Source organism: Calypte anna, chromosome 3 (genome assembly GCF_003957555.1).
Source record: "Calypte anna isolate BGI_N300 chromosome 3, bCalAnn1_v1.p, whole genome shotgun sequence".
In the NCBI taxonomy this organism is placed as follows: Eukaryota; Metazoa; Chordata; class Aves; order Apodiformes; family Trochilidae; genus Calypte; species Calypte anna.
The window spans coordinates 41,508,927-41,653,105 of NC_044246.1; the positions used below are offsets into that span (position 1 = coordinate 41,508,927).

At 38.9% G+C, this 144,179-nt stretch overlaps 5 protein-coding genes across 8 annotated transcripts in view; 1 reads left to right on the forward strand and 4 right to left on the reverse strand.

Moving 5' to 3' along the window:
* Positions 1-25,727: 25,727 nt before the first annotated feature.
* C1D (C1D nuclear receptor corepressor) lies at positions 25,728-40,043 on the reverse strand. 2 transcript variants are annotated; one of them, XM_030447470.1, is made up of 6 exons: positions 39,875-40,043; positions 32,030-32,113; positions 30,932-31,078; positions 29,526-29,592; positions 29,001-29,056; positions 25,728-26,291 (listed from the first exon to the last, which is right to left on the reverse strand). In XM_030447470.1, the coding sequence occupies exons 3-6, from the start codon at positions 31,076-31,078 to the stop codon at positions 26,124-26,126; spliced, it is 438 nt and encodes a 145-aa protein (XP_030303330.1). In that variant the 5' UTR covers positions 32,030-32,113; positions 39,875-40,043; the 3' UTR covers positions 25,728-26,123. The 2 variants fall into 2 exon arrangements, with proteins under 2 accessions (XP_030303330.1, XP_030303331.1); XM_030447471.1 differs by lacking the exon at positions 32,030-32,113.
* A 10,496-nt stretch (positions 40,044-50,539) lies between these two features.
* WDR92 (WD repeat domain 92) lies at positions 50,540-59,278 on the reverse strand. The gene is made up of 8 exons (XM_030446694.1): positions 58,984-59,278; positions 57,852-57,952; positions 56,670-56,800; positions 56,094-56,195; positions 54,685-54,800; positions 54,203-54,337; positions 52,737-52,834; positions 50,540-52,008 (listed from the first exon to the last, which is right to left on the reverse strand). The coding sequence occupies exons 1-8, from the start codon at positions 59,173-59,175 to the stop codon at positions 51,801-51,803; spliced, it is 1,083 nt and encodes a 360-aa protein (XP_030302554.1). The 5' UTR covers positions 59,176-59,278; the 3' UTR covers positions 50,540-51,800.
* PNO1 (partner of NOB1 homolog) lies at positions 59,278-66,583 on the forward strand. The gene is made up of 7 exons (XM_030446693.1): positions 59,278-59,570; positions 59,712-59,861; positions 63,906-63,989; positions 64,552-64,612; positions 65,097-65,214; positions 65,663-65,733; positions 66,214-66,583. The coding sequence occupies exons 1-7, from the start codon at positions 59,367-59,369 to the stop codon at positions 66,279-66,281; spliced, it is 756 nt and encodes a 251-aa protein (XP_030302553.1). The 5' UTR covers positions 59,278-59,366; the 3' UTR covers positions 66,282-66,583.
* PPP3R1 (protein phosphatase 3 regulatory subunit B, alpha) lies at positions 66,444-109,838 on the reverse strand. 3 transcript variants are annotated; one of them, XM_030446698.1, is made up of 8 exons: positions 109,548-109,791; positions 89,171-89,306; positions 89,042-89,066; positions 86,870-86,909; positions 75,720-75,896; positions 73,464-73,523; positions 72,369-72,553; positions 67,940-70,146 (listed from the first exon to the last, which is right to left on the reverse strand). In XM_030446698.1, exons 4-8 carry the CDS (start codon positions 86,880-86,882, stop codon positions 70,099-70,101), a joined length of 483 nt encoding a protein of 160 aa, XP_030302558.1. In that variant the 5' UTR covers positions 86,883-86,909; positions 89,042-89,066; positions 89,171-89,306; positions 109,548-109,791; the 3' UTR covers positions 67,940-70,098. The 3 variants fall into 3 exon arrangements, with proteins under 3 accessions (XP_030302556.1, XP_030302558.1, XP_030302557.1); XM_030446697.1 differs by lacking the exons at positions 89,042-89,066; positions 89,171-89,306; positions 109,548-109,791 and adding exons at positions 98,779-98,780; positions 105,941-105,946; XM_030446696.1 differs by lacking the exons at positions 89,042-89,066; positions 89,171-89,306 and having other exon boundaries at positions 66,444-70,146; positions 109,548-109,838.
* A 30,790-nt stretch (positions 109,839-140,628) lies between these two features.
* Positions 140,629-144,179, reverse strand: part of CNRIP1 (cannabinoid receptor interacting protein 1) — a 6,049-nt gene continuing 2,498 nt past the window's right edge. The window contains exon 3 of the mRNA XM_008494981.2: positions 140,629-140,934. Within this exon, the coding sequence (XP_008493203.1) occupies positions 140,770-140,934 (165 nt within the window). The 3' untranslated portion in view covers positions 140,629-140,769. The remainder of the gene's footprint in view (positions 140,935-144,179) is intronic.

Sequence of the window (144,179 nt, forward strand, 5' to 3'; positions counted from 1 at the left end):
TGGAAAAGGCATGACAAGACCTAATGGCAAGGAGCCAAAGCCAGGCAAACTCAGAGACACGACGGGTGACCATTTCTAAAATGGGAAAATAGGTCATTAGAGTTGCGACACTGGTATGTAGAGACAGTGACTCTTCCAATTCCTGGTGGCACTGAAATAGAGCTGAATGTCTCCCTAAAAAGGCAGAGATGCTGTACCCCAGAAGTTGCCAGCCTCAGGCAAGAATCACTACTCATATTGCACAGCCTGTGTTGATACTCAGTGTCAAACTCTTCTGGCTTTAACCCAGTCAAGCAAGTTCTCCGATTCCAACCTTTTATCTTAGCTACTTCCTCTGAGAAATCACATAACCACAAAATCACACCAGAAGCTGGTCAACAGAACGGTGCCATCAGCAGCTGCAGGTACAAAGCCATGCCATAGAAGAAACAGGGAGTGGCAAGGAATGCAGGGGTCTATCTGTGAAAAAATATTACACCAACAGAACTCATAATTTCTAATATTGACAGAAGCTGACCTTCCTATCATCTGGGGAGGGAAAAGCTTCCTAAAGCACACACCAGATTTACACAGTGGAGGAGAGGAAATTCATTGCAAGACAGGAATTAGCAGATGCAATCTGTACAGATGGAGATTTATACCTGCCTTATGTAGGGGATGGGAAAGCCCTCAACATGTCACCAAAGCTGTCTTGCTCAGGCAGTTTAGTAAGCAAAACAATCTCTAGGTCTAGAGGAAAAATCCTGGATTCAAGATACTTAAACAGGGTAGCTGCTGCAGCAGCATGATTTACCCTCCAAATTCTACTCTCAGCTGAACTACTAACCTGCTGTATGACCTTGAAAAGTCCTTCCTCAGGAATCTCCATAAGGCTTTGCATGCCTTGGGGGACATCGTGTGACTCTCGCTCTACATACATGCAGTGCCTAGCATAGCAGGGCAAGAGGTCCTTGGCATTTCCACAGTACAAATGCTATTGCTAATACCATTCACAGACAGATCCTACTCTAGCAATCACTGTGTTGCTGGCTGTCACCTCACTGGGCTACATGAGTCCTGCTTTGGGGAAAAAAAATGTCTGGTGACAGGTGTTGATCTTTTCTTTATACCAAAGATGGATCATTATGTCCTACATGCTGTTCCACAATGCCACCAAAATCACAGGCACTGCATTCACAGTATTGGGCCTAAAAACCGGCCAATGTTCTGCCCTATTTGTGGCCCTTTTTTTAAGTAGCTGTATGGATATGAAGGTGAGGAGGAAGAAAAAAATTTCCTTTTTTTTTTTTTGTTTTTTTTTTAATGTCTGTTTTATAACAGACTTTATGAACAGAGGGATATTACCTGCAAATGACTTCATGGTCTGCCATTCATGCAGCCCACAAGAAAAACAGCATGCAGTTTCTTTTCAATATAAGGCTTTGGACAGAAGAGCTGGTGTTAAAATATTTGAGAGCTAACTTTCTGCTCCAGTGCCCTGAAGCTCAGTTATAAATAATGGCCACCAAACAGGAACAGGCAGAGAAGAAACAAGTTTTAATTAGCTGTACAGTGAAAGTCTTTGTCCCACGGATAGATGTGATTATATCATTGATAACCTTTGTGGGGCTTGTTATCACATTGCACTACACCATTCTTCTTAGCTGAATAATTTTTCCACACACTCCAAATAGACTCAGCAGCAGTGAAGGAATAATGTCAAAAGTCCCTTCCACATATTTTCATTGGATTCTTCTGTTTGACTGAGTTTGCTCAACTGGGATGGAGCCAGGAGAGCTCATGAGCGGAGCCACAGAGCTGAGAGTGGTATCAACACAGACCTCTGCCAACTCCTTGTTACAAGGCTTGTTTGTAAACCTGTTTAAGGGGGGTTTTCAGGGTACATGAAATAATCTACATTAACTCCTGAGAACAATATCTGGTGGCTACAGACTAATGTACTCTGCATAAACTCAGAGAAGAAACACCAGCACTGACGTTACCTGACATGCTTTGACCTTCAGGTATCACTCTCTATAGCAGTACAGAATTATATACCCCAAGCTTTCACAGAACTGGGAACGTAATGGCAAACAATGCTTGTTCTCCAGTGATACTGGGAAAAGAAAGATTTGGAATCCAGTGCAAGGCTTGTTTTAAGAAGGTAAGAGATCTTGCAAAGCAACAATTTAGATAATTCATTTCCATGTATTACACCAACCAAGAACAAAGCCTTCCTGATGCGCTTAAATTAAGTAGCTCTAGTTCAGTAGGAATCGAACAGCAGTCATTTAACAGGAAGATTCCTTCTCCCCTTCCAAAGCAGGGAAACCAGAAACCCCTTCACACACTGTCTCCCTATAGGAAGTAGATCTTATCCTCATGGGCCCTGCACAGCTTATACTGCAGGTGTCACTTCACAAAGGGATTAGTTCCAGCTCACAGCAAGAAAGTTGAGAGAAGCATCAAGCATTGCCAGCTCCTCCTTTCACTACTTCTGGGGTAGATAGAGCCCTCAATGTGCTTGCAAGGAGGCAGGATCCAGTGCCTATGCCTTATCTGTTATGAAACTGATGGCAAACTGCAATGTATGGTAGTTTTGGTGATAAGCAGAGAATGAGCTCATATATAATAACTTAAAAAATTAAATTGGCAATAATGTAAACATATCCTGAAGTAGATATAAGTCTAATTTGGTTTTTAACCATGGTTTCGTCACTCCACTGGCCTTGTAACATTCTTTCAGGGCGGAAGAAAACAACAGCCAGTAACACCCCTGGACAAAGCACAAGTTGCCTCCACTGACAGGTGCATACTCATGAGTGGGATCAGTCTGTTCTCTGTATGTCCAGATATGGTTATACAAAGCAAGGAAGAAAAAAATTTACACCTATTACTTTTTTTTTTTCTTCAGAGACTGCCATGATTTCTGCCTCCTCTTTATATTCAAGTCAAGAAATGTATTCTTATTGCCCTTATCAAAGCCAGATTATTGTTGGTTCACCTATTTTAGCAGGAAGGTTGGGCAGGGGTTTCCTCTCCTTCTCTGAACACATTGCTGGGCCTATATCTGCAGGTTTCCCACCTGAGACTCTCCAAACACCTTTTCTCTGGAATTTAATGGGTACAACCTCTCCAAAGGGGGGGCCCAGGGCTGCTGAACCAGTTGGGTTACCATATGCCCCTTTCTTGGAGGCAGCCAGAACAGTTCTTCTGAGGACAAGGACACCACCATGCTCCTCTCAGCTGGACATGCTCACTGTCTCAGACAATCCAACACCTCCTAGGCACACATATACTCCCAACTTTTGTTGCAGATTGTACAGAGTAGTATAAACTTGACAACTGTGGAAGACAGATTTGGGTTTACAGCTATCCCTCCAACCTTCCTCACCATGATTTCATGCTGTCTCTCTCTCCTAAGAAATGGCCAGCTCTCTCTCTTCTCTGCCACATCAGTGACTGCCAAGAGCAACCTTGAGACCATTCACATACTGCCAGCACTAAGGCACTGCCATGGACTGGGACCTGGTGGAGTCTGCAGTGCTAGGTTAAAAAAAAAAAAAACCAAACCTGGACATTTATCTCTAAGTAGTACCTGATTCACCCAAAATACACACACCTACTCTCATCAGCAGCAGAATTTTGGCTTTGCATAGGAGCACAAGTTCAGCTGCTGAAGGGTACAGTCATGGCTCAAAACAGCTGTTCTCCACCTCCTTCAGGGAAGACCTGGTGGGCCAGATGGATCAGTGCAGAAGCCTGGAGTTAGCCTGCAGGCCACTCGTTGGACTACACTTAACACTTCCAGCAGCAGGCTGGCATCTTCAATGGCTCCAAGGCAATACAGTGCTACTCCTTCAACCAGGCAGGCTTGTAACATGCACTCACATCCATAACACACGTTCTACTTACCCTTTATAAATTAAGCTTTTAATACAAAGTCCTGTTTATGAAGGTAAACATGCTGAAGCACGATCCTTTTCTCTAGAAAGATGTTTTAAAGCCTTGCCCTTTCACACACTAAAGAATTGGTTTCCCTCTACTGCCTTCTTATTGCCACTGCCTTTTCTACCAATTCTTCTGCACAATTCTGTTTGCATTAATTGTTTTTAACTAGAAATTATCTTTATGTTTTTAATTAGAAATTATCTTGATGAAAAAGCAAAGCATACAGCTAAGATCCCAATTACAGCAGATAATTTGATTAATATACCTCTCTGCAAATGTTTCCCTCATATTAAGGCCCTTGGCAAATTGAGAAGTATGCTAAAACTTATTACAAGATGAACTTGGTCATTGAAAGATAGAGGAAAAAGAATTCGGTGGAGATGTAAACTTCAATTTCAAACTGAAACACTTTCTCTCAATCTTGTAACATCACATAGGACTTTTTAAATCACCTGAAACACCTTAGAAGACAATTTTGCAACACCATCTCCTGAGTGGATCTTCAGGCACTAACAAAAACATTACAAGTATTTTCAGGGAGTCTGACTTTGCCAGTAAGTCATTGCATGCTTTAGTCATTTTCATATACAGCATTCTCTCTAGTTCTGAAAAAGCCTTTTGCTCCAATACCAGAATTACAAGAACTGGTTTGCTGAGTGAAACAGGAACAACCTCAGACAAACTGATGTATTACACTCCAACTCAAGCTGTAAGTCCTCACTTTAGGGAAAAGTTACAAGGAATTTTCAGACATTAAGCAAGGTGACACAAATTTTTTGCAACTATAACTCACTTCCATTCTTGCAGAAGACTTCATCTTCTGATATATTTTTAGTCCAAGTAAGAAAGAGAGGACTTAAAACTACTTCCTAACTATGTAAAGAGGTTTTTAAAATCTCTTGCTCTCCTTTTTACCCATGTCCCAGTGGTTTTGTCATCACTTGTGTTGCCGATTGAGCCTTTCTAAGCAGTGCCTTGCCCACACATTTGGCCCTTCACCTTCTTGCTTGATCTTTCCCACCACAGAACATATTGCTTTGGCCTTCAGAGTGTGCTAGAAACTAAAACAGATCAAACATGTTAAGTGGCTGTAAAGCATTAGATTAATACTAGAGTACAGGAAATCAGAATGTTGTATTCTAATTAGCTGGCAGGTGGTTCATGATCATGATAAATTTCACACTCTAGTTGACACATTTTCAAATGTTAATGTCCTCTAGAGGAATAAACTGTGTTGTAATGACTAGAATAATGGTTTCTAAGGTGAGCATTCAGCTATTACAGTTTGAAGCCCTGGCACTCAACTTACATAGGTCTTAGGCTACGTACTCTACAAAAAGGAAATAATTATCGCATAATGAAAGAAGAAGAAGTTTACAGAAAAGGGGTTGTGAAGAGGATCTGAATCATGGAGAGAACAACCTCATTCTCTGTGTGAAACAATAGTTAATCAACCACTGTATATAAGACAGCAGACAAGCACTCACAGGCATCTTGAGAGTGACAATGTTCTGGATAATTGCAGCATGTTTCTTGCTGGCTGCATGCTTCCAGCAGAAGTAAAAACTCCAGTACCACACTTCCTTCTCTCCTATCCTTTCCCCACACACACTCACTGTGAGCTGATTTCTTCAAGGGAATGAACTGTGGTAGACTGCACAAAAGAAAGTCAGTAACCAATGCAAGAAAGGGATCCATTTAGAAGGAACAAGGATAGTTGTAAGGATTACCACTTTTTGGCCTATAACAAAAGATAAGGATTTTTTGTCTTGTGAACCATGTGCTCCTTTATAGGCAAGTGCTGTAACTCCACACTTCCCTCCTTCCCTAGTGCTCCCGCATTCCCCACCCATAAACATGCACACACACAAGTCCTAAAGCCTAAACCAGCCTAAATATTTACACAATGTGAACAACAGCACAGCTTGTGCAGGACCAGCATTATTGACTTCATTTTTTTCTTCCGTTACCCAGTTCCACTCCAAGCACGTTCTCAATATCCAAAAGTTCCCATGAACAACCACACAGAGGCATTCTCCTCGAACAATCTACTTGTCAATGAAGGCAGAATTAATTCCGTTTTCACCCACTGACAATCCCATCATAATGAATATACCTCACTATCCTCTTCAAAATTACTTGTTTCAGTGTCAAGGATATCATAATGATTTATGCCTTACCAAGACAAGCAGAATCATCTGTTGAGCAGCAGTCAGCCTCATTTGCTGAAGTATTGCATAATCCTACCTTTGGCCTCACAACATTGCTTTAAAAGTGTCCTCTGTCAAGAGCCACTCTGTAATCAACATTGCTGCCCATGTGTTATTAATTAAGTAATTTTGCAAAATTAGAAATACAAATAACATTGTTTTCAACCAAAATAACGATCTACCAATTATTCTGCCAACAGAAATGACTTGTAGCTTTTGGCTGATCTTTTCCCTTTGGCCATTGTTTTCTTAGTTATTAACAAGGTTACAGTTGGCCCTTTTGATTAAAAAGTTTTTTGGCCAGAATCACTGCTATGGGAAAACAAAACCTGAAATTCAATATCCTTCTAGAATTCTTTTGAAATTTGATCTCAGCACCAAAAAGGGAGGAAGGTGAGGGGCCGCAGGGGGCATATTTTGTAAGTCTTTCTTTTGCTTTCCAGCCTAACATTCTTAAAGATGAAGCAAATAGAACTGGAAAGCAAAAGAGTATTTTTGTTCATTTGTCTGTCTGTAGGTATGCACCATATTACTTAGTAGCTGATCATAACGTTAAAGTTTTAAAAATATGAATTACACTCTTGGAGTATACAAGCTAGAATAAAGCTACATAGTGAGGTGTATCTCCATGACGCTTTCAAAGCAGGACATCCACAGAGCCCTAGAAGATCCTTTCAGACCCTCTAAAAGAAAATAAAATTCAAGACAACAGAATCCATGGCTTTCTTGAACTAGAAAAGAATCTTTAAAAGGCACACTCACATATGAACATACACAAAAAAATACCATACAAAATTTTAGGCTTTTCATGTGACCAAACAACAACATAACTAACTGTAAGAATTCGATTTCAACTCAAGACCTAACACTGATAAACATACCTCCAAAATCAAGCGTGGTTCTTCAGCACTCAGCACCAAGGGTGCTACGGAAGTAGCTTCAACTCAGAAAGACTACTTAGAAGGTAAAGTATGTGCAAGAGCCACTTCTGTACTCCCACTGGGGGAAAGCTTTGTGGTTCAGTCTTCAGCAAAATTAAAACTTCCATTCATTTGCTTTTGTATGAGAGCCTACAGATACATGGACTGACTTCATTCCCCGTGTAATACTGCAATAAATAATAGCAAAAAGAGGTGAGAAGGTGGGACTGATACTTAGCTTTTCCTTTCAGAAAGGGTTATTAAAGCAAGACGGTGAACTGTTCCTATTTGTGAGAGTCAACATCATACAGAGCGACAGAAATCTGCATTAGCAGAAACAAGACAGAGAGTAGCGAGCATTTCCAGTTTTCTCAGTGAACTGGCTTGTGACAGGTTCCTTAGATTGGATGCTTAAACAAGTACATAAGGGACTTAAAGCTTGGAAGATTTTAAGAATTGGGTATAATTGAAAAAAAAAAAAAATTAAAAATTGTAATAATGAGGCCTACCTTTTTATCCATTGTTTTGCTTTCTTGCTCCACCAGACAGACAACAATCCAAACAATCCTTTTGTATCTCTGATATTTATGGTCAGTGATTTAAATCATCTAAATATTTGGCCTCTAAAAGGAACATATCACTATTTGCTTTAATGAGAGATCTGGCTAACAGCACATTGTTGTATGCAAGTTATTTTAGCAGCTTTCATATCTCAGCCTTTAAAGTATTCCTCCAAAAGTCCCAGTACAGCTACTGCTGGCCATCTGGAAATTTTTCCCTTCCATAGTCATGTAGTTAGGATAAATGCCACCTCTTCTACTGTGACATGGTGCTATGCCTAAGGGCAAGCAAAAAAATTTCTTACACATGAAACTGTTTTCCAAAGTCAATGCACCTCATTCTTGGGGGGGGGAAGAAAAAAAAAAGTTAAAACAATAACAACAACAATTCAAGCCTTTCAAAATTAACCCTTCAAAAGAGGACACTGAACAGCAAACATTGCATGTTACCATTCTGACTGCAGAGATAGCAAGGCTAAATTTAAGTTGTGGAGTAGTCTTGCTTGACCTTAGAAGAGAAAGATCATGTATTTCAAGACTTCTCGCTATTAGTAAAAATTTATGGAATGCTGCACCAGTGACACTCACAGAATGTGCATTATGCTTGGCAACAGGCCTGCAATCCAGCCACTTACTTCCATCATGTATTATAATGTAGAAACAGAGTCACACCTGCAAGGCCTATGACAAATGACATTCCATTAACTTTGAAGACTGCTGGATCATTTTCCCAGGTTACATGTGAGCCAGCCATAATAGTACTTTCAACAGCCTATCGTGAAAAGAAAGTCACTATAATGTCCCAAATATTTCAGGGAGTAAATACTTCTCATTTTTTTAATGATAAAGTTCTGTGTCAATTAGATGTAATGGGATAAAAGCCTATCATTAGAGACCCTAGGCCACACAAATTTAGAATGGTATTTCCCATTGCTCGTCGTGTCACTTCTCCTCTACTCTCTCTCTTATTTTTTTACTTTTTGATAGTTTCAAGTGACTAGCAGAGTGGCCTAGTACATTTCACACAATCTGATTTCATGTCAAACAATCTTTCCAGGTATTTTGTTTTATTCCCTTGATGATTTCATGGGATCAACAAATCAAACTGAGGTTTTACAAATGTGAGAGTGTAAACAGAAGACCATAGGATATAACATCTTAGCTGCTTTCTTTCAAAATAGAAGAATTCTTTTTATCTCAACCTGCCTTAGCTCAGTTACAAAATCCTATTTACATCACACATATTGCAGATGTAACAGAACACTTGTCTGTGCTGCTGATAGAGAAGGGCTACCAAAACAGGTCTTCGTACAAGATGTCACTGTTTTGCTTGCTGTGACTTCAGTTACTTGAGTAATAGCTCTACTCTTCTGCTGCCATGGAAGGGGATGTAGGGATTATGCACATGTAGAAAGCTAAGCACATTTTTTAACAGCTTTGCTACAGCAGGGCTCAAGATTCCAAGCAACAAGACTTCCATGTGAAACCTAATACAGCTTTGACCTAGACCTGCAATTGGATCCCACAAGTGTTCAGGGTTCTGCAGACAACAGATCCACGGAATAACTCAGCTTCTGAGAGCATTAACTGCACCCCAGTGGCCACACAAAAATCTAAAGAGCAAGACATCATTCACTCCAGCCCTACAATTACATCTACAAGCTGTTTTGGAGGACTGCAGATTATAGAGCAAGTCTTATGGTATTCCTGGTGTGGGGAAAAGAACAACTGTTAATAAACAGGAAGGTACCCCTTCTACCTGGCCAAAGGCAGACAGTGCCTAGAGCAGGAGCTAAGAGTCTGGTTCTTAATGTGCACATGCTAGTCCCACCAGTCTCCACTCAATCTTATCCTGAAAAAGTAATCAGGAACATCACATTCCTTCACAGTTAAAATGTCTCTGCTGAACAAAATCAGTGTGCCCACTAGATAACAGTTTTTACAGATCACTGTCAGGAAAACCCTTCAGGAAGGCCTTATTCTTGCTCTAAGCTTTGCTCAGCCACAGAGGAATTCAACTAGGATTAAGCAGCATGACCTGCAAAGTCTTATAGCGACCAGATCACTGTTAGTGTTTGCTGTCCCCTCAAGGAATCATACTGGCAACACTTAGAAGTGTACTGAAAAAATATTTGCTCCTTGAAAAGAAAAGAAGAAATACGCAAATGAAATTTTAATATTTTCTAACTACAACCTCTAGAGCCAAATGGGGATGTATCTCTTTGAGAAGCATTTTAATTGTGAAGATGCAAATGAATTCAACAAAATGTAGCACTCATGAAGAGAAATTAAGAAATTCAGGTGATAATGTGGTATCATGTTGCTATTTCCTAAAGAAAGCAAACTCCATGAGTAAAAGCACAGCTTTGATATTGTAAACATGCCTACAACCAAATCCCATGCTGCTTACACTGATCTGTGTGCTGGAAGTTACATCTCATAGTGTTTGGCCCAGGAAAAAATATCTGAAAGAAGCCCATCATGCACACATGGCAATAATAATTAGCCTTATCTATTGTGGTGCCCTGCTTAAAACAGGATATACTATTTCAATTTGACTCAGAAATTTCTAAATCAACCACCACCATAATGATCTAAACTAGGCATTGATTGATTTATGTCAACATCCTTTTACCTTAAAGCATACTATGTCAGGCTTCATCCATTAATTTTTCCTGTTCAGGAGTTTGTGTGTGTCTGTATTACTACTGTATTTCAACTACATACCCTATTGTAAATAATCTTAATGATCAAATGACAGGCTTCATATCTCTCTGAGCAGAGTTCATCTGATTTATTAAAGTGACACCAGACATTTACTCAAGGAGTAAACAGAGCTGACATTATAGGATGATCTCTGAGGGGAACGCTCCAAGGTAAATACTGAGGAAAACGAATGGCTACACATTCCATTCCTTTGTATTTCTTTTCTGACTATTTACTCTATTTACTTTTTTTTTTTTAATGTTCTTATTAGTATTACAATATCTTTTATGGTCTTCAGGCAACAGTCTGAAAGGGAACCCTTGTAATATGGTCAGTCTTTACAGAAAAAGAGATCTGGCTGAATCTGGACAAGTATCTTGAGAAGCCCAGCGACCCTGCTGAAACACAGTCTCAGTTAACCTGTGACTACTTGCTTGGCACTGGAGTCCCACCTTGATAAGGACTCATTGAGGAGCTCTGGATAAATCACTTCCTCTCTAGTGCCTACTTAAAAAGAGAATTCTTCCCCATCTACAGAAAACATCATTGGGAATTACCTTCCCTTGTTAGGATCATGGGTTTGTGTTTGCTAATAAGAATAAAAGGAAACAAAAGGAAAAAAGGAATGATACAGAGTAAATAAATCCTCCAATCTTGCCACAAGTTCAGCATTTTCTCTTATGACATATAGACAAAACAGCAGAGAGATTGGAATAGCCTGACCCAGCAAACCTACCTCTTCCTTGTATGACAGTAAGAAGCTGAGGGGCTCATTTTTGGTAGCAAATTAAATTAAAACTCAATATATTGAGTTATTCTCAATATATTATTCTGTTACTCTGTTATTCACATAGAAAACCAGTATTAATGCCCTTCAAATCTAGGGCAACAAAATGTTCTGTTTCAAGAGAGTGCTCTGGTGATCACCTATCCCCACGTGCATCAGTGCAGAAAGCAAACCTCTACTCAGACAACCAGTTATTTGTTAAGTAGGGTACAACATTTCACACACAAAAATCCATGGGGTAAAAATCTCATGAGCCCTAAAATGACATTAATAGAAATAAAATGTTTTCCATTCTTAGATTTATACCAACCAAAGCAAATAGAAAATGAAATGGGTTACTGTCATTTTTCCATATCACAACTAAGAGTCCAGTACAGTAAGAGGCATCCAGAGTAGAAACAAAATAACACAGCCAGTAGGGCCACAGAGGACTTCTTTACAAGCTTCCAGTTTTACAGAGGAAGTACTCCAATAGTCTGGTGACTGCTAGTAAGAGGACAGACCTTCAGACAATGAAACAGCATCCACAGGCAGTACAAGAGGCCAGGTTTAGGCATGCAGCACAGCTCAAGAAGAAACTGCACCTAGAAGGCAATTCTAGGTGGTCTAGCATCACGCAAGTATTACCTTCTCTCACTGTTTTCTGACAGATGTTTTGACAGTCCTTGAAAAAAGCTAAAGCAAGGCCAAACAGCTCTCATTCCCCCCAAAATAAAGTGCTTTAAACTTGTAAACAATGAAGGGGAGAAGACTGTAACACTACCTTATTACACAGACATTAAGAAACACTACATGAATGAGACTTGTCACAAATAAAAGCCTTACCTTGGCTACACTAACAAGGACAATGCTAAAGCCTAGATTACCTTGCTTACATCTATCATTAAAGTTTAAATAAGCACCCCTACAATAGTATCAGTAAGGCTGCCACAGCAAAACCACCATCTCTGACAAGAACCACCCTTTTCCCTCACCTCACATGGGAGATCATCTAAACCCATTCCCTCTCATCCTACCCTCAGACAAGCATGTAGCTCCTATTACATATGAAGGACAGATACTATTTAGGTAGGAAGACAGATGTCCTGTCTTCAAGGCCAGAAGACTCACACTTCTTAAGCCACTCTTTTTAAATTGAAAGTGTTTTAGCTTTGCAGCTAGAACTTGGTAAACACACTGAAAAAAACTTTGCCATACAGGATTTTCCCATCTGCAACATGGCCCCGTACATGACGATCCACATCTGCAACTGGCATAATTCAGTATAATGCTCCTTCAGCCAGCAGTGATATGAGCAGAACTTACAAGTTCAAATTTGAAGGCCTTACTGCCATAAACACTGAAGACAGATGGAAAATTATATTTAGCTACAACCAGAAAGTTAACTTGGCACTGTAAAGAAAAATGTCTGTTTCCTTGACTCATCCATCATCAAGACATAATAAAGTTATAATCAAAATGATATAACTTCAACTGTTCCTGCCAATCTTTCCTTAATGGATTTAATTTAATAAAATTTTTAAGAAAAGTTCCGTGTGTTTACAGTAGACAACAATAGTAACAATAGCCTCATAGGGACTGTGGAAAAAAACCCAACCTATTCCACAGTTGCAAAGTGCTCTGCCTACTGGATGATACTGGGGCACCACAAGGTTGGAGGCACTTCTCCTCAACAGGGCAGATTGGAGTTTAACTGCCCTTTCAGTGAAATGTGGATGAAAAGAGTTAATATTTTTCTTTTCCCAATTCTGCTTTCCCTACAACTGGCTGGAATCCAAGCCCAGGAGGGTTGTTGCTGTTTCAGGAGGGCTTGAGGGGTTTAGGAGGAACAGGCATCTGCACCTGTAGACAACACTGAAAAGTCTCACTTTGTAACATTCATGAGATGGCAAACTACTTTTCCCCTTCAGCTAATTGTCTCATTTGAAAGTTTTGCTCCTAATTTTCCCCTTCTTCCAGTTACTCATGATGATGGGCCAATTCCAGTGTTTACTGACATTGTGAGCCTTTCTACTGCACTTGAAAAGTCCAATGGCTTCTTTCACTAGTAGAAAATAGCACCCATTACAAAGTAGAAAGGTAAATTAAGTTCTGAATTCAAGGCAGGGACTCACCTCCCAGATTCAGGAGATTAAGGGATTCTGAAAATTCCAATGGCAAAACCTAAGTCAAAGTCATTGGGAACTCCCCCCTGGGTCTTGAGATCAAAGGAGTGTTAGCATGGTATTTTCAGCACCTACAGACCAGTTCCTGCCAATTTTAGTCCTAGTCCCTCCACCACAAAGCAAAACCAAGATTAACACAGGTTGTAATCAATCAAAACCAAAGAAAATTCACTTCAGTTGGAGCAAAAGCATGTTTTCTATTCAAGCTAAAGCAGTACTTTGAGATGAAACAAATGGCTTTTAAGTTGCTTATGGGCACCTTTTCACCTGAAGTATGTTATTAAGCCAACAGTTTAAATACAGAAATACAATTCTGGATGAACTTTCTTGGGGCCAACAAACCTTAAGTTAAAGATGCTCACAGGATTTTTAGGAAGCTTAAGCAATTTCATTGCTTACTGCAAGACTTGATGTCTCTGTCCTAATATCCATCTAAATTTTCACACTGATGTTGTCCCTGTGTTACTCATGTTATAGGAGAAAGAATAGATACTGACACATTGTTTATGAAGAAAGTGGGAGGGGAAAAAGACTAAAAGACTCTTTTTTCTCAATGGACATGCATCATATTCTGTTTTCCCTCTAAAAAAGATTAAAGAACTAAAGGATTTGGCAGCTAGTATTCATTCTCCACTGGGTTTCTTCTGGGAGCCGATGCATTCACACTCTGAAATACAAACAGGGAATGCATCTTGGGACTCAGCCAGTGTAATGCTATACCAATGAGCTTACTCAGGAGCAAAACCTTCAAAGACTCATGCTGCTGAAATTCTGGAGAGAAAAAAGGAATGACCAATATGCAAGTAAATACATGTGTAAATAGGCTGTGACTGAAGCTAAAGGACTTGATTTTGCATTCTTCCTAAATTCAGTGAGGAAAGTGGGGCAGGAAAGGGTGAATCACCAGAAGGAGTGTAAAACAGAACACAAGGTATACTGCCCTCACTGGGATTTCACAGCCACATAATACTGGTGAGTTCTGTCATTAGAAGCAGCTCTGATTTATTTAAAAGCAAAATCAAACCTCAAGTCTAAAGCAACATTTAAAATAAGTCTTCACTATTGCCTTATAATTTTAATGGTCTAAATCCACAGGAATCAGTCAAGCTATTCAAGAGTTACAGTGGTATAAGTCAAAGCAAGATTCAAGACTTAACATAGAAGTTTCTTTTAACTGTGATGTGCTCATTTGCTAGTTTAAGTACAGGCATGAAAATCAGTGACCAGATGCTAAGCAGAGAATAAACACTATGAAATTTAGACCTCATTTTAAAATGCTTCCCAGATATAGGTATAAAAAGGGGAGGAATTTAGGGCTGCTATCCTCGGCTGGTGAAAACCTGCATAATTCTACTGATAGAAGAACATCCACTTTTGCTGGGCAAGCCTACAGCCCTTCACCATTTTTCCCTCTCACTAATCTGAACGGGGCACTGCACAGATGTGCTCACATGAAACAACACACCCAGCATGACACGCCATGCCAGCTAGGACTGATAAGCATTAAGCAGAGAAGACAAGTCAACACCTGCTTAGCCCTTCTGGTAAATCTGCATCATTTCATTTCCAAAGAAGTGCAAAGCCTTAAGTAAAGTCCTCAGAGCATGGCTTGTAACACCAGTTAGGGTCCTGTCCTCCAAGTCTGCAGTTGAGAAATGCTGCCCTTTTCCACTCAGTATTTGCAATCTATCAGGATTAGAGAAGAATAAAGGACCTGATCTACTTCTTGCTTACATCAGTGTATATTAGAAATAAACCCATGAGCGTTAGCAGCCCTCCATGAGTATAAAACAGGTGTAAGAGTAGAAGAGCTGAAACAGGTCTATAAACTCAGATGAATGTATAAGTCTATGTTTTACTTTGCAATTGTACAGAGATTACATTATGTATATATATACACACATACATATATACACAATTTTTAAAACCTCTCCAAGCAATCAGAAAGAAACTAAAGATAGAAAATGGAAATTTAACTGGTTGATGATAAAAAGCTGCTAAAATTGGAGGAAGTTAAAAGACAAAGTGCAGTCTTCTACACAAGCTTGTTAAAAAGAAATGAAGTAAGAAAAGCAGCACTTTTAACTGTGACTACCTGAGGCGAGGAGCAGCAGTTTAACTTGTTTTAGGAATACAGTATTGCTGTATTTTCAAAGATTCTGAAAGCCTAAGTTCCTTTTCCGTTTGTTTGTTTGTTTTACCGACCCTTGAACCTTAGGAGATTTCTAAGGCTTTCGAGTACCTCTCGCCACTGCCTCCGGCCTGTTTGATGCTCCTTTGCTGCCACCAAGTGGCAAAGAAACAGAGAGACTAAAATTTGCTGAAAGAGCGCGTTAAAGGCCTCGTCTAAATTTGCTTTCCCGCTTTCCCCTCCCGGTTTTTACCTCACTTTCTACCTCCTCCGGGTCTGCCTCTGAGGAGAGGGAGGCGACAGCTGCCGCCATCTTAACCACAACGAAGTTCCTAACAAAGCCATCCTGAAGAGCTTGCTACAGCACTCTCACCTATAGCATGTGCTAGGGAAAGGGAGTAAGAACTGAGGGGAAAATAAGGAAATAACTAACGCAACGTATCGCCCCACAGCGCCTCCAACAGGGGTTGTAAGGAAGGAGCTCCTTAAGTATTAAATGCATTTCCTCAGTAACATACCACCACTTTGCTTCCTAGCAGAGCTGCTCCTCTGCTAAGTGACACAGGTGTTCTTAACAGATATCAGAAATGCAAGGAAGAAAAAAATCTGACCTTTTCATTTATAGAGGGTCTGGAGGGCAGGTTAAAACATGCTAAGAGGCAAACAATACCTCACACCCTTGCCGACCCAGCTTGAAACCTGCCCAGCGGCGACGCCATTTTAGCCCTAGGGCTGGGTGGTGACTGACCATAAAATGGCGTATAGAGGCTGCAGCTGCCTTGGTTAGGGCAGAGAGGAGCGTTCCTGGCCTTTACTTTCCGGGTAAGTGTTAGTAAGGGGAGGGAGGGGAAAGGGGGGGTGCACAAAACTTACCAAATTTAGGATGAGAGTTTTATGCTTTTCAGGTCTACACGGGATGTATGCGTCTTTTTTTTTTTTTTTTTTTTTTTAATGGCTCTGCTGGGGAAGAAGGGGCAGAAAGGAGGTGGTGGCTGTGGGCTCTTCATGGCTTTTCATAAGGTACAGGAAAATGGCCTCCCTTAAGCTCCTAACTCTGGAAGTGCAGCAGTGATTTTAGAAAGTAACAGACCCATTAGGCTTTTACGGAAAAAAAAAAAAAAAGCAAATAAGTCTTTTGGTGAACCATTTAGCCTAGCTGCTCTGTTTGCTTAAACCATGCATGATAGAGTTATGTATTTAAACAAGGTAACCCATGTCAAAGCAGATACCATCAGAGATTATATTATATGAAAGATAAAATCTAGCTATAGTATTACAACTTTGATGAGTCAGCCCCTTCTTGCTGAGATGAATCAAGTGGTTAAAAGAACAAACATCTGGTTTATTGTGTTATGCATGGGTGGATGCTTTGAGGGTAAGAGTGCTGCCCACTGGAGGGGTGCAGGGGACTCTGTGGAGAGTGCTGCAAGATGCTTCTGTGCATACGCTGCAAAGGAATCCATCAGTGCATGCTAGTTTCAAGGGATATATATGCTCTTCACCTTCCCTTTTAATTTAAACTAATTTAACCTACTATAGGATGTTCTCCCTGTTTTAATAGATCTTGTTTTTGTAGCAATTGCTGTCATTTAGGTAATATCACACAGATGTGCCTAAGGAGCATAAACTTGTGAGAAGCCCTGAAGAATTTCTGGCAGTATTTCTTTCATTCAATCTAATTTCAGAGGGAGAAGGAGAGCCACCCGGTTGAATTATATTGAAGGCAGACATCGGAAAAGCAGATAAAAGACTGAAAAATAAATTAAATGGCTGTTAAGCACAAAGGTAATTAAATATGAGCATTTATGCACCTCTGTTTTGCTGGGCAAACACTTGCCTCTTTTATACAAGTAAGCTACTAAAATAAGGAAGTATGAAGTGTATTAAATAGGGGGAAATGGCAAACTTCTAAGTTTGTGGTTGTCTGGTTCATTTTCTAGATGCTTTTCAAAACCGAAGCAACTAGATGTGTTTCTCGATTATGTCACAAAGAAATATTCTGATATCTTAACATGGGGGCTGCAGATGTGTTAACATGCACAGTGCCAGCAAAGTCCTGTTAGTTAGCACCAGCTGAGAATCAGCTTTTTTTTTTTTTTTTATGTTGTCTTTTTCTGCTGCATGTGGGACTTTAACTGAGATGCTAGAATAGAGTAAATTGTTATTAATCTTTTCCAGCTGAGGTAATGGCCACTGAGGTTCCTGAGGCCACCAGGCTACCCAATACAGTCTTTGTCTTAAATGACTTTGAACCTTAAATTCTTCTTGGACACAGATGAGCTTACAACTGTGCATTAACTGAAGGCTTGTCTCAATTTTATCTTGGCTTTTTGCTATGGGAATGGAAGTACTGTGGGGTCAGGAAACAGCAAGTCAGAAGTCACTGTAGCTAATATTGGAATCTGGCCTCTTTGCCTTCTGAAAACCTGTGCTAGCAAATCTGAGGGTAGAAGTATTTTTTTCTGATTGTATAACCTCACCTAGATGGCAGAAGACAAATAAAAAATTTTAAAGCTTTTCCAACTTTATTTTGTTCTTGTTTATTTTTTTAAGTGGGCCAAATCTCAACCTGGCCAGTTTGCACTGGTTTTAGGATGGCAGAAAGAAAGGGCAAAAGGTATTGGTACATCTAGCCTAGAAAATTTTTCATTTATTTACCAAAATTCTTCTGTGTAACTTTATATAAATAAGAGATGACATCAAATTCTTACTCTTTTGTGATCTGAGTGTCTTTCAGAAAACATGGTACTTCATTCTACCCAGTCTAAGAACACCTATTTAAAAAAAAAAAAAAAATTGGGCTAGACTTCATTTTACTAGCTAAAACCTGGAGCAGTCTCACTGCTTTAAAAAAATGAGGAGAAAAAAAAAAAGGGAAAAAACCCACAACACCCCAATTTACTCTGTAACCCTTCTTTTCATTACAATTAGAGGTGAGACAAAAATGTAAGTTCCAGATTTCTGATAAATACAACAGTGAAAAGAGTTGCAGTATCTCTGGTGTTACCTCTTTGGAAGGTGACATGAATTAATTCCACTGAACTCCAATGTGATCATAACCTAAACTAATCAGATATCTGAAAGCATTCCTTGTCTACATTAACTTTTTAAGAATCTGAAATTCAAATAAAGCTACATCAAAACAATGTTGTTTAAAGTTGCAAAGTTATACTAGATCTGCAGTTCTGCAAATACAGTATGCTAAAGAGCCTTGTCATCATCTGAGATAAATTGCAGAGGCCCTATTCTTCCCAAAGATATTTGTGGCTACAAAACTGTGCTGGGATCTCCATAATGGTGATGACCATGCATGGGAAAACTGGAACACGAGCAAATTAAGGGGCAGTATCTCCCATGCAACTCTCTTGAAGTTTCTGAAAAGCCCTAATCTGGGTTGATTTTCACTGAGATAACTTTTCTTCTTAACATCCTGATAATGCATTTCATGTTTTTACCTCAATGAAGGAGACACTTTTAGGAAAACATGGTTAGAAGTTTTAGCTAACATTCATTGCCAGTGTGGTCTGTACTAAAACCCATGTTCCCTAACAACTGTCATAACTGCTCAACCCTTCCAGGAAATAAAAAAATAAAAAATAATAAAAAAAAAATCAGCCATGGCAGCGACCAAATATGAAAAAAATAATGCCAGTAGTTAAAAGATGGTGAAATTACAGTATCTGGAAGAGAACATTAACATAAGAAGCTGAGGCACTATGTAGAAGTATCAGTTGCAATCCTGATAACATGATAAAAGTTAAATAAAGCTTAACAAACTCTGTCAAAGCATGAAGGAAGTGAGCATTAATTCACAGACAAGTAATTTCAATTAAGTCAGTGACTTAGGATCAGCTACATTTTTAGTGCTGCTTTTGTTCCATAAAGATTCCTAAATCCAGATTCTATGTTATTTTGTGGTGCATTTTTGCTACTGTGGCCCTAACAAAACCAAGAACAACTTAAAGCAATTGCAAATTAAGCTTGTGATGTTATACCCTGTCTCCAACAATAGCATTTCACTAATACAAATTTTGTATTCTGTTACACGCCAAAAGAACTTTCTGCCATTCAGGAGATGCATAACATGCAAGCGGATGGGTAATGTGTACATACATGGGACAGCACATCATGAAATTAGCTGCCTTGAGGAAACCTTCTGTCCATGGCAGCTTTGCAGGAGAAAACATGTTTTGTCTTACGAGTGAGTTGAGGAGGAGGTTTGTCAGCCCAAGGCAACAAATTTAAAAGATTGTTTATCCTATCCAACTTGACAGTGTTTGTTATTAGGCATGTCTCCTTCTCACCTTTTAATAATGGGGACAGGAACTTTGTGACTTTAAACAATGACTAATGTGTTGCCATGAGGCCAAAAAACACTCAACTGACAAAGAAAAAATAAACATTCTAGGAAACAAAGACTACAACATATTAATGGAAATGAACATTTGTAATGAATGAGAGAATATCAAAGATTACAGCTTTTTCAGAAAACTTTTTCACTTGTGTAACTCAGCAGTTGCTCATTTACTTTAAGAGACTGCTAGTGAAGAGCAGTTAAGAATCTGCCCCTAGAATTACTACTTTAAAAGAGTTTATTTGCAACCACAGCTGAGTTCTGTTTCTTTTCTGGCTCTGGATCATTGCTATACAAGATCTGTCTCCATTAATTTCATGCCTTCCTTAGCTTAAAAATTATTTTGTAGTTCATTTAGGTTTTTTTATATCCTTTCTAGGTACCTTTGATATCAAGATTGTATTGATGTAAAGCTGGAACAACATAATGCTGAATTAGACCCATTTTCTATCACTTAATAATATAGGCTTTAAATTCATCAATGGAATGTGTCTACACTAGACTGAAAGGAAGCCTCTTGGCAATACTGAATTATCATACTGAATTGCTTCCATCCATTTGCTTGGGCTGCCAAATTGAAATGATGCATGTCAAGGCAACCCTACACTGAAAAGTAAAAGATAGCTTCTTAAATGTTCCATTTATAAAGCTTTTTATTCACAGTCAAATTTAGTATCCCCTCTGAAATATATCACTTTACAAAATTGATACCTTGCCATTACAAGATTTCCATGCCATATTCACTCAGCTTAGTAGTAAAAACAAGCTTTTGCTCTTTTCCCTTTGGTACAGCTGATGAAAACTGAGCAATTCAAGGTCTGCTTCTTAGATCACCAGCATTAAGTATTCCATAGATCTGTAATCTCCTATAGGGAAGGTTAAAAGTCAGCAAAAAAGCAAACTGTTAGTTCTACCAGTAAAATATTACAAGTGCATTGTATTAGAAATCAGAAATTGAAGGAAAAAAACGAACAAAAAACCAAAACCCCAAAAATAAACAAACAAACAAAAAAAAACCCGCCAAACAAACGAAAAACCACAAACTGCCACTGTTGCTAAAGTAATCTGCAAATTTAAGTAATCTGCAATTTAAAAGTAATCTGCAAAATAAAAGCATTTATGAGGACTTTCTAGAACTCTCTTTAAGGAATATCACTCCAAGCAAATTAGCAAAAAGAAAAATTACACTGTCACACTGCAGAATTCTAAATGCATTTTTTCCTTTTGTGTGTCACACAGGATTCTAAAACTATGAACTGTGTTGATTTCTGTATTACTTCCCCTAAATTGTTGCAGCCTGAGACTTCTTTTTAATCACTGGAAAGTAGTCTTCTAGTTAAGAAACACATAATAGTCTTTTTAATGAATGCTGGTTCGGCATCTTTACATGTCAGTTTGACAAAGGAATAAATAACCTGCCCACATTTTCAATGCCACCAGTTTCAATGATTTGGCCCTCTTAAGGTGGAAAGTTTCTCTACCTTCAAGTTTGTCAGACTTACTCTTCTGGAGAAGCAGAACATTTCTGCAAATGATCCAGGATCGTTTCTTCAATTGCATTCTGATTTGCATTTCACTGTTTCACTGAAGTTTTTTTTTTCCAATTTCTGATTTGCATCAGAAATAGTTTGCGATTGTTTCCTTGCACTTTTATCTCCCTAAATAAGCTAAACATTATTAGCCAGCTATGTCTGATGAAGTTCAAAATGATGTTAAAAGTTCAGCGAGATCTTGGCAGGAAGAACCCGACACCACAGGTGCCACTTATACCAATATACCTCCACCCACTGTTTCCAGTTAGAGAATAGAATTTGCAATTCACAACTCCCAAAACCCCTACTGTGGCTAACAGTTGATAGAGCCCTTAATTGTGGTAATGGAGTTTTTTTTCATCTGGGGCTGTAGAACCAGGTCTTCCATCAATCCCTGGGCAAAGCATGTAATTTACTATGGAAATCAGGATTTCCTTTGCAGATAGGTTAGTGGTTCCAGCCCCACAGTTAAAAAGTGATTTCTGGTCTACCCTCTTCAATACAAGAAAATTCTTAATCGACAGAATTGGGTTAAACTTTTCTCATTCCAGATAACTATGATTTGAGATTTCCACTGAAATTGCAATATTAATACTTTCTGACAAAGCTGCATGCTAGTATTGTTTTGCAAGTCTAAGAAGAAATAGGATGACTTCGTAACATCCACTCTTAGGGATACAGTTCTCAAATAATAAAAATTCTGAAGTAGAAACGAGTACCAGTGATATTTTGACTTACCAACTTATGGCTAGCATTCATAAGGGTGGGAATTTTTAAGTTCTAGTAAGAATCCTCAGTAGTTTGCACCCACAGTAAACTCTGTCAGAGAAAGGTTTTCCAGGAGAAGACCTGCAGAAACTTTACACAGATAGGATAAGAGCTAATTTCTCAGGTCAAAGATACATTTCATTTTGCTAAAAATCACTTTACATAGGTGGGACAGTTTGTGACAAGGAGTTTTCTCCTTGCAGTGTTTTTTTGAGAAGCATAGGCATGTGGGGAAGAAATCTTTCATTAGACATTTAAAGATGCATCTAACAAGATAATTTGCTGACTCAAAAAACAGTCAGTAGTGGGCCAGAAAATATACTATACAAAGTCCTGAGGCATTGAGTTGAGTAATTTACTTTTCCTGTCAAACTGTCGCAGTTCAATGAAGTCACACTAGTTCAAGGACCAAAATCCTTAAGAACCAAGTGGAAAGTCTCTTAACTGACTTTGAAGTCAGTGAATAAGTCCCTAATATCCAGTGACCTCAAAATTTTGCCAAAGAACTTCCCAGATGCCCCAAATGCTGTTCACTATTTGAATGTACCTATTTAACACTAACACTTCTACGCCTCAAAATCTTGAGCTCTCTTCTGAAACTCTGGTGGGTTTTTTTGTAAGCTTGGAAAATTCCCCATGCAGCCTCACATCAAATTCTAGTCATAGCTGCTAACCTCAAATGGTCTTACCAACCCTCATCACTTTTTTTAGGTACAAAGACCATAAAGCAAGAAAAGTTCCAAGAGCAGGCTGTGTATAAAAATGCATTTATCAAAAGACAATCTTTAACAAAATAAGCACTATTTTCAGGTTTAACTTAAAAACCTGAGTAGAAATCACTCTAATTTTGTCATCAATTAGCCTCTTCTAGTCTGTCAGACTACATATGTATATTTCTGCCATAACTTAGTTTTATATAATTTTGTCATTGCATTAGTTAAAAACATTATCAGAAACAGCAAGATTGTTGGTCCTTCTCTTAGCTGTTACGTCTCACTAATATTAATTAACCCATAATATTTTTACAGCAAAATCAAGTCAAAGCAGGATGGCATCACACACACCTCAATGTCCTCTTTAATTATCTTAAATTCATTAATACCTTATTCACAAGTTCTAATAACTGTTTCTATTAAAATAGGAACTCTTTGTATTACATTGGCATTAACTAATGCTAAATTGGTATTTCTGCACCATATTCAACACACACGGAAATGAGATTAGAAGTCTACAAGATGTTTGCCTTCCCTTTCAAGGCCCTGTAGAACCATTCTACAAACTCTCTGCAATAGATGTTCTTCTTGCTAGCCTCAAGGAAATGGCTTTTTTTTTTTAATTTTTTTTTTTCTTTCCCCAGTATTCATATAGCTTTTCCAGGGAGGAATTTTCACAAGTAGTGTTCTGTCAAGTCATTTCATGTTTGAGACCTCGTAAAGTTCAATAGCTATCCCAAAGTCTAGATGTTCCAAGAACACTTCAGTGATATAAAAACCACTTAGTATTCAGAATCTTGTATTTCAAGCTTCTTTCTGATAGAGCTGTTAGTGAATAACAAATACATGGTTAATGCTTCTTACTTTCTGGGGCAGTTCTTTATGTTTGAAAAGCTACAACTCAAGATATGAACAGCCATACTGACTAATACAAGCCTTAAAAAAAAAACAGTTTACAAGTTGCATTTGTTACATCTATTTAAACTGCCCTATCACAAATGCCAAATACTTGTATATAATTAGTTCTACCAGATGGCCTTCTGCTTCAGAAAGTCTTAGCTAATAGCCTTGCATTATTCTTGTTTAAACATTTACTAATGAAACCTGTGTACTGGACAAAGAATTACGAACCTTTTCAGAAACTACCCTTTTAAAACTAAAGCTATAATTGGAGCTTAAGAAGAAAATCATGTAATGGAAATGTCCTTCAGTTTCCTTTTAATTAAAAGCACTGTGCATAACTACAAGCTGAGCTACTAGTTTCCTAAAGACAGTGCTTCTCCCAGGATGTTACCTCCCAGAAAATCTCTACATTGAAGTGCTTCTGGCTTGTTCCTCCTCAGACCACCTCTCCCTCCTATTGGCTTCCCAATTACTTAAGACATCACCTAGCCTTTTTTCTTTTTTTTAATTAATGCTTTAGAGATTAATATTTTGAGCCTCCTGCTTTGCACATGCAGAAATCCACATGAAGTCCATATGTCTGTTTATAATAGTCTACAGCTATCATTTGCAGTATCAGGTTGAGAGAGGTACAAGACAGGACACACATACTTCCAGATAAGCACCGCAGAAACCTGATGTGTACATGAAGGGAAGAACAGCTTTACATGAGTATTGCCGTCTTTGGTTAAGAATACACTTTGGGTCTTTCACATTTTTAACCTTGATCACACACAAAGAAAAACTCATGAATCCAACTGCTTTTGTTTGGCATAACCATTGCATTAACTTGTAGAAATAAATCATTCTCATTTCGGCTTTCAGCTGGCAAATCTTTATGGGCCTTTGACACACATAGTCACAAGAGCAGTCTTGCAGATATGAGGCAACAAAGGTAGGGACCTAAATGAACACTTATACAAGCTAGTTCTCTTGTTAGTTGGACTGAAGAAATTGCTATTTATTCAAAGCAGTTGTCATTAACAAAAATGTGTAAATTCATACCAGTCACTGCAAATGCTTTTAGAGATATGTAACAATTATTCAAGTTTAATAACCTTGTTGAAGTATTAAACTTCTACATTCAAATATATTTTTTCAGAAAGTAAATGATAACAGAAAATTCATTTTAGCACCTAGTTCAGTTTAGACCATATTCTGCATTGCATGATGCAGCAGAACTCTGTAAGGACACTAACCATATACTATATCTCATTCAGCTTGCAGTACTATAGGTATACTGGATTCATTTGTTGCTATCATTTAGTGTTTCACAGAAACATCTCCCAACCAGTTTTGTAGGCTGCTACCAAAACTTCATTTTGGTGAACTAAACCATTTATTCTTCCTTCATAAGTAGTTAAGTAACAGCAAATTGTTAAATAGCTTTTATGTGAATAACTGAGTTTTGTTTTGCAGCATATTGAAAAATGATCCAATGAGGTTCTTCTGAAGAAACTAACACACTGCCTCTCCTAAGCAACTAAGCTTCACATTTTTAGGAGAATAGAATATTTGCAAAACACATCAATAGTTTTTACTGCACCAAGAATGCTTTCCCTTACGAAGATTTGAGAAATTGCAACAGATGACCACACTTTTACCACTCAGAGCACATTTCTGTCTCTCAGTGTCAGCAGTAAGGGAGGGACATTGTGGCCAAAATTGCAATCAAGTTCCTGCATTTGCTGTTTCCTAATAGCTATACTCAGCCTGTTCTTTTTTTGGGGGCCCTATATATTGCCCTTTATGGGTATCTTTTTTTTCTACTCACTAGATACAGTGGCTTAAGAGCTGGAATCCAGGCTGTTTGTTTCTGGCCCTTGAAGCTCAGTTTTCTTAGAGGCAACAGAAATAAAGGAATATAGCATATGTTCAAGTTCAGAAGCTGAAAAGGAAACAGTTCAGGACAGTGAATAAACCTTACAAAACTCTATAAATACCACATTTCATACCATGATGTAATGGGAAAGTAAACATAGAACTGCATAAAGACCACAGACAGGATAGCATTTTTCAAGATTCTTTAATATTCAGGAGATTAAGTATATATAAAAATGTGTCAATTATTCAGCAGTAAATAAAACAAACAAAAAAATAAAAAAGGAATTACTAGGCATTGTAAGCAGAACATTACTAATATCTATTACCAGCAAGTGTATATCAGCTCATTGTTTTTTGACTAATAAAATATTACTTCTCTGGCATCAAATGGCACTTTCAGATACACAAAGAATGTGACTTCGTGACAAGTGTTCTGGACAATATATGATCTTGTAAAACTCTCAAGTGTAACTTAATGAAGATGTTGCTATACAGCACCTCTACAAGATGCATACAGTATACAAAACAAATTCTGAAAGAAGTTACAGGTGTCTCTATTTTATATAAGTGCAAAGGGAAATTCAGTCCATCTTTCTCTTTTTTCCTTTTTTGGTGGTATGTTCATTTTCAGCATTTGGTTCCCAGAGTGCATTTCTTACAAATCTAGAAGCAGCTCCTTTATCAAGTTTGGATGCCTTTTTCTTGTCTGCTATTTCTTTCACCTTATTCATGTATGTTCTTATTCTTTCCTAGGAAAAAAAAAAAAAAAAAGTGTGTTTCCCAACAGTCTCCCGAGATTCCTGCTAAATAACCCCAGTACGTAGGTGTCCACACCATACATTTCTGTAACTATAATATCTAGAAAAGTAGCATCACTTAAATATACAGGAGGCTCTGCAAACGTGAGGCTTCTCCTTTAGCAGATTTTGCATCACCAATATCTGCCATACTAATATTTGCATGAGACCCACCATCATAGGAACCTGAAGTCCTACAGAGATTAAGACTGCATCTAATTTACAGTGAACCAAGGACTGTTCTTGGAAGCAAAGTTAGAAAACAAAATATTGAACTCAGTTTGGGGTTTGGCCTACATAAGGATGGCAAAATAATATTTAGATATGACATATTTATAGATCAGTTACACTGTTACAAGCATTACATTGGCAACTACACGGAGGTCCTGCATCTAAGACCCTGAAACGCTCAAGGGAGCTTATCAAATGAACCTCTTTAAGGAAGTCTGATGAATTTCCAGCTGTAACAGAAGTTCCTTTTACCATCAGAAATAAAAAAGCTTGTTTCCATTGCCATTCCATAAAGCAAGAGAATACTTCATTGCCATCTCAGCCTACCACAGTCAATGTGGCTTTTTTTGAACAAAGCATGGCTTGGCTTCAGCTTCACCCAAGCTCCCAGTTTAACAATCTCATTTGTGTGCCTGCTTATCCTCATCTTACTTCTGGAGTCAATAGAGAAAATGACTTTGAGATAGTGTCTAAATGACTCTAAGATGGGCATCACCCTATGTTGAGTGTTTGCTTTTCTTCACCGATGAGGAAGAACATTTACAGTAATACTTAAAAGTTTGGTTGGTAGATTTCATGTCTTTATATTTAGCCTAATATGGCTTTCAACTCTAGGGCCTTCAGGTGTTAATGTAATAAAAACAGCAAACAAATATAACATAGATATATAGTGCTCTGATACCCAAATGACAAATGTGGGTTAAGAGAGCATTTATGGATACTGCTAGCTAAATAAGTTTTACTGCTAGCTAAATAAGCTTTTTTGAGTCTGTAACAAAAGTTGTGAGGCATACACTATAGAGCTGACTTTCAGTTCTTCAGTTACCATTATAAGCAACTAACTTGTTAAAAAGCTGGCCACTCTTTCTGTATCAAAAACATAGTTTTAAGGAGGAGAGCTTTACAGGGTCTGAAATCATAATTGACTATAATATTTCTTTGGTGACTGAGATGACTAATGAGAACAGATGGCAAACCTACATGCATCAGCATGGGGAAAAGGAGCTGACAAATATCAACATGACAAAAGAAATGAACTCTGATAGCTTGAATGTGAGTTTTATTAATACAGTTTGAATCTCTGTGTATTCCCTCTAGGTTCACAAGGGGAGCAATTCTAAAAAACAAAACAATCATGACTTCTTTTTTTATTCCCTTCTCACATGAATAAGAACATCACAATGCTCTTAGAGGGAAAGAATGTGCATTCATTCACCTTGATACTTGGAAAAGAGAACTGGATAAGAAACTAATCTATAATAGCTCACTCATTCCTCAGAGTTAAAATGACTGGCAATTGTGAAGTTAGATACCAGCATAAAACATTCACAGCAGAAAAGACAAGATTTATTTTTTAGTATTGCTAAATTAACACAATGTTCAGGCACTCTATAATATAGAAGGAACAAGAAACCGACAGAAAGCTCATGAAATATTAACTGCTTCATTTTTTAATTTGATACAGTCTAGACTACTGAAAACCTCACAAAATTAAAAATAGAAGTATTCTTGTTATTCAGGCTTGCTTTCCACATTTTTCAGTCCCATCTTCCATTCCTCTGGTTATGTAAGGATTACTTTTAAGACAAGTATTTTACAATTGCCCAGATTTAATATTTTCATTTACAGAGGAATTAAACTGGGCAGCTAGAAGTTTTGATTTCTATTTTCTTCTTCAGGCTAAATGATTTGATTTTTTTAAGTCAGCAGAATTTTCAAGATAGCTGGCCTTCTATACTGTAGTCATGTATCTAAATGGAATATAAAGACAAACCTGAAAGATTTATTATAGGTTGTAAATATGTCACTAATGCAGAATTACTGGACAATACACATACAACCGGTGCCAAAAAAGCTTTTAGTTTTGTTGCTGGACTGGATTCTTTACTGCTGAGAAAATGAATTAATGGAGGACTTGGAAGGGGGAGGGGGGCTCTTTCCCGTCTTCACTAGTAAATCAACCATTCTATACTTCAGAGTCATACAAAAGTAAAAAAGGCAGCCTCAGAGATTAACATGATTCCAAGTATTTATACAAAAAAACCACCATACTGGAAGTTATAAATTATTATCAGACATGTAACATTTTTCCATTTAACAATGGAAATACAAGTGAAAAGCTACTCTGTTCAGAATCCAATTCTCAAACAAAGGTGCAGAGAAGATGACACCATTCATCTTCTTGTTCTTCTCTAATTTCAGCAGACTCTACAACTTTGCTTTAAGCAGTACTGTTTGAAACTAAAAATATGACTTTCTTAATTTAGAGAGTCCAGCAAGGTATATGAACAGTACCATAACACCACATAGCATATGTGTGCTATTATGGCAACATAGAATTTTAAATATGGATGCAAATATTGTTTTACTTCTATAAAAGGTAACTGTCCTGGGTAAATAAAATATTATATTGCAGTGTAAGAATCTTACCAGTTCTTGTTTCACTGGATGTTCCTTTGGATTGATTCCCTGAGTAGCCAAATATACTTCAAGAAAAAAAAACATGTTTTATTGAAATGAAAGCCTGTGATGACTGAGGACCCACTCAATTCATGACACAGGAAAAATGCAGTTTCCACGTAAAACCATTAATAAGAATTGGAGTTAGTTGTATTGTTAGGCATCTAACAAACTGTGATAATCAAATGTTTTTTAAAAAATGTTAAAAAAACCCACCAATATGGTTAAGCTTTCTGTCCCTAGAAAGACAGAAAAGGTTGCCAAGAAAAAAACAGAAACATCCTCATGCATGCACAAAGTCAGCTTCTCTGATTTCTAATTTTTGATTTGGAGTTTCAACATCATTTAGCCTATAACAGCAATAATTTGGGTCCTAGCAGTAGTTACAAGTTACTAATTATTTGGTTATGAAAGACAAATATTTAATGTTTGCAGCTGTCTAGAGGGTGTTTAAATGGTAACCATAAATCCTGCCTTTTCCTACAACATACTTACCCCAGAACATTGAATTCAGTGTGTACACTGAAACCAAATCCAGCTTTGCTTGCTCAAGAGGCTCTAACTAGAATGAAAAAAAAGAAACACACCACATTTGCACAATTTTAAGCAAGATGTGCACAGATTTTAGTGCCATGCACATTTTATAATTGTGAATGTATCCATGAAAAAAACACACCCTGAATGCGCACATTTTTGCACTGCAGGTTCACTGATACCAGGTCTATGCCTGTTTTCATGCCAGAACAGAACCATTCTCTGCAAGCGTTCATATAATTTTCCCAGTGTGGTGTTAAATGCCACAGCCCCATATGGCCAAAAGCACAAAAATTTCTTGACATATAACTCCTTGACCACTGTTCCCATAGTCAGAAATAAGTCCATATTTTTATACAGAAACTTGATTTGAAATAGTTCTTGCTATCATTGGAAAAAAAAAAAATCCTTAAGATTGCTGAAGCTCAAATGTGACTATAGTATGCTACAGACAATCAATGAGCATTAACACTACCCATGGTAGACTGTGTGTTCAACACATACTGGAATATATTTAGGTCTGTAAAATAAAGGAAAAATAAAGGTAATAAGAGGTTTTTATTCCTTGACTGCCAAAGTCAATTTATTATTTTAGTCCTATAGCATTTTCATAAACTGATAATATCATTGTACAGCTCACTAGTTCTAACACGGATACTGTCAAAAGATCAGTGTTGTCAAGACTGTTTTCTTCATAATTTATTTGCATTAGAAATCCTCAGAGGATAAAGAAGTACCCTTGTGCGCTGGCTTTTTTGTGCCCTAAAGAAAGAAATTACATGTTCGCCTTTTAATGTTAAAAGATAGAGAGGCTTGTATTAAGTCTTCAGGCAGTATTTTGTCCTATCTTTATGCCCTGTAAAAAAACACATTTTACAGACTTGTGCTTATAACATAGCTAGAGGAGACAGCTCAGCTTTTCAGTACCAGGTTCTGCAAAAGTGTAGAATTCTAGAATCAGATAATTTCTCACCGCTTTCAATTTACCTTTACATCCTTCTGGGTATACCAAGTTCCATTAAGTTCGTTGTGAAAAGGTCTCAGACAAAAATGTGAATGACCTCTCCATTATGAAAGAGCACTCAGCATGCACTTTAAGGAAAGTCAGCAGTAAACTAGAATGTCCCCTACCTAAATGACTTGGTTGTAGGATCATGTCCTTTCAGCTTGCAAAACCATGTATTTCATTGTTTTGTTTGTAAGACCACCTGGATATCTTAGAAATGTAAAAGCTTTGAATATTAGGTATCAAGACTAGGAAGTGTTAAATTTATTATCTCCCTGTGCAGTGGTTAGCCTAATAACTGTTACTTCAGATGAGGTTCTCATGTATTCTTGTATTAATAGCAAAAAGGAAGGTGACATACCTTTTGGAGAAGCTCATTCCTGGAAACCGACATCATTGTCTTCAGCATTTCATCTACAGAACCAAGTGATTTTTCAAATGCCACAAGATAATCATGGATTTCAGTGGGATAATCTTCCATATGAACATCATCATCTGACATTTTCATCTGAGAAGAGGAAACAAAACTAATGATCTTTTTCATTATGTCTCTACAGTGTCAAAAGACTATTTTACAATATAAAGCGTTAGCATTCATTCATTAAACATTAGAAGAAATTCCTATTTCTGGGTCTAGGAGCTTATGCCAGTAGTGACACAGTTAAAGGTCCTATAATTTCAGGGATATCTGTTAGCTGCTGTGCAAAATAGCATGAGGGAGCATTACAAATGACACGACTGTAGTACCTATACTTGTAACAGTCCCAAATCAGTATTTAGCTTTTATGGTGTGTGATCCAGAAAGAAATTATTTGCATGTTTAAAAGAAGAGCTCTATAAATCAGAGTATAGAGAGCTACACCAAGCAACAGGCAGGGGGCTAAAAAAAAAATCACCCACCCCCAAAACCCACAACACAAAAACAAACAACAGAACAACAGGAATATGGCTTCAGCCTCTCTTAGCAACAGACATTACTTCAGCCTTAAAGTGGTTATACAGCACCAGTTATGTCAGGGTCAGTTATATTTTCCAATGCTAAATTTAGGAACTGGTCCAAGAAATTCTTCTTGTGAACCCTGTATCCAGTTTTCTGAATTCCCTATGGTCTATCATGATCTGCAATATAACTCCTAATAAGGGTGAGTTGATTTAGGAGTTTCAGAATACTCTGGAAATCTTGTGGATGCATCTATGCACAGCAACAGTGAGATAAGCAAAGACATGAAAAATCCCAAGGCACTCTTTTTTTGATCCCTGCACTTGAAGCAATATGACATGGCTACTGCCAAGCCATCTGGCTGCTGGCTTATAGGCAGTATCTTCAATTTTTTTTCAAATCATAAATCACATATTCTCCTGAGGAGTTAATGTTACTTAAAGCTATGTTACAAATTCTGATTGAGCAACCATTTTTCTAAATGTTAAAAAAATAAAAAATAAAAAATTATTTTCCTACCTATTTGGTGAGCTGCATCAAGAACAGTGGGAGCACCTGGATCACTGCAGCCCTTATCAATATGATAATCCCACAAGCCAGCAGCTGAGTACAGAGGACAGGAAAAAAAGTTGGAAAACTGTGCATTGAAAATTTGATCTATGAACACCAAGCCACACTGTCAGTGCAAACAGCAAGGAAACAGAAAACAGCTGTCACATCAGTGGAGTTTGTTTTAGATAAAGACTTCATCTTTCCCTTTTCCTGGCAAGAGGGTGGCATGTGTGAGAGAGGGGGTTTTTTATTTATATTGTCTCCTGGAGGTCAAACAGGAGGAATATTGAGAAGAAGAACAGTGTGGGGCTACTCAGGCTTGTCTGCAACTCCAGTTTTAACCACACCAGAGTGATTCCAGAAATATGATCAGCCAGTTAACAAGGCCAGTTTCACTGCTGTTGTTTGCATAGTTAGAATTATAATCCTACTCAGCTGCATGACTTTTCATCCTGGTCAGACCTGTTTTTCAGACCGAATACAGAATCACAATGCTAACCATGACATGTTGAAGGCCCTCTCCCTGCCTCAGCACCTAACTCACACATGTAAATACCATTTCAGTCAGCCACAACAGACCTAGGCAAGAAAGATGAATTGGACCTACAAGAGGCTACCCATAGAAAGGCAAAATACCAACACAATTATTTCTGCCACTTAAGATACTATTGTTTGTGTTTCACTCTTTCCTGGTCACCTGCATTATAATACTCATTGTTAGGTTGATTTTTAGAAGAGTTCAAAACCCACTGTTTGTTGTTAGAGCACGAAAAATACTCAAAGCTACAGAAGAAACTAGATTTTCTCAGGTGTTAACACAGTTAAACATGCTTAGAAAGTATCTGCCAGTACACATTTACAGATACAGGGAGAGGGGTGCAATCCAGCCCAACAATGAGCTACAGAGCTCACCACCAGTACAATACTTCATCTACTATAGTCTTAATTTGATGGACATGCATGAACATATCCATAAATTCTAACTTCCCTCTCTCTCTCTCTCTCCTTATCAGGGCATCCAGCCCAGCAACTGCAAGGGGGAAAAAACCTCCAATAAACTCTTGTATCAAGAATGTGTTACCAGTCAAAACTAACTGCAGCTATTTTACTGTTTGCTAGGATAAACAGTTACTAAAGCATGTGTGATATTCTTTCCAATATTCTAAACTAAACCTAAAGGATAGAGAAAGGATAGGAAGACAGGAGGAAAGATAACAGATACAGTCCAAAATGTATTTTTCTACAATTACTGTCTCATGAACCAGAAAAAATTAATGTTGCCCTCATATCATGAAGTATTTACACTGTCACTTGGCAAGGAAAGGAAAAAACTGCATCAGCCTTAAATGGAACAAGATTGCACATTAGCCCACATACAGAACTCTTCATTGATAAGCCTGCTCTTTCTATCCAGGGAGGGGGAGGCATTTGTTGAACTTGGGTTTTCTGTTCATTTCAGCAGGAACTAGCAAGTTCCTACTCCTGCTGTGTAGGGATCTCTCTCTTTTCACCAGACTGTTGTTTCAGCATTACTAATCTCTAAGCAGGGTATGTGACAGTGTCGGCACATGCCAACAATAAAGCAGCAGTCATCAGCCTAAAATACATTTGATAACATTAAATCAACAAGAACAAACTTACAGTACACTAGAAAACATGTACACGGTAAACTCCACAAAACTGTTTCTGCCAAAATCAACATACGGACCTCAAGACTCACACCTGCAGAATGACAAAGCCAAGGATGGAAGGAACTAAGACCACATCAGTGACTCCCTAAATCTACCTAAAGGCTATACTGCCCTCAGTAGTTACGTTTCAGTTATTGAACCACATGCAAGATTTTCCTCAAGTTTTACAAGTATTTATATATTTTGAACAAGTAGAAATTTAATTCAGATCCTGAAGTTAATTCAGATCCTAACAGGTTTTCCCTGTTAGATTTGCAGACTTTAAGCCAAATTTTATTTGGTACAGAGATTCCACTGAAAAAAATTAAGGACAGTAGAAATATTCAGATAAATTATGAAAATACTTGCTGGGCAAGCATGTGAATAATGGCGAAGTCACAGCATTTTCATTATCAAGTAGTAACACTTCTGATGCAGAACACATAATCTGTGGTTGTGTGCATAATTGTAATAATTTGGAAGATCTTTAATATTGAGAGTGCAAAGAAAAATTCACAGCCCATACACATAAAATAGAAAATGCCTACTATGATTAAGGACACTGAGGCAAACAAATAGTGATGAAAACCATGGTATGACTTCATAACATCAATCTACCAGAAACACCTTTACCTTTTAACCCTGAGGTCAAAAACTGACATTTAGTTTTTGGAAAAACAGCATAAGAGAAATATATATTTGAGGAAGAAAAAGTCTTTATGTCAAAAAAAGTAGAACACTTTAATAGAAAACTTCATTGCACATAACTCTGTTCAAAAATGGCCGTATGATTTTGCACAGGTGGAAAATTTCTAAGTAATCTGGAATTCCTGAATATTTTTAATAAGCTGTCATTTATTCAGAAACTTCTGGTTAGAAAACAGGAACACCTTATTTTCTTTCCAGTCAACATAGTATAAATCAGAGCAAGCAATACATTCGACCTGCAAAAAGGGAAGGAGGAAAATATCAGACATTAGGAACCACAGAGAAGAGACAAATATGAAAAGGACAAATCAAGAGAAAATGTATTAAAAAGACTAAATGAGTGACAATCAGTTTGCTCTAGTGCTGATGTGATTATTGATCTGAGTTAAAAGCTGTGTTAAGGAAGTATAAATAAAATACAGAAGAGTGTGTACAACACAACTAGCAAAATCATCTCTCTTCACATTTGCCTTTCAGGAGACTGATGAGAAGAACTCTGCAGATACTTTATAGAAAAGCACACCTGAGACCGGCATACAACAGTAAGAATCAGGAAAAGGGAAACTTCAGACACATTGCAGATGATTACTAAGAATAATCTTTGAATAGATCTGGTGTTTTAACACAAGCCTTAGAAAGTAATTGCCAGCTGCCTTAAAAAGCAAAATCAAACCTCCCTTCCTGCCCACCCCCACAGTGAAACTGTATCTGTCATTCTGAAAGATATAAACTCTAATTAGGCCCTTGGTATCTTCAGGAGAGATTATGCTGAAGATGCATGGTGAAAGTAATGGAAGCTACACACATACATCAACATGGCAGTATGACACTTCAAAAGAATTAAAAAATGCTCTGTGTTAGTGTCATGCACAAGGTTTTCAACTGGAATTAAAACTGCCAAGTTCAGTATTAAAATGGTGTATTTGAAATATTTTTGTAACCTGCAAACAGGAGACACTAAAATAATTTATCATCCTTCATTCTACTTAATATTGCAACTCCTTTCTCACCGTGTTAACTCATACCTATTTCTTAAGCAGTAGAAGGCCTTGACTTTCTACTGAGCTCAGTTACATTTTTTCAGATTAATCATCTAACAAAAGTCAGAATAAACTGTCCTTTTCATGGGTATTTATGGATTACATAGAGAAAACCAAACCAAACCTTTTGGCCAAGGCATACAGAAGTGAATTCAAATTCAAAACAAACGTATTAGGAATATCAATATGACAAACCATTCCTGTCAGCTCCTAAATACTGCCACTGTCCTCCCTCTTGTGAGTGCTAACAACATGCAGTGAATGCAGGCGATGCACAAGAGCAGCAGAGATGTCCCTCCTGCTCCAACGCTGTAGTTCACTGCTGTGGCTACAGGACAACTGAGCAACAAGGAACAAACATCCTAAATTTAAAGCTATCAGAGTTCATTACTGAGTTCTTCGATTACAGACCTCTTTGGGGCACAGATATCCTCTTTATTCCATGTTTGCAAAGCTCTGAGTACAATAGGCTATAATTGGTGACAGACACTCCTCAGCCTTATTACTGCATAATAAATAATCAGCTGCCTTCTAGTCATCACTGTGTCCACAGATCTGTTTTGCTACTAATACCTTTCAAGCCAGCTTGAGGCAGCTGGAGACCACATCTAGTACAATTAGTCAGAGTGCTCTTGCAATGCCAACTCACAAGCTTGTTTGCAAGAAAGATGTCCACTGCAGAGGTAATTAAGCCTGCCATGGAATACCAACTATGCACCAACAGGCTTTATCTTGATCCACTTAAAAATATCCCAGCTCAAGCCATGGTAGTTACCCAGTGCACAGTTTGCACTGTATTCCAAACAGGCAACAGCTGAGCAACCATTTTTAACCCTGTCTTCAGAGCTAGGCTCCAGTCAAGCATTTCAATATGCACAGACGAACGCTACAGAACAGCTCACAGCCATCAAGTGCTTGCTGATGCCACTGAGATAAAGCCTCTTTAGCTTCTAGAGGACTTGCCAGGTTTATTCTGATCTGTTTTAAGGTTAAAATTTAAAAGGAGGAAATAATATTTTTGAGGGTCACTTACACTTCAGCCCATGGGCAAAACAGGCACCTCGTGCTGGCTTAACATTCATTTGTGCTCCAGCTATTGCCACACAAACCTACCTGGATGTAAACCTTCTAATTGATCTGCATGGTTTGTAGAACATTTTTATTCTCTGTAATCAGCTGTCCTAAATTCCACATCTCCGATGACAGTCTTCCTCTTCTGAACGAATCCAATGTACTCTGGCTCTTGTTCATCTCTAGCCTGTCAGTACACTCATCAGATAGTTCAGTGACAAAACCAGCCCTCTTTTGGTGTCCAGAACACTTCTTAATGAGAGGTTTTCATAAAAGCTATCATGCTCAGACTATGCTGTCACAGCTCAGTGCAAGTCTAATGCTCTTAAGTGATGTTAAATTTGTATATCTAAACTGGTCTTTAAAATAAGTACTTTTGGTTGCTCCCATCATCAAGAGTGAATGAAACTGTATTCCAGTGGGGTTTCATTCGTGACAACAGTCAATACTGAATACTTCTATGCTACCAAATTTGCTGCAAATGGGAAACAACCTGCCTCCAATCTACAGCTGCTGCATGTTCTAAATCATGGAGTTTACTACCACTTCTAAAATTTGCTGCCATTTTCCACTGGTATTCTGCATAGGAATATCCAGAATTAAAGCTACAGAGTTTTAAAATTCTTTTAAGCTGCTTAACTCCTTTTTTTCCTTCAGCCACTAGTTCCACAATACATTAAAATGTATCTCCTTTTATCAGAATCCAATTTCCTGCATTTGTACTTCATACAGTACCTTTGTCTACTGTTTAGAACAGCAACCCAAATTGATTTCTGGGTGTTCATGATTTGACTGTGCTACCAAGACTCTATTCAACTACTAGAAGTAGATTTACCCTTTTTTTTTATTGTTGAACAATGAATGTAACAGTAACTGAACAGTAACTGTGGGATGTTGTGCTCTAAACATGTTCTAAGCATCAGTCTTACTGATGCAGGAGAAAATGGGAAAAATCTTTTCTACATATCTTCTAAGCACAATTCAAGAGCTGATAATGTGACAAAAAGGAGATCAATTACTATCAGCAAAGAAAAGGGATGTGCAAAATCACAGAAGCGTGGGAGTAACAGGGGAAAGTCTTTTGGGGACATGAAGTTTTCACAAATGAAATAGATAAAACAAGTTAGGATGAAGAACAGAGATGCACTCAGGACTGGCACAGGAAGAAAGAGCATGGCAGTACCCACAGCCTGACACAGAAGCAAAATCAAAGAACCAGAAAATAGAGGAAGCTGGGAAAATGGGACCTGAGCAATTTCCCAACACAGAGAAATGGAGCTTATACAAAACAGCATGTGTGGAGAATACTGCCTGCATGAAGAGTTAGAGTGAAGTGTGTATCCCAAGGCCCAGCAGAATGCCTCACATTAAGCTTGCACAAGAATGAAGAAAATCAAATAGTTACAGTAAACAAAGAGAGTTGAAAGGTAATAAAGTATGCAACTGCAAAGCTTTCATGGTCTCTTATCAACATCTCCTTGGCATCATGTCTAGAGTTAACCATATGAAGCTACACTTTCATTGTTGCCCCTCCATCAGGTCACCTTTGTTTCTTCCTTCTGTGCCGCCTTTTCCAGCTCTGGTTCTACAACCTCTACATGGAGCTGTGGTAACCAGTACCCCTCCCGTGCATTGTTTATTTATTTGAAAGAATTAATGTTTTTCTCAGCCTACCATTCCATTCCGTACACATCATGCAATTTTCTACTGCTGTCATTAAAAAGAAGCAAATATTCTTTACTAAATTCTGGCAGTTAGGACAAAGTATACACAGATGGAAAACTGATTCTAAAAACCTTAACCACTTCAAAGAGCAAAGCACTTAGCTGAAAGGTCTGTGTGATTTCTGTACTGTATTTCTGATAGGAAGCCTAAGAATTCCTCATCAGCACTTCCAAGTTTCTCATGCTTTGAGGTATAAGCCTTGTGTTAAGTGCTCTCTTATTTCTTTAGCAAGTGCTGTACTGCCATAGGATTAGCCATACACAAATGTTTTACATTGGAAATGTTCTTTCATACTTTTAAAACCAAGAAATGTGCCAGGCACCTTTCAATTTTGATTTACTGTACAATCAAACCTTTCAATTTTTCTCTCCAGAACAAGGCCTTTTAATTAGCATAATCTGAAATTTCATTTGCAAGTCAAAGTCCCTTATTAAGTTGCCAGCAGCAGCTAAGCTTGCTGTCAGAAAGCTGTGACAAAGTATAAGGAAGGGGACATCTTCACCTTTGCAGCAACCCAAGCGAACTGTAACAAGATCTACTTTTACTACAGAGTTCTTGAGCTTTGTAATTTTAATTATCACCTGCCTTTCTGTTAAGGGCTGAACTATTGCAGCCATGGCCTGTATGTGCAAAATGCATGTTGGGTTTGAAAACCACACTATTTTTACAATTACCAAGTTCTCAAGGCTCCTCAACTACAAAAGTGCTTTACCGACTTCTAACAGGAACATAACTGTTTACAACTTGGGCTGTTTAACACCAATTTATGGCTCCTCTGTAAGCCTCGTTCCTCTTATGCCAAACACAAGTTCCTTGATCAAGCACAGACCTGGTGAAGTAGATGCTCTCCCCGGTTTATAACCAAAATTCCTTGTTGTAATAGCTCGTTGTGAAGATGGAAGGTCTTACCAGTCATATAATCATTAAGGTTTGAAAAAAACTATAAGATCATGAAGTCCAACCATCAACCCAACACCACAAAGCCCACTAAACCACGGCCCAAAGTGCCATGCCTGCACGTGCTTTGAACACTCCCAGGGATGGCAACCCCACCACTTCCCTGGGCAACCTGTTCCAACGCTTGACCACGCTTTCAGTAAAAATTTTTTTCTACCGTGGTCCTTTACAAACGGAGTATAACGGGATTTTAGCACTCCCGAATGTGTTCGGTCACAAGATTTCCTAGATGTCTCCGTGAAGTCCCACTCGGGACAGCGGATGGCAGCACACCAGCTTTTTCCACCAACCTTACCCCCCCCCCCTTCCTTCTCAACGGCCTGAAAACCAGAGGGGCCGGGGGGGGCAACCAGCCCTCTTGAGATCACCCACTGGAGGCAGGCTCTGACTCCCGACGAGGCACTTGCCGCTGACAAACCCTCACCACATACGTAGGAAGGCCAGGCCTCCATTTCCCTGCTCCAGGCCCACCACCGGCTGCCCGACCACCCACCGGCAGAGAAAATGGAGGCGGGAGTGGCGGAGGTGGGGGGGGGGGGGAGTGAGGGGGTGTGTAAGCGGCAGAGGCGATCTCGAGGCGGAGGGGAAGGGCTCCCGTTCAGCCGGTGCCGTGGGAACGGACCGGGCACCCCCTCTCTTACCTACGGGCAGGCGGCCCAGCTCCGCACGCGCAGCCAGGGCAGGAGAGAGCGACGGGGGGGGCGGGGCCTCCTCCGGCGCCTGGCGGTGACGTCAGCGCCGTGGCGGTTGGCGGCGGCCGTTGAGGCTGAGGCGTTCGCGGTGGGGATGCTCCGGGTGATGGCGGCCGTGTCCCGGGGTTGCTCCAAGGAACATGGATAGCCCCGGGGGGGCCGTGTCCCGCAAGTCACCGCCTCTCGCACGCTTCCCCCTCTCCTCGGTGGGTGCTGGCAGCGGTGTAGCCGGGATACCGGTGAGGTGACGTGACGTGCCCCTTACAACGATGGCAGCCGCCCCCGTTCGTAACAGAAAGAGCGGGGCCGTTCTATTAGGGCAGAAAACCTGCTTTTCAGCAGCCAGCTTGCTTAAAGTGGAGAGGGCAAACAGCCGGCGTGGATCTGGCTCTTCCCAAACACTTCCACTGGCTTGGTGGAAACTGAGGGGCCCAAACTGGTTTGCGGGCATCAGTTTTTGACTGACCCTGCACATGTTCACCTGAGCCTCGAACGAGGGTTTGTTTCTGATGCTGGTAGCATTTGCACTGTTTTTCCTCAAGATTTCAGAAAGTACATCTGGGTTCAAAATGCACTCGAGTTAGTATTTCCCCACTGTGAGATGGTGCTGACTGTACTGATGGTGCAAATAACATCTGCGGCTCCCAGAGGTATGGCCCACATTTTACAGACTGACATTCTCCTAAATAGAAAAACATAACTCGGTATTTGCATCGAAAGTATTGGCACTCCTAGCCAGAGACCTCTTTCACCTCTTTTCACAAGCTTGTCTGAAGCTTATTGTGACTGAAAACTGAAATCTATCCCCTCCAAGGCAGATTAAGATAGGATCACTGGAGCCCTTCAGTGTGGCTGAAGAGGGCCCATTCCCGACTAGGTTATGCAGAAGTGGCTGAAAAAGTCATGGCTGGTTGCCTGAAGGGAATGTGCTGAGCTGGCTTATTCAGCATCAGGGTTTCTCAAGGAAGAGAAAAAAACAGGTCCAGGTTGAAGAAGGATGGGGTCAAGGCCAAGGAAAGTGGAAGAGTGTATTCGTAGGGGGAACAGGAATAGAAGTTTGTGGTCTTATCTAGCTCCGGTATACTTCTCTGTGCCTCCAATGCAATTTAAAGTATTGCAAACGTGAGCTTCCTTTTAATGAGTTGGTTTACATCTAACTACTACACTATGTCTATTCTAATTAAATCAGTATGAACTGCAAATATGAGTCTCCTTACATGCAGTTGGAAGCATATCTAAAGAACTTCAGATGGAGTGGTTATTCATTTACATCTTGTCATCTCCTTTTCCTCCAGGAGATTTAGAGGTTTAGGTTTTCAGTTTCAACTGAAAATGGCTGAAAAGCAATAGAAATAATTATTTTTATAATGGAGTATATTTTTATAAAAGCAGCAAACACAGATTCTTTAAGAGTCTTCCGGCAGTGTGTGAGGACACACATACAGACAGCAGAACCACTGAAGGAGGAAATTGTAACCCTACTGTCTGCTCATATTTTAGTGTAATAATGTACTGTTGCACTGAATTTTTCATAACCTTATTTTCAAAAAAACATGTCTTAATTGTTTTATATTGCTCATTTTTAATATAGCTACAGAATCCTCTATTGTAGGTAAAAGGGAATTGAGGAATAACTCTTTTATAAAATTCAGATATGTAACAGTCTGAAGGATAGTGGAAGTAGAAATAGCAAGACCTGAACTCTTAAATAAAATAATACTTTGCATTTTCAGTCTGCCAAGTGTCTTTGAGGACCTCAGAACACTTGACATATGTTTAGTTAATTCTTTGCTCAATAGTCACATACCACAGGTCGGGAAATATAGAGAGGGAAGTTGATAGATAGACTAATTGATTTACCAAATGTTAGGTAGGAAATTTCTGCCAGAATCGTATTTCCTAAACCAAATATTTTGTTTCAATTACAGGATCAAAGGAGAATGCAACACATGCTGATCAATGTTCAGATTCAGCCAGCTCTGTTTGTAGAAGATTGTAACTGCGTATAGCATTAATGTAGTACAGGTTGGACTCAATTACACGATCATGCAGTGTGGCTCTTTGTCTCCTTCTAGTGGTTCACGTTTGTTACAGATTCGCTGCTGGCTCCAAACTACAGATTTCAATTTTGGTCAGTTAACTGGAACTCCTATACTGAGTGCCATAGGTCTTAGAGTTTTTTGAGGCAGCTCACTCAGAGGATTGCTAGGGGTACAAGCATTTGTTTTCTGCTTAAAGTAGCTGTGTTGCTTGGTTGGTTTTCAAGAGCAGAGAGTGAGGAGTTAAGGATTTGCATTTACCTCAGCCAAAATCTGACTGAAATATAGCTCATATAATTCAATCGTTTTACGTTGGTGCCACTCTGAAAGTATAATATCATTTTATATATGGATATCTGCACAAAAATAAAAGCTATACTGCCATCCAGTACTTAATGGAAGCCATTTCATTTGAGAGGTCTGTGAGTGATTATTGATTTTTTCCCTATAATTACCAAAACAACAGAAAAAGTCCTGAATATTTTCTCCAGAGCAGCCAAAGTGGCAGACATCTTTAACTTAATTACTCCTTTATTATGATCTATCTTGTTCATTGTACATACTATATATTGACTCCTGTGGGGTCAATGTTCTTTTCAGAGTAGGCATGGAGGCCTAACACTGTGGTCTTGACCTCACTGGAAACATGATGCTTACAGCCTGGGTCATGCAAAGCATCACAGCCTATTTTAAAAACTAGCTGTGACAATTCCATCTCCCAGAAGCAATACCCCTGAAAAAGCTTTTGGAGATGCTCATACAGAAGACAAGATTAAGGAAAAAAATAGCCAAATTCTTCTGCTGTGAATCCAGTGTGAATACAAAGAAGGATGCTAGAAGCTATTTCTAACAAAAGTGTTAATGAATCACTGGCGGAACAACAATTTACAATTACAAGTGGTTGTAATAGGCATCTGCAGTGATCCTAAGGGAGAAAATAAAGCAATAGAATTGCTTTGTCTGCAAGTCCAGTTTCTGACACTAAATGCTCTATTTTTCCCTTTTAATATGAGTTTTAATACGCTCAGCAGAGATACTTCATTAAATAATTCAACCTTTCTGAGACAATTCTATCATGTGTCCACCACTAGCCCTTTCTAGCATTTACTAGAAAGCCAGTACAGCCAAACACAGAGAACATCCTTATTTAAACTGTCAGTCTCTGTTTGAAACCTCTAGATGTCTGGCAACAATGCTGAAAAAGACCTAAATGAGATTGTCAGTGATACTACAGCTACACTGTATTGAAACTAAATTGAAAATTTGTGTTACCTCTGGCCAGTCTGTTACTTGCATTTACCATACGTTTGCCTAAACTTGCACAACAACACATTTTAAACCATCTCAAGAGTGAGTTAGTCTGTATTACCTAAGCTGCAGACCATTTCATCACAGTTCCTTGCCTGGCATATTTAAAGTCAAGTCACAGCCAGCCATCAAAAAGCAGAGTATGAGACTGCCTTTTAAAACCCGTGTCAGAGCAAGCAGACCAGCTCAGGAGATCTTTGTATGTGCAGTACACTTGTGTCTGAAAGGCCTCAGCCACACATGGCATTTCTGGGATAGGCATTTTTTGATTGTGAGGCCTGATTCTTTGCAATATTATCTATTGCATTTGCAATCTGATTTACAGGTGGACCAGCAAGTTACCAGAAGAGGGTGTAGCAGGAGCAAGCTGCAGTGTGAACGTCCATCTGCTCCCCAGTACCTGCCTGCCTACTTGTGCACTTGCCTCTCAGTGAAAGAGGGATGATTACCTGATGAATCCTTTGATGTATCAGAAGACAAATACTCGCAAAAGGACAGTTAGAGGCAGCTGCCTGGCTCAGTGGCATGTTTATGGTAACTTATGTCACTGCCTGTAATCTACAGAGACCAGATATATGCGGGGATATATGAGAGGGAAGGCCAGGCAGGAATTAAGAGTTTGCAGTGATTTATTACAAGACGGATGGTCCAGGAAGAGAGCCCGAGATATCTGGCTGCCAGATGTGTGCCCCAACCACTAGATAGGGTAAGAAGGGGAGCAGAGTCTTGAGGCTAACCCCCAGGGATGTCTCCCATCTTCAGGGAAGTAAAAATAACCGTAAGCAGTGGCACTTAGGACAGTGGAAAAGAAGCATAACCTCCAAAATTTTCCATGCTGTTGACACTGCTGGACTTGTGGATGGGGTATGTGGCAGCCTAAGCCCAGGTGAACTTAAACTCACCTTTCCGTTAAAATGCTCTGGAAATCTTTTTTTTTCTGCACTCAAATTAAATTAGAATGATTTATACCTACTAAACACAGACTCTTTTCCCTCTTGAGAACATAACATTCCTAATCAAAATACAGATGTAGATATACATAGAAAGAAGGAAACTGAGCTTGATGTAGCTTTGTTTTAGAGAGGAAAAGTAATATAATTCAATAAGACTAGCTTAAACCCTCTGATTAAAGCTTTTTTAACATAACAGATAGAGAGGATGAGATCTACACTGAGATAAAGATAGTTAGCACAGATCAAAAGAACTTGTGTTCATGCCAACTAGATTAAATGACAGGATGTGGTGAAGTGCTGGGTACCATATCTGGTTACTTTACATATAAGGCTTTATTATTTACTGAATGTAGATATATCTATTAGGTTATACGTATTTATATATGGAAACTGTAAAAATAAATTGAAAGCAATCTATCACATGTAGAGTATTTGTTCTGATACTGTTCTAAGATTGCATTTCTTCCGATTAGTATGTAAAGATATAATTTTTTTATTTATATATATATTTTATATATATAAGCTGTCTTTCTCACTAAGATTGTGGAAGTAAGTCTTATTTGAAATTGAGGTTTATTTCTAAATGCAGTAGCATTTCACCATCCTCACTTGCTAGCTTCTGTTCATAAATTGAATAGGACCATACATTTTTTGCTGCAACTTCATTTTAGCAGGAAGTCTAGAACAACTTTAGGAGTAAATTAAACTTAGGACACAAATTGCAATTATTTTATAGGGGATTTTTTATATTCCTTTATCTGCACATGGCCTCTGAAGAGGCAGAATACAGGACTGGAAGGCTCTTTGGTCTAACCCAGTGTGGTTGTTCTTATGTATCTCGTACACTCTGCAACAGCAGGATGTGGGAGGAAGGGAATGTGAATGTCAGGAAGGGAAAACACTGCCGGATATGAAGATGCCACAGGTCTGTGCCACTGTTCACTTCTGCAAGGCAGCAGAAAGGCTCTGTTACCCACATCTGCTGAACAGGCTGCAAAGTTCTGCCTGGTTGAGCTATGCCAGAAACACACACGAAGGAGAGATTCTGTCATCTCTGCAGGAAGATTGATGAGTCAGAAGATGAAAGGTTCAGCACGGGATGCAACGAACTGATTTCATTAGCTGCACCTGCATTTTACTGTTCTTTTTAATTGTTGCTGAAAGACTGCCTAAAAACCTTACCCTCACAGTACTACGAGCTGGAAATACTCAAAAGAAGATTGTCTTTGTCTCAGAAATCCTGTAAGATAAGCAAAAGACAAAAGATGAAGAGAGCAGGAGGAAAAAGCCCTTAGTACATGGAAGACATTGCTATGTTGGATTATTTCTGGTAGACAGATGCAAGACAGGCAGGAGAAATATCTCATCACAACCAGAGGCAGAAACAGCTACACCTGCAGGAGAAGAGGTGCACAGGGGCAAGAGGCTGCAGCCCTCCCACCAAATCTGCAAATAAGAAATAAAGGCTTTGTGCTACATGTAGACACTCACACCTCTGCAAGTGGGGATAAAGTTGGACTTCTCTGTTGATGGAAGTGTTCGCACAGAAAAATCAGGTCCTTGATGTTCTCTGAATCACAAATAGTGCCACTGCTGGGTTTTAACTTAAACAGCCCCTGCCTATATGAAAAGGAACTGGAAGCAGCTGGGACTTGAAGACTTAACCAGAAATTTACTTGAAAGAAAGAGTAGTTTCAACTGCAAAACTGTAACAGTCAGTCTAACAGTGGACAACTGACACAACATATCCTGGTAAACAGGCTGAGCTACTAATTCTGAATCACTGCTACAGAAAAGGTCACATCAGGTCAGTGGTTCTGTGGACTTCACTGCTATTCTGCAATCCACATATCCACAGGGTTCAGCAGATGTCTTAAATGTCTCATAACCTTACAATTCCAAGCAACCTTGCCTGTGCTTGTTTTTTTAATATTGTTGATGATCTTTTCATAGGAATGAAAAACATCTTCACTGCCACATTTAAGAAGGTCAGGATGCAATGTCCTGATCAGAAAATACCTGGAGAGGTTGGCGGCCTTGAGTGGTTTATTGCACAGTGACAAGTGAGGAAGATGCCATTGGTCTGGGACAGAAACCCCACTCTGTGCATTCTGTCCAGGCTGTTTTTACTACCAGAGCCAACAGAGGAGGGAACTTCCAGGTGCCTCTACATGGTTCTGCAGCTCAGCTCTCTCTCTGCATGTGCTCAGACATGGAGATGCTGACTGAAGGTTTGCTAACATTGTTGAGGCAGGGAGTACAGGCAGGATGGATGAGATCTCTTGAAAGCAGAGAAAAATGGAGCAGATGAATCTGTCCCAGAGGCTGTAGCTGTATTAGTAAACTAAATAGTGACAGACCCGTTCTCTGGCTCAGAGACCAATTGGCATAGCTTACGACCATATTGGTCCTCCCAAAAAGGCCAGCAAGGAATAAAAACTTCGTTGGCTAAATTCTTAAATGCTGGCATGCTACTTAAATTTTCCTCAGTCCTTTCTTCTGTGATGGCTTTTTTTGTAGCTGATTCTGGTTTTGAATACCTTCTAATCACAGCTGAACTTTGGAAAAATCAGAGACAATAGGTGATGTTTCACCCACTTTGACAGCACACTGTATTGTAGCTTCCCATACAGAATTAGAACTTCTCTTACTTGCCGTCCAGAGGGGCGTTGACAAGCTCAAGAAGTGGGCTCTTGCAAACTGCATCAAGTTCAACAAGGCTGCATGCAAGGTTCTGCACCTGGGTTGAGGCAATCCCACAAATACAGGTTGGGAAAAGACTGAGGGGAGCCCTGAAGAGAAGGACTTGGTAGTAGTGGTGGACCAGAAGCTTAACATGTGCTGTCACTTGCAGCCCAGAAAGCCAACCAGGTCCTGGGCTGCATCAGAAGCAGAGACAGATCAAGAGAAGTGATTCTCCCCCTCTACTCTGCTCTTCTGAGACCCCACCTGGAGTACTGTATCCATTCTGGAATCCCCAACATAGAAAGAACTCCTGGATTATGTCCAGAAGAGACCCATTAAAATAATCAGAGGGCTGGAGTAGCTCCCCTTTGAAGAGAGGCTAAAGAAGTTGGGGTTGTTCAGCCTGGAGAAGAGGAAGCTCTGAGGTGACCTTACAGCAACCTTCCAATATCTGGAGGAGGGCTACAAAAAAGCTCGGGTAGGGCTTTCTGCACAAGTGTGTAGTGAGAGAACAGGGGGCAATGGTTTAAAACTTGAAGAGGGTAGATCTAGGTTAGACATTGGAAGAAATTCTTTCCTGTAAAGGTGGTGACACTGGAACAGGTTGACCAAGGGAGTTGTGGCTGCCCATTCCCTGTAAGTCTTCAAGGCCAGGTTGAATGGGGCCTTGAGCAACCTGATCTACTGGGAGGTGGCCCTGCCCATGCAGGGGGGTTGGAACTAGATGACGTTTAACATCCCTTCCAACCTTAGCCATTCTATGGCTCGATGATTTACTTTGTTTAAAATTCAACCCAAGTCATGCCTAAGCTGTCAATAATTTTGTTGGTTGTTTTTTTGTTTGTTATTTTTTGGGGGGAATGAAAACTATTTAGGCCAAGTATAGACTATCTGCACAGAAACCCTGGAAAACTGGAATCTCTAAGGACCTGTATCGTGAAAAGCAAAGTAAATATGTCGTTATAAAGAAAGAAATCTGATTTGTAATAGCTGGAGATTTGGGCAACACCTGGAAAAAAAAAAAGTAAAGAAATACTTCATAACACATACCTAAATATATTCTGGCTGCAGTCATGCCCATAAACAGATTTTTCTCTTCTGTAAGCATACACGGATGGTTTGCACAGGAAACAAGAGTTAGCTGCCAAGCAGATATATTTGTCAAATGTGGTCACTCACAGTAGAGCCATAAAACTGGGTAGCACATTTCATTCCCTGGCCCTGTGGGAGGCAGGGGTTTTCCAGAGTGTGCCTCAGTGCTGTGTCAGAGAGGATTTGGCCCTGTACATTTATTCTCTGATGCATTACAATTTTATTTAGAACACGGTTTAGTTCTTCAGCCTCCAGGCTGCAGAGGCAAGGTGCCAGTCTTCTGCAAGAGGGGGAAGGACTATAAATAGAGCAGGCTAGGCTGCCACAGGCAAATTTTGGTCTGCTTAAGTTTCTTGTTTAGCCTGGGTGAAGCAGAAATCCAATCTGCTGAGGAGAGACAGCATAGTACAGGCACTAGCAAGAGCTCTTCTCTCCAGCTAGTAACTATCTTTCATTTTTTAGGTACACAGATACAGTCACATACCTTTCCTGAACAAGGGCAGCCGTACCATTCACCTATACTTCCCTCCAGCTCTCTTAGCTTTTTGCAAACTTTTGCCATGCAAGCCATCATGTATTTTTATGAAACCAGCTACTCATGAGAGAAAGTCTTTCCTTCATTTTCAAAACAGCAAAAAAATTAATCAAAAAACTAAGTGTCAAAGGTAAAACACATTTTATCTTTTGGAGGCCCCTGGAGCTTTAAGAGATGGTATTAGTTCTTGCTCTAATTTCTGTCACTGTCATGCAGGCTCACTATGAGCTCTCTGTGGAGTTGCTTGTATAAGGAAGGGACATTTTTGCTTCAGGCCAACTATGTAATAAAAATACCACCAAGAGCCCTGTCCTGCACTCAGAATCCTTTGTTATGTTATCTTTGTTGTACCTCACAGGTACCTGTACTGAGACAGCTTTTTCTTCCCTTGCTCTGGGCTTGACTCAGAATTACTGGAGAAAAAACATATTTCCACAAACTTCCACTGCCCAGCATACCTTTTAGCATGTACATTTTATTTAGAGCACACAGCTAATGGAGGCCATCTCTGAGCAGTGCATTTTAGACTCAAAGCACTTGAATGGATTCTTTCAATTCCATGCCCCCTGCTTTTCAAATCAAACTGCAGCCAAGATTGCAGAGCAGTTCCCCCTACTCCACCTCCCACCACAGGGGTGCACCCTAAGAGGGACAACATTTAAAATTATTTCAGACTGCTCTCAGCATTACGTACACAAGCAGCTGGAATTGCTTGTGTAAAAAAAAAATAAATAAAAATCATATATTCAATATTACATTTGAAAGCAAACCATCAAGTCTTAATAGAAGTCAGCTGGATCTCATACATCTTTGGCTTTCACCCAATATTTAGCCTACGTTCCCTGCAAGAGCACTTGCAGACCTAACATGCTACATCTAACACGCTAAACAACCTGCCATTTACTTGCCAGGCTTGAACACCTGCATCCAAGGTCAGCACAGCACATTTCTGACAGATGGACAGACCTCATTAGCCCTTGCTCAAGAATCTTGAAATTCTGGGCTCAGCCTTTGCAGCTTTGGTGGCTGCCCACAGCAATGGCAGCCTTCCTCACCAGGGCATCCCCATGATTCCAGACATGCTGGGGCACCTTCTCTGTGCCAAGCAAGAAACTTCCCTCAGAGGGGGACAAATTTGCACTGGTCCAAAACTAAGGGCTGCTTTACAGGAAATAAACTTTTGCTAAAGCTTCAGTCCCAGTTTGTTACTATCCCTTACTGTGCTTTCATCCCTGCAGGCCCCTTGCTGAACCATAGATACAAGAACCTGAATTTGAAGGCAGGTTAGAGCTGGGGATCACTGACCTACCAAACCCATGGACTTCACAGACACTCTGGGTTTACAGCCTGCATTTTCCTGCTGGCCCCTCTCTGCTACAAAAGCATTAATGATTTATCTGTTCCACAAGGTTTAAGAGCCCGTGAGCCCCTTTCTAACCAAAAGTGCCAGTTCTTTTTCCTCAGATGGTATATTCAATTAACACAGCCAGGAGTTAAAAAGGACAGTTCTAGCTTCCTGTTATTTAGCTGGAATCTTAAACCAAAGAAAAAAAAATCTGAGCCTGAGAACATCACAAAGTGCCACATTTGCAGCCTCAGTGTTGTCCTTTCCACAGCTGTAGCTCCTCACTTCTCCTTCCAATCCAGTTTCTTCTTGTACTTAAAGCTGTCTGTGCGGTATCCGCACTGCTTCACACGTTTGCCTCTTTACCTTAATCTTGAAAATTGGCCGATTTCTCTTCCTTCTGCATCTTGCTGGGACGCCAGTTGGTGGCAGGACCAGTACAGACATACCGCACTGGGGCCTCTCTCTGCAGCGCAGCCTCTTAATTTCCAGGAGCAGCCCGTGGGAGGCCAGGATTGACCCAGCGCAGGTGACTCACTTCAGACAGCAATTCCTTGTTCTGAAGCCCTTGAAAAGAGAGGTTCTTTGCAAATGGACCCCCAGGGTCTTTTTGGTTGTTAACCTAAACAAAGACAACACTTTTCCCATCACTATCTGGTTTCAGAAAAATGCTTTTATTTGAAACTTGCATATGCAAAAAACCAGTCAGCTGAAAGCTAACCACAGGCAAATTAATTCATTAGAGCTTACTGAAATTAAGAAAGCCCCCACCATACACCTCTGCAGATAGAGGACAGTAACTGGATGTCCCTGTTAAAAAGAAGGGGCAGTGGTAAAATCAGAAGAGAAATCACATTGGAAATCAGGCGAAATGCAAAGAGAAGTTCAGGTGAAATTACAGTAACAAAGTATCACAGTTTACCAGACACTAAGCTGTCTTGTCACTTCAGGTTTTGAAGAAATACTGAATCATAGAATGGTTTGGGTTGGAAAAGACCTTTATACAATGTTTGTTTGTTTGTTTTTAATAAAAAAAAATTAAAAAGACAAAAGAAAAAAAGAAGACAGTACTTTGGCTACCTTATAAGGTTTTGCCACAGTAGATTTAAGTTTTGTGACTTTTGCTGCAAGATTTATTAACTTTTACCTACATACTGCACACTGTTCTTGTAAACATATACAACTACATTCATGCTCTGTTATCTCTGGATGTTTAAATAATATGCTTTGTATTAAGGTAACACTCCCAAATAATTTTATTTGTAGAATACAAAGTTACAAACAGATATAAAACCAACAGAACATAAAAACTTGTTATGAGACCCAACTGAAGTCATAAAATAGTGCATTTTGCTCCACAGATTAATTTCAATAAAAAACTTACTCCATTAAACCTGAATATTTCAGCATTCATTATAGTCTCTATACTGTGTTAGAGAATCCTAAGTCACTTCAACAAGCATTCTACTTAATATAGTCAGTAACTCAAAGAGTTTCTGTGAGGGAATATATGGTATTTTCCATCACATGAATGCATACAGATGATACTACATAAAAAAACACCAAACCATTTAACAAGTGTGAACAGATCTGCATTGTGATTCAACTGAACACAAGCAATTTAAAAGTGACTTCTAAAATTACAGGTTACACAAAGGCACATTTTATTTTAAATGTAATTTCACATTTCTAAAACGTAGGAGTTTTGTGCCCAGGCAACTTCAAGTCATTGCGGCATAATCAGTTGAACATCTCTAACTGCATTGTATCTAAACTTTCAATAGAAAGATCTGGTTTCTATTTCTTTAATCCAGTTTTAATAACGGAGGAATTGTTAGAAACAGGAGGACTCTACCTCCTGTATTTACAGACTACAGCAAACCATACTGCTTTCTTATCAGAAATTCTAGTTTTCCTGTCAAATTCTGTTAAGCCTGGTAACTATAAGAACCCTCACAGTTTGGTCAAAGGCACCACAAACACACAGTCCCTTTTTGTCAGGGCTCCAGTCTAGGCTGGAAATTGGCTGTGTTGACAGAGTCACATTCTGCAAGAGGCTGACAGAACCTGCCACCCCCATCTCGGCTCCTTCAGAATCCTTCTTTGAGCGCTGAGCTGGGTACTCACTGGCAATAAGAAAAATAGAACAGATGCTTAGAATTTAGAGATACAGAGACATCATTATCCTCCGTATTTTAAAAGGGTTTTCTCTGTTCTCTAGACAAAGAAAATAGGTGTCTTAAAAATAATGAATAATCATATCCAGCTATATCCACAGAGCATACTTGGTAAATATTTCATGAATGAAAAAAAATGAGGCAGGAAGTTTTGGATCCTGACACGTCTCAATTTTTGACTTCTGCCACAGGCAAGAAAACTTCACCTCAGCTATTCTTCTGAAACGCAATGAACCTATTTCACAGCACTTAGGGCAATTGATTATTTTGCTATATAATGTAAGGAGATGTAAAAATAAGAACTGTTAAATGCCTAGCTTTTCAATATTCTTCTCAGACATAACAGCTACCATGTGAAAAATTCTAAGAAATCAGCTTTCTTCCATTTATCATCTTGTTAACCAAGGATATAATTAGATCTCAGTTATGTTAAGAAAACTGACAAAGGCAAAATTAATCTATACTACTGTCACATTCTTTTACGGATTAATTCAAAATTCCAGATCAAGTACTGACACTTAAGCCACCCTTTCTACTCCATTTGTAAGCAAGAATTTTAAGTAGATATTCTGAGGTTGGAAGCAAGACCCCACACATCATTTTCAGGAAGATTCTTTAAAACATCAAATGGTTGGTTTGTTGTTCTTCCTGTTGCAGGCTAGAGAGTGATCACTTACTATTTCCAGAGATGAAGGCTCCCAGCTCCTCCACTTGTCATAAATATATCTCTGTTCTGTGGTAGGTGCCGAACTTGCCATATGGTAGATTTTTGCACCTAATAAAAAAATTAGTATTGCATAGAAGTCACTTTATGGACGAGTTTCACAACAAAAGTTGTAGAATCTTAAAACAGCAATCACTTGTATGAAGAGAACGCAGCCTTCCCATGGTGGATACTGAAATGTCTGCCTTCCCTTCCTTGTGACCTGCTGCCCCATGGCCAGTTCCCACACAGAAGAAGCCAAGCCAGGCCTCTTGTGCACCCCCTTCTTCTGCAAGGATAAGGCAAGAGCCCTGCCAAGGCCACCACTCACTAGAACTTCAGCATCTTTGGGACTGGCCATGTGAGCAAGGTTAAAGAGTGGTAAGGTGGCTACACAGAAGCCTGTCTTTTAAAACTGCTCTGGAACAACAAGATTCACAGGTTCTTTGGTGATCACTGACAGATTTCACTATCTGACATCTCTCAGCATCATCAGCAGAAGGGAATATACTATCATACAACAAACAATCTACAGTATAAATTTAAATCTCAGCCAGAGCACAGGAAGATCACAGAGCAATGGAAATCACTTAGAGGAAAAGTCCAACACACATACTCTGACCTTATGCATCTCCATCTGCAAAGGTCTGAAAGGAAAAACTTAAATGCAGTGGAGGAAAGATAACATTCCATTTTCACATTTTTATTATTACACACACTAATTCAGTAAATACTGTATGTAACTAAAGCTCTTCAACATCTCTGCTTTGAATGGTGATATAGAAAAAAATATTAAATTAAAACTCAGGTTTTTCTGATTTGTGAACTACTGAGAACTTCATCACAGAAGTTCCTTTTCTCTAATTATCATAAGATTTTGTTAATTAAAAAATAATTAATACTTCTTTGTGAAGGAATTAGTGGCCACAGATGGAAGAGAAAAGGTTATAAAATAGTTCTCCGTATTTAACCGCCTCCAGGCCACTCTCCTTCACTCACTACCAATAACTCGATGAAAAAATGTCTCGTTCTAAAGAAAAATAATGATTTCTATTTCTCACATGAGGTGTGGTGACGGCAAAGGGCACACTTCATTTTGGAATGTATTTAAGATTGGATTTGCATGTTCATCACAATTTGATATGGTCCCCAATAAACATGAGTTCCAGACCAGGGGCACAGCTTTGAAGAACATGTTCAACAGAACCCAGAGAAGCCCAAATATCAGGTAATAAAAGGAAGGAAGCCCACATAAGCACTGGCAGCTGGATGCACTGCTTACACCTGGGGTCACAGCAGCCATGCTACTGCACAGCTTTGCCCCCAGTATCCTGGGTATCTATTACCTATCAAAACCAATAGTTTTAGACCTGTAGTACTTTGAATGCATATATACAAAATGTTTGTCTCTTACTAAGAAATTCTCTTGTCTCTCCATACCTTCTCTGAAACAGAAGCAAAACCTTTGGTTGGATGCTGAGTTCTCATATCGAAAACATGGAATTTTCCCTCAAGAGATGTGGCCACTAGCTTGTTCATATTTACATCTTTTCTGTCAAACTCCACACTGCAAACCTGGAAACAGAAAAAAAAATTACATGCAGCCTTGAAACTTAGCCACTGCTAAAAATACCCAAGGAGTTTTTGTGATTTGTAAATACATATTAATCATTGGTTATCTTTACAATGACATCACTACCAATTTGGAAATCACTAAATCATATAAAAGCATCTATCCACTGAAAATCACCCGTGCTGTCCAGACCCAGAACTTGAGGGATACAATTTGGTGAACTTAAAACAAGTCCTTGGTACAATCCGAGCAGAAATGTCTTCTGGGTGAATTTTAGGCAGACACAGTGATTTTAATTTTTTCATCCTGCACAGAAGCTGGAATGAAAAATACTTGTATTTTTTCTTACCCCATTCTTAATGTTTGTCTCCCATCGTAGTGACATGGTTTTTAAGTCAAACAATTTAATGTCCCCATTATCATATCCAGCACATACAACACGTTCCTCTTGATTGTAAGCATTGCCTGGACACGGAGAAAGAATTTATCAGAATACAGAAACCCTGTTCAGTCTGTACATTTCGGGCCTCCTATGCCTGCAATTTCAACTTATATTTATAGCAGAAAAATATTACTATTGGAATATTAAGATTTAACAAACAGCCTATTTTTCAAACCTGAGAAGTAGAGAAAATACAGCTTCTGAAGAAGTCTTTCTTTTAAAAATATGAACAAAATTCTTATTCCCCCTGCCAAAGTCTGTGAGGTTTAGGCAGTATAAGTACTGCACACTGGGCTTGTAAACCTATACAAGTACATTCCTTCTCCAAATCTTCATCTGCTGTAAACCATTCCCCTCAGCCAGCACTACAGCACCACGGTGGAAAGAGTTCAGCAGTTTCTCAACCAGCCTCTCAAGCATGAAATGTTAGGAGGACAAGGCAGCTCTTCTACAAACACAAGCCTGTAAATAGGCCCTGAGTGCTGCTATGGCCCTTCCTAGAGAGAGATGCAGAAGTCTGCCTACAAAAACTCTCAGCTGACAGGATCAAGAAGGCACATTAATGTCTGAAAGAAGTCATCCTAGGACATGTAGCACAAGATGAAACCTGGCCCTGGCTGAAGCTTCAGTGACTCAAAGGAGACAATGACAACACTTTTTTCTCTGTTCATTAAAGCATAATACAAAAACATCAATAGCAATGAGCATTAACAGTCACACGTTGCTAGGAAATGTCCTCTCCTTATTATCAATTTTGTTATTAAATTCCCTGCACTTATTAGCACTTTGTAAAACTCACTCCCTAGCTCTGGAAACAAAAGTGGACCTAACCCAGAAATAGCAGCTTGTGTAAAACAAACAGCTTGTTGTCTCCAAAGCAAAAACACAGAACACAGGCCAAGCATCTCTTTTGTCTTTGATTGGCTCTTAGCTTCAAAGACCTTCTCAAATTAATGCCTTCACACTTGATAGTTGGAACTATGCTACAACAGCATATTGGTTCCTTGGGCACTGCAGCATTTACTCCTTCAGGACAGTGCAGCTGGATGCACTGCTTGTTCTTTTATTTTATTCTTTAGCATAGAAATAAAGCTTGCACAGCTCTCCTGTGAAATGACTGACCAAAAGTGATATGAGAATGAGTTTAAAACCCAGACATCATAAAATTGGCTTCTTTTGAAAAACACATTAAACACATAAATTTGACAACACTGAAAAGCAACACCTACTATACCATACAAAATAAACTATTCCATAACATTCTGAAATACTTTGATACTATTCAAAGCACAGTCATGTTAGAGGGGTCTGATTACCAAATGCTACTGTCCAGCAATCTCTTTTGCTCTCCCCCTGTACAGGTTCCATATTAGCGACAGGAGTATCTTTTTGTCTTGGGTCCCATACCTTCACAGTGCCTGTGAAAAGAAAGCAGATTTTGAATTATGGATAGAGTGTCACATTGCATTCATCTTCCCAGGAAAGACCTTTGATTTTCAACCTTATCATTCAAAACACAGGAGCATCTCTTGCAATTCCAGAAAACCAGGCTGCTCTTAATGGTTTAAACAAAAAACAAACCAAAACAAACAACCCAGAAATAAAGCAAAAGTACTTGTTAAGGATAGATTTTCTTTAGCTGGTACTTTGCATTTATTCTGCTTTGTATTCCTTCTGTCCCATTCTCAGTGACGAGAGTATCTTTTGCTTATCTACAGCTTCTAAAAAAATGAGGGAAAATTTGTCCCAAGCAAGATTCAAAAGACAGTGTATGACGAACCAGTTGCAAGAGATTTGTAACTGGTTTGGATGGCAGACTGCTCCCTGCCATCAAAGCTTGCAGACTACTGCCTCAGAATAACTGAAAAGACTTTTAGAGTTCACTAACTCACCATCTCGACTGCCAGTCACAATTTCTGGTGCACCTTCCCCAATTCCTAAGCCACCTACACCATCTATACTGTTTATGATTTCCTTATGACCTTTCACAGAATACACTGGTATTTCAGGAGCTTCTAAATTCCTAGGCAAGAAAGAAAAGAACAGATAATATGGCATTTTCCTTGACACTCAGGGTTCCTATAAAATTAGAGGAAATTTGAGCACAAATTATATAAACTCAGATTAACAGTGGGAACAAAATATGACTATCACCATTCAGAACCATGAGTCATTTTTCCACTTCTTCTTTGGCTACTGCTTTAGGCTGGTCTGCAAGTTTTTGATTAGTTCTGGACTTCCCTGTTTGTAAAGGTAGTTGTGGGATTCACCACAGCAACCCTTAAGAACCAGTTTATTACACTGGGCTCAAAATGAATCACGCTACACATCAAAATGCTCCAATTAACTTTACTTTCAGTAAACATGTAAGATGACCTTTTTCACTGATCCCCACCTGACTACCCTTCTTCAAATGAAAGTCGCATCCACCTGTTTAACAGTTTAACAGGGTTTAACAGTTCTTTTCCACTGAACCTCATCTTTCAAGAATCCTTTGAAACTATATATTGATTTTAGTTAAGTTAAATTTTTAAACCCCTCTTAACTAGTAGCTAAACCATGGCATTTTTATTATTCCAACAAAACATAATCAACAGCTCCTTAGCAAAGGAATAATAAATAATGATAATACCATCACCCCTTTTGACATTCTAACTTTATTTTGTAATTAACTACACAAATTAAATATACAAACCATTCAGGGGCCTGAAAGAACACCTAAAACTTCAAGGTTAAAAACATGTATTTAATCTAGAAATCAAATTTTGGTTGAACATAACCTTCTATTTACGGTCATGCATCTGTTGAAAAGCCACTTTTCAGAAGAAGACCTAGAGAACTTCAACAGGTTTTTGTAGCTGCACACCAAATAATGCAGTGGTGAACTAAACCATTTTGCAGAATCTCCCTGGTTTTTACAGCCATGTTCCTATACAGTAGCCAGAGTTAAGTGGGTCGCAACCACACGCAGCACAGAGCATCTTATACAAAAGCTAGCCAGGTACAGAAACATCAGTTCAGACAGAAATGTAAGACATCAAATGAAAAAGCTTTGAAAGAACATGTGTGCTTACCATATGTTAAGGTTTCCACCAAAATCTCCTGTAGCCAGGTATCTTTGCTGCAGAGATGTAGCACCAAAAGTTCCACATTTTATAGGTTTAGCCTTTTCAAGCTTTTTTTTTAAAACAAAACAAAACAAAACAAAACAAACAAAAAAAGAGACATTGTGTGTCAGCACATAGGAAAAACCAACACAACCGCAGAAGCTTCTAGAGAGTCCACGGGTTGCAGGTTTCAGCGAAATGCATGTAGGATATTTGGTGTAAAATACAAACAAACTGCTATTTAAAAAGGCAAGGGATGCTTTTTCGTTCGTTCTTGGTGCACAGAGCAGCAGAGCCTGCAGTTTAATGTTCTTAAAACTCTCTCTCACCTCAGCGTGACGGGCTGAAGCAATGATACCCAGAGGCTGCTCTCCCTACTGATCGGCAAAGACACGGCTGAAGGAGTCCCCGCTCCCCCCGGCGCCCAAATGGCCCCCACCACGGGGAGGGTGCAGCCGCTCTGACCGCCTCGGCACCTCCCGGTAGAACTGCCTTAACCGAGACATTATTTTCGCTGCCGGCCCTGAGGGCGTGCGAGCACCCAAGGCTCTGTCAGCCCTGAAAATCAGCAAATCCCCAAAGGTCAGTTTGGGTTAAGAAATAAATAAGTAAATATAAGACGACAACCTAACTAAAAAAAAACCCAACAAAACCAATACATTCCCCCCCACACACACACAAAAATCCCAAACAAAACCAAAAAACCCCACAACCAAACATAACAAACACAAGAGACCGGAGCCTCCGGCTTTACCATGGCAACAAACACCAGGCTAGCGGAAGCAAACGCACCGACGCGAGATACGGCATTTGCAAATTTAACACGCAAAACAGGCCGAATACCGTGGATTTCTTCCAATTAGGTCTCTTCCCGCCCCATCCCCCCGATGAATCCCGCTGGCTTACGCACAAACATCTCCCTTCCCCAGCGGGATGAGGGCCGACATCTGCGGCCCCAGAGGTACCCAGCGGTCCCCGGCTGCTGGGACACCGCCCCCGCGCCCCTCACCCCTGCTCACCCCCCTCGCCCTTTGCCCCTGAGTCTCTTTCCCCCCGCTCCTTCCCCTCGATCTCTCCCCCACACCCCGGTCCCGCTCACCTCCCGCAGCAGCTCCAGACGCCCCCCCCGCAGCTCGTACAGCTGCAGGACACCGGTGCTGCGGGCGGCGCTGCCCAGGCAGAGGAGGCGAGCGCTGCGGGGCACCCACTTGCAGTCGAAGAGGGTGTAGTTCAGCGTCTGCTGTACGTGCACCACCAGCTGCGGACCCTCCATCCCCGACGACGACGACATCCCGGGCACCCTCTCCGCTGCTCCGGCACCGCGCCGGGCACCCCAGGAAACGGGGAAGGAGCGGGAGGGGCGGGGCGGAAGAGGACGGGGGTTCCCTTCCGCCGGCCTGTGGTAGGCAGGCACGTGGCCTCGCGCTGCAACCGCCGCCCCCTCCGCGCGAGCCTCTCTAACGGCTCTCCTCGGCCGCCGCCATGGAGACCGAGACCGCGGCGGCGGCGGCAGCAGCGGGGGGCGATGGCGGCGGCTTCACCAGCGTCTTGTCCAAGCGGAACCGGCGGAAACGTCGGGCGGCCGCGGGCGGGGAGGAGCCGGCGGCGGAGACCGCCATGGACACGGCGGGACCGCGGCCTAGCAAAAGGCCGGTCTTCCCGCCCGTGTCTGCCGAGGCGCTGGGGGTACGCATGGCGCCGGGCGGGAACCGGCCGGGAACCGAGGGGCCGGGAATGCTGCGGGAAGTTGAGGAGCAGCTCTGGCTCCCGGAACGGCGTCCGGCTCTCGGCCTTCCCTCGTCTCACCACCCCTTTCACCCCGGCTAGGTCGGAAAAGGCGAGATGCGGAAGATTCCCGTGCCGGCCAACAGGTACACCCCGTTAAAGGAGAACTGGATGAAGATATACACGCCGATCGTGGAGCACCTGCAGCTTCAAATCAGGTTTAATCTGAAAACAAGAAACGTTGAAATCAAGGTAAGAGCAGCTCCTTCTCCTGCTTTCCTGTTACCCGAAACCCAGCGCCCTTCCTACGTGTGCGTGCTGCGCGTGTCAGAGACCGGGGGAGCAGCCTGCATCCCCTGGGATGCTTCGGAACATGGGAACGGCGTAGCCTCACCCAGCCGGAAAACTCTGTCAGGGAATCAGAATCAAACCTGGCACTTACTGCTTAGAAGCAAGTAGCCAGTGCAGGTAAAATTAAAAAGCGTTTATGACTTCTGGAAAGGGCCAGTGTAAGCTGGTGGATGGTTGTTTGGTTTGGGGTTTTTTTTTTCAGTTTTTATAGGAGAAAATTACATAGTTGAGAATAAAGAAGAATTGTAGTCTGTGTGTTAGGCATGATTTTGGGAATGCTCTTCAAAGCTACTAAGTACTTATGTGATAAGTTTGAGTTAACAGTGTCTTTTGAGGGGGCCACTGAAGCTTCTATTAGCTTTTGTTTGTGGCAGAACATGACTAAGCCTGTAGTTTAATAGCTTGTGTTTTTACTAGATTGCACAGAAATAGCTTGGGGTATAGATATATAGTTTTAAGTGTTGTAGATGCTCTTTCTTTCTTTCTTATTCCCTCTGAAATATTAAACCTGTCTGTTTCTAAGTGTATATCAAAAGGTCCTGCCATGTCTTTGACATGAGTTAGTGTATTAGCAATGTTGATATCTGAGACCTTATATTGCAATGGTGAAAATACAGTCACCAACAGTAATTGTGCTTGCTAGCCTTGAAATTGTACCACATGTTCAGTGGTAGCAACTAGAAGAAAGGTGACAGACCTGTCCCTGACTTACTCTTTCTAGAAATAACTTGAAGGGAAAGGTAGGGAAGATCAAGAACTCTTGCCATTCCACTGAATACCTGCAGGTGAAAAACCTGGGATTTTAACACTGCTTTTTGATACAGAATGTCCGGTTCAAAAGCAGGTAGTTTAGTTCTTGATCTTGGCAACTTCATCTTGCCTGTATCTATCATGACTGTAAAACGACTGAAAACTTTGTAATAAGTTTCTGGCATTTCGTCGACATGACGTGGAAGCTGTAAAGGACACATCAGAATACCTTTTCTGTATTCCAGACCTTTACATAATTAGCATCTTAATAATTGTTTCCAGCTTTGTTTTTCTTACAGTTCCTAAGACTGCATTAGGTTGTTCCTGTTAGGTTCTGTAAAAGCAGAAGTGCAGAATTTCTCGCTGATAGCAGAGGAGTGCTTTGGCTCAGCTTTAGAACATGAGCTAAAAAATGTCTCCTGGCAGCAAATCGTGTGTCTCTTGTTGGGAGGGGGGAGAAGTATGGAACTTAAAACACTCCTAACACTTGTTGATGGATGAGCTTGACTTGTTTCTGTTCCAAATCACAGAATGGTTGGGGTTGGAAGGGACCTTAAAGATCGTCAAGATCCAACCCCCCCTGCGTGGGCAGGGACACCTCCCATTAGATCAGGTTGCACAAGGCCTCATCCAACCTGATCTTAAACACCCTCAGGAAGGGGGCATCAACAGCCTCCCTAGGCAACCTATTCCAGTGTCTTACTACCCTCATAATACTTTTCCTAATATCTAACCTAAATCTACCCTCTTTCAGTTTAAAACCATTACCCCTTGTCCTGTCACTACCTTCTCTGGTAAAAAGCTCCCTCCTCAGCTTTCCTGTAGGCCCCCTTCATGTACTGGAGGGCTGCTATAAGGCCTCCCTGGAGTCTTCTCCAGGCTGAATAACCCCAACTCTCTCAGCCTGTCTTTGTAGTAGAGTTGCTACAGCCTTTGATCATCTTTGTGGCCCTTCCCTGGACCCTCTCCAACAGGTCTGTTCTTTCCTGTGCTAGGGGCTCCACAGCTGTATTGCAGTATTCCAGGTGTGGTCTCACAAGAGCAGAGTAGAGGGGCAGAATCAACTCCCTTGCCCTGCTGACCATACTTTTGATGCAGCCCAGGATGTGGTTGGCCTTCTGGGCTATGAGCACACACACTTGGCTCATGTAGAGCTTCTCATCTACTACCACTCCCAAGTCTTTTTCTTCAGGGCTGCTCTATCCATTCTCCACCCCAGCCTGTACTTTGTCTGGTGTTGTGCTGCCCAGGTGCAGGACTTTGCACTTGGTCTTGTTGAACTTGATAAGGTTACCATGGGCCCACCTCTCCAGCCTGCCAAGGACCCCTTGAATGGCATCCCTTCCCTCTAAGGTGTCAACCACACCACACAGCTTGGTATCATCAGCAGACTTGCTAAGGATACACTTATCCCACTGTCCATGTCTCCAGCAAAGATGTTAAAGAGCACTGGTCGCAGTACTGATCCCTGAGGAACACCACTTGTCACTTGCCCACTTGGACACTGAAACATTGACCACAGCTCTATGGGTGCGGCCATCCAATCGACTGCTTTACACCAAACCGTCCATCTGTCAAATCCAAGTCTCGTAGTTTGGAGACCAGGATGTCGTGTGGGACAGTTTCAAAAGCCTTGCACAAATCCAGGTAGATGGCATCAGTCGCTCTGCCACATCACTTCTGTAGCCTTGTCATAGAAGGCCACCAAATTGGCCCAGCATGATTTGGCCTTAGTGAAACCATGTTGGCTGTCACCAGTCACCTTATTTTCCCTGTTTCCCAGCAGATTTTCCAGTAGGATCTATAACCAGCCTGTAGTTCCTCAGGTCTTCCTTTTTCCCCATTTTAAAAATAGGGGCCATGTTACCTTTTTTTTCCAATCAGTGGGAACCTCAGCAGACTGCCATGGCCTCTCAGATACGATGTTCCGTGGATGCACCGCTCAGGTCCCACAGATTTGTGCCCCTTCAGGTTCTTTAGATGGTCATGAACCTCTTCTCTTCCTACAGTGCCGGGTACTTTGTCCTCCTAGTCCCTGCTTTCATCTGCTGGGGCCTTTGCAATGAGGTTGGAGTACTTGCCAGAGAAGACTGATGCAAAGAAGTCATTGAGAACCTCAGCCTTCTCAATATTCTGTGCAGTCAGGTCTCCTGTTGCATTTAGGAGAGGGCCTGCATTTTCCTTGGTTGTCCTTTTATCCCCAGCATACCTACAGAAGCTTTTCTTACTGCTCTTTATATCTCTAGTGAGATATTATTCTAACTGGGATTTCGGTCTTCTAATCCCTATCTGCTCAGACAGCCTCTCTGTAATCATCCCACAGTACCTGCCCTAGCTTCCACCCTCTGTATGCTTCCTTCTTGAGTTTTTTCTAGGAGCTGTTTGCTCATCCATGCCAGCTTCCTGGATATCTTACCTGACTTTCTCTTAGATGGGACACCTCTCTCTTGGGCCTGGAGAAGGTGATCCTTAAATATCAGCCAGCTTTCACCAGCCTCTCTTCCCTCCAGGATGTTATCCCATTACACTCTCTTGAGCAGCTCCCTGAAGAGGCTGAAATCAGCCCTCCCAAAGTCAAGGGTAGTAAACTTACTGTGAGCCCTCCTTGCTGTCCTAAGGATCTTGAACTCCACCCTTTCAGGGTCACTACAAGCGAGCTGCCCTTGAGCTTAGCCTCCCTCACTAGCCCTTCATGGTTGGTAAGAACAAAGTTCAGCAAAACACCTCTCCTTGTTGGTTACCTTGTTTCTCTTGCTGCACATTTGCTAGAGCCTGTCAATGTTTCTAATCACTTGCTAGAACACCTTTAGGATACTGTCATTTGAATAACGTTGCCTCCTCAAGCTGTTCCTGCCATCCTTCTCTTTTATTCTGCTGTTGCAGTTTTCTTGTTGGAGTATTTTGTTTTGTTTTTCATAAAAAACATTCTCCTCAGGTGGCAGGGATTTTCAGCAGTTTCTCTTTCTTGCTCCCCTCTAGAGCCCTTAAGCTCGGGTAGCAGGTGCATTCTTGTGGCTGAGGTTCAGTGTTATAAGGAAGCACGAAGATTTACAACTTGAGTCTTTCAGGAAAACACAAACCCAGGACCATTGCTGAATGTTGTTTTTTTATGATTGGACTGTACCTCTTGGATTTTTCACAGCCTAATTCTACTTGCATGGTCTTAATTTGCAAACATAACTTCTTGTCTTACAGACTTGTCAAGAGACAAAGGATCTTGGTGCTCTGACAAAAGCAGCTGATTTTGTGAAAGCATTTATACTTGGGTTTCAAGTAGAGGTGAGTGTCCTAACAGCTCAGCAGCAAGATTACTTGAATTTGCTTGCATGTCATTTTTGGCCTCTCTGCAAATTACAGTAAGAAAGAAATAAAAATCTTCAGGTGGATTTCTAGAAATAAGTTTGAGATTGTGACTGTAGTGGAAGTTTAATTCCTTAAGATAATGCAGAATAAAAAGGTAATCTTCAAACAGCAAGTAATTATAAAGAAAATAAATTTAATGGCTCATTTTGCTGTACTCTCAATCAATAAGGTTGTTCAAAACTCAATTGTACTTATGAGAACCAAACCACTTTTTGCAGTATAGTGTGGGCTGCTCATTGATGCTGCCCAGTACCAACACCACCAGTACACGTGGGTCTAGGGTGACTGTTTATGATTCTCCTCAGAAAAAAATGCTTATATTGCTAGTGAAAAAATAGATGGCCTAACTGGAGCTCACTATTGTCTCATATGTTGAGAAATACTACTTATGATGTCTGTATGTATAATAAAACATGCAAGCTTGCTATGCTGTGGTGCTGTAATATCCATGCTGATAACAAATCTCTCAATATTTTAGGATGCTCTTGCTCTCATCAGGTTAGATGATCTTTTCCTAGAGTCATTTGAGGTTACAGATGGTAAGTAGTTCTGCTGCAGTATTCAAGTAGCCCTGTGTACCATCTGTCTGTACTTCTCTGGTTGTTTTTTTTTTTCCTTCTCTGCTCCCCTGTCATTTATGCTTAGGGATCAGGAAAACCTGATTTCACTTTGATTGAATGCATTTTTCTTGTCATAGTGTAGATGTTGTTTTAAGCTTAAAGGTGATAATGGAGCATTTAGGGGAATACATCCATTGCATTTCTAAATTGCATGGGCTTTGCTCCTCCTCCACTATCCTTACAGCTAGGGGTGGGAAGTAAGCAGTGGAAACACTATTCTGTGTACTACGGGGACTCCTGGGAGTAGACTTCTAGTGAAGGAGGTGAATCTAGATATGTGTTTATTTCACCTATAGTAAAACTGCTCTCTGACTACTTGGAATGATGTTTCCAGTAACTTGAACCATGGAAACTTTACAGAAATACCACTGCCTTTACACTGAGTGCATTATTCTTGTTTTAGTCAAACCTCTGAAAGGAGATCATCTGTCAAGAGCAATAGGCAGAATAGCAGGCAAAGGTGGAAAAACAAAATTCACTATAGAAAATGTAACCAGGACGCGAATTGTTCTTGCTGATGCGTAAGTACTGACCAATCCATGTTCTCTTCCAGGAGCAAATAAAGTTCAGTTTTTAAAAACTGGTACAGACCATTAGTTAGTCAAATTGTCACTTTTAATGAACACCACCTGTTTGAATATTTAAGAACAATAATGTCACCAGCCCACCTAGAAGTGACAGGATTTGGCATAGCCCAAGAATTCTTTCTAGTGAATGAATAATCCAAGTTGAACCCACCAACCCTATGTTTTCCTCCTAAAGCTGCTACACTCAAATTTGTAAATTGTAACTATTTTTAAAAGTATCCAGACAAGCACAGGATTTACATTGTAGGCTTTCTGGGTTTGAGAGTTTTAAAATTTATTTACACATGTAGAAAAAGAACTAGTACACTGAACTAGAATTCTGCATTCATCTCTAACTTCAGAGGTTTTTTCCAGTTGACTAACGCTACTTTGCTTTTCACAGGAAAATTCATATTTTGGGATCTTTTCAGAACATTAAAATGGCACGAACTGCAATCTGCAATCTAATTTTAGGTAAATGCAGCTACCTAATTTTCTATATTACACATAAGTAGATTTTACAGTCTGAGAAACTGCTTTCTGTGGGTCTGGTCTTCCCTGGTGTCCACTCCTGCACTTGGAGCAGGTAGTTTACTGGGAGTTGACTTGTTGCTTGTAAGAGAAAGATTTCAGGAAGAAGCACAGAGCCAGGGGCTTGGTTTCTGGCTCCAAAACCCCTCTCTGTGGTGCAAAAGGAATATTTTTTACTTTTTGTTTTAGCTGCAGCATTCCCTGAGGGGCTGTTTTGAATGCACTGAGCCAGAGGAGACAACTTATGCCAAAAGCAGAAGCTCAACTCTGCTCTTGGAGTAACAGACAAGGTGTCTAACCTTGAACATCCTACTGTCCCATGGGCTTATTTATCTACTTTTAACAGAAATGTCAGAGCAAGACACCTTTTTCTGTGACATACTGGATCTTGCTGGGTTACTGAATTTGTATTTTCTCCTGCAGGAAGTCCTCCATCAAAAGTTTATGGGAATATTCGAGCAGTGGCCAGCAGAGCAGCTGAAAGATTCTGAGCTGCAGCAAGACTGCACCACCATGGGCTACAGCTTGGAGTCATGATTTCTGTATGAACAAGAGACCTGGAGCTAGACACCCACTCAGTCTTTGGCTTGATTTAGAAGTCCAGAAGAAACCTGGGACTGTGCAGTGTAATTTCAGACAGCATGTCTGTTTTGAACAATATTTGTATAGTCATTAAACGTTATTTTAAATTGTTGTGTCTATATCAGAAGATTTTATTGAAACTTACTTGCTAACAAAACCAATCTTCATTACTGACTTTGTGAATATGAAAGTGAAGAAACTGCTGGGAGGACTTTGGAAAGCCTTTGAGTTTGAGCCTAATGGAATCAGCATAGCTAAGTGTTCATAACCCCTCCCATCATGGATCAGTATCTCCTGGAATAAGGAAGAGTCAAACGGAATGCAGAGTGTAATGTTCAGGCTGCCCAAGGAATCTCTGCTTACTGATGGGACAGTGTATCACACCAAAATGGTAAGATAATGAGGCAAATAGTGCATTTGAACTTAAATCTAGAATCTGCACCTATACAGATTTTAATTTTGATTCTCTCAGAAGTTGTCTCTAAGGGCAGCCTAGCAGGACAGAGCTACCAGGTTTAATACTTGCCAGTGTACCAGAGCACATGTGACTGCAAAGCGCTGAATCTCCTCAAAATGCCACGTGTGCAACAGAGCAGGGAAAGAGATGACAGAGCCCAGCCACACTCACAGTTGGACACAAACTGGAGTCCCTCTCTCCTGGCCCTGCTATGCAAGTTTGTCACCCAGCAAAATGATTTAGGTTTGTTAAGAAAAACTGAAATGAAATTATCAAAACCACTAGCACATTGCATAAGGCATTCTCTCAGTGTGAGCTGCCAGTACAGCACTTTATAGTATGGGATTCTTACAACAAAATCCAGATGTAAAACTTGGTGAGTTACCTAAATGTACAGCTCTCAGCCAGCTGAGCTATACAGGGCACTGTGTGTCCATTCTGAGCAGCTCAAGGTAACACCCAGCACCCACCTGGCTGGCACATTTTCCATTTATCACTGCTTGTCGTTTATCTCAATTAACTTGAAAGATAAGAGGAGAGAGAGAGGCCAGGACACACAGAAGTAATGTAACCTTTATCCTAAAGCAGGAACGTATTGATAACCAACCAAAACCAGTAGAGTAGAAAGGGAGATATTGGCACACAAAAGGCCCAAACAATTGCACCACAAAGAGCAACACCAAACAGCTTCTGTAAACAATGTACCTGTTCCAGGGAGGGCTGTTCTCACCAGTAGAGGCCTCTGACCTTTTCTTGAGAAAAAAGCTGCCTTTCATTCAGCACCTGCATTAAAGTTACTTGTTTGTCTTGTTTTTAAACCACCATCCACTTCTGAATTTGGTAGGATTTAAAACAAGGTATTTTATCCAATATGGACATGTAGCAAAGAAAGCCAGATGTGCCTTTAAGAGAAAAATACATTGTCAGTCTTAAAATGCTGAAATGAAGCCTGGAAGTACTCAAGGAACTCTACACTCTATAGAGGTTTTCAATAAATTTTTATGATTAAAGAGGGAACAAAACCTATGAACAGCAAGATTCCTTTTCTTTAAAGCAGACTACAGAGCTGCTTTAAATTAAACACAAAAGGTCCAGGTAAGTACTGAAGCATTCCAGCCAAGGTTCAAATATTTTATTTTGTATTCATATAGTATGAAGGTTCTTATAGTTCCCACAACATATGATGTAGCATGCAGAGGAAAAACTAAACATTCAACATAAATCATTTTTCCCCACACAAACTAAAAAAAAAAACAAAAACAAAAAAACAAAAAAACAAAAAAAACCACCTCATCCCTCCCCTTCCAGTCCCCCTAAGGAAATAACATTAGCACTAATTTCTATAATGCCAGCCAAGATATGCACAAGCAAGTAAGAGAAATTGAAAGCATTTGCTAAAATGTTTGTAACAAATACTTATGTACAAAAAATTCACAAAAGACTAGTTCCCCCTTGAAGCAGAGCACATGGCAGTTGACACTGGAACAGACACAACCACTGGCTGGGATTATAAGCCACGTACTGATCCAGAGGAAGAAAAGTTACATGTAGTGGAGATTTTTTTTTTAACATTAACATTTACCAAAGTTTGGCAACATTATCTTTTAAATTATGCAAATTATGTAAACAAGAGGAACATGTCAAATCGATCTACATGCAAAACTTCATGTCATGCAAGGACACCAAGCACCTGGATTTCTCTCTCACAGACAGAGCCCATGATGTGCAGCACTCAGTTGAAGGAACAGCTATGGCAGACAGGTGCTTGACTGAAGTAGGTTCAGACAGCCTGCACTTTCCACTGCTGATTATAAAACAATTTTTTTAATAGAAAAACTACTGTACAGGAAAGATGTACTGTCCTAAAAAATCTAGCAAATATTTTTTTCTTCCAGCCAATAGTACCATTGCAGAAAAGGGAAGGGATGATATAAAGTTGTAAAACATGGCTCGCTACTTTTATATCACACAAATATATCAAGTTACCATCCGTTACAAATTATGATATGGATAAATCTAGAAAAGAAAAAAACATCTCCAGGCAAAGGACTGGAGAACCGCAAGAGGTATAAATTTAGATAGTGTGAAGTTTTCCTCCTCTATGGCATAGGTTAACAAGATTTCCCCCCCTTTATGAATCCTATATACATATATATATATAAAATATTACCAGTTATTTATGCTACTTGTAGTAGTATTTAAATGCAGAGGGGAAACTATCATGATTGAAACAACAGAATTTTAAATGGCAAAAACATTTTGTAATCAAAGTACTGTATAAAATAAGTAGGTGGGAATCCTGCACAGTTATACCTATCCTAAATTTGTTAAGCTAAGCACAGAGAAAATCATGAATGCATCTAACACCTTGAGCAGCCATATCTAAAACGAATCCAGAACAGCAGATTTGCCTTAACTTCAGGACAGCTGGAACTGCTCCGCATTCCTAGGTGATGAAATCTAGCAGCCATCAAAGCATTCTGCAGCTACTACATGCACGTGAGGGCTACTTCTTGGCAGTAGCATTAAACTATATTCTCATACTAAGTAGAACTGTACTAAGTTATTTAGCAAAGAGACACAGTCCCTGGTAATATATTAACAGGTATAAATAAACTTAGTCTCCTGTGTTACAAAAAATGTAATTAAGGTGAATTAATACGAAGCAATGCTTTGTCAGCCATTCAATATATAGAAACATCTGAACAGTCACAGGAACAGGAAAAGAGTTGACCTAACACGCAATTAAAATTTTACATTCTTCTACTATATATATAAAACTGTGTGAAATAAAAGTAAGGATGTATATCCGTATATTGAACTGTTAATATTCTGCTTGGCACTTTGTACTCTAGTTTTGTTTCTGAATCAAGTATATTAAATTAAAGCCCACCTAGCTACTACATATAGAAAGCTACATATATATCTATATATAAATACACACACACATATATATATATAGATAGATATTTCCTTGTTATAAAAGATGAAGAAAAATAAATTAAAAAGCCAACCCCTTCCCTTTCTCCACCACACTGATATGCTCTTTCCATCTTTGCTGTCCTTCAGACTTTAAAGTGCTACACCGAGTTATTGAGAGAATAAAAGTTCAATAACACTTAGTTGGCTTCATGAGGCTCATGTTGGAAAATGTGGCTTCACAGAGAAAAATACTTCCATTTAAATACACAGAGAGCATTGCTGGACGTCTTGAGCAGATCTTCAGAGATGGAGAAGAAAGCAAAAGTGTTGGGTGGTGCCCTACAGAGTCACACATCTACGACCATCTTTTTGTGGATATCTAGGCCTCCTACAACCTAGGAGAAAAATAAGTGTTTATAAATAGATGAGAATTGAAAGCTATTGAGAGACAAACAACACACTTTATGTAGAAGATGCATTGAGGCCAGTCATAATTACAGTCCTTCCCTGACTTCTCCAAATTAATTTACATTTCACAAGTTCTGTGCAATATTGTTAATGAATTATTTATGAACCAAGGTGATTGTTACAATTTACACACTCCAGGGCCCAAAACAAAAGTGTAAGTTAAACTATTTAGGCTCTCTCCCCATCTCTTAATCTGACCTTGCATTAGGTTTCAGCATGTTAAATGAAGTGGTAACTTTACTTCTAAATCACTCTGTAAAACTGCATCTTGATATGAAAAGCAAAGAATCTTAGGCAGGGCAGCAGGATTTATGACAAAAAAATGCAACCCCCCCCAAAATTTCAAGTGTTCACAGGCATACAATTCATGCACAAATGAAAGGAAAAGGAAAGGTGTGCTGTCAGAGAAACTTTTTATAATGTGGAAACAGAATCCACAGGCCAAACACTATGGCCAAACACAACAAACAAAATAGTATTTTTGTAGAGAGATGGCACCAAAAATTAAAAGGTAAAATGCAAGAACAATTGAATAAGAGACTGTAGGAATGGAGGGTGTCTTGTTAGGTCAACAAAACCTGAAGAAATTAAAAGAATGGTAGAGGAAAACCAAACAGTACTGCAAGACAGAAGTTTGGACAGAAGCCCAAGGACAAAAGAAGAGAAGGGATAGCATCATGTTCAGTGGATGGCTGAAAGACAACTTAGTGCAAGAAATAAACAGATTTTTCACAGTTGTTTGCAGGCTGCAAAAATCTGAAAAACTAGAAACATAACTAAACTCTACCCAAAAAAAAAAAAAGACAATAGAATGCTTTTGCTTTAATAGTGGAGAAGGGCAGCTTTCCAACTCCCTTCTCCCCTCTTTTTTTTTTTAGAATTTGCACTGATCATTATTATGAAGTTATGTTTGAACTGAAGTTGTAAATTCAAAGAGTAGAAAACAGAAGCAGTGCTTGAGTGCCTATAAACTGAAATTGTGCTACCCAGATGTATGTTCATTAACACAGCATTTAAAATGTGTAAATTAATATTCAAAAATGGCAAAAATGAGCAAGTTTCAGTGTCTTTTTTCTTTCAGTGTTGCTTTTTGAGAGAAGATATTTAAAACTGTCAATTAATTAAACAAATATATGACACTGGTGAAAATAAACCATTTCAAGCCTAAGTGCTACATTCAAGTATTCTACTCAGTAAAACCCTAAGTTTAAAAGGTGCCTTTCAACGGTTTGTCCTTCTTTAAGAGCAGCACTTAAGACGTTTAGTCTCCCTGTCACTGACAAATCCCACTACCTTTGTCAAATCCCATGTTCAGCAGGTTGTGATTATCTCCCCAGTCTCTCTCCACACCCTGCAAAGACAAGCCTTTCTGAAGGAGAAGACACCTAGTTCAGGGAGTGAGAGATTAACCTCAAATTACCCTCTTTGGAAAACACCTCCCCACATACCACCCCTGATAGTGACATTTTTTAAAGAGAGATCTGCTATGATATACTCTGGTTTTAGTTTTCAGGTGGTTTGAAGCATTTTTTTTCCTCTCCTTGTCAGACTGTACATGCCTGCCCACCATGCTTTGGTTTTTTTCACTCAGTATATTCTATTAAGCACCTAGAGACAATCAAAACAGCTGAAAGTGCTGTTTCTTTTTTAATCAAAAGTAACTGTTGAAAACAAGGAAAACCAACCTCCTACAACAAGCCAGTCACTTGCAACTCATCTTTAAAGCTGCTGATTTCTACCAGCAGAAGACCTTATGCCTTCACGCTAGGCTCGTATTTTTGTCTATATGCAAAAATAATTAGGAGTGGTCCCATGTTTAGTATGTCATAAAATAACACAGAAATCACTTTATAAAAATTGCTGTGCAAGAATGAAGCAATCTTCTTTCAGGATTGCTAGATTCAATAGGAAAATCTGCATCCTGATGGTACTGATTCACCACTTGCTCACAGGCCATAAGACACATTGCTCTGCTGGAAGCCAGAAGATGATGATACCATCTGTAACAAAGCTGTGTCATAGGGTGACTGTTGCCAGATCAGAAGAAACACTCTGGTGTTATAACCTTACCCTTTATACTGGTTACTATATTTCCTCCTTTTTTTAAAAAAAATCAAAGTTATCAAAGTTTCCTTCAGAAATTACTTACAGCACAGAATTCTTCAAAGGATATTCTTCCATCACCATCCTTATCTGCATTAATAATGGTTTTATCTACAATTTGCTGTAACTGAGTGTCTTTGAGATTGTTCCCAACCATCATCTTCAGCACCTGGAAGAGTTCTCCATTTGAGATATAACCATCTTTGTCCATATCGTAAATGCGAAAAGCAACTGCAGAAGTAAAATATATACATATGGAAAACTTGTAGTAGCAAATGTGGTTGGAAAAGAGCAGTACACATTCATGTGCTCTGCATTAACAATGGGATGAAACAATACTGCACAAACAGAAAAATACTGCATTTTATGCAAGGTATCTAACTGCTTTTCCATTTCAATCTGAAAAACACAGAACATCAGAAATAATAAAATGAATGGTGCTACTATAGAACTTACAAGAAAAAACTCACTTTAGAAATGTCAGTCAGGATTGTTGTAGTACTAGCAGTAATAACTCTATAAACAAAGTGGAAAATCTATGCAGTCCTCAAGGAAACAGATGAATCAAAATCTCACCTGGTTACCTTGTTGCAAACACTTTGGCTTTAAGACTGAATTTAATTTTTTTACATTTTGGTAAAGCAGATTTCTTTGCTAAATCTGTATTATGTCTCAGTTACTCAAAGCTATATCCATGACTGAACCTACCACTTCACCACTCCAAAAGCTTGTGTCATGCTGCATTCCTGACATGCAGTTCTCAAACAACAATTCAGTGCTGTTCTATTACAGCAGCAAGAAATTTCATGTTATTCTTATGCTTCCATAAAGCAAAGCACACTGCTGCATTGCTGCACAGTTTTGTGAACTAAGTTTCCTTAAATTATTTATTTTCTTTTTTTTTTTTTTAAAATAGGAAGCACTCAAGATACTCAGAAGGCAGCCTCCTCAAGCATACTATGCAGAAAAGAGTAGCTGGCAAATTCTTCACATGAATTACCATGTGTGCAGAAAACTTAGAATCTGCTTTTGATTTCTGACTTTTTGAAAGGATCTAGATTTGTTGTTTTTGCCATGTTAACAAACAAAATTGTATTTCTGAGAGTTAGAAAAATATTTAAAGGAAAATGAAAATACTTACACCTCAATTTCTGCTCCTTATCTCCTTTGACACTGAACTGAGAGACTCCTTCTATAAATTCTGAAGAATACAAGAAAACATTTAGAAAAAAAGTGTATTTTTAAATAAACTTAAGAAACCAACATACAGAAGTTTTCCAAAATTGTAAAAATAAAAAATATCCTAAAATCTTGAAAATATTGCCTACTTTGTGACACCCGTGTCCATATATTTGACACTTCAAGATTCTTCAGTGGGAGGTATTTCAAATCCAGTGTTATGCTCATTGAACAGACTTGTTTATTTTGTTGCTAGACTTTCATCAGAACCAGATATAAAACCTCACTGAGATCTCCACTAAACCTACTTCAGTGGAGATTCTAATTGTGCAGCTCCTCTCAAAAAGGCTTTCACAACTTAAACAATAATTACATGAAAACTGCCCCGGAACATATTCCTAAAATCATTTTTCTGTAAGCAGTAGGATAAAGAGCAAATTTCCATTGTTTAACACTGAAGCTATTTATCCCAGGAGCAAAGTCTTTGAGTTGGCAGGAAAAAAACCAACCAAAATCAACAAAACACAAACAAACCACTCCCTGGGATGTGATCTGTCTGGATGAGATCCTGTAACTTAACTTGTTAGAGCTTTTGGTGGTAAAAATAACAGTGCAAAAACTGAGTTGAACTATAGAATAGGAAGGATACAGAAGTACGCAGTATAGCGTTAGGTTGGAAAGGTCTAGTATAGTTTCAACATGCTTTGTGAAATTAACTCAATGTCTATTATTTAGCAATACAATGCTGGAAATAATTTGAGTTGTACTATTATGCTTATGAAAGATTAATCTAAATTTAGGTTCTGGCAACAAAAGAATGCAAGTCTCCTCACATTAGCAATTTTACTTTTCACAGAATCACAGAGTGGTTTGCATTGGAAGGGACCTTTGCAGATCATTGCATCCAACCTCCTGCCATTGGCAGGGACACCTCCCCTAGAAGAGGTTGCTCAAAGCCTCACCGAGCCCTGACTTTGAATGCAACAATCACAGGGCCCCAATAACTCCTCTGGACAACCTGTTCTAGTGTTTCACTACCCTCACTACAAAAAATTTATCCAATCTGGATCTACCATCTTTCAGTTTAAAAATCTTTTGAGCTTCACTGTGAGACAAAATAAATTAAATTAATCAAACTTGACCAAGTAACAGTAGGATTCATTTCCACTCACTGTAACAGCATCATTTGACTCTAAAAAAATAATTTTGACAACTTCCTATTCCCACCCAAAAAGAACAGCTCTTTGTAATTATATTAATCACAGTTCAATGTCACATACAATACAGCATCACCTTTCACCACTGCCTGGTTTTCACAACAATTACATACAGCAGTTACTCTTTTGGAAACTGATACCAAGAAAAAAAGTCTTAAAAACTCAAAATTTCTGAAATTGCATTGTAGTTCTTCCTATACAAAGACCTTTAAAGTTCTAAAGGTTGGCAGCTTTTGTATGCCAACCTTTTATTTAATGAATCATTTATATTGACAGAATGGTATTTTAACTTTCTCCAAATTAAAAAAAAACAAAACCAAAACTGATTAACCTTTTCTAGCCATGAGTAATAAGAAAGTAACTATTATCTTGAACAGAAATTAGAGATCATCACTACTAGTGGTCAGTGTCTGTTCTAACAAACTAGTAATGAAAATTTTTAACCTTTTAATATTGAATGTATAAGTCTAAAATTTTGGAGGAATGTACTGAAATAAAACCTGTTGGGTTTCATTTTTATTATCTACTTAAACTCACATAAAGAATCCTGTAAAGGAAGTACCAATAGAAAAAATTTGGGCCAGCTTCACATAACATTTGAATAAATAAAACTTATGCACAGACACACAACTTATGTAGTCTTACCACTCTTTTTATACTCTCTTCCGTGTAAGAATATTCTTTGGATAGCAACACTATTAACAGACTGAATTACTGTACTTTAATAAGAGATACTTAATGAGTAATCCTAAATCTGTATGACCTGGAAAGCTATTACTAAACAATCTGCACTTTTAGTCATTTAATTCAGGAGCGCATTGCTTTCATGTGCCAGATAAACTAGTTTGACTGGTATTCAGCTTCACTATGAATTAGGCACTTCTATTATGATTAACAAGTTTTCTTTATCCCTCCTTTCTTAACTGAAGCAAAATTTGGAACACGGGGCTCCAGGAACTGAGATAAAATACCACCACCTGTCACAAAGCTCCATGTCTTACCTTTGAAGTCCACCTCTCCATTTCCATCTGTGTCAAATATATCTATTACTCGCTGTACTAATGGGTTCTGTTGCAATTCAGGTAAAGACATGAACTCTTCCACACTCAAAGAACCAGAGTTGTCCAAATCAAGTTTCTTAAATCTCTTTCCTAGTCGTTTTATCTCATCAGCATCAACTGAAAAGAAAAAAACCACACATACCCATGCTCAGAAATGCTTCAGCAAACCCTTTGCCAGTTAAACACATCACATTTCACTGCCTTCCTCCCAGAATTTCTCCTACTTTATTACAACTACTAAACACGGAAGATTATTAAAAGTAACATCAAATTCTGAAGACTAACACAAGCCTTTTCATTTTAGTTTAAATAAGTCTTACCTTTTTTCCTCCCTGCACCAGCCATAATACAGTTAGCTTTGTGACTCATGGAATGCCACATGCTGACACAACATTTTTAAGGATTAAGGGTTCTTAGCTAGTTCTTCGTCAGACAGCTCTTAGAAATACCAGGCATGAAGAAATTAAAGAGATCAAAGTTTTTCTTTGAAGGAGCTAGAATTACCTTTACACTAGATAAAGATAGTCACAAAGACAATTATATTAGGAAACATATTAGCAAAAACAGTGCTTCTTCAGCACACCAAACATAGGTATGCATCCCAGGAGCTCTCCAAGTTAAGCATGTTTACACAGTCACAATTCTTGGCCAGTTATCACTCACCTACTCATAATATCACCCACACAGACCTAAGAATTGTTTTCTCTATCTCTGACTGACATCCCTGTAGGCAGAGCCTGCAGACATTTTTATTTTTTTTCCCCAGAAATTAAAGCAGATTTAAGTTCTGCAGCAGTACCACTTTACCTGTTCTCTTAACATTTAAAGAGAGTATCAATAAAAAGCATATACCCTGCTTTTACACCTCTGATTTTGCCAGGAATAGACTAAAACTGAAAATCCATAAACACCACTAAAAAAATCTTGTACTGTATTACTGCTGAAATCCTGAAAAAAGTATTTCCCTGTGTACCAACCTGAAATTTCCCCATCAACACCTTGATTTACAAGACCAAAGTTAGTTCACTAATTGCTCACCATTTTTGGGTATGAAGGAAGAACTGAGGTTCTTAGGAAGTCCTAGAAAGCAGCCAGCATACAGTGAGCCAAAGCAAACGCATCTTACAGAACCCGAAGCTTTCAAACTCTGCGTGCCATTTTCTTTCCCAACATGAACAGTATCCTCTACATTTCTTATCTCCATTTACTATGTTTGCTCCAATAGTGACAGAAATTATGTCTGAACTTCTGCAAGGCAATACATACCAGCTGATCCACTTTATATCACATTAATACCTTCTTAGGCTTTTGTAAAAGTGAGGTATAGAAACAGCACTTAGCCTTTCCAGTAGGTAAGGTCAGCCAACATGCAGACAGAGCTTTATGTTTGGAAATTGCAGCAGATCCAGACACCTGATCCTCTACCACAGCAGTAGTAAATTTTCACCCATTTTCTTGATACCCTAGTCCAAAAAACCACCCAGACAGAAATCCAGAGGTACAAACAACTGCAGTAATTCAGGATGAAATGCAGACAGTAAATCAGAAGTCCAGAAGCACAAGGTGATTTTTCTTTCATGACTTACTTTGCCTGATTAGTAAACTCCCACTTTCTGCAACTGGTTATTCTCAGTAACTGCAACTACAGAAGCAGAAGGCAAAAAAGGGTTGATACTTCCAGAATAATATTCCCTTTGTTTTGCTAGCAAGTGACAGATCTAATTTTGCCTCTAGGGCTATAAAAACAAGGCTAAACAACATCTGGAGAAGATTCTAGTACTTTCCTCAGTTTCCAACATACAATTGGGTATTTCAATTAACTAGGCTTTGACAGCAATGAAGCTGTATTCTTTTTCCCATCAGTTTCTCTGGAAGCCTAGAACATACTGAAGGTGTCAAGAGCACATCACTGTCAGCACAGCTACACAGAAACACACAAAACCCACGTCACCCTATGGTAAAGCTATATATAGAGAACGCTCGAGAGATTAAGAGAAGATTTTATTAGAAGAGAATGGCAAAGCAGAGCTCCCCTGGCAATTAGCTCAAATGATTGCTTATGGGTTCTGCCAGCACAAAATACTGTTTGTCACCCGATACACTAAAGGTATTTGCTTGCTTCTGTCCACTGAAACTCCTCAGTTTCCATTTTTCTCAAAATCTTAAAACTATAAATGGAGTCAGTCAGGCTCTGAATGGTAGTCACTATCTACCCTCACTTTGGGCCCTTGCTGACCTGAATTTAATTGGACTCACTGCAGTTTAACACAAAGTCAGAACCTTGGCAAGATGTTAACATGGGAATCTTATCTTTATTGCAATGCAACCTCCATTCCAGACTTGCAACAAACATAGGAGGAGTTAATATATAAAAAAAAAATCCTTACAGCATAAGCATTTAAAAAATATAGGAAAAAACCCCACAAGTGTGGGTTGTCACACTGAATATGTGACCACGTTTTCCAATAAAAAAAATGAAGGCATGAGTAGACATAACTTATACCTGTATTACAATAATACAAGGACTTGTTCAGCTCAGACATCAGTCTGTCTCTAATTTTATTAGCCATGTTTAAAATTATGTGCTGGTCCAACTACAACTTTCCTGCTTCTTTAACCTGGGCTCAGAAATCACATCATCTTTTCAAGTAACTGCCATTATTTTAAGGCAACTGTCTCACAAATTACCTTGTTTTGAAATTTGCAATTGTATCTAGAATTCATGCTGGTAAACTCTGAAATATGTTCTGTGAAGGCTACTATTAGAACTATTTCCTACTGGAAAATGCAAGAAAAAGAAAAGACTCATGCATTATTTATTTCTTTAAAAATACCATTTCACTTTAAAACACTTAAGCAGCAATTTCCAAATATTATCTACAGTGTATAGTATTACCCCTTTGTCCTCTTACCACAGGAGTGAAATCTCATTTCCAACAGAAAGATTAGCATCGACTAAGATTTAAATACTAAAGCATCTTATGCAACCTAAAATACTTCATAGTTTCACAAAAGTCACACTGCAAAAAAAATGAAAGAATCAAACATAGTTGGATCTCATCTCACTTGATAAGGCTCACTTAAGCTCTGTTAATAAATTCCAAGTTTTAACACATTTTTAATTTACACTTAAGAACTCCCTAAGTTTCATAAGACATTTTTACAAATCAAAACAAACAAGTAAATGCTTGTGACAGGGCTGAAGACCAGCAGTAATTAGATAGCATTTGTTCAGAACTCCAAAGAAGGACTGCCGGAAGTCTTATTTCATTACTCCAGTCTATTTCCTGGTTTGGGAGCTGAAGTCTTGAGTATTTTTTCCTCAAATACATAAGCAATGACTGGAAGTGACACTTAGGAGTTTCAACAATGTTCTGCTATGAAGAGGAGCTCATTGCATACATGCAAGTAAGTTAAACACTGCTATATAGGTTTAAAATATTACAGCTGGCACAAAACACAGGCAAAACCAACTGAGCCATCACACTGGTCAGCTCCAGCAGGGAGGTAAGAGCTTCCAGACAAAGTGTGCTACAAGAGCAAACTTCTGCTAGAAAGCTGTTTTATTTAGGCTACTTCATCTCTACTGTTTAGCAGGACCTACCAATATGAATTCAAAGAGAACATTTTATTGGGACATTCAGCAGCTGACCCATAGCACAACAGTAACAAGCAATGCTACATTGTGAAATACATGCTCAGACATCATCTGCTGGGCATGAGAGCCACTGTTCAATTTATTTTTGCATTTGTAACTAGCCAGATTCTTAAACTTACAAGCCAGCAATACTTAAAATATAAATTGGTGCTTTATCTTGTCTTTTCAAGGTTGTAGTCAAGGAGATCACGATTATGGATGATAAAGAATCAGATTATAGGAAGACGAGGTTTGAAAGGCACATTGAAGTATTTCTGAAGAAGGGCTTTGGTGTTTTTCTGAACTGCAACAAAGCAACAACCATCTAAATCATGAAAGTAAGTCTTCATAATTAGAAAATCTTAACTACTCTTCTCCACAAATACACACATCCAGTTTCCCAGATCATACAGTCAATTCCAATTTAACTGCAATACACAGTCCAGCTTTAACAGCAGTTTCTATTAGAAAAGCAATTAGAAATTTCTCATTCCAAACCTTTAAATATTCAAGCAAAGAGTTTTCCTGCACTGGAGATGTGAGAGAGGTTTCACTCTTGGGGGAAAAAGAGAAAAAAAGAGGGGAAAAAAAAAAAAGCCAAGGAACAGTATTGAAGAAATTAGTATCTCTATCAAAAGCTGACCAAATATTAATCTTATACAATATTTTGCTACTGACGATGGACACACCATAGATGACAGTACTTGGAAATGGGAAAAATGAAAAATCAAAGTAATAGAATTAATGGGAACACTTCCTTTAATAGTTAATGAGCATAAAATCCTGGTTTTTATGAACATATATGGATAAAAACATCATCTCTAGATCATTGTTTAATAACTCAGAGAACCTCATATCAGAACAATTTCATTATTTTTTAATTAAATATCTTGCAAGCACCTCACCTACCTTTAAAATCCTTTGTACAAGCTGACTTTTTTAAAGTTTGTATACTAAAAAGAATCATATTTCAGTAACATCTTCGCTCTTAATAGAACAGATTTTAAATAAACTTTGAAAAATATGGGATCAATACATTACAGTTTAATTTTTAAGTCTGCCTGGCTTCTTCCTATCATTTCTTTCTTTAATTCAGTCATAATTTCTGCTGACTTTCTCTACCTAGGCTCAAGTTACCTAAAATCCACATGGATTTTCTAGGTAGGTTGGTTGGTTGGTTTGATTTGGATTTTTAAAATGAAAACAGCACACATTTATGTGACAGCAGATTGCAATAATATCATATAAATTTTTGTTGAGATTTCCTTACTGAGTACACATATTACAACAGCCTTCACTTATGATCGATGTGCCTCTTCTATAAGACCACTTTTTCCTCAGTGTTTAGCAACAGACTGACTTAAACCTTTCAAAAATCACTGAAGAACACAACATTGAACTGAATTTTCAGAGCCTGAACAAAACACTTCTTTCCTTCTTCTCTGAAGGCTCCTTACAGAACCTAGTGTCCCCACAAAAATCCTGAAGCTATACTAAAAATGCAATACACAAAATAGTTTACATACAGGGATGGTATCTGAGCCAGAAGGACTGATGGTGGCAGTAGCAGACAGAATTTTACAAGACTTAAGCCAAGGAGACCAGGATAGATACAAAAACACCAGGAAATCCAAGGAGGTCCAAGTCCTCAATAGTGTAAACAGGGTGATAACATCACTGAGCAAAATAAGGAGAATCAAGCTTTGTTTACATCATTTGAAGCAGAGTCTGCCTGTGACTCATCACAGTGGTCTGAGCTTCCTTGAGCTCTGGCCGCAGGAAGCTTTCACTCCTCTAACCTCACACTCAAGGTAGCCTTTTTTTATGTTTTGCTCACCAGCTGACATGAGTCTTCTATGCTTTTCAGCAAATTTGGAAAGTATCCCATCAGCTTGGCACTGATGCCTGAGCTTAAAACATACCCACTGGCTTGAAATAGTACCTGTTAAATGTTTTTCTTTAAAAGGCTCTGCTCCTAGTCCAGTAGAAACATCAAATTATTCACTGTTTTAAAGCACACAGGATTAGTCACATTTACTGCATAATCCATTTTGAATTTCAATCACCCCATAAACAACACAACAAAGCTGGGGTTTCCTAAGCAGTTCCAGTATTAAGGATGCTTTGTTAAAGACCTGTTTTCAAAACATTTCACTTCCATCCAAGTATTAAAATCCTAGAACCATCAGTACCTGCTTTGTTTCTTGAATTCATCTTAAAATGTGATGAATCATGGTAAAGTGCAAGAACTCCATGCCTCCATGAAACCACATGCAAACGTTCTATGTAACTCACATTTTAGTACAGTAGCTTTACGTTTTAGCTGGGCACTCTCTAATATGTTCCCAGGTATTACTGAATACCCCAATCTTTTTTCCCAACACAACAGCAGAGGATGATCCATGATGTTTTCAAATAACTGTTTAGTTCAAGTTGTTAGTAACGTAATGGATGCTCAAGATAGCACGGTAAAACACATTCAAGTGGATGCTTTAAAAGTCCATTTGAAAATTGTAATTTCAGAAAGTATGTTTTAATGGTATTTTTTCTAGTCAACATAAAGGTGTATGACTAGCTTGACAACTAATGGCAGACAAAAGTAAAGAATGCCTCAAAAATACAGATCTCTGAAATCACAATGTTCAGTGATATTTCACCAGAATAACTGCTTCTTTTTCAGAATCACTGTGCATCCATTACTGCAGAGTACACAGCGCTGATACAGGCACAAAAATCTCAGAAAAGCTGTACTTCTCTCAGCAAAGAGGTGCTGGGCACTTCTAAAATTTAAGTGTTTATCTAAATGTTTAAACCTGTATTTAAAATGTCAGCTTTCCAGATACTCTTAATACTGGCTCAGAGTTACAACTAACAAACAACAGACCAGAGTGTGGTCACAGAGAGCCACTTCCACATATTTTTCAATTATGAGATTATAAACAAGAGAATTTCTAAGGTATTAGAAAAATTTTACAAATAAAACATGTTCTGAAAATCATTTTAAATGTTTCCAGGTTAAAAAAAAAATATATTTTCTCCATTAGAACGGATTGCAGAGATCTCAAAATAAAACAGGCCTTCAGCAAAAGCTCTCACCTCTATCTACAGTGTTGTCTGATTCACTAATATAATGTTTCACAGTAGCAACCAAGACAGCCATTTCAGTCTTGGAGATCAGATTTCAAAAAGATGACGCCCTTGAGAACACATTCCACCACTTGTCTTGTATATGCTTACACACAGCTGGCCTAATCCTCTTCATGACTTCAGATGTGTCAGTTACAATTTCCTAAGTTAGAAAAGATATACTAGTCTCCTCATCCTAAAACCCAAACATACTATAAAATATAAATCAGAAAATACCATTTATACTATAAAATAATTTACTATATACTATATTCTACTACAAAATACTGTTTACTATATTACAAAATTATTTTCTTCACACTTTTTTGCTATGATCACATTTTCTAAAAGGTAATTTGACATAGCTTGGCTAACAGCAAATTTTCACCATGAAAAACAACCAGATTTTCAGTTATTTCTCAGACACAGCACAGCAGAGAAACATGAGGAATGATCATTCCATGAGGAATGATTTTGTTCAGGAATTGATTATTAATTTATTTTCTAAGAAATCCAGCAACACTAATTCACCCACTGAAAAAATTTAATATTTTAAAATTAAGGGTAGAAAGAATATTCTTGACTATTTAATGGTGTGCATCCTCTGCACAGTACCCTGAATTTGCTTCCTGTAAATGCCAGCTTTAAACTGCAATTATTCTTCTAAAAAGAGACACCAAAATAGTGTCTACAGTGCCAAGCAGAGGTAATGACCCAATGCTACCATGCAGACAGCATAAATACATTACTGCTGACAGTCCCCCAGAAGTCTAACCTTTCAAAATCCTTATCAAATGATCTTCAAAAATATTGTGTCATCTTGCCCTGGAAAGCTTTTTTTTTTGGCAGTGGCAGCTACTTGGAAGCAGCATGAACATTTACTACTCGAAGACCATCGGAAATACCCACATAGTGGCCTTATTAAGATATGCTACTGCACACACCTGTGCCCCACAAAGACCCACCCCACCATCTCTGCTTTTTCAGGATATTCAAGCATGCAGAATTTTTAAGCTTAGTGCTATCATCCAACTGAAACAATCAAGCAAAGGGAAGTCGTTGCTAACTGCACCTCACTGAGTATATGTAGTTGTGTTGCCCCAGGAAGTAGCCAACTTTCTCTACTACGTGAAGGGCCACCAGAGCAGAAAAAGCTTTATGATTATGCAAAAAGCTCAGATTAACACAACAGTATCCTCAAAATACATCTTAACCATAAAATATAATGTGCAAATCTTGTCTCACTGCAGTAAAAGGGAGCAAACCTACTTGGTAATATACCCCTAGGTTGGCAGTAGCTACTAATGAATATAGCTTGTCCTAGAATCAAAAAGATAAGGACAGCAACACACTGCTTACAACTCTGGCAGAGACCTAGTTAAAAAAAAATAAATAAAATCTTCAGAAGCCAGCATGTCCCTAAAGAAAAACTGACCAATGAAGCAGTAACCTAACACTGATACACATGATTCAGGAAAAAAGATATGTGATATAATTTGTCACTGGTTTGTGAATGCTTGAGAATCTTATCCACAACACTGCATTGCTGTGTTATGATCTCAGAGTATAATTGGTTAAATATGGATATGTGGGTAGAAGTTTCATGTTTTATTAAGAACTCTGTATAAATGTGTAATTCATGTGGACATATGTATCGAGCATAGAGGACTTTCAAATCACTAGGTGAGCACTAGGTCACTAATTTCTCTAAAAAGCATATTTAGAAAAAGACATATCTGTGATTATTTAACATTAGGTTTGAGAGATGGAGCTCAGTTATGACTAGAAATCTAGAAGACAGTGCCTATTGTGAATTATATGCCTATTTATTTACAAGTGATATGGAAAAGGCTGAGGTTCTCGGTGACTTCTTTACCTCAGTCTTCACTAGCAAGGGCTCCAGCCACACTTTCTGAAGTCACAGATGACAATGGCAAGGGCTGGAAGGAAGAACTGCCAATTTTAAGTGAAGATCAGGCTCGTGACCACCTGAAGAACCTGAAAGTCCATAGCACCCAATGGGATACATCCACAGGTACTGAGGGAACTGGCAGATGTGGTTGCTAAACCACTGTCTATTACATTCCAATAGTCATGGCAGTCCAGTGAAGTCCCCACTGACTGGAAAAGGGGAAATGTAACCCCCATTTTCAAAAACAGAAGGAAGGAAGATCCCAGAAACTATAGGCCAGTCAATCTCACCTCTGTGCCCAATAAGATTATGGAGCAGATCCTCCTGAAGGAGGAGGATAACGAAGAGGTGACTTAGTCACAAAGATGTGACATGACACAGCTTCACCAAGAGCAACTCATGCCAGACAAACCTTGTGGCCTTCTATGAAAAGGTCAAAAGATCAATAGGCAAGGGAAGAGCAAACAATGTCATTCACCTGAACCTGAGCAAAGCCTTCAACACTTCAAAGCCTTCAACATGTCCCGCATGACATCCTGGTCTTCAAGCTAGTAAAACATGGGTTTGATGGATGGACCACTCAGTGGATAAAGAACTGGTTTGATGGCTGCACCTAAAGAGTGGCTGTCAATGGGTCTGTGACAAGTGGAGTCCCTCAAGGATCAGTATTAGAACCAGTCCTTTTTTAACATCTTTGCTGGTAACATGGACGGTGGCATTCAGTGCATGCTCAGCAAGTTTGCTGATGACACCAAGGTGTGTGGTGCAGCTGACACACTGGAGGGAAGGGATGCCATCCAGAGGGACCTTGACAGGCTGGAGAGGTGGGCCCATGCCAGCCTCATCAAGTTGATGAGGTTTACAAGACCAAGTGCAAGGTCCTGCATCAGGGTTGAGGCAATCCCAAGCACCAATACTGGCTGGGCAGTGACTGGCTTGAGAGCAGCCCTGAGGAAAAGAACTTGGGAGTGCTGGTGGATAAGAAGTTCAGTATGAGCCATCAGTGTACACTGCAGCTCCTAAAGCCAATCAGATCCTTGGCTACAACAAGAGAACTGTGGCCAGTAGGTCAAGGGAAGTGATTCTCCCCCTCTACTGTGCTCTCATGAGACCCCACCTGGAGAACTGCATCCAGTTCTGGAACCCCTTTTACAGGAGGGACCTGGATGCACTGGAGTATGTCCATAGAAGGGACACGAGGATGCTCAGAGGGCTGGAGCACCTCTCCTATGAGAACAGACTGAGAGAGTTGGGGTTATTCAGTCTGGAGAGAAGACTCCAAGGGGACCTTATTGTAGACTTCCAGTATCTGAAGGGGTCTACAAGAAAGCTGGTAAGGGACTATTTAGGATGTCAGGTAGTGATAGGATTAGGGAGAATGGATTCAAACTAGGAGGGTAGATTTAGATTAGAAGTTAGGAAGTTCTTCACCATGAGGGTGGTGAGACACTGGAACAGGTTGCCCAGAGAGGTGGCAGAAGCCTCATACCTGGAAGTTTTTAAGGCCAGGCTGGATGGGGCTCTCAGCAACCTGATGTACTGGGATGTGTCCCTGCCCACGGCAGGCAGGTTGGAATTGGATGATCTTTAAGGTCCCTTCCAAGCCTGAAAATTCTATGATGGAAGAATTTATTACCTTGTTTAAAACAAGATCTGAATCACCAAAGAGGGGGAATTTTATCAAGCAGTCCATACATACACACACAGGTCTACACAATTTAGTGCTGAAGAAAAACATTCACAGAAAAAAGTAGTTTAAAATACTTAGCATAACACCACAGGGACACTTCACAAGACAAGCCTTTCTTTGGTAAGCTTTAGGCAAGAAATACTTTGTTATTTTTACAGGGCAGACCAGCCCCAAGAGACAGAGCAATGTAATTTATGCTCACATGGCCAAAACAGAGTAACACCAAGTGACTTCTCACCTAAATGCCTGCCTGCAAGCATGCACAGGAAAAAATGCTCTTCTAACCTCAACCTCTCTTTCCTCCAAGGTTGCGAGGACACCTCAGCAATATTCTTTGTTCCTGACATAGCACATACTGCACCACAAGCTGTTCCACATCTGAGGAACTGGGACTGGTGGAAAAGCCCCACCAGCTGCGCTACCAGTTGTAACGCTTCACTGAAGAGACATACAGAACTGGCATAAGTTTGTTTCATATTCTATTGGGAAAATTTAAAAGTAAGTGTTTTTTAAAAGATGGACTGATTTTTGATTTTACACTAACATCAAAAGCTGTATTTTTTCCAAAGGTAATATTTCACCTTTTAATTTTACTCTTTTGGTTAGTATATAAACTGTGTCATTTTTAAAGCAGTACATTCATATATGAAAGCTGTATGCAATCTAAATAAAATTAACCTCTAAATAAAATTAACCTCCCTAAGAGTATAACGTAAAAAACTTACAGTGGGAGCACATTTCCAAAGGGTAGCTTGCCTCATTTCCCTGAAACACAAAAAAAAAGACCAAAGTTGCAATTATTCCCAAATTAACTTAGAGGAACTATTTTGTTTCAGCACCATAAAGATCTGTGGCAACACAAGTTACATAATATATTTTAAAATATATCTATACATTAACATAGATATTTTTTAAAATATATGCATTTAAAATCCAACAATAATGGTCAGTGTTTTATTAGGACAGGTCTGTTACATACAAATATAAAGCCACAAAGAGGTTTCCTCTGATGAAAATTTCCATGAAAATATCAATAGTCCACATGGTGATGGTAAGAACTTCAATCCTATATTCTCAACTCCTGAAACTAGACTCACTACATATTGCATTGCACAAATGCTACTTTTCAGTAACAAAGTAATATTTAATTTCAAGACACGTGGTCTGCTTTACCATTTTATACACATCTTTATGAATTACCATGACAAATCCAACTCAATTAGCAGAAGAAGCTCACAGCATGTTTTCTCCCCAGTGTCACCTGCCCACTCCACCCCCAGAGGGATTCACACAGGTAGAATGATGCAGAAAAGCAGTTTACATGACAAGAAGGTCAGATAACAGCTTTACAATGAAATATCTTTATGATGTACTATGGTAGCATGTTTCTGTTTTGTAGCTGAACGTAAGTTAAACTAAGATTATAAATCTTGGCTGCACTACAACAGTCATAGCAAGAAAAATTAAACCTTTGAGGGTACAGTCACTTTGAACCTGCACATACAGAACTTCACAACTACTACAACATGAACGCCAAAAGACACTGAAATTAAAAGTTGGTATTTTTTCCCAAATGCCTGACTTTGAGCCGAAGAAGGTCAAAATACACACATGCTTAATTTTTTGCTATCATTCAGCAAAGGAGTGACCAGGTAACTGAAGAGATTCATCACCAAACACTTTCAGTGGTTTATACAAGAAAACAAAACATTTAAGATGAGTCTGAGGCATTCTATTCATCAGTGATTCTCTTAGTGTGGAACATAAGGGATTCCATAGCTAAGCACTTGCACAGAAAGACTCCTCAAAATTATACAAAATTTAACAGAAATACAGATACTGCTTGAAAGAAAAAAAAAAAAAAAAAGGAAGAACTACATTTAGCCTAGAAGCATATAACTGCATTTCCTAATAAGGACAGAAAGGGGCAGACCAAACATCTCATGAATCTATATACGTCTGAAGAGATGTGATGTTAGGGGTGTTGTTTGCTTTCATTTACCTCCAGAATATGTACACTTTGTTTGTCCCCCACAATCCACAAACTCTCTTGCCTCTAAAAAAGTTAGTATATTTGCTTTATAATAGAGCAGCAAAAGATACAGCCATATTTTTTTCCCCGATGTCTATTAATAACAAGACAAAGCAGCAGAGTAGAAACCTAGATGAGGACCACTGGGTCCCTAAAACCTCAAAAGAACAACAGATATTCTACAAGAGAAACTTATTCCTCTCTGGCAGAGAAGCCAGGAGGACAGTGCCACATGGAAAATTCTGGACGGAATCCAAAGTCTTAGAAAAAACAGTGAAGACCAAACAGGTAGTTAAAGCCTAGTGTATGCATATGAATATAAAAGGGTAGGGGATTTTAAACAGGGGAAAGCAGAATTTTGAAACAAGAAGAAACAGGAACCAGGGGATCCAGCTAGGCTGCTCAAGACACGAGGTCATGAAGAGGCAAGAAAAACACCAGACTGGAAGGCTGCAAATTAAAGGAGAAAGTTGAATTAAAACCAGTGCACTTACGCACATGCACATACAAATATACAATCATAACTACTTTAGAAGACTGTTCTGGGCACTTATATCCTTGTTCAGGTGTTGGGAGAGAGTTATTTTCTAGTACAGGCTACCAAAACAATCTGTCTAAAAAAGCATAAAATGCTTCTGAAAATTGAGCAGGAAAAATAAAAAGTGGGAATAACTTTCAGTTCATGAACTACGTGTAATATTTATAAGGAGTCTTACTATGCAACTAGATACACATGCTAAGCCACAAGCAAGCTATCTACATAAAGTAGCCTAATATTTGTAGAGCAGAGATAAAAGGGAATAAACTTCAGCTAAGTTTTTCTGTGAAAAATTTTCTGCTAAAAAGAAGTGTTAAGAATACTTACCTATCCAGGACTGGAATTTGGATACCTACAAAACATTAGAAAAATCTAGTAAGTGACAATTTAACGATTACATTATTATTCAATATTTGCTACATAGCATTTTAAAAAAGTATTTTAAAAAGTAGTTACCTGCTATTGATGTGCTGAGTGTTCATCTTCAAAGCAGAATCCACAAGTCTACTAAATTTCAAAGTTTTCCTTCCTCTGCCCCCCTAATAAAGGTTCAAGCTACTTATGCCAAGATTCTGGTTTGCACAGCTGTGACCTGAACAAACACAAAGATGTTCCTATGTAACAAAGACTTTGTCCAATGAAGTGAAGATTACTTATTTGGTCCTGGGGCAGGTATTTTTCATCGTATTCTGAACAGCAGTAAAAGAAGGTCACTTATTTTTTCTCCAATACATTCAGTAAGTGTACATGCTGTATGAGATAATACGTGCCCTGAAACATGAGTGCTAAATAGGTCAAATATTTTCTTGCTGTTTAAGAATTGGTAGGTAGTGGAAGGTCTAGCTACATCCACACTGATGTGCTATGGAAAAAAAAAACAGGAAGGGATGCACAGCTATGAGACTTCATAAAGTATCAAATGAGCTCTTTTGGGAAAGGCAAAAAATCAGGTACACAATGTTATCTAATGCAGGTTTAATGCAAAGAACTACCAAAGTTTAGTATCAGGTAGCATTCCAAAGAATGCTTTCTGAACAGAAAATTTTGCATCATAATCATGAATCTTATTCAGCAAAATAACACTGAATTGACATGTATTTTATAAAGTTAAAAAAAGACATGTACTCACTTGTTTTACAAATAAAACCTATAAACAGCATCTGCTATCTAATCTCTCATGCAGAGAAGTTCATTTATACAAACAGATGTGATTCAAGTCTCAAGATTGCCAATTTGAAAAATCCCTCATATTTCCTGCCAGATATACATTGAGCATACCTCACATGAAGTGAGACTATCCTCTCATGTACACACAATTAGCACATTTGAAACAAGTGACACATGGTTTGTTGAAAAATGAAGCTTCTACAGCATCAACACTCCATGAGGGATTTACTTGGAACATATGCCTAGTATAAAACATGCTTTCCTCAGCTGCATCTGGGTAATGCTACCATACCACTGGAGTTTAACTTTTTTTGTCTCCAGTTACACACATAGAACAAGGGGATGGAATACTATGGATACTTTGAAAAGCCATATGCTTTTAGGATCATCTTCAAAATTTTATTAATGCTGTTATATCCCTACAAGTTCGTTCCTGAGTTAAACAATAGCAAAACTATGACTTATAGACAGAAATGATTAGAGAACAAGGAACAGTCCATAGTCTACTGACAGAAAGCTGACCAAATTCTGAATATTGCAGACATATCAGTTCAGAGATTAGTCAAAACTTGTCACTGAAATATTTCAGAAGTTCATAGGACATGCAGTTTGTTCCTTTAAGAATAAAAATGTATTTTGCAATTTTATCCTCCACAAATTATTTTCCTTTTCTCCTTTTGACAGCTGTGCCTTTTTACTGATTAAGAGTAACCTATTAATGCCCTTAGTTCTTCTGTAGATTATCCAAAAAAAATGTGCTTCAGTTATTTCAAATACTAATCACTCTCTCTTTTTAAAGAGTTTTGTACGTGCTTCTCCAACATAAGGGCAGTATCTTGACAAGTTTCCTCTTAGTGAAAGACATGAGACCTGTAGATAGAAAATGAAAAAGGAAATTAGCAGCCAGCAAAATTAGCAACAGAAGCTAAATCGTTAGCTGATGTTGTCTATGCAAAGCACCTTGCACACAGACATCACACTGAAAACAGCTCTTGAGCATACACTTTCTAGATCTGTTTAATTGTATGTTACTTTTCTGAGTGATGTACATCTTGTAAATAGTTCAGACTTAAATTATAGTGTCAGCCTTCAATTAGTTTTCTGTTTATTATAAAAGCAGAAAAATCTGTTTAAAGGCCAGCAAGCCACAATGTCAGCTTCAGATTCACCTGAAATTTAATTCTCAGAGGTACTATGTGAGTGACTACAAAAAAAATTATCTCCTGGAACAGTTTAAAAGTTAGCTTGTTTTGTTTTAAAGCTTGTTATTTGTTTCCATAGACGAATAATGCATTAATCCAATAAGCGGCAAAAGTGAGTCCCTAAGATCTGTTTAGTGCTTGTACTAAAGTTGTCCAAGATTTACTATCATTTCTGGAGCAACATGCAAAGAAGTGTAGAAGCTCATCCTTGCTCTAAGTGGCCTTAAATGTGCAAACTGCTTGACACTGGAGTTGACTGTTACACCCAGGCACCAAAGCTTTCCACAGAAATGGAAAATTACTGATGTTCCTGCACTCATATTCTTGATGTGCAAGTACCACATGGGGTACTGTCAACACACTACATGGTGTTGCCTGCATTTGCTTCTGCACCTTCCATGTTAATTATTACCTTTGTCATCACAAGATAGAAAGTACAGTATGCAAGTGGAGCAGTTAACTAAGCCATGTGATGAGGGTCAGAACTAGAGGATTAGGGAGTTAAACAACTTCAATTCTCAAGTTAAACAAAAAGCTTTACATCATCCACTATTACAAGAAAAGAATGCAAATGTTAAAAGGAAAGAGAGGCTGGCAAAAAGTGCAGAGGCTGGCACTCAGTTTTAAATTAAAGACAGCCAACTAAAAAGAACCCTCCCCTTCTCTTCCATTAACACACAAAATGCTTTTCTCATTATTCTCCATAGCACCAAAATTAATAAAAATTACCTGTTGCAGAGAAGTCTTCCTCCTCTTTCTCTTCCTTCCAGCTCACTTTCCATGCATTGCTATTTTCAGAGCTTTAGCAATGAAGAACTGCCAGATTGTTAAAGAGAAGCTCATTTTGTTTATTTTTATATTTTTTTAAACAGCCTTTAACAAGTTACTAGAGCTTTGGTTGCCAAAGGTTGGCACTGTACTCTTCACCAAGCACCACCAGGAAAGTTGACAAACTAAAAATGATGGTACTTGTTATGGAGGCTGCAAAAGCTTTTCCATTTATAGAACACAACACATAGACACATCCACAGTAGCTTAAATATTTGTTAAAATTAATTTCAGATAAAGCCCAGAGGCTTTAAGACACTTTTTCAATTTCTTAACTGCTGGTCAGAAAAATATGCAAGATCTCACATACTGTAATCTGTACATTTCCAAATAATTTCCAGGTGCAATTGCAGTAAAAAATAAGTTTACCAGAGCACAGATGGAAGACAGGGCCAAAGTTTTTCCAGATACCACAATAAATATGGATTAAGAAAAATAGGAATAGAATTTGACTGGGAAAAAAAGCAACAATAAAAACATGTTCATTTACCCTACTGAGAAACGCTAAATACATTTTGCCTTTTTTCGTGAAATCAGAGTAGGTAACACAAAAAGCCCTCAAACAAACTATTCAATACAACTACTATCTTCCTGTATATTTAACAGGAATATCTAATTTATACACTACAAAATGAAACCTGCAAAGGTGATGTAACAGATAAAGACTAACAGCAATTCTAGCATTTGTACTTTGCTCCAAGTAATTACGTCACCTTCTAGGCTTTTCATTGCAGTCACTAAAAGCAAACTACTTAAAAAAGGCATATCATAATACAGAAAACAAGACTGGACTTAATTTAAAAGCTGATCACAGTGCAGAGAAACTGCCAAAATTTAGAAATCAGCACTTTAAACAACTTGGTGACTTTCACACTGTTTTATGCAAACCAACTAATAAGTACTTGCTTTGCATAAAATTATTCCAGGCACTGAGACTGCAACTCCTCCAAAAACAAACTCTTTGGAATTCACAGCTCTCTAGCACACCACTTCTACTCAAATGCTAAGAGACTACATCTACCTCTGAGGTTTTTATAACCATACGAGTCTGAGTCCAACACTGTACATTACACTGTAGTGCAAAAGAATTAAATGAAGTCAACAAATCAGAAAAACCAAGTTCAGGCTTATGACTTCAAATACTCAACCTAGTTTTTAAGACCATGACCCACAGAAGATACTACATACATACAAATTCCAACACCCACCTCACAGTCAGAAAATTCCAAAATTAAGTCTTTTCTAGCAATACGCTGTACTGCACTTCCCAATCTTCCTTTATTTTGCCAACCACCAACAAATCAATTCACTCTTCTGAGGGGCAGCCTAATTCCTTGTCCCTCTAAAGCTAAAACAATGACACAACACTTCCAAGCTGAACCCAACTAAGAGGACAACTTCTTGAGTCTACACAACATCAGCTCTGCTTATGCCCAACTCATTTTTGTAATCAAAGCTGTGGAAGAGTCCTGTCATATATTTCATAGCCATCATCTTGTCTGTCTCAAAGTCTAATATAGGACCAAAAGCTAGAAATCATCTCATTTCCCTTCTGGCATTTTGACCATCAAATCTGGGCACCTTCTTACCCTTTGGTGTGAACATTCAGCTGTCCACATGTACAACTAAATGAATTAAACAGGTTACAAATGAACAAGGAATTCTTACAGAGTATGCAGAAAAGAATAAGATTACAGAAGAAATATATGGAAAGAAAGAGCAAGCAATAAAACACATAGAAGCAGCAAAGGTACAAGGTTAAGCAGCACAAAGCACAAACATTAAGGACTCAAGAATTCGGATGGTACTTCAGAGTTGTACTCTCTTCCTCCTCTTCAAGTAAAAAAACTTTCCATTAAAATTGGTGACTTTTTTTATTATTAACAAAACTTCAACAGCTAGAACTGCTACCACAGAATGGCATAGGTCATGACAGAAACACAAAACATGGTCTTTACCAAAGACATTTTGCAATGTTATATTAGCAAAAGAAAATACTATTTTTATAGAAGAGTATGCAACATTTCTTTAGTCAACCAGAAATAAGGTGCATATTACAGCAATGTATTACACCATTTTTCCTAGACTTCTGAATACAAGATACCTCTATAGAAGAAAGCTAAGAAATTTCTGTATTGACTTTAAATTTTATTATTTAGTTAGTACTTGCTATGCACTTTTAAGAGTTTCCTAGGTACATAGAAGAATGAATTCAACATTCACCAAGTTCTAGGATGTACCCTAAAAAAAAAACGAAAACAAAAAACCCAAACCAGCCAACCAACAAAAACAACCAAAAAACTAACCAAACAATAAAAAAAAACCCAAACCAAAAAACCAACAACAAAAAAACTAACCACACTTGAGTTTCCTTCTAACTTATTCCAAACATTTTTGAGAGACATTTGCTTTCACGACTATGACTGTTGGTCACTGGGAAAACTCAAAGCATGAGGAAAAAAGTTGCAGGAAGGTGGTTAATTCTAGTGAAGGAGTTTAAGAACTTCTGTACTTTTAACTTCTGACTCAGCTACACTGAAGTTTCTCATCTTGAAGACACTAAGCCAAATATGTCCCAGAAACAAATAAACAAGAAACTGGAAACTGCTCTCATCTAATTCTTGAACCTTAATACAAAAAATGTATGGTTTTCAACTACAGATTTGCCTAAGGACTGCTAAAATGTTTTCCTCTACTTTTTATTCACATACACAAATATTCTCCAAATGGTGATTTTACAAGCACTGAAAAACGGAGAAGTTTTTATTGGTCCAGATAACACAAAAACTGATGTGTCAAATGTTTTAGAAGGTCTAATAATCTTCTCTTAAAAAAAAATCTAAAAATGCTACAGAAAACAGAAGTTTCATATGGGATTAAAAAAAATAATCTTGGTTATATTTAGTTAAAACTTTGTTGTCCAATGAATTTACTGTTTCCTTTGAGGTGGCAGAGGTATTTTCCATTTTCTGGTAATCATCATTTTCATATCTATCTTGCATGATATATCCACAGCTTCTCAGCATCTCTCTTACAAGTCTACTTAATTGTTTAAGATGAACAACATACTCTTCATTTCACCTTCACCTTTGGTTACAGTCTCCATTCTCACACTATAGTATAAATTGCTTTTCCCTATACCTGCTGATGAGCATTATCACCATCCCTTGGCACTACAGTAACTTTTTGCACAAACTTTTTGGTTACATTTCTTGCAAAGTGTAATAGAATTCTGATAAACCACTGAACTTGTATCATTGCTCAGGTTTTAACCCAAAAGTGAAACTACAAAGGTACAAAGGAAAGATCTCACAGCTGCTGTTAATATTTTAACTCAATACCTCACTTGAATGCTAATCAACAGCAAATATTAAGGAAGGCTACAAGCATTTTGTAGTCAAAAAACAGCACTGCTGGAAAATAAAACAAGACACCAAACCACAACTTGTTTGAACTTACCTTTGGAAGAAGAAAATTTAAGTTTTTAATGTGTTATCCCCAAAATAGCCTCAATTTGTTAATCCTGCCTCCAAAGGAAACACTCTGTGACCTTCAGTACTGAAGGAACTCAAAAAAAGATTAATACCTAATTCTTCAACACAGCATTTAAATTGCAGACATCTGAGATAATGAACCAAGGCAAAGGGGATTGACGGATTTGGGATTACAGCAGAGATCAAGTCAGGTTAAAGCTGTTACAGCATTCTAGCATTGTTCTTTGCAACTATGCAGAATAAGTGTTATAACTCCCTCTACCACCTTGAAGATGAAAAAGGCTTATTATAAAAACCTTTTTTGGCTACATTTATTAAATGTGTTCATAATAAAAATAGTGACTATTAAAAAGACTCTTCCCTCTCAGATGTACATCAAGTTGTACCACATCCTCCCTCAGAATGCAGGAAGCAATAAAGACTGCACAAGTCTTAAGAAAAGCCTGCAGTTTACTCCTTAGTCACCATCTAATCCAGTCATGGCTCTGCTCAAGCTGTCAGTCATTTTAAGGGAAGCCACTTGTCCTATGGCTGGCAGTTGGCCCGTCACTTTGGCTATGCTTTATTTAATTCCTTCACTGTCCACGGGTCTCCTCCAGAATGACATATTAATGGCTTAAGGCCATCACAGTCAAGTAGCTATTCTAGGATATCACAGGGAAGCCCCTAAACCAATGCAGGAAGAAGCAAACCTGAAATTAGAGATAGCTACTGTTGCCAAAGCCTCTACCTCACAGGAAAACTGAAGGGATCAGCAATATGATTATGAGAGAGCCTTTATTTAATATGGCCTTTTGCTTGATTAATATTTAAGGAAAGACAGAAATAAGACATATCTAGTCAAATAAAATAAAACCATTTTATTTTAAATCTTGAAGTGGTTTGAATTTGAAGTATTCAGTTTTCAACAAAAATCTAAGCTTCCATGAACGTGAAGGTACAATAAAGTACTTGGTTTAATCACATATCTACACACATGTACACATAACACTGGGTTTACTCATCTGCAGATAAAATGTGCCTTTAAAAAAAACAGTCACTGAACACAGAACAAGACATAAGGACCTTGTAGAAAACACCAAAAAACCCAGTTCGTAAAACTGCTTAAGAAGAAACCATGATCATAGATGCACAACTATTTCATTGCCAAGTACTTTTCCTCAATTTAGAGAAAGTGAGGAGAAAAATGATCCAAGTCAGACCATGCGGTCAGCACTGATAATATCATTCTCTAGACCTGTCTATCCCCAGAAGATTTCTTACACAAGTATGTAGTCATAATAAAAACCTAAAGGATAACTGAAATGCTTTAAAATCAAGTCCACTGTTGTCTCTGTAATATGTGAATATTAAAGTTTTCTGTTCTATTTAATTACCTCCTTGACCAAGTTTGCAACATCAGGTTGAGATAATTAACAGTGCTAGAGACTAACATGGTGCAGTTTTTTAAAAAAGGCAAGGCAGAGAAAAGGTTATGCTGCACTTAGAAAACTAGCAAATCTTACTGGAATATAAGCAAAACCCTACATGTGCAAGAAACCACTAGCTCTTATGCAAAATAAGAAGATCTCATTGCAAAAACTTGCCTAAGCACTACAATCTGCAAATAGAACTTGAGAGAAAAAGAGAGACACACAATCAAAAGTGTTAACTTTATGAGCTAAGGTACGAATCCCTGTGTGCTATGAGACAATTTCACTTTTGGCAGTTCAAGTACTACTCTTGAGGGGCAACAATCCAGTCTACTTAAGCAATAACTACAGAGCTAGCATTTCTAAAGCTTGCATCATTCTTGAAAATTCTCAAGACCCTGTAATTTAAAGTGAATAAATGAATAATGAACTCTTTAAAAGCCAAGAATAGGAGTTCCCCAGAAAGATTCTAAAGCAACTCAACCTTCAGTAAGGGAACAATCAAACTCTGTCACAACCAAATCCAACTCCTGATGCAATTAATTCATATTAGAAACTCTGTGGTGAGACAGGTTGGTCCTCCATTGCATCTGGAGAAGACAAAAAATTTGCAAGGCACCAATTTATTTGTCAACATATTTGTTTCACCTACAAAACTTCTTATACAAGCCTCTTCATTGAACCTCATTCAATTCCCTTAGCTACTTGAGACCACAACAGCCTTCTTTTCCAACTTTAAGGGTAATTGCAACTGCTTGGTTTTCCAACTAAGCCACCACAGGATGCTGCATTACACTAAGACCACACTAGTGAAACAAAAACAAAAAACCAAAATCCCACACAAGACCATGCTGTCCAACCAGAAAATTTGTAATCCAAGTACAAAGCAAGGTAGAAGATAAAGATTACAATGTAACAGGCTTATCAATGACAATTCAAAAGGAAAAACAAGCCACAAACATACATCTACATGCATTATAGAAGTGGAGCTGAAGAGGGCTTGTTAAAGAAGGCAATTTTAAAATTGGTTTTTGTTGGTTTTTGTTTGTCTTTTTTAGCACATGATACAAAAGCTCATAAACAATATAGGAGAAAGCATAAAACATGCTGAAGATTAGAACAAGTGACCAAGGTGTCGTGGGAGTTAAGGATCAACATCTTAATGAAAAAGAAATGACAGCAAGTAGGGTGTCAAATGGGCAACAAATTCCTTCAAAATCAGACGCCTTACACTTTAAGGAATACTAAAGACAGACAACCCAAGGCACAAAATGTTGCTCTTGTCCTTAGGTGTTATGGTAGATATAAATTGGGTATCAGCAATTCACAATTTTCTGATTTAATTATTTGAATAACAAAACAATGTTTTGCCTTTACTGGCAGACATAAAAATAGAAAGTCAGAGCAATGACAAACAGTAAATTGTGTACACCTTCGTGTGAAAGAATAAGTTCTGCTTTTGAAAAATAAAGTAATATACAAAACATGGTAAACAAAACATTAAGCCAATGCATGCAAGCACTGCATCACTGAGAACCTGGAGGGACTATGAATAAAGTCAGTTTTCACCAGCAATTGAGAGGTTACACACTTCAGCTATTATTTAGCATCTTATGGTCTGTCAACTGAAGACACAAAATGACCCCAAAGAGTCAGAACACCCATTTCACAGGTACAATATTTAGTAGGTAACTAAAGGTCTTTCAGCTTCTCCCTTTCCCTGCAATAGTCTCATGACAGAACAGTTTTTGTCTGATGTACCTTCCCAGAAAAATAACATTCAAAACTTTCACTCCAACACACATCAATAAAACAGTGGTCCAGCAAAACTGAGAATTAATAACTGGCTGACCTACATAAGTAGAAGAGGAACAGAAGAGTTACAAGATATTAATTTGACCTAAAGCCATACTGAAATATGATTTGCTATATATATAGTCTCATGAGCCTTTCAATTATACCACTTTAATTTTCAGCACTTCCAGGTACTTAAAGCCAAAAAGAACTAGGTAACTTCCAACAGCTCTCTAGCACAATCCCAGTAAAAACTCTGGCAATTGGCAGTTTAATATCTCCCTCCAAAAAATGTTATATTCTCTATAATATTTCCAATCTAGTATGCATGCCACTGGATTGATGAGTGGTATGAAAAGTAGACTCTTTTATCTGTATAGGTTTTTCAAACATTGTTTAGTATGTTGTAGAAATTACTGCCACTTCAAGGTATAGTACTTGTTACCATGCTTGCAAATTTAAATTTATTTTTAGAGAAATTTTAAAAAAAGCTAAAGGCAAGTGTTGTCAACATGTGAAAAATCAAACACTTAGCCTCTTAAAAATAAAACTTGTGACATCCTAAATGCAAAGAAGTGAATAAAACCATGGGTGGGGCTCTGTCTTCTGAAGTTCCTGATCTTTCTTGTACCTAGAAGATAAAACACTGAAAGCCATAACTCTACAGGCAGGCAGAAAACTAATAATCATTAGAGAACAGTTTCACACTATTTCTCCTTAGCAATGCTATGAGCATTAGCAAGGAACAATAATACTTCTCTTTGCAGAGGGTTCCAAAAGCAGAGAAGGAGCTACAGTAGTCACAGAATCCTCAGTAGAGAAAACAAACCCCCTCTGTAACTTTTGCAAGAAATAGCTTACAGGTCTGCTTGTGCCTCATCAAGTATGTCTCACATAGGTATGAGGCTGAAGGAAATACGAAAAATGGAAGTAAACCGAAGCATGCTATCCTCTGACAGCAACTGACAAACATACAAATTAATGTATTTGTTGTTCCCAACTTATCTGGTCAAGTTTCCTTATCACAAACTGTTGACCGGCTTGTGCTAGCGAAGAACAGGAGATAGGTATCAGTTAGAAAGCAAATTTAAAAGGCTTCATTTTCCTTTTTCAGGGACTTTAGACATAGCAGATTCACTGTACTGCTGTAAGTGGTATTTGTAGAGAGGAAAAAAAAAACTCACAATACATTCTAGAAATGAAAGTACCAGATTATACTGCATCATGTAACAGTATTACACTAGTTAGTATAAGAAAAACCTACCTATACTGTAGCTCAATGTAACTGCCTATTTAAATAGGTTGGGAATACTCAAGAACAATGTGACTGATCCATCTTTTGCTACAAAATTATTATCCTAAGTTTTTAGATTTTAACAGTGTATTCAATAATGAGTTAACTGCAAAGACTATGGCTTTGGGAACAATTGCACAGATATTTTTAAATGCATCTGAGGCCTGGAGGGTATAGAAAGCTCTACAGCATACAACAGTCTACCACCACAAAAAGTAGAACATCCTTGAGCTAGGAAGTTCAATTGCCAATTCAGAGACTATCAGCAATACAATTCCACAAGGACTTAAATTTTCAGGAAAGTGACATAGGTCACATAGGTGACATTTGATCAAACAATGTAAGAGCACAGGACAAGGCTGCGGAAGTAGATGCTGTCACCAGTCTTCCCATTTAAACTTACAGTTCAATACTACATAGTGAAAAACACGGAAACCTGAGCTTGAGAAAAGGGACACAAGTGGCTTACAACTGGCCAACAAGAGAAAATGGAAATCCCACAGGAAAAAATATTACAAAGGATAGTAGGCAATCAATAAAATACCATTCAGGCTCTATCACAGAAGTGGGTGAAGAATTTGGCAAAGAACCATGTAAAGGACTTGTATCTGTAAGGAGAAAAAAAGATGGAATCACAGAACTGTCATGGTTGGAAAAGACCTCTAAGATCACCATGTCCAATTATCAACATCGCACCCTCAACAAAACAAGAAGTATTTATCAACATCTGTATCACTGTGCCTGTTAGAGCATATCCTGAAGTGCCTCATCTACATGTTTTTTAAGTAATTCCAGGGATAGTGATTCCACCACCTCCCTGGGCAGTCTGTTCCAATGCCTAACTGCCCTCACAATAAAAAAATTCTCAGATCTCGTCTAAACCTCCCCTGCTGCAACTTCAGGCCATAGTTCAAAATAGTTCCAAAATCAGATTTTATTTCACATACTGTCAAGAGCAGAAACAATCACGTTAACTGGTTAGTATGTTAATAATTCTTTCCCCCTACCCCACGAAGAAAAAAGGTTCATCAGAACTTAGGGCTGTCAGCTACTAAAATGAGACATTTTAGCAAGCTGTAGTTTAGTTTATGCCACTCAAAGACTCATGAAGAATTCAGTAACTAATAAAGATGAGTCATATGGTTTGACAACAGGCCCTACCAACACTGTGATCCCATACAGAGCAATCAAAACTATTATAATCAAAAGATCAAGAATTTTACAAAAAAGATCAAGAACTTTACAAAGCTTTTAACAGGTCTTCAAGACATTACCAACTCCCATTCTAAGTGAACACTTAGACTTTCCAGTCCTCTACAATTTCCTGCAAATTAAAAATTTATTTTCTGAAAAAGATGTACTGCAAATTTCCAGAGTCTTCCAATTATTGTCATAAACTTCCCGATCATAGGAAAGAAAAATAAAACATTCTAAAACACAGAAAAAACCCACACTTCTTTCAATTAAGGTTTTACTGCTATGGAATATTCCAAAGTCTTGAAACAGTTTTCTTCTTTATATGAGCTGTGCCATGGAGAAAATCCTGACTGTTTTTTAATTGTAACACTGAGGTCATGTCCATTCAGAAGTTGGTTATATAAAGTAATACTAAAATACAATTACAAATAGAGTATTTCAGATTAAATCCTTAAATTCAGAACTGAGTTTTTTCTTCTATTTATGTACAGGAATGCAAATATTCAATATTATGTAGCAAATGCAGATATCTAGCACTTTTTCTACAGGCTACTAGTCAAATGTTTGAAGAACTATCAAAAAATCTCATTTACTTACAGATGTTAGTATTATTATTTTTTTAAAGTCATAACACTTGCTGAGGAAAAAAATTCCTTCGTTCTGCCAGAAATCAAAGCTTTTTAATTGTAACTAGCAATGCAGTTAAAGACACTGCTCCAAATAAATTTCAATTTAAGTTGTAAATGTACATAAAAGTGAACATAACAGTACACCCAAAGCAACATCAGAAAAATTACCAGCATTTATAGGAACCACAGGTCTCAAAGTAAGCCAATTAGATGCACCCCTGAGGAGACCCAGTGACTTTCAGTAATAATTACCAGTTGCTCTTGAAGCTCACAATCAAGAATCTAGTCAGTCATCCTAGTCCAAGGCACAGTACAAATAACTGCATCCATTGCCTGAAGGCTGACACAAATATATGTGAATACACAATCTGCCCACAGAACCACAGGCTACCATCTTTCTGCTGCTTTTCATCTTATCTCTCCTCTAGATTATACTTCCAAAAACACACTGCTTGCAAAATTAAAAGCAGCATTTAACACATACATTTTCATATCAGTCTGTAGTATGAACTGCAAATCAAAGAACACTTTTAATTGAAGTGTTTTAAACACTCCCTGTGAGATGCTAAGTAACATGGATTGACTTGACAAAACATTGACACTGTACAGATACTAAACAATACCTCTGAGAAATTGGGCAAGATAAAAACTATTGCTAAGAATCATCCACACTCTCAAACCAACTCTTCCCAATATTTCTGAAATCTTTAGCTGCTCTGCCCCCTACTATAGAGCATTACAGTACTACTACATCATTATATACAATGCCTATATCTCAAGCCACCATCTTTTACTTCCCCTCAATTTTCATCCCTTTTACTTGTGTGATTGCTTTCTCACCAAGAAAGGGAATTTAGACACCTTCTAGCTCACTGTTCATTTTTTTCAAGGCCTCTCAAACCAAATTTTTTTGAGAACTGAACTCTGGCCAACTCACTGCACCAACTTTAGAGCTGCACTCTAACACTAAAGACTACAGATGACTCAAACTGACCACCCTTTCCAATTTTATAAATTACATTTGTCACTAGTCTTATTTTTTCAAAGCATTGTCTGAAGTAAACTAACACAAGTGATACCCAATGTAAATTCTTTAATCTTCATAATAAACTAACCACATTTTGAATAAGATACTTCAGTAAACCTAACAATTTTTAAATGAAACTCTGAATAATTAGGGAACTTTTTTTTTAATTTCCACCCCTATGAAGAACTGTTATTAGAGTACTAAGACACTCCACTAAAGTAAAATATAAAAATCAAGTTTATTTATTCACATGGCATTTTTTTGTTATTGCTGTTTCGAGCTTCTCCTACTTATCTTTTTTTCCTAGACTTAACAGACTACTTGCAATCAAGATTTTATCTGTGAATCTGTGAAATGTTCCTTCAGTGCTATCAACAAAACTGACCCATGACTGCTCAGATACCAAAGTGCTAAGCCTGCTAAGCAGTGGTTCTATACTAAATTAAACTTCCAAGGGAACATCATTACATACACAACATTGAAAAAGCTGTTCAGCCATCAAGCCTACAAAGTACATGAGAGGTTCTCCTTCATAGGATCACACTTGAAGTCATTTCCATGGAGCTTATATTTAAAAACCTCCTTTTTAAGTCCTCCCTGCTAGCCACAATCTCATTTAGCAGAGAGAATTCAAGCACCTTCTTTCAGCTTCGGTGACATTTTTCAGAACCAACACAGTCAGCAGTTTTGTCTTTTACTACCTATTACAAAAATCCCAACACACCTGATAGAGGAGCTGTACACAAGGTGACAAGGGTGAAGAGGCAGAAAAAGAAATACTGCAGCAGAAATCTTCCTTCCCAAAGTTTCCAGCTGCTTAAAATGAAGAGTAAAAACCCTCTAGATTTGTCAAAAATAACCATGGGAAGAAAAGAAGTTTCACATCATATACTAATACTGTGTGATAATACTAATTCTTAATACTAAGTGATAATACTAATTCTTGTGAGAATCACAGGAATCCAGTTTTGCAGCACTTGAGTTTCTTCACAGGTATGTATTAACCCAGGCCTTCATTTCTGGGCTCTTACTCCATGCCTCCCTCTCCCACCCCTCCCCAAATTATGACTTAAGTTTTACTACATTTTTTAATTCCTACTTTGCCTAACTTTGATTATATTGTTTGTGAACTTAAAGTTGATTGCATAAGCTTTTTTAAAATAGGCACAGTATCATCTTACAGGGGGAGTTCCGGTTCTTTGCCTAAACAGCTTGCTTAAAAATATCCATCACAGACTTCACAAATATTCACCTGAGTGTAATAACTGGCACAACCTGTTTACAGCTTAGAAGCCGAGATTTTTATTCGTGGTTCACAAGCAGTATTTTAATCCAAAGCATTTAAAGGGTTTCTAAGACTTCTTTAATACAGTTAAGCTTTATTATTTATATCGCTAGTGATTCTTCCCGATCTGTGAAACACAGTATCAATAGCAGAGCCAACTCACTGGCAAGTTACCAGCGAGTCAGACATAGTCTCCAGACTGTTCTGAACCATCTACCTGGCTTTTTCCAAGAAGTTAAAGTAACAATATGTTGGTGTCTGAGCTAGGTACAATCTAAAAGCAACATTTTTTTTTTGTATGTGGAAAAGACTTAATAAAGTATAGTTACAAAATCAAAATTTTCAGCTTACACATTTAGAAAGCTACATAAAACAACAAGATTAAATTTTTGTATTTAAAAGTACTTTCACTCCAAAATTGCTTCATTTAAAGGACGTGTTTTATTCTTAGACACACTTGAAACTTAAAAAAATAAACCCATACTTTTGTCATTCAAATTATATCAGATTTGAATAGTTTCAAGCCATAGTTTGAACTTGCTTAAACTTCTGTATATTCAGTATTTCAAATGGTGACAAAATAATCTAGCTACTTCATATGTCAAGCAAGATATCTTGCTTCCAGTCTTGTACTTAAATCATTACAAAATTATGAATTTCAAGTAATTTATGCTCCATGATCACTGATGTGGGGAAACAGTACTAAAAACATTTCAAAATACTTGATCTGGTACCCTTAAAGACCTATCCATTCCTGATTAAACAATGGTCCATATCCAAGTTTTCCTCAGTTCATTAAGCACTTTAATGCATCTGTTATAGCAGATCTTTCCAAAACTGCTAGTGTCAAGGTTACTTTAGGCCACTGACATCTAAGAAACTGAATAGCTTTTATAGGATATAAAAGGCTCATTTCCAGGTCTGCTATCCAAAACAAGTCACTTTAAGTGGCTAACACAATGCTACAGAGACACTGACAGAAGGCAGTGTATAACCAAGCTTTTAACCGCTGCACACCATCACATGCCTTAAGCTAAATGGAAAGTGTGCAGCATATTCTCTAGCGGCTGTGTTCTAACTCCAGAGATTTATCAGCACCAAGACCTCAAAATTGATGGCATTTAATTTTATTTAGGCTTATTTTCAGAGCTACAACTACGTTATATGTTTCCGACACCACATATTAATGTTAACTTCTAAACAATAAACAGGGCCTTGGGTAAATTCTTAACATGCTATGACCTCAACCCATTTAATTTGTAGAACAAGGACAATATTTACTAGCTTCAAAAGAGCACAGCAAGATAAGCTCTTATGGTCTTCGCAAAAGAAAGAAAATGTTAAAGTAATTTATATAATTAAGTCAGCCAGTAAAAGTTTTAAGAGATTCAGGAGTTCAAACTTTTTTGGTTATAATTAACAGGGACATGCAAGGAAAACAAGATACTTATTTTCTTACAATATCCTGCTCAGAGGGTTCCAACTGCATAACCTTTAAGCAGAAGCACTTTTCACTCTCTTTTGATATAGATCCATGCCTCTCATCATTCCTTCCCCATCACTTAATCTTTACTCCCCCATCCTTGCAACGCTCGCTTCTCCAGAAGCAGAGGAGTTTGATTGTGACAAGGCCATCAACCAGTAGCACCTTCCCTGTATCTGACGATGATTCTGGCAAAGAACTAGCACGTAGGAAGCATAGGAACAGCCAGCCCCCCCCCCTGCCCCTGTGATCTTTCTGCAGGGAACACACACGAATAAACAAGCTTAGGAACAGAGAAAAACATAATAGGCCAGAAGAAGAAAGGATGGAAAACATGGAAAACTGGCTGCTAATCAGCAAAGAGCTGTGCAGTGTAATTTTTCTCCCAATTAGGGGTTCACAAATGATACTAACTGGAGGCGGGAGAACAGGATTGGAAGGGAAAAGGAAGGGCAAGAAAATCAAGAACAAATTGCTTTCGAGCCATCATATATTAGCTCAAATTACAAGAAAGTTTTTCCTACGAACACAGTATTTGGTAACCATTTCATACAACTAAACTGAAGCCTCAAAAGTTTCATGCTAAACTATCATTCAGTCTTAAAATATTTTAGGAAAACACAATTTTAATAAAACTTAGTTAAACAGAGGAACTAAAAGGTGAAGGAAACCAAAATAATTCTTTCAATAGAAGTAAAAGCAATGTTGAAAAATCTTGTCCAAGTGTATATTAAAAATTACAGTAGGAGAACACCACAAGGCATAATTCTTATTGAAAAAGCTATTCCTTCCACAGCCCTGCCAGGTAAGCACTGATGCAACACCCAGCTGCAAGAATTCTACTATCTACCACAGAAAAAGTGAAAATGGTATAATTACTTTTAAGAAAAAAAAACTCTTTCCTTTTTCCATGAACAGTATGTCTTCCTTTGTAGATCAGAGTTAAGTAAACTTGCATACCCAAATTGGCCTTTAAACTATGCCTCTGAAAATTACTTCCTAAATAAAATATTATTAAACAAACTGGCTTAAATAACCCATACCTACATATGAGCTTCACAGTTTGAATCCTAGACTAGTTACTGCACCTGTGGCAGAAGACCATCAGTAGGCTGCAAGAGCCAAGGTAGACCCTGTGCATGCTTCTCAGGTCCTGCCACAAAACTCAACCGACTATTCAGAAATTTGTAATAACAGCAGTGAAATTATGATTTGGTAATATAATAATTAGGTTTTTATTCAGTTAAGAACCAACTTATACTCTTCCTGCTAAACAGGAAACAATGATTTGAGATGGTCTTCCAAGGTTTTTTGTTTTATTCCAAAAAATGTTTTGGTGGTTCTTAGCTTCACAGAAACACTGGTATATCAGTTACAGCTGGAGAAATTGCACCAGAAGCATCATTATTCAAGTGAATCAAAACAACTAAGCAGTGTCTAGCTGATAAGATGGATGCACTACCTAAGGAGGTTTGGACAACTCCTGTGTCTTCTGTCCTATAACTATAAATTTCAAGAGCCAGATGTGAACCAGAATGCAGACCATCCCAAGGGAACAGAATGTATCTATCCAAAACCAAGAGTAGTTAATAGCAACTCTCTGTGCTATTTACCTTTTCCTAGAAAATACTGCTTATAGAAAAGTCTTGCTAAGTCAACTCTGACAGAAATAGCATAATCAACATTACTTATAGCATTATGTAATAGACCCATCATCTTATGCTCTGTCCAACAGATTATTTTAGAACCTGCTCTATCAAAACATCAAGAACAACAATCTTTTGAGTCACTAGATGTTTGTGTTTTCTCTTAAGATACCTACTACATGTGAACTCTCTGGTCTCCTAAAAACACAGAAGAAATGTTGCTCAAAACTCCAACAAGAAATTGGTCTATTCTAATAAAGTAAAGGTTGAAACAACATCTATTCCTTCATTAAAAGGGAACTTTCCATGAAAATATCCACAGTATAACAACAATAAAAAGAATGGCAGATGAAGTATTTTTTTAAGTATTCAGCAGCTGTTTAGTTTTAGCTTGGTTTTCAGACTACAAAGCATCTAAGATCAGGTGTTATCAAAACCAGCATACTGAGATAGCTATAGTTAAAATCCTCCTGATGGTGTAATTGCTGATGTGAGCAACTGAACAGCTTCTCTGATCAAGATAATATCCAGCATATTTTTTCCCCAGCATCTGCATTTACACATTGGAACCGATCATATGCAAATACTGTTCAAGAAGTCACTAAGTAATAATCTACATGATTAAACCATCAAAAGATGCTAGAACAGCTTTAGCTACAATGAAATCGAGGGAAAAAATAATCAAAGTTAAGCATATGTGAAAGTCAGCTTCATTATAGGTCACTGCAACACACACTGGCATCATGATTAAGTAACATTTTCTTTCCTTTTCTGTATGTTAGTGCATCTCATCAGGCAAGTCTTCAAAAAAGTATTTCACAGAGGACCAAACTAATGGCAGTATGAACACAACTACTGTGTGGAAGATGATCACTGGTCATATATATATTAACAACAGCATTGCAACCATGGCATAGTTTCTAATAATAACTTTTAATGTTTTTACTTCATTAGTACCTTATTCTAAAAATATGAGCCTTCTTTTCTCAGTCTTCATGTACTCCAAGACTTTGTGAAGGCATTCAGTGAACACACTGGTTTAGCCCTCAGATGAAACCAAACCTTTATATATTTAAAAATATTTCTTCAAAGGCACAACTGACATTAAAGTGTACACAAAAAGACGGTCTGGGCACGGCACATAAGTTTCTGCTATTTTTCTGCTTTATTTTTTGAAAGAACAATTGCAATATCCTACCTAAAAACAAAAGGCAACCCATTTTTGACTGCCAGACCCTGTAAGGTCTAATGTGAAATGTGATGAACAGTTTACTACCTTTGTCTTAAAGGGTTAAGAACAAAAAAGTTTCAAACACTTGTATTTCTTTAGCTGTAAAACCAAAATATTACCAGAATCTTCCTGCAGACAGGGTACTGGATATTTCAGGCTAAAATAAATGTTTATTAAAAAAGGGCGTTGATTCCTTGGCAGCGATGAGAAGCAGGACACACCCCTACTGTCGACGTAAAATACTACAGGACTCCATACTGTATCTCCGGGTTAATTTTACGGCGGTACAAGGGAAATCTAAATCGTCACGATTTAAAAAACAGAGCAACTCGAATACACACCTGGACATAGAGCATACCTTTTCCCAGCACTCTCAGAACGCACATGCCTATCATATTCGAAGTGTCAGTTTTCTAAACACCGACCATTTGAAATACACGCTATCTAGCCCTGTCTCCCTACCATGGGCTACGTGCATTATAGCTTTCCGGTCTGCACATGAACAGAAAAAAGCTGCTGCACCAAGGGCGGGCGCGGGGGGAACCCTATTGAGATTGCAAAACAACCCCCACAAGACATCGCTACCAAAATGCCAGGCTTGCTTAGGGCGCTGCTGATACATCTGGAAAACAGATGAAGCGCAGGCTGGGGGACGCGAACCCCCGGACTAAGGGGAAAGAGGGGAGGGGAAGCGGGGGTGAGGTGAGGGGGTGCGAGAGAGCGAGGCGGGAGGGGGGGAAGGGAAGGCCCGAGCTCGATGAGCGTCGACGGCGGAGGGAGTAGGCGGAGAGGCAGCGGGGCGCACGGGGGCGAGGCGGCGGCCGTGGGCGGCGGAGGGGAAGCGGGGGGACGTGCCCGCCCCCAGGGAGGCCATAGAGGCAGCCCGGAGGGAGGGGGAAACCCGGCGAGGCACTCGCCCGCGGGAAGACGTGGACGGCTCGGGGGCGGGAGGCGGAGGAGATGGGTCAGAGGCAGGGCAGCAGCAGCGAGGCGGAGCGGCGGTCGGGCCGGGCCGCGGGGCTGTTGCCTCGCCTCGCCTCCCCACACTACACCACACCCCACCCCGGCCCGGTCTGGAATATTCCGGCGAGGCGAGAGCGAGGGGCTCCGCGGGGAGGGGTAGCGAAGGAGGGAGGGTCCTCACCATGGCGGCGGGTGGGCGTCAGGCGTCTCTCCCGCAGCTGAATCCACCGAGCCCCCGGTTTCGATGTGCTTGTTCGGCGTCGCCGCCGCCGCGCCTCGGGCCCCTCAGCTGACCTCCGGCTCCGGCCTGGGCTGCGGTTCCCTCACTGCGGCAGTGGCTCGCGCTGACCCGCAACGGCGCACCGCGAGCGAGAGAGCGAGGGAGGGATGGGGCGCGAGCGGCGATAACGCTCGGCAGCGGGGGCGGAGCCACCCACATCCGGGCACCCGCCGCGCCGAGGCACCGCCCTCGCGGGGGGGCGGGGCCAGGCCGTGAAGTCAGCGAGCGAGGCGGGGGAGGGAGGGAGGACAAAATGGCGGCGGGGCGAGGGCGGCAGCTGCTGTGGCCGCGCTGCGGCGTTCCTCAAGTCGGGGGAGGTGTTGAGAGCATGCAAAGGGGAAGGCTTTGCTGGGAATCTTGCTTCAGGGCGCCGCTCCGTTGCTGGGGGGTCCCTTTTTTTTGAGTGTTGCTACCAGCTAGGCCTGTGCCTGCTCCCTTGGGCGCCTGCCCAGGGAAAGGTTTCCTCAGGTGTGACGAGGGCTGTCAGAGCTGCTGGTTAACCTTGCTCTCCCACACACCCTTTGGTTACACTGGTCTACCCCAACCACCTTGTTAGCTGTGCTGTTGGAGCCCTTGCTGCTATAATACTCCCTTCCTTGTGTTACTTCTGCTTTCTGAAGAGAAAAAAAAAAAAAAAATCCAAGCAGGGAGAAAACTATCACAGGTGGGCCTGTGAAAGCTTGACCGTGTGTGGCAGCTCCTCTCCTTAACGGTCTGGCTGTTACTTTCTTCAGGTTTTTAATTTTGCATTGCAGGAGGCTATCGAGGCTGCAAGGTGCTTAGTGCTTAACAGATTTTAGGGTCCTGTGTTTCTTTAGTATTAATTATACAAAACTAAGGGAATTGTGCTGTGATGAGATAGTTCTTCGAGGTGTTTGTGGTTTCATGCTGGTAGTTAATCCTTTCTACCCTTGATCGTTTACAAAATAAAATTACATACAGTTGAATGCAAACCAAGATGAAAGATGTAGCCTTAGTAACCCCTGTGAGGCAAGATTTAGGGCAGTGCAACTGCTTGCATAAGTAAGGCTGATCCTCAGGGAGTGATCTCTATATATTGTAAAGTTTAAGTAGGCCAGATGACACCTTTAAAAAAACTCTCTGAAGGGTAAAGTAAAATAATGAATAGAGATAAGTTGATTTCACATTCCCTTTGGTGTTTTTTCTCTTCTGTGCTTGCTCTGCTGATTGTGTTTATTTTGGAGCACCATGACACAGCACATAACACTGTGACAAATGAAGTGGTGATATGAAAATAATAATTACAAATAAAATATTGTTGTGTTAATTCTGCCAGAGAGAAGATTCTGTACCATGTTGATGTTTTTCAGGCATTTGGTATTTGGCTCACAATAGCTAGACACTTTGCCAGGGAAATGCAAATCAATCCTGCTAAGTTCAGGGTGAATGGCAACCTGATTTGTGGGTGAAGGGAAGTCTAGATTATTCCTTTAAAACCAGGTTAATTTTTTAGGACCATAGCTGAGCATGAGCTTTCCAGTCTAAAATGTAATTTTCCTCTTCCTTCAGCTTCTGGAAAAGGAACTGCCTCGTCACTGCTGCCATCTGTGATAGTCTGAGCTGGTCCAAAGCTAGCAAAGGTTACCTTAAGAGTTTTTGGAGAATCCTGGAATCTTGAAATCAAATGCTGATGCACAAATGCTAAGAGGAATGGAGAATCTCCTATACAGAAGCTTGCTCAAGAAACTAGAGAAATAAAGGGCGACTGTGAAGTTCAAGCACTGATTAGAAGTTCTCACCTAAAAGACTGAAGCAAAGTGTGGCAATGAAAGTGCAGTTCTTAGAAGTTCTTGCACCACAAGCAACACCAATGCCTAACTGTAAGCTTTGAGTTAATGGCAAGTCAGTAAAAAAAGGCCTTGTAGGCAATAACCTAGGCCTGGCCACACTGAGAGGTTGTTCATGGGAAAATGATCTATCCAGGGAAGGAACCTCCTGCCTTATTAACAGGTACTGTTAGGCTAGGGCAAATTTTTGGGGGTGGAGGAAAAGAAGTTCTGATTGCTAGGATGTCTAGGAATAAAACATTCCTAGATTTCACTGAAAACTAGTATTATAACTGACTGGACTGCAGACAACAAATAAAAATACGAAAAAATCATTACTTCAGATCTCCAAAATAAAAAGAAATTCTGATGTAAAACTGTCCTATTGCCTACATCTCTTGTCACTGCAACCTTATCTAGCAGGTGCAAATCTGGAGGAAAGTCAGCTAAATGAAGTTGAGTATGGTTAGAATTTCTATTGCATAATGTAATGGGACTAAAATAAACAGAAATGAGGAATACAATACTATAATTGTTACCTTTTTAATTTCCATGTAGAGAGCCAAAAGCTTATGTAATTTTTATCTTGTAATGCAGCTATGTTACTGCTAGTAGTTTGAATCCCTAATTTGTTCTTAATTCCTTTTTCTGTTGTGCGAATGCATCAAAGTTGCTTTTTTTTATATCTGACTTCTTAAAGAAGTTGAAAATGCAAGATGGTATTTGTTACTGTGTAGATAAGAGTTCGTAGAAAATCATGACTTGCATTTAACATTTTGCATTATATCATTTGTATTTATGATTAATATTTTTGCAAATACAGGTATTTGAATGTTTTTTTGGAGTAAGCTTCAGACAATGCTATGTGTCGTCAGTTTCTGGTTTTGGTAAAGCTCCTCTACAGCAAAACAGAATCATTCAAGCTAGGATAAATACCTGTCTCCGTGTAATGGGAAGCTAGTTTAGCTACACATAAATAAAAAGGTATGTAAACTCTGTACTTATTTGGGTGCTTCAGTGTTATTAATAATAATGCCATGGCTTGCATAGTGATTGACTGGAAAACACTTCCTGTGCTGCTGCTTGTGTGTCTGAACTCTATCTGCAGTTCTTTTCACAGCACACTCCTTTTAAAGTGCAATTTGTGATGCCTTATCTGTCTCTAAGTTTTGGGGTTTATTCATATAGCATGTATTTTTGACCCCCCGAGCATATCCTTCTTTGTCTTGCCTTGTGCTGGTCTTCTTACAAATGTAGCTGAATAACAATTTGTATGGAGCATTCCCCTCTCTGTTAACCCAGGGTGAGGGCTGCCACCTAATTAAATAATCTTCTGTCCTGACTCTTAACAGCCTTTAAGCAGCTTTTCCCAGCAAAGCAGGTAAACTCTTGGAACAGTACAGTAAATCTAGAAAATACATGATTTTTAAGCATATGCATGGTCTTATAGGCTCTGTTATTGTTTTATAAAAATGAATAAGCTTTATATTTCCAACCATTTGCTAGTTCTTCTTTAATGGTCTAGAAGGAAAAAAGGAAAACCACCTTTTATGAACTGGCTTTGAGAGGAAAGGCTTTTGGCTACAGTGGGTGGCAGAAGCTGCGTTTTATCAATAAAAGAGGAAGTCTTCTTAGATAGAAATTAAAACTGTCTTTTCTCAGTATGCTTGATTTCCCCACTAATACAGGTCCTGAACTCTAATGTCTGTAAAGCCAACCTACCCCATTTATTAATCTTGTCTCATTTGTAACAAAAGGTAGAGCAATAAGCATATCTGAAGGTACAGTACTGACTAGAACTGGAAAATGGTTGGAAATATAAAGCTCCTCTTGCTGTCTCCCTCTTACACCTACATCTGCCTTCACTTGAAGGAAATCAAAGGGAATTTGCACTTATTTTCTTGCATATTTTTGAGAGCATGTATAAATTGCCAAGATTTGGGAGGAGATGATCCAGTAAGGCACAGCTTTAAAAATATAATAAAGGGTTATGGATTCAGGGGAACACTGCTCTCTTTACCTAGAAAATGAAGAACAGGGCTCCCCTTAAGACCAGAAGGAAGGCGTGGGCCACAAAAGCCTTGTGAAAGTGTAGGTTAATAGGGTGATTTTTGGTTACCCGTTGGTTCATTTTGCATCTCTGCAGGATGCTGGATTTCAAATTGTTAGAGCAGGTACAGATGTATACTTGTCTCTAGCATACGTGCATTTACTGAAACAGTGGTTGTAAATGCTTCTGATCTGTGAATCTTGCTGCCCACCATGGTGGGAGTTAATTGTCCTGATAGTTGGATTCTTTCTTTGAGTACCTTTTTCAGCTCTTGGTGATAATTAGCAGCCCCAAGAACTTGAGGCCACAGATTGCAAATCACTTCATGGAACTTTTTGGGTTTTTTCTTAACTGGGTTATAAAGAGTGGTCTTCTGATTTTCTAGACTTACTGCTAGGATAAACTGGGGGTAAAAATGCTTTCTGCATCTTTGACCCTATGTGCCTGTAATTGTATCACTCTATCAGATATCTCTCCATGGTACAAATATGTGGAAACAATTTTCGAGAAAGATTAAGACTAAAAGGTTATATTTTTCTTTAGACTCCGCTGTTTGCACAATAATTTCATGTAGTGATCTTATTTGCCTGGCAGCTGATAAGATTTCTTGATGGCATCCAGCTGTAGCTAGGGTTGATATAATTGACTGCTTCTTCTAAAGACATTTGTTCTGGGAAATTCTGATAAGAGCTGTGGGCTGACTGCTCAAAGACTTTGCAAGAACTGGAGGCATGTGCTGCAAGCATGAGTATAGTGTTTGATTTTTTTTCACTGATGTGCTTGTCTACAGCCATTGTAAAGGCTTATTGCTTTTAACTCTGCTAGAGGTATACCTGTATCCATCTGACTTGTGATATTCTTATCTTCCTGCACTAGCTGATTAAGCAGTTGAGATTGCTCTGCAAAAGATATTAATGAGCTTTTAACCTCAATCTTGTGGAAACAACCACTTGAATTATTTTAAGGTGGGTCCCTGTTTTATCACTGGTCATGAGTTGGCTGACTGGTTTAGGTTCAGGTCAGGACGAATTCTGGAGGTGATGACTTAGGCAGCAAACTCGGCAGATAATTAAATAGTGAGACAACTGAGTCTGAATTAAAAAAATGCCAAAAGGTGTTAATTTTATTTATTTATTTATTATGTGTGTGTGTGTGTGTGTGTGTGTTAGAAAACTGGCGAATTGCTTGACAGTTGATTACCTAAGAGTTTGAGCTGGGATAAGTTTTGAATACTGTTAAGTAACCAAACTCTTTCAGAACTAGTCAAAATAGATGTCATAGTTAGCAAATCAGTATATGTTGTGGGGATTTTAATGAATGTGATGTGAAGTTCTATGTCTGTTAGCTCTTTCTGTTGTCATGGAAGAGAAAAAAAATTGCATTAGCAGTGAGTAATAACCAAAGTCAGTGGTATGAGGTGGTAAATTGCATCCATCTTTGTTGTGCATTTCCCCATAGTTTTGATTGCCATGATCTCAGTACTCCTGTAAACCATTTTCCTTTACAGTGCCGTCATCTGTGTGAAAAATTAAGTAGCTTGTTAGAGCTTTCAGGAGAGGCTAGGGGAACTTGAAACGTTTAGTTTGGAGAAGAGGAAGCTGAGAGGAGACCTCCTTGCTCTCTACAAGTACCTGAAGGGAGGTTGTAGAGAGGTGGGTGCTGGCCTCTTCTCTCAAGTGAACCATGATGTGACAGATGAAATGGCCTGGAGTTGCACTAGGAGAGGTTTAGACTAGATTAGAGGAAGAATTTATTTACTGAGGGAGTAGTTAGGCATTGGAAGGATCTGTCCAGGGAGGTGGTGAACTCACCATCCGTGGAAGTATTTAAAAACTGTGTAGATGAGGCACTTCAAGACATCCACTAGTGGGTGATACAGATATTGATGCATGTATATATTTTTTATTCAGGATGGCAGGCTGATGTTGACAGCTGGATGTAGTGATCTTGGAGGTCTTTTCCAACTTCTGTGATGTGGCAATTCTGTGATGATGCAGTATGGTTGCATGCATTTCTATAAAAGTTCAGGGCCCCCTCTGCTGAGAAGATACCATGCTCAGGTAAGCACCACATGTGTGATTCTACACTCTGCCTCTGTTCTATGCAGAGATTTATTGGGAGTGTGTATTGAGAACTGGTGTGTTTTGTAGTTTTAAATTGAGAAATAGGGAGTATAACTCCATATGCCAACAAGTGTGGTTTGCCACACAATGTGGTTTCTTTTGTTTGCCACCATAAATCAGAAGTGTGTCTAAGAACTCATAAGGAGCTAAACTGGTGTCCCTACAGAATGCTCCCTGTATTTTATAGCTATGCCAGGCTTTACCACATTTAGGTGTGGTGAAACTGGTTTTGGTGATGTTTTTTTCTCAAGGTGCAAAGTAGCTAGTCTATCAGCTATGTCTGCTTGTCAGTGTTTCGATCATCTTTGGACACTGCCTTTTTCTTAATGTAGTAGTCTTTAGATACTATGGATCTGCAGCACAGAACTAGAAAATCAACTCAGCTCTTTTGCAGTGGGTGAAGATTCAGCCCTGCTGCTTTCAGTAGAAGGGTGAAGTTACTCTTTATGCTGCTGGATGAAGCAGATTCAGGTCCTGCATCCAAAGCATTTGGACATCCTAGGTTTTATTATTCCATGCCAGTGCTGAAAGGGGTAGATTCTGCTCCTGAATGCTTGGTCTTTGCATAACACAGTCACCTAAGGAATCAATAAAAAGATATAGCTTCCTGGCATCATCCCCTTTGTTTGAGAAAGTACAGGTAAAACCAGCAACTTTTTTGTGCAGAGTCATTATAGCTGCTGGCAGCTCTTGCTCTGCACAGAGGTTAAAGAATCTCTACAGGAATTGCAACTTGGCTTGACTTGCTGTTAATCTGTGAATTTTGTGTGATTTAAGCCTCTGGGCCTTTATGTAGCAAAAGACTGCTTAATTAAAAGGGGCACTTGCCAGGGATGGTATGCAGCTTGTTACTGTGGTACTCTATAATACAGTCATGATGCTTCTGCCTCCTACCTATTTGGCAAAGTACCATCAACTTTCTGGGGTGGAATGGATTTATAACTTCAGTGGATTTAACATTAGCTTCTAATCAAATCATGCTGTTGCTGAACTCTCACAAGAAATTTTCCCCAAGAAAAGGAGAGCTTCTTTTTCTGAAGGGACCTATAGAGTTCACCAAGGAGATTTCAGAAGTCAGAATGAAGTTCATATTTTCATATCAGGTTTCCCCCTACTACTTCTGTCTCCGTGAAGAGAAAAGGTATACATAATGAAAGTGAAGTTCCTAAGCAGATACCATGAAATACTGAGTGACCTAAGTCAATAGGGAAGAGCTCTGCTCTCTAGAAATGGCATGTTTTATTTTGCAGTCTGCTTTGCACACTGAAAACAACTTCAGATTTTGTACTACAAAACAGCAGCACTGGAAGTTTACAGCAATCCAAACAACTTTATCACTGGATGATAACCTCCTCAAATGTGTTGTTCCTAGTTTAAGTAGCATATATCATACAGGAAGAGATACTCCAGAATGTTGCCAATGCCAAATCTAGTTTCACAAAACTCACTCCTCTAAGCCTTGTCTGTGGCAGGAAGAATAAAATCAGTAGTGATTCTTATGCTTCTTAGCTGGTGGGCAACTGAACAGAATGTTTTGTGGCTTGGATGAGTGCTTTTATGCATAAATAATAATGAAGATCACTCAGTATCAGAATGATACCAATGAGATAAGACTATCTGTGTTGAATATCGTGTAAATAATTTCAGCTTTAGGGCTTTTCCCAATCAGCTGAAGCTTTTATGTGACCTTTCTTTAGACTTAGGGATATCTGGTAAAATTACAAAAGAGAGTTAATGCAAAGGTCAGTGAAATACACAACTGTTCTTCACAATGCCACAAGAGCTTTGTAATGTATGTAAATCTCAGTCTTAAAAAAAAATATGGAAACTTGTTTAGTGTTGTAGTAAGTATATTACCTCTGAGAAATACTACAACTGCATGAGTCAAAAATGGACTGAGATTTACTGAAGTGTTTACAGTTCTGCTGGACCTACTATTCCCAGGATAACAGCATCCTGTGGACAGGATAGCACTGCCATTCTGACAAACCTTCTGAGTGTAGCTGCAGTTGGTGTCTTTCTCCTGTTATAGCTCTCGCCAATTCTGGACTAGGATAAACAACACTGTAGTGGCTTTTTGGTCAATGTAATTTGCAGTTTTCTGGCTGACTTATGCTCACAGGAGTATTTTGCTACCTTCCTGTTGCTAACCAGCAGAGCTAAAAGTGTAGGACATGTCTGGGAAATGTTTATGTTCTGGCCCTCTTGCAAATAGAAACCATTCTGAGAAACACCCCTCATGGCATGATGAGGCAGCATGTGCTACTTACTGGTTTGGCATAGGTAGCAAAGAATAAATACAGGTTCTCAATACTGCCTTGCCCTGCCAGATACAAACTGTCCAGCTCTGGCAGTAATGAGGAAGACCTCAGTAGCAAGCAACTGGAAGTTTTCACTGCCTGTGCCTGAATCCTGTAATCATACTTCGAGGTGAAAGGGTCTTGTTAATGCCTCAGTACCAAAGAATACATAATACCCTGTCTTCTGATCAAAGACAGTGGCAGTTACTGCTGGATTTAGATTGGAGTGGGGGTGGGGAGAGAAGGATGCTGTTAGAAGAAGGAGGAGCATATACATAATCCTCTTGGGAGTGAACTCCTTTCTCCTTCTGCTGACCAAGGTGATGACCTTCTTCAGCAATCAGTCTGTCTTGATTCAAAGCATGCCAGATGTACTCATAACTGGTACACTGAGAGAACTTGTCCAGTGTGTATGGAGGCTTCCTTTTAGGCATAAAAATAGAGATTTGCTTTTTATGTTGAACAACCTGCAGCCCTTCTTGTGTGAGCTGTTAGGTTTTTGGGTTTGTTTGCTTTTTCTTAAGCACTGCTGTTCTGAGTACAATAAATAGAGCATTCTAGGTGAATTCTCCAGGAAAATAATTTTCAGTATTACCGCAGTTCAGCATGCAGATACCTTTGAAAATAGCCTAGAATTGTTGCAAACCTTAAAATATCGCAGCCTTTGCTTACTCCATGGAACTATGTCAATGTCTCAAAAATAAAAAAACTAGAAACTTGCCCAAACCCAAGTTGTTGGTTTCAGCGCCTCCCAGTTCCTGCGAAGTCTGAGTGCAAATGGACTTTTAAAAGAGGAAATGCTGCTACCTGATCAAGGCCAGTGAAGGTACTAAAAAAGAACAGAGAAAAAAACCCAAACCAATAAAGCTCGTGCTACTAAGATGAAAAACATTTATTGTTGAAGAAGTCAAAGCTTTAATCTTCCAAAGCATGTGGGATCTGTGGATAAAGCATTAGATTCTTGGGAGTTCTTTAACCAAACAGCATAACCAGGGATCATGCTGTCTTTTAATTCATGTTAAGGTGGAGTGGCGTGTGTATAGAAATTAAAGCAAAAAATGAAAAAAATAAATAAAATTGCAGTATTATAACTCCAAGTTTGGAAATATATCTTGTTTACAGTGTTCAATTAAGGATCTGCTTTGTGTAATTGCTAAAGAACTGCCTTCCCCAATGATGTCTTCTAGTTTATTGCTATTTTAGTAACTTTAGTGCACATTTTACTGCTCAAATGGTTAATTTCTTTGCAAACATGTCCAGTTATCTTGTTCTGAATATGTGGGTGTTTGCTCTGACTGAATGCAAACAGCTGTAGATGTATGCTGTAGAACATACTGGAAGTTAAAAGTACTGGATTCTTGGCATCATAGTAGCCAGTTTAAGCGTTTGCCCAAGATCTCCATTCATGAGTAGCCAGCTTCGAAACTTCTCCTGTGTATCTCATGACAGTTTTGAGATACTTGTATTTTGAGAGAGTTTGGGTTAGCTCTAACTCTGCAGATGACTGCTGGTTATGAGATGACAATAGTTTCCCCGTGATTATCTAGTTCCACTGAGCCATGAGATCGATCTGGAAGCATGGTGAATCCCTAAGCAGATCAAAGAAGGCCTGTTTCTATGGGCAGCCTACACCTTTAGAGCTAGCATATAGGTTTTATAGCATTCTTAATGTGCCCATGTGGTATGTGGTCCTATTAAGGAACCACACCTTGGTCAGAGGTGTCCTAATCTGTAGTAATGTGCTCCTGGCTGCTGCTATCATAAAGACCACAGAACACCTTTAGACATTCCTACCTGCATAAGGTTGAGCTTATGCCCCATTATTTCTGTTGTGTTTTATGGAATTACTAACCACTTCAGTAAAAAGTTTCTGGTAGAGTTGAGGGTGCCAAACCTTGATCAGCACCACAGTGATTCCTTGCTACAACTAATAAAATCACTGTAACATCTGTGAGGTGGATAAGTGTTTGCCCTAAAGTATAAGAAAAGTTTTCTAGTGTCCATGCTTTTCTGGATGTCACTTTGGGAATGCCTCCACTAATACTCTGTTCACACCACTGAATTTAAATAGAGAATTTTTACTATTAAATTTGTCACTTATTTGCCATGTGACCTTAGACACTAGGAATCTCAGTGGGCATGTAAGCAGAAACAGTGTATGTATACATGGGTATTTACATAGGATAATCTAGAATTACTTCCAAAACATGTATATGATACAAATATCCATTAAAATCTAATACTGGGGGGAAAAAAAGGCTGCTTCTTGACATATAAAAGTTTCAAAGAGCGATATCCTCAGTGTTAGGTGAATTTTTTCCTATGTGAAAAAAATCTGCATAAAAGATGAATATTTAGCTTTCCTAATGCTACTACTAATTACTAATACATTTTCAGTTATTAAAAGGGAGAAAAAATTTTAAAGCTGCATATTTTCTTTGTATTAGTACTACAGTTAATGGTGAATCCATTTTTTTAAGTAAACTCAAGTAAACTACCGTTTCATGTTTAAATGAAAATATGAAAAATGAAAATATGAAAACAGTCTATGACTGTTTACAGTAAAACTATAAAAATTACTCGGTATTAAAGGTATTAATAAGAAAATCCATTTTGAGATTTCTCAGCTGTGCAATAAGCGGTTTATCAGACTCAGCACAACGGATGGCTCTAGTGTTTGGGGATGTCTGGTCCTGGCTGGTTTACCATGTAAATGTAAACTAGTGTTTTGTGAATCAATAGTAACACATGGTTTTTAAGGATAAAGGATTTAGTTTGATCTAATTATGTAGTTATTGCCTTTTGCAATAGTGGTCTGTTACATGAATCTGCAGTTAAATATTGAATTGAAACAAAGATCACTTCTATAAAAATGTAAAAGTTTGTGATTGACATCTGTCTTTAACTGAAGATGTTAAATTTTAAGCCTCGGTGTTTGAGACGCTCTGGTTTAATTCAGATGGTCCCTGAAGAGATATTCAGATTATAAGCTGTATTTCTTCCCTCAAATACCTACATTATTTTTAGTAATAAATTTGCATGTGAACTGGAAGAAGGCAGTTGGCCTATTCTCAGTGCAAGTCAAAATTACACTCTGCTTCTTCATGATCAGCTGCACATCTTCCTACCATCTCTTGTATCAACAAGGTGTGCAAGTCTTTGTCTCAGAGGAATTTGTAGCCTACATGTAAAGGATAATTAAGCGTTATTCCATTATTTTATTAGGGTTAAAACCTTACAGTTTTTTACTAGATAGATGCCAGAAGTGTAGATCAACTCCTGCTGTGCTACAGGAAGGGTATGCACTGTTGGTTTTGCCCTTCCCACTGGAATTTTCCCCCATATGATCTACCTGCATGAACCTGCATGTAGCTTCTTCATAATTTGGTTCTTAAAACGTTACCCCTCTTAGCTTAAACACTTAATGTAGCTGAAGTTTTTCTGAAGTTAACTACTTCAACAGTAGTTGAAATAGTAGACTGAGGAATGAATATACATGTAGTTCTGATGGCAGACTGGGGAGAAAGCAGAAAAATTTCAGTGAAAGAGCTGTAGTATGTGGCAGGGAGTAGAAGCCTTTTCAACTTTCCTGCTCTCACCAAAGCACCATCTTCAGCCACAGGTGTAGTCATTGACACCTGTTGGGTGGGTAAAGATGAATTTCATTCTTAGGCTTGAGACCAGGACTGGACCAGGGTCAGACTGAGAGTCTGAGTGCGTGTAGTGCATGTGGACAAGGAAGAGCTGGCAACAGATGGCATCATACTGGAAAGAATGAGGCATCTCATCATCTGGCAGTGTTTCTGCTGCATTTTACTGGTTGTTTTTCTTAAGGGAGGAATTCAGTGTTTGGTTAAGTTCTGTCAGTTTTTAGTCATTGATCCTAGGAAATAATCTTGTCTGAATTTAGTATTCATTAGATACTAAGGAATATGGCTAACAATGACATTTTAGGCCTGGATTTTCTTAATCAAACCCAAATCCAAGTTATACATAAATGTTGTGGCAGAGTTCCCCAGAATCCTAAGGAGAATAACCACCTTTGTGGCAGCTCGTTCTACTGTAATTACTCATTCATAATCTTTTGAAAAAGGAAGTAAATACTGATCGTTAGCTTATGAGCTAAGCATTGCAACTAAATTAACTTGGTTATATCAACTTACTGCTTTTATAGTAAGCTTAGAGTTAGGAAATACTGCTTACACTTTACAAGACAGGTGATTTAGTTTAGTGATTGCATAGAAGACAAGAACTCGTACATCCACCTTTTAATTCATATAAATATTTCTTATGAGAGTTTTATTAATGAGAGTCTTAATGAGAATTTTATTAATCATTACTGGTTTTCATAGCATCATAGATAGGTTTGGGTCAGAAAGGACCTTAAAGATGAATAGTTCCAACTCCTCTGCCATGGGCAAGGACACCTCCCACTGGACCAGGATGCTCCAAACCCCATCCAAACTGGCCTTGAACACTTCCAGGTATGGGGCATCCACAACTTCGCTGGGCAACCTGTGCCATTGTCTCACCACCCTTATAGTGAAGAATTTCTTCACAAAGTCTAACCTAAATCTATCCTCTTCTAGCTTGAAACTGCTACCCCTTGTCCTATCACTACATGCCATTGCAAAAAGACCCTCTCCAGCTTTCCTTTAGCCCCTTCAGGTACTGGAAAGCTGCTATAAGTTCTCCCCTGAGCCTTAGGCTCTGCTACAGGTTTAGGGAAAGAGTGGCTGGAAGACTTCCCAGTGGAAAAGGATCTAGGGGTGCTGGTCAACAGCCATCTGAATGTGAGACAGCAGTGTGCACAGGTGACCAGGGTGGCCAACAGCATCCTGTCCAGCATCAGGGATAGTGTGGCCAGCAGGAGAAGGGAAATGATTGAGCCCCTGGTGCCACTGGCACTGGTGATGTACCTTGAGTACAGTTGTGTTCAGTACTTGTGTTCAGTTCTGGGCCCCTCACTACAGGAAGGACATCGAGGTGTTGGAGCAAGTCCAGAGAAGAGCAACCAAGCTGATGAAGGGTCTAGACAACAAGTCTTGGGAGGGAGAGGTTAGGGGAATTGGGAATGTTTAGTTTGGAGAATTGAAGGCTGAGGGGAGACCTCATTGCTCCCTACAGCTACCTGGAAGGAGCTTGTAGTGAAGTGGGTGTTGGCCTCTTCTCCCAAGTGAATAATGATAGGACTAGAGAAAGTGGCCTGAAGTTACACCAAGGGAAGCTTAGACTTGATATGAGGAAGAGTTACTTTATCAAGAGTAGTCAGGCACTGGAATGGGCTTCCTAGGGAGGTGGTGGAATGACCATTCCTGAGGGCATTCAAAATTCAAAAAGTATATAGATGTAGAGATGTGCTTTAGTGGGTATGGTGGCATTTGGGGTATTTGTTTTGTTTTGTTTTTCCTGGTTGGACTTAGTGGTCTTAGAGGTCTTTTCCAGCCATGACTATTCTAGAATTTTCTTCTCCAGACTGAAAAACCCCAATTCTCTCAGCTTGTCTCCAGAGCAGAGATGCTCCAGCCCTCTGATCATCTTTGTGGCCTCCTCTGGACTCTCTAAAACAGAGAATTCTATGCCCTTCTTGTGCTGGGGGTCCCAGAACTGGGCACAGTGCTGCAGGTGGGGTCTCACGAGAGCTGACTGGAGGAAGATAGAATCAATAGAAGAAAAAGCTTTGCTTAAGCAAATACCTAAAATGTATAAAATCAAGCATAACTTAATCTCTAGGGAGTTTGGTTTTCAGAAGAGATGGGATTCTCACTGACTAATTTTTCGTCTGTTTTTTTTTTTAAATACTTGCCTTAGGTTTAAATTATTAACTCACTAATTAATAATAGTGATCACTAAGCTTAAAAATTGTAATACTTTTTTTTACATCTGTTTGATTAAAAAAATATGAGTAGATGACTGTGAGAAGGACAACTGCTTTATTGAAGAGAGAATTTTTCTAATTATATATAAACATTTATTCCGCGTTCATCACCATAGCAACTGAGACCTCAATTTGGTGCGCTTTGCTGAGCAGGGTTGAAAGTACTACAAATACAAATAAGCTAAGGCCTGAACATCTGTATAAAAGTGCAGTTTCACATTTGATTGAGGTACAGCTGGTCCCTGCTACACCTTCTTGACCTCTTGTATCACTATTGGTATTTCTGTGGCTACAAGAATGGTAGAAACAGAGAGCCGGGACTGAAAAATAACCTTCAAAAACAGTAGTGTACACCAAATTGTCCTTCTCACTGATTTTATGATTGCATGAGCACTAGTGAGGTCCTGGGAAGAGTCAAGAATGTGTGATTGTGAGAAATGAGGTCAGAGTGCTACAAATTAAGCTGCTTACAAAGTTGCTACAGCTACTTATTTAGGCAGTGTCTATACTGTAGCTGAAATGGGTGAAAATGAGGTATTGGCTTGGGAGTAAGCCGGTGTAAGTGAGGAGATGATCTGAGCCACATTCGTGTTTTTATGACTTTAGCAGTTTATTCCTGAGCCAAGTATATCTACTGCCTACACTGAAGTTCTGTTCTGAGAAAGGAAAATGCTCATATGCTGACCTCTGAAAAGTGTCCACATTATTTTTTCAGAATGTTCACTTCAGGAGCTCTGCTATGATCAGCTTACTGTATCTCTTTATTTTCAGTTTTATTTTCTATCTGTACCTATGCAGTTGCTTCAAGAGAAGCCTCATCTTTTTACTACAGATTTCTTTTAAACAGCAGCAAGGATAGTAGCTAGCTATTTCTGCAGTCTATTTACAAATAAGTCTCAGGTGTATTCCTTTTCAGCAGTTCCCTCTGCCTTATAAAATTTTGCAATGGAATGTGTTTTATAGCAACAAAACCTTATAGACTCAGCTTCTAAAATTTATTTATCCTAAAAATGTGATGAGGGCTTTTAGTTTTTATCTACTATATTAACCAGGCCTTCATTCTAGTTATGGTGGCATTTTATTTTCCATCACACTTTAGATCATCACTTCTCCATCCAAGGTCCTGATCCCATGATGCTTGAGCACTTGTTTAACAGTGGGTGTTTCAAGCAGTACCACTGATTTATTACTCTTCCTGTGCTGTTACCTGATTTGAAGACAGTCAGATACTGGGACATCCACATTACTTCTACATTTGCAAAAAAGATAAATGATTTACATGTGTAATAAAGTGCTACAATTAATCATGCTAGCAAACAACAGCGTGCAATGTCATCTTGTATAGCCATTTATAGTCTGAGTTTTTAAAAGCTGTGACTCTGCTCTTGGCTTGGTTAACATCTGGGGCTGTTGTAGATTGCATTTGCCATCGGGTTGTAGCCAAACTTCCACTTGATGTTAAGGTCATGTTTACTACTGTGCAACTCCATAGTGAAGTGTTGCAGTAAAGCAAAATAAACTTTTAAGACCCTTGATGAAGCATCTCAGTGTTATTCTGTGGGTCCCTGATAGCAAGTGGATGTTGGGCAGAAGCTCAAGCTCAAGCAGAATGTTGTTGGCAGCAGTTAAATTTTACTGTTTCATTAGAGCTAATGTATCCTTGACTGCAGCTCTAATAAAAACATCTTGTGTGTGTTCTGAGTACTGTTTAAAAAAGAATATAGATGTAAGAAAACTTAGAGTCTGCATCTCTCCATATGTGGTGTTAGTACTGTGCAGCATTTGCATCTATTAGCCAGATTGAGTGATCTGGTAGCCTTCTGAAAGAACTGTGCATGGTTACGTTTCTGTCACTGCTGATGAAAAGAATGCTGTTGCTGGAACATTTGAGTTCCTGCTACTCTTCAGGGAATGGATACATAGGCTTAATTGTGATCCTCTCAGGTGGAGGTTAAGGTGCACTGGCAGTGAGCTGCACTGGAGCTTACGTTATGGCTGTAACTGTTTTGGATTAGACATCCACATCCTTTTTGGTTTAAAATTTTGTAATAGATGGATCTTTGGTAGTGCAAATGCCAGTAATTTTTTGAACTGTAAAAAACCCCAAACCAACAACCAAACACGTGGCCAACTAGTATTTTGAGAAGCTTTTAAGCCTTTTTCACCTACCAAAAGAAGAAGGTGTATGCAGTGATTGTCAGCTAAGTTTGACCAGCAGAATTCTCCAAAATATTAAATTCTCCATATGAAAACAGGCCACAGAGCAAAGAAAAAGTTTTGTAATGTCCTTGCTATGGACAGATTCCTCCCCCCCCCGTTTTCTGATGAATGTGCCAGATTTCTGATGTGTTGCAGATACATGAGCAAAAGTTCACAGAACACCATTAGAATTTGAGATATAAAAGAATTATGACCTGACAGTATGGCTTGTGTGCTGTCAAATCTTGGTGAACCTGATGAGGTCTAAAATCTTTTAGAGCAACCGGACTCGGCCTTTTTTTCTACTGTCAATTACTTTTGCTGCTCTGTTGTTTTGGTGTTATATCCCATTATACACATGATTAAAAGCAATTTGGAATAACTCCAATACTTGTGTTCATCAGGGAGGAACTATATTGCCAAAAAGAGATCAATTTTGGTTCCTCTGCTTCAATATGATCAATGCATTTCAAATCTCATGAAGACACCCATACACATTCTAAATACTTTTTCTTAAATGTCAAGTATTTTTTGTGGAGGATTTTAATTTCTAGTCACTTACATTTCTACTTTAATACAGGCATTTTTGGAGGCTCTAGCTCTTACTTGTCATATTCAAAGTATGGAAAGTAAGAGTGCTTTTGTCTCCACTGATATTTCACAGATGCAAATTAGCCAGAAATGGCAGTGCATCACATAGAAGGTTGTGAATGCTCTCTTTTACCAGGCAGAGCAAATACCTTAAATAAAGCCATTCTAGATTGTAATGTAATGCTTTCTGTAAAGCTTCATAAATGTTGTAATGATGTCCAAGCATCATGTGAGTGTTTCATGTTCCATAGAAGTGAGCTTCCAAATCAATGTATTGACTTTGTTCCTAAGCTGAAGGTACTGCAGTTGCCAAAGTTCAAGTTTCATACACAAATTGCAGTTTAATTGGTGCAGAAAAATCCCCATAACTGTTCAGTTCCTCTGTGTTTGCTTCTTGTGCTTGCTTTGCCAGGCAGGAGTTAGGTCATGCTCTCTGAAGACTGCAGTTGGATTCCTCAGTCACATCCCCTTTTCTTTAGTTAAAATTATGGTGTGCCTCTTGTGCAGGAGTAGCACAAAAAGGAACCATATTGGGGTAAAAGATCCAGTACTCATTAACTAGTTCACTAATGTTCAGAGTTAAGTGGATAGGTACCTTTGTGAGGATCATACCCTACAATTTCTTTTTGGTAATTCAGAATAGGAGAAAGGGTTGAGGCCAAGAGAACCTCAGAGACCCTAATGATTATTTTAACCTGTCATCTTGTTAGAAAGCAATACTTGGGAAAAAAAAAAATAACACGTGATGTTTCTCAGTCTATGAGCCATAGTAATTTTACAGGCATGATACAGAGGAAGTAGTCTTTTATACTACTTAGTTCTACACAATCTTAGTTATGAAATAGTACTTATAAGGCTCACTAGACCAAAACAGGTTTTTGTAGTAAATCTTCTGTTACAAGAATTTCCAGCTATAAACCAAACAAATTAAGCATCCCAAACTTCTACTTAGTTTTTTATGTGTAAATACTTGATTTCTGCTAAATATGCTTGAAAATGAAAAGGTTTTGATAAGGTGTTAGTAGGCATGAGTTTTTCTAATCTTTATTTGAAAATTAATTTTTGAACAATTTTTAGTATTAGGAAGTGGTTTAATAACAGGAAGCAATTGTTCCCTTTTCAGAATTGTTTGAGATTTTTCAGATTCTTACAGCTTCTAATGTCCAGTTAGAAGTGAGTAGTCCACTTGATTTTATTTTCAAGTCAGGCAAAGCTGATAGATGCTTAGAAATTCTGAAATTCAAGTTATATATATGGGTATCTAGCTTTCGTTAAAATATTTTGGATCAGTTTGTAGAGTATTATTGGAACTAGTGTGGAACCAAGTAATTCTTGTTTCCCAGACTTTAATTACCTATGTTGTTCTCCATTACCTTTTTGCCTTAGTGAAAATCTACTCCAATGTTTTGTGTTTATCGGTTGCAGTTTCAAGTTCTAAGACCGTGATTTTCTTTTTTTTTTTGGGATCTTTAAGAAGTCCATAATTTCAAATTAAAAAATATACTTAAAGAAACAGAACAGGACTCATGGAAAAATGTAAATGTCTTCATTAACTAAAAGTCATACTGGGTAACTTGATGTCCAGTTCACTTCAACTCCTTTTACTGAAAATAACTCAAGTGCTGAAAATGTACCTTTCCTCAGCAAATATTTTTATTTGACCTAAGGATGTGTAACCTTCCAGGATGATCTTGGCAACCTTCCAAAGCTCATCACTGAGGATGCTTTACCTGCTTTTTATGTTTATGATTTATCAGTATTCACACAGAACTTCAGAAGGCTCTCTGGACGTTTTGTTTTACGAAACATCAGTAACAGATGTAATTATGATGAGAAAAAAAATAAAGGGACAACTGAGGCAGCTGTACACAGCTGTCCCTTTTCCCTCGGGGACTTGTTAAGTGTTACATAAACAAGACACTTTGTTTGTACCAGGACTTGAGGTCTTTTCTCAAACTATACTGTCTGCCCTGTTTTCTTGCATTGCTAATATTTTGGTAGCAATTCACATTTACCATATAGCATGATTATTTTGCAGGGTAAATTACTGGTGAACAGTAAAAATTTTGTTCTGAAAAATTACCCTGAGCATAGAGTATGGCCTGACATGCTCTGAAGACCTGTTTTAGATGCTGGTTGGTTTTTTGGGGGGGGGCTGGGGGAAAGTGTTTGTTTTGGGTTTTTTGTTGTTGTTTTTTCTAATAATTTAGATAGGGCTTTGATAAAAAGAACATTTAATACCACAGAGTTACCACACCAGAGCTGGCTTTTCTGACTTAACATTGGGCCTCCTGTTAAGCTGACCATGGCCTGCAGCTGAATTATGTGTAAGGCAAAACACAGCTCACATGCTTATACCATAGTTGGCTTTGAGATAATAGCAAGAAAGTGAAGACTTGTAATATTTTTTTCCATTATAGCTTTAATAGGGTGAAAGAGTTCTGTGCAGCACGTTACGTTTTTTATGTGGCTAGTCATAAATCAAGCTTGTAAGACCTTGTAAGAAAAGTATTTTGTCTCATCCTTTCTACCCCATTTTGCTCTGGAGAGCTTTGATATGTGATTAGATCTCTGCATATGTATCTGTATATACAGCAATCACTTATATATGGCAGAACCATTTCTTGAGACTTGTACGAAACAGGAAAATAGGCAAGTAGGGTATTTCTAGAGTGATAATCTCTGAGTGGATAAACCCATAATGCATTCTTAAACACAGGAGCTGGTGCCAGACTTATTGAGTATCACATGCAAAATATGTTTACCCTGATATTTTGAAATTATAACAACAGGCCTTAAGAGCTCATTGTCCCCTTTGTGTGCATGTGTTATTCCCACTGTTGACAATGGGAATTAGCTAAACACATCAGGAGGAGAGTATACTCAGTGGACTAGAACTGAGGCAGCAGGGAATATGAAATTCTCTAGCTATTAGCTGGTAAGAACAGCACATCTTAAGCATCGCTCCCACTTGGCTTGTCAGCTCTGGGTTTTGTGATATTTTTTTTTTTAAATTTGGTTTTTCCTAAGGAAAAAATAGTGAAAGTTGCAGCTGTGAAATGGGATAATAGCACAGTGCTACCTTGATAGAAATAGCAGCCAAGAGCTGCAGATAAATGTGGCACAGAACTTTGAATGATGGAAGTGAGTTGTTTTTTCTGGGAAAAAGCAGCCATCAAGGTTAACTCTAGTAAAAACTGACTGTTACTTGCTGGATTAATAGTTTTCCAGAGAGAGGATTGCTTCCATTTGTGTAATTTAAAATGTATTTTAAAATTTCTGTTCAGTTATTTATTTCAGCTGTTAGACCAGAATTATTCTCAAGATGTTCTTTGAATTAGAGTGATTTATTATTCCTCTTCTGGTATCCTCTGGATAGCTGATGCCTTCAGTCACATGAGTGAAGTTTATCTATGTCAAATATGTTTGGACATAAATAGTGTTGGAAGTAAATGTTTTGGGCGGTGGGAGATGAGGAGGAGTATAAGTGTGACAGAATGCAAGAGTACAGGAATGGTTTAGCTTATAAATTCCTGATCTTTAGTTTTCTGGGTTTGGCTGTTTATTTGTCTGGTTGGCTGGTTGGTTCTTTGAGGGTGTGTTGTTATTTCTTCATTTTCTGAATCTCCTTTGCTAATCCTGTGTGGAAGCTGTCAGGCGTGGGACTCTACAGAATTATTTAAAGCTCCTACACGTTTTCAGAATCAGAAGTGCAGAAGAGAATCAGTCATCTTTACAAGAGGAAAGCTCCCTCTTGTGGAGGCGAGGGACCTCTGCAGTGACTCAGAGCACCATTAGAGCGTAATAGTGATGTTAAATTAGCTCTTTGCTGAAAGACCTTTGCATTTTTGGCACTTCCGTGAACTCCAGCTCACAGAACTTACTTTACGTTTAAAAAAAATTATTATTATTTCTCTCTTTCCTAAGTGTGGTAATCTGTTTTGTATATACTGAAGATCTGTATCAAAATGATTTTGGATCTTGCTGCAATTGGGGTCCTTGGTAGAAGGCTTTGCTGAGCTCAAAGCCCTGTCTTACTTGGAAATGACAACTACACAGGAAGCATGAAGATGAGTTTGAGATAAGGAGCTAGAAATAGAACTCCTCTTGATGTGAAATTTCTGCTAGAAATAATATTTTTACCTTTGAGCTGAATAGATTCATGCTTGTGATCTGAAGGTGGAAGGCTCTAGCTTATTAGCTTATCAGCAAAACCCTGAAGCATTTACTTCCATAAACAGTAGTGCACAGGGAGAAGCACTTCAGGGGCGCTGGGGAGATCACGTAGCATTAGAGTGGAGATTTAAATTTACCAACTCAGATTCATTGTCAGGTAGAGGACTGTGACAGCACAGTGTGTACTGATCTGCTGCAGAAAAACACTATGTTGAGACTGGATATTGGAATCTTGTTAATTCTAAATTATAATCTAATACTAAATAATTATCTTGTTCAGAGCTAGCTGGGTTCTAGCTTGTGGTGCACAGCAATGTGGACATAACTTTGGTTACAGAAGCAGGTGATTTGGCACATTGTAATACATTAGGATGAAGTGAGATTTGATTTTGGTTTTAGAAATTTATGGTGGTTTTGGGTTTTTTTTGTTTGGTTTGGTTTTGTTTGGGTTTTTTTTCTCGGCAGTTTGGAGTCTCCCTCTTTATAGCAGGGAATAGTTGCTCTATTAAGGAAGTGGTAACCTTATTTGTAAGAACTGTTAAGGTGCCATATCTTGGATGAATAGTTCTTATGATTGTGCATGTCAGGCAGTCCAAGCTTCTGAACTTGTGGGAGAGCAGAAATTTCTCATGAGGCCTCATGCCATGAAGGCTAAAGTCAGGGTAATGAGGGATGCTGCACAACTGTCCTATTAGTGAGGCTCAGTAGTGTTTGAGCTCCCTGGACCCTTTCTCTCATCTCTTTCTGGACCACAGAGCACTCCGTGGCCACTGCTCTTCAGGTGCCAGTTTAAATTGAAAGAAACTCAGCAATCGTGAACGGGAGTCCCTTGTGCTTCTAAGAGCTACGTTCTGCAAGATCATAGTGTGTTTGTGTGAGAGAAGTGGCCTACACAAATGGGATGGAGGGGTGGGGTGTGTCTTTGTGTCTTTCAGCCTTATTTCCTCTTAGTGGCACCATCTGGTGATTGCTTGGAGTATTTTTAATTGCCTTTTATTTCCTTTTGGCAATTCTAGACAGGTTTCTTAAGAAACCGAAACTTGTGTTAAGCACCATTGGTCTTGCTGCTCTTCCTCTTATGCTCCCCACCATCCTCAGTTTTAAATGGTTTTCATGAAAATCAAAGAGAGGCTGAGGTCCCATACTGAATTTCTTCGAAATTTGAACAGAGTACAGTGGTTGAAATTAAGTGTCCATAATGACAGAGAGGGTGAAACATGAGTTGAACTGTAATATTAAAGCACCAGAGAATCCACAAGAGATGGTCAGGAAATTAGACTCCTGGTCTCTGGTAAGTTCTGTGGTTCATTCAAGAAAAAAAGTAAAATAGAAGTTTTTACTCTATTTTTAGTATTCGCATGATAGTGATTTCTGTGAAGGAACTGTGAGCTGGAAGAAAATTACATCAAATCCTTGAATCCTCAGCAGTTAATTTTCTTTTACTGGAGCTGTGAGGATTGAAATAATGATAAAAATTACCAGAGGAAAAAATTACCAGAGCTGAGCATTTATTCTTGACTGTAATGACTAATAATTTGTACCTGCTCACTTTAAGTTGAGTCTTGTTTGAAAATTTATGGACCATGGCTGAAACAGGATTGAAGAGAAATGTTCTGCTGTTTTTGCAGCTATTTAAAGCACTGATTTGTATTACCTGATGCATCTTGGACTAAAGTCTTATGCTTCTCAAGGAATTCTGTGTCAAAGGGGCTGCAGAGCAAGTAACTCATAACCGATCAGAGTTATTATAGAGGCAGCCTACTTTTTCACAGCATCCTAAAGCTGTTTACTTAATTTAGTGGTTAATTTCTGTGACTTTTTAATAAAAAGCCCAGAAAGTAGGAACAAGATGGACTGAAATTGATTACACCTTTTTTCTCCTCAACTGAAGTTTTCCAATACCAAATAAAATGCAGAGAAAAAAAAAAAAGTTTCAATCTTGTAGAATGAAAGGTGTATGCATACTAGAAGGTGTTTGTAATGAGCACATAAAGGAAAAAGATTTCCTAGATTTGGAAGGGGCCCTCAGGGGTAGCTCGTGTAAGTAGCTCTGATCCAAAATGCTCGGCCCTGCTTCAGGCTATCAGTGAGCAATGGATGTGAGACTCTGCGATTAACATATTCAAGAAGGGGAAACAGCTGGTGATTAAGAGCAAAGAAGAGGAGCAGGGATGGAGAGAGAGAGAAAACCACCAGAAAGAGCAACACTCGAGGAGAGCAATGCTAGAACAGGGAAACCAAGGTCGGTGAGAAAGGAGAAGGGAGAAGGTGCCTGAACAGAGATTTTTCTCTTTCTGTGGTGAGATGGCAGCCTGTCTCCTGGAACCCAGGGAGGATCACAGTGGAGCAGACCCCGAGGGATCACGGCAGAACAGTTGTGTACCTGCAGGCTGTGGAAGATCATGGAGCAGATGTTGTGGCCTTGCAGCCGTGAAGGGAACTGTTCCTGAAGAAGTGCATGGCTCTGTGGGCCGCCCACACTGGAGCAGTTTGCTCCTAGGAACTGTGCCTTGTGGGAAGGACTCATGTTGGAGGGGTTCCTGAAGGACTTTCTCCCGTGGGAGCGACCCTATGTTGGAGTAGGGGAAGAGCGTGAGGAATCCTTCTCCTTGAGGAAGAAGGAGCGGAAGGAAACAAGCTGTGAAGAATGGACTGTAGCCCCCACTCCCTCTCTCCCTCTGCCGCTGATAGTGGAGGCAGAGATACCGAGAACAAATACATTTGGGCTTGTGAAGAAGGGAGGAGTGGGGGAAAAGTCTGGATCTACACCTGGACTGTTCACCAAGGTTTCATTTCTGTGGTGGTACAGCATGCATCTGTGCAAGGCAGGAGGCTGCTGCATGTCCACCTTTATCCTGGTGCTGAATTTGGGTTCAAGCAGCGAAGGTACCCTAACCTGGCAACTAATAAGTGCTGTCTGATTCCCTTAGCCACTTGTTCTATTTCTTGTCACTATGCTGCACAAGATTGCAGCTCAAAGACTGCAGAGGTTGAACCAAAGCGGGGAGAGGCACAAAATCAGAGCAGTGAACCCTGCCTGTCCAAGCTGTGCCGTCTTCTACTTTGAGTACTTCCAAGTATCTCTGAGTGAGGTTACTTCATAGGGTATTGATGTATGCCCCCTGTATAGGAGGTATTAGAGCTTCCTTGCCAATCCAATAGTACTGAATGAAGTGCTGCTTTCCCTGTTGCATTAAATCTTATTAAACGACCGTGAACCTTACAGGTTTTGTAAATAGTTGCTTACTTCAGAGCCCTCACGACAGATTTGTGATAGAACAGCAAATGGTGAGCAAAGAAAGCCTTTTTCCACTGTGAATGAAACATGAGACAAGGCTAGGGGATGGTAGGTAAACTATAGCAGTTTTCACTAGCAGCTATTGAGTGGAAAATGCTCTAGTGAGATCTAGAAAGTTTTGAGATTGGTATGAATTCTGTGGAAAAGTACTGACACTGTATCACTGAGCCAGAAGCCTAAAGCTGCTCATCAGTGAAAAACATAGGAAGTTTTGTAAGAGATTTTTGAGGATACAAGTAGTGTTTCTAGCAGAATCTGGAAAGGCCATTAGAGGTGACTGAGGCAGAGGCTACAGAGAGAAAATTTTGGGGGGGTTTCTAGTATTGTCATATTTTTGTATGAAGACTCCTAGTGACTGTTTCTCCTGCAGCCACAGCCTGTGGGTTAAAAGCTCAGTGTCTTTAAAACATTCTGAGATTCTTCGACTTCTCTCACTGTTTCTGTTCACCATGACTCTAAGTTCATGCCCCCTGTTTTTCCTTTAGATATCTGGAGAGAAGCTAATGTCTCACTCATGGTTTTGTAGGATGGAATGCATGGGAAAGAAAGTGTGCTTACCTGTCCTAGTTATGGTTCTCCAAGAGTAAAGGCTACAGGAGGACTGACAGGGTGACTGATTATCTCCCTTTCCTGTGCTGTTTGGATCACATCTTGGTCCTGAAGCTAAGTATGTGGCAGCATTGCTTATTTGTGCTTGGGGACTGCTGCTGCTGACATTGCAGGGCTGAAGCAGAAGGAAGTAAGAATTGATAAGGTGGTTTTATTTTAAGAGCAAAAAAAAAAACCCACCTGTGAGAAAACTTTCAGCTCTGCTAGCTCATCATTTAACTGATTCTGTCACTGTATACCAGCACAAAATCTTAGTTCTTGATTCCTAGAGGAAAAGAAAGATTTTTCTAAGATTGGGCAAATGATCTACAGAGGAAATCTCTTCAGTGTATTTAGAACAACCTCCCTGGAAGAATTTCCTCAGCGAGTTACACTTTATTTGTATCAAAATAGTTAGGTGCGAATTCTTAGAGTTCTTTTTGAAGCAAGAGCAATTAATTCACATTTTTGCATATTGGTGCAATTTTGTCCCTCATGTTAACTTTGTGCATTTTGGTGGAACTTCGTACCAGGAGTGCATTTGGTGCTTTTTCTTGGTTTCTTAACTATTCACCTCAAGAGCAGTGAAGTTCAGTGTAAGCATTGTGCATTTGAAAATTAAATGTATTAGTTTTGCCTTCTTTTGCTAGACAAAATGTTACAAGCCTTGTGAACAGTATTCAGTCTATGACAGAGCTGAAAGATGGTTTTATTTTTGTTTTAATGCATTTATATCTTTGGAGTAGGGTCACATGGTTTCCATACAAAACAGGGATGAGAACAGGGGTATTTTCAGAGTAAGATTTCTTTCATTAGCTCAGCTTGCCTGTATTGTAGTATTTAGGCAGAGATGTCTTTGAAGCCAGAAGTAAAAATAATACAGTTGATTAGAAACAAACAATAAAAACCTCCAAAACAAAAAAGCACCAACTTCAGACTGTGTTCTATACATAGAACTGGCCAGGGCTTGTTCTCCAAAACAGGTCTGAAATGTGGAAGTATCTTAGCTGAATCTGTTGGCATAGCAACTTAGACTGGGCGGAAGAGTGCCACAGTAGTCAGAAAATAGTATCTGTTGTGGTATTATTGCATGCTACTGCCACCCCTTTGCAGACAAGGCCCTCTGGGCTTCACATCAAACTCCTTATGATTCAGTTCAAACATCTGGGAACATTTGGTCCCAGCAGCACATATGCTGCAGTGAACCATAAATATTACTGTGAACATTATTACATTAGTCGCTACCATAACAGCAGGATGCCACCTAATGTTGCAGTTACCCTGCTGAGGATGGACAGAAGTTCCATCTTTCCTCCAGTAGTACCATGGTTCTTGCCTGTGCTTCCTTCCTCCTCATCAGTTGATAGTTTGCTATTGCTTCTCAGGATTGTTCAAGGACTGCAGAAGTTACCAGATGGAATACCAGACTGTTCCTTGATATTTAGGATAAAGGGAGTAGAAGTGTCTGCCCTCTGAGACAGGGAAACGAAGCCTTAGAAATAACATATGAAGCACTTGCACATGGCAGCATTGAGACTCAATTTTGTCCAAGTGAGGAAAAACAGAATATCAAAGCCTTATGCTTGGTCAATGCTGATGTGCTGTTATGGTTTTTTTTTATTTTTAAATTTAAATTTTTTGGCATCAACATTGATGGAAAAGCTGTAATTGATTTTAAATGTTGCTTCTTATGGAGAACTTTTTGTATTTATATATTCATACCTAAGTGGTGCAACACACTGTATTCAAAAGAATACAAACTCCAGTGATTGCAGGGAGAAGCCACAAAAGCTTACAGTTCTTCACTTCTGTATGTGTTATTACACAGAAAAAAATCAGTGAGTGTTAGAACACAGCAGAAACAACCTATGTAGTTGTCCAAGTTCATCAGCATTGTAATGGCAGATGCTGTAAGACCTCCACCTCTGCTCATCAGCAGAGCTTTCTGTAGTACTTCTTTAATTTTTTGGTAGCTGGTGATTTTTCTCTTATTTATAGTTGTGATATAGCTGGAATTTCTTCTGCAGGAAGAGGCAGAGAAGGTTATATATAGTGGACCAAGTCAGTCAGGGGATGACTGCACAGAACTAAGTTGTGTTGACTAATAAGAGAAACAATTCACAATTTTGAGGTAGGGACAGAGAAAATGATGCAGTGAAAGCCTCTGATTTGCTTCTTACTGGGTTGATGCAGCCTTTTTTTCCTAAAGCTGAAAGCCAAGGCTCACCGGGGTTTCAAGCCTTAAAATCTGGTCTTCGGGAGAGGGGAAAAGGAAGCAGTCCAAGGAATACGGGCAGAAGCTGCCAAGTACACAGCAGGGAGGGACCATGGGCCTTGCCTGTCCTTCCTAACCAAAGATCCAGATGAGCTGTAACAAGGGGACTTTCCAATCTTTGCTTGTGAGGTTTTTTTAGAGCTAAGGGAAAACATGAATGTTATAAGACTCATTATACTACTGCTTTGTGCTTCATGGCTGAAGCAGCTATTAAGGCAAAGCTCAATGCTTTCAATTCTGAAAGCCACAGGACTTGTTTCAGATCTCAGAAAGAGGTTAGCATTTTCAATGTGCCACATGCTTATTTATTCAAAGCTTTCCTTTGAGTCTCTGAAGGTGTTCAGTGTGGAACATACTTCAAAATTTTACATACTAAGCAAGGTAGGTGCTCTTAACCAAATGGAAACCAAGCTGCTGGCACACAGAAGCCTTGTACAAAACTTGCAGCTTCATTGTACAGAAGTTCTGTTCACATCTTTTATAGGATGAATGTAATAAGTGAGGTTTTCTGATGGTCTGGAACCATTAAGGGCCACTCAGCATCTGCAAACCAATGGACAGAGCCTCTGCTTCCTAACTTGTGTAGTAAGGCTTAGAAACTTTAGCAGTATTATTTCTTTTAAAGATACAGTCAGATGGTAAGAGATACCAGAGCTTGTAGTAGCTGTGCCAAGCACAGAGCCTTGTGCAAACTGTCATGATCTAATGCAAGTCCTATGTAGAATCACAAGTGTGATAATTGTGACTAATAACTTGCTGTTGGAGCCTTTTATTCAGCAGTCTACAAGTGTTAACTGCTGCCTAAATATAGATGAAAAAGTGACTCTAGAAGATTCAGTATATTTCTTTTAATCTTTTGAAAAAGGAAGCTGGACACTTCGTGAGAAAAATCTTCCTTGTTTCTCAGTTATAAAACCTTCAGATATGAGCACTTTGTGGTTTCAGCTGGATTGACACATTGTCAGCATTTTCTGACCCTGTAATGGATAAAAATAAATAGAAGTTTAAGCTTTAGCATAATGGGTCCTGTTTTGAACAAAAATGGAAGTCCTAATTAGAAAACAGGTTTTAAAGAGCAAACTTATCTGAAGATTAAATGCTGCCAATTGAATAATGCATCAAACTGCCACAGCAACAGTTTCTTAGTGACTCAGCTTTATGAATATTTACCAGTTGTCCTGGATGAAAGAAATTCAAAACATTACTTGCAGAGAACTGCTGAAGTCTTGAGTCTCCTTTACTAGAAGAAAATGTTTGCTGTGTTAGAAAAGCACGTTCTGAGCCAGGGGAAGTTGATGGGACTATTTTGCTTTCCATACACAGAATATCGGTGTTGTCATCCATGGTATGGATACTCGACAAACACCATATGAATAATCTTCAATTTAGGAATAATGCCAGACCATCAAGCCACAGTTCTATATGCTAAAACCTTATCTAGGGGAGGAGGAGCAGCTGCTGAGTAATGCCATTTATATCTTCCCCATGATAAACTGTTAACCAGCCCTCATCCTTTTTATCACTGCCACTGTCTGTGAAAGGGGTGCTATGCTCCTGGGCATCAGGGTATGGAGCCTACAAGACACAGCTGGTCTAGCTATTCTCTCCTTCCTTTTAAAAATAACTTGCTCCACCTGCAGGCTTTCTTGCTCACTTTTTGAACTGAATTTCAGCTGAATTGCTACAGGGCTTGCTAGGACATGATAAAATTGCTGCCTATTTGACATTTGCCTATTTACAAGTTTGACAACTCAAAATAAAGGCATATCTTACACATTTTAATTTTACTTGGACAGAGATTGCTCTATTAATTTATGTGTATTTTTTGCTTAACTGATTCTACTTTTTCTTTACAAACGAAATAAACCAATTGTTGCAGAAGAAAATCGTGTTCCAGCAGTACAGAGATGGAACTGGTTGACAGCTAGAAGTTTGTTATGAACCTGTTGAAACCTTGAAACCTGTTGTCTGGAAATTTCTTCTAAAAGGCTGACAGTAACACCTGTGTCTGAAATACAGATTTTATTTGAATTTGTTTAGTTCCATTTTTTTCATTTTGCAGAATTCTTTCTGTAGTCTAGGAAGAGTCTAAGAGACATTAATGCTGAAGATTATTTCTAGAATTTCATAGCAGTGGAATTTTCATGTGTAATGCTGCCTCTGAGTAGAGATGCAACTGGCTAGGTCGCTGTTCCAGTGGTGTATTACATCACTTTCAGGCTTTTGTTGGAAGAAATTTGCAGACACTCAAGATTTCTTATTAATAATCCAAGGGGAAAAATATTTCTTTGATATTTCACATCTGTCATCTGTTTCTACTTTTCCCACAATGTTAGTGCATCAAAACACCACTGAATTTTATTGATAAGCTCTGTTGGGTGTTCACATTAACTGCTTTCTAGTGCATTGGATCTGTGTGCCCTAGAAACAGTAGGTTTGGGTAAAGAATATGAGCTACTTTGGACTGGATTCTAGGAAGGCACTGAATACCCTCTGCTGTCTGGCTTTCTAAAGCTACTGCCTTTTCAATATTTTCAGTATTTTCAAGTATTACAGTATTTTCAGCACATTTAGATGCTCATACTACAGATTAAATTGTTTAAGTCCTTTATTACAAAGATCAAAAGTCATGGTTACCATTTACATACACGATTTACAAATTATTCACAAAGGGAATAACAGATACACAAGAACTGACAGCTTACTTCAGCCCAAGTTGGGGATGGAACAGTGTAGTTGTTCCCTGCTTTATTTACTGAAAGAAAAGAATGGGTTTTCTTGTTGTCTGTCTATGTTAAAACACTGATCTAGTGTTTATGTAGCACCTTTAATCATAACCATGCAAATACTTACATGCTTACCTTTATTTGAAAAAGTGCAGTTTTCACACTGCTGAGTGTGTTTCGGTCAGAAATCCTGTCAATTTTGGTGTGATACAGTGGTCAGGCCTGAAAAAGTTGACTTGTAGTTTTTCATTGATTTGCACAGTGTCACAAAAATGGAGATTATTATTATAACTCTAAGAACTAAATTCAGTATGGCAGCAATACCTTTCAAGAATACTATATCATGTTAAGATATTAGCCATGTTGTTAGATGTCTTTGATACTACAAATGATTTATTGCTTTTCCTTCCCTCAGTTTTGCATGTGTTGTATTGTTTCCTAAAGCTATTTCTGAGACTGGGAAATTTAACAAAGAATCTTACTTTGAGAGGTTTGGTAAATTAGCAAATTCACAGAATATTTTACAGCACTTAACAAAAGGGAGAATGAGTTTCCAAATCCTCTGGTATGAAAGCACAATATCAACACTGTAGTAGCTGTCATTTACCTAAACCTACAAATATCCATATTTTGCACTTTTTGCTGTCCACTGGGATGACATATATGACAAAATGCTTGAAGGAGCACACCAGTTTAGGAGCAAATGCAAATATTAATACAGAAATCACCAATGGGATGTTGCATCCAAATTCTAAGCAATAAAGTATAACACTCCACAAAAGTTGTTACTTCTAGTGGAAGTAGTGGAAGTAGTAGTAGTTTAGTGGGCATAATGCAAATACTTATGACAGTATTATGATTGTATGACTTTCTACCCAGCTATCAAATACTCTTTACTATGAACTTTATAGTATTCTCAGGATGACAGATAACGAATGTTGCATATGCCATGGTAAACTTAAAATACAGTAATAGGCAAAGATTTCAGTGGCACCACCTGTATGTATAATGTAGTTGGAAATGTATGGGACACAGCAATGTTATAGTATGCCTTTGTTAAGGCGTCTTGCTGGTTTAAAAAGGTAGAGTATTCCTTAAAGAAATTGTCCAGCAGTCCTGGTTTCATATCTCTTCAGTGGAAGGTCTCTTTATTGATCCACATGAGACTGCGAGTTTCATTTGGTTTGCATTCATATTCAATACTACCAAAACTGTTTCCCCATTGGCAATGATCCCGTTTGTGGTAGTTGTAGAATTTGACTTGCCAGACTGTTTCAAAAAGGCCGATGTCATTAAACTGTGAGAAAGATGGAATAGCAGTGTTAGTGAGCTGATTTGTTTGGTGGTTTTTCTCTGTTAATTAGAAACAACACTGTTATGAAACTGCCAAATGTAAACCAAGTCAATTTGTTCCTCAAGCCAATAAATCAGAGATCTGTTAAACCTGCTCTAGCAGTCATAAAGTCTTTTATGCTTAGGCATACATAGAACATGAATGATTAGATTCTCCATGTACTGTCCCCTGGCTCTTGCATCTGCAAAAGGCGAGGGAGTAAAAATGTTCAAGTTTCCATATGGATAAATGTTACTAACAGCAAGAATCAAAGCTATAACCCTTGAGATGACACAGTAGTAGTTGTCATAATGATCTCAAAGTGGCTTGTGCCACTTACAATACGTATCATGTTGCAGTCATCTGTAGCAATACAGGCCAGCACTTCACCTTTATACCATACCTAGAGGCCTCCCCGGATTCCCTCTTTTGCTCAGTTAGAAATATTTAATGTCACTGTGTCTTGTAGCCTTGTGTTTGCAGTGTCTTGATTGAGATATGCTGTATTAGACCTCTTACTCCTTCCTAGTATTCTGATCTGCATTTTACTTGAAACTTAAGCAGAAGTAGTTCTCCTTTGTGCATTTCTGTAATTGCTAGTTATACTGTGATAGTGCAGCTTTTCAAATCTGTGCATGAGTAATAAAAGGAAGGAGATAATGAGCACATGTTAGCAAATATGTGTCTAATACACTGAAGGGGTATTGAGACATTGCAAGCTACCTGTGCTTGCAGCTTTGGAGTGAATAAGACTATGACTGTACTAAGTTCTGTAAAATGTAATATCTTTCTTCTTTGAAGCCACTGCTAGACACCCTTGCAATATCAGAAAAACCATATTAATTAGGCTTATGAGGGTAGATCACAACTATAGTTATGATGATGATGTAAAATCTGAGTACCTTGAGACCTTGCAGAATGTCTCAAGTGTGGGTGTGAAGCTTATACACTTTGCTGTTGTTCCCAGCAGTATGGTTTGTTGATTGTGCTATGTTGTTAGGAGATACTATACAGTGGATTCAGTGCTACTGGAGGACACTCTGTTCTTCAACATTTTTTCCTTTTAAATATTTCCATCACTCACTTTAATGACAGCTTTTTCACTTGACTATTTTTCATACCCATCATGTGACTAGGAGCTGACCTTTGATCATCTGCCTATTATAATCACTTGCAAGGTCAGTATGAAAGCTCTTTTACACAGTGACTCTTCCTCACTTGCAATCAGATACTTCTGTATCTAGTTTTCTCAAAAGGACATGCATTTTTTTCTTACTCTAAAATGTGGTTTGCCAGCTGCTGATGCATCATGGATGTTGCTTTAAACCTTGCCCCGGCTCACTATGGGAATTTAAATTTAGCCTTGACAACAGCAGGAGTTTCTGTGTGCTGTTAGTGGAAGGTTTTTATTTGGCTCCAGTCCCACGTGTTACTTTAAAGGAGCAGCTGAAATATTTCTGCTACTTTTTTTGTCAGAGAATCAGACATACAGGCTGTTTTGTGTCTCCCAGCAGCTATCCTTATTAAGAATTTTTTTTAAATTAATACTCATTGATAGTAATCAACACTCATAATGCAAGATAGTAAAGGTTAAGCACATTGGCTTTTAGAGTGCACAGCCCATATACCCTCAGTCCAGAAACTGAGGAAGAAAAGGCATTTCTGATAGCATTGCTGGAAGATGATATGACAGCGATACAACTCAAGAGCAGCATTTTGTTTCATTAATGTATAGAGGATTAAAATTTCAACAAGATAAAGAAAGAAAACAAACTCTCTCTTCCTCCAATGACCCAGTTTGCTGAGCTATGCAGTGTGATTTGACTGCTGAGGATTTCCAGAAGGACAGAATTAATTGCAGAGCTTTTCTGCTATCACGTACCGCCCCCTCAGCCCAGTACTTAGCAGATGCAGCAGCTCTATGGCTTAATGAGCATTCAGCATCCTCAGAGCTCCCCTGGATCCCTGTGACTCCTGCAGCTGAATCCTGGCTTCTCCACTGGGTATCCTCCTCTGGGTTTCCCCAGGGAGGGAGGGATGGCCCTACTCTTTGTAAGTCAGGCTATTTCCCTCTCTGCTGTTCTCTGTCATCCAGTACCTTAGGTGTTAATAGTTATTTAATCATTCCCTCTGAATTTGCATGCTAGGATGATTTGACGGTTGTTTATTACTGGGAACCGAGGTCTTGCTTCTGTATTCAGTCTCAGGCTTGTCTGACCAAGAATAAAATTAGACCCAAAGAGAATTTACATTATTTACTCAACAGTTTAGCAGTGTCTGGATAGTGCACATAACTGAGCATTCAGGTAACAGAAATGTTTCCTCAGATTCTGGAATTCAGAAGAAGGATTGTTAGTTTACATGTATGTAGTAGGACTGTAAGAGGTCAGATGTCTACTAGACAACTAGAATAGGAGCATGAGAATTATTTTTTTCAAGTTTTAAAGCAGATGAGAAATTCTTGTGGACCTTCTGTCTTTCAGGCATTAGACTGGCAGTATCACACCAGTCTTTACCTGCAGGACAGACCTCACAGTCTATTTCTAATGTGAATTCAGATTTTATGCCTTAAATACTGTCCTTATCTCCCTAGGATGTATCAGGATCCTGCCTGTTCTAAAAAAAGGAAGTGAAGACTGAAGTTCCTCATAGCTGAAGGAAACAGGAAAATTTAAAGCTGTATGAAGTAAGCCAGGTTTTTAAGATTTAGGAAGCAGGCATTAGAAGCTGAAGTGTCCAAGGCTGGTTCTCTAAATCTGTTATGGCTCTGTCTAGCTAAGCAGCTAAATGAGGAGCTAAATGTGTAAATCCCCACTGAGTTGCCTTTATTTAATACTTGAAAGTATGAACCTTGGACATCTAAGTCTATACTGAAGAACCTATCTATCGAGATCAAATCCTAAAGGGGGTTGAGGAAGTGCTTAACGATTGAAAATCCTATTTTCTTCATGGGTAATATCCCAAGATTTGATTTTTAAAAGCCAATCTTTGAACAAAGATTGTGGCTACTCATTCTGATGCTGCAACAAACCATCTCAGAGCTTCTATCTGAAAGTCAGGCCCTCCTTGCATCTCCTATAATTACTTCATTTGTGATTTGACATAGTTGTCTCTGTAAGAAAAGTTAAATATTCAGATTTTCAGAGTTTACATCAGTGCTACACTTCAGGGTAAAGGTGGCTATCAAAATAGGGATGCCTAAGTTAAAG

Bases quoted from the DNA above. Each gene is read 5' to 3' on its own strand.
- C1D (XM_030447471.1), bottom strand. From the start codon at position 31,078: ATGAAAATGTCAGATGATGATGTTCATATGGAAGATTATCCCACTGAA. The intron at 29,593-30,931 runs GTATGTCACCTT...TTTTCATTCTAG, and splicing joins GGAATGAGCTTCTCCAAAAG to TTAGAGCCTCTTGAGCAAGC. The intron at 26,292-29,000 runs GTAAGATTCTTA...TTTTTTTCCTAG, and splicing joins ATCCAGTGAAACAAGAACTG to GAAAGAATAAGAACATACAT.
- WDR92 (XM_030446694.1), bottom strand. From the start codon at position 59,175: ATGTCGTCGTCGTCGGGGATGGAGGGTCCGCAGCTGGTGGTGCACGTA. The intron at 56,801-57,851 runs GTAAGCACACAT...TTTCTTGCCTAG, and splicing joins GGTGGAAACCTTAACATATG to GAATTTAGAAGCTCCTGAAA. The intron at 54,338-54,684 runs GTAAGAAAAAAT...TTCTGTTTCCAG, and splicing joins AGACAAACATTAAGAATGGG to GTTTGCAGTGTGGAGTTTGA.
- PNO1 (XM_030446693.1), top strand. From the start codon at position 59,367: ATGGAGACCGAGACCGCGGCGGCGGCGGCAGCAGCGGGGGGCGATGGC. The intron at 59,571-59,711 runs GTACGCATGGCG...CACCCCGGCTAG, and splicing joins TGTCTGCCGAGGCGCTGGGG to GTCGGAAAAGGCGAGATGCG. The intron at 63,990-64,551 runs GTGAGTGTCCTA...TCAATATTTTAG, and splicing joins TACTTGGGTTTCAAGTAGAG to GATGCTCTTGCTCTCATCAG.
- PPP3R1 (XM_030446696.1), bottom strand. The intron at 75,897-86,869 runs GTAAGTTTTTTA...TTTTCTTTTCAG, and splicing joins TTTGGAAATGTGCTCCCACT to TTGATGCTGATGAGATAAAA. The intron at 73,524-75,719 runs GTAAGACATGGA...TGTATTCTTCAG, and splicing joins TGGAGAGGTGGACTTCAAAG to AATTTATAGAAGGAGTCTCT.